Here is a 144179-nt window from a genome sequence, read left to right as displayed (position 1 = left end):
CAGAGGCACAGTTTTCACCCGCTTCGCCAAGGCAGGAGCAAGCTCTGGTGCTGCCAACCTGAGAACAGACCTCCCGAGCCCTCCCCTGGTGCCAGCAGCAGCGTGGGCATCCTGGCACTGACGTCCACCTGCTGAGGTGGCACTTTGCCCCGCTCTGAAACCCGTGGTGCCTACATCTGATGAGGCATAGGTGCTCACCAAGCGCAGATTTTAGTGGGGCAGTGAGGAGAGCAGCAAATGGCATTTTATCATCAGAGAGCCTTCTGTGCCAGACAAAACACTTACTGAGCATCACTGCAAGGGAGCTGTCTCTTGGCATCTTACACTTATGTGAAAAAAATCCCTATTAGCTGAAAAACGCCCTTCTCCTGTTAACAGCCAACTGGATATTGTGTATCGATGTTATTAACCAGGCGGTACTGCTTTCAGTTTAGATCTATATTTACCCTGGCCTTGGGTCACTCAGTTGAAACCTAAGCTAAATGGATCGGAAGGCGCAGGGGCATTCTGTTGCTTATCTTCTCCTGGGTTGGGGCTTGTTTTCTCTATGCTAGCTGGGAAAAAAAAAATAATTTAAAAAATCACCCTGTGCATAGACCAAAACCTGCCATGAAGTTTTGTATGAAACAAGCAGTGCATGGGTCTTTCAATGGCCTTTCAGATAAGGAAAAAATTTCACCCATGGTGCACTAAGATAAGCTGCCATGCAGAGGAGATCAATGATTTTCTTCCCTCTGTGATCTAAGCTGGACTCAGAGAAACGACGACCTTCTAGAAGCAGCTGCTGGGACCTGGCCACGTTTCGCGGGCTGTTCCCATTCAGTTAAACCCCCCTGTGCTTTGCCGTGTCAATGAATGTGCAAGAGTGAAGATAACAGAGAATCGGTCCCTAAGGCTCAAGGAGTCAGACGGACCGGCTCCGCGCACCAACCCGAGGTGCCCAGAGACCCACACAGCTGAGGGACTATAGCAGGGGAGAGGCTATCAAAGTAACTGAGAGAGAAACACTGAGTCCCGGGGAAGAATCTGGATTTAGTATTGCCCTAGGAGCTGAAAAACTTCAGGCTGTCTCCAGTGCTGAGACTGTGCAGCAATTCGGTCCTCTGAAACTCAGTGGCTTTCTGTCTGATCTAGTGCCCCGTGCTGGGAACGGATCTGTCCGTCGCCTCGGGATAAAGACTGCCAGGCTGTGTCTATTAGATGTGCTTTAGAGGAAGGAGCGAAACTCATACATGGGGCTGATCGTGCAGGTGCTGTGTTAAAGCTGCCCTACGATTGGGTGAAAGCTGGGAATTTTCTTTTTAGATAGCATCTGCTAATTGAAAACAACGCAGCTTCAGGTCACCTCCTTACACTCTTGGCTTTCCGAAAATGAAATGACACATATTTTCAGAGACTAAGATATTTCTCCTTTCAAAAAACCGGGTTTCAAAATTCCCTTCATTTTAACAAAAAGGCAGAAAAACCAGAGACATCCTCCTTCCCTTCCCCCAAATCTACACCTTTTTTTTGGCTTGGCTTGAAGTGATTTTATTTTCGATTGCGCCTGTTGAGCCAAAAAAGTCAGTTACTCTCCACACTACAGCTAATCTAGAAATGCTGCATAAATTGTCACTTACCTCAGTGCCTAATATCATGTCGCAGCTAAGCGCATATTAAAAATTAGACAGGTGCTAAATGCAGCTTTAATGTTTGCACTTAAATGATGATTCTCCTCCCACTTCTTCTCTGATCCCCTCCCTTTCTTACGCCGGAGTGAGGACAGAGAATTGCCGAGGTGCCCGATGCAACAACGCAGCTGTTGGCAATCCGCGTGCTGCCGGCCAGCCCCTGCGTGGGCCCGAGCGCCCTGACGGGCTGGGCGGGGGGCCTGAGCCGTCTCAACGGGGAACGCCCCCGTTTCACAGGCTGAAGCTGCAGGGGCGAGAGATGTGAAGGTGCTACTACTGCCGTGAAGACAAAGGGGATGCATTTTGCCAAGCACATTCTGCACAAAGTGCATTTCCCACCAAGGAATGGATGGAAGCCGCGTGCGGTTTGGTATCTCAATGGGAACATTTGCTATAAGCTCTTTGTGCGCGAAAGAGAGATGGGCTGTAAATTCAGCGTGAATTCAGGTTTGTGGGTTAGGCTACTGCTTTAGTCTAGCTGGGGATAAAGAGCCCTTGGGGTTAACGGGGAAGGGGAGTTCTGGGGTAGACTGCTGCAACGGGAGGACCATGAGAGTCAAAATTTTCCTCTTAGAGGATCTCCCTGTATCCTGCAGGCAGCACCCGCTCTGCACCTCCTAAGAGCAGAAGTTTTATCCCTGTACGCTCATGTCAACAAGCCCAGATACTACCTCAATTTATAATCAAAACTGGCCCCAAATCAAAGCTTTTGAGTATCTTCAGGTCAAGTGATTGCTACCTCCCCACTCATTGTGTCTGGGCACAGGGCAGGACTGACCCCTCTAAAGAGAAACCATGAATTTTCTACCAAATTATGTTCACCAAAAGACACAAAAAAGCCCCAACCCAGAATGATTTCCAAAAGCCAGATGAAGTAGTTGCTGTAGATAATCACTATAAAGATTAATGCCTTAGAAAATGTTTATTCTTGGAGCTCAGCCCAACACACCAAGCCAGCTGTCAGGATTCAAGATAGTGGCCACAGTGACGATGGGCTCTGCACGTTGCAGAGGAGTAACGAATTTGGCAACCGTCTTAAAGCAAGAGTAGATTCCTGCTACTGCAGACTAGTTGGAGGGGCCAACAGAGACGAGAAAATAAGCCTTGTGTTACTGGAAAATAAATGTAAGGAGATCAGTCTAGACTATTTTTGTATTTGTAGGGGTTTCATGCAGTTCACTTAGTGTCCTAAGGCTTTTAGAGAAATGGATTATTCCAGGCATTTTGGGGATGGTAATACACCAGTCATGGAGTCCTGCAGTAAAGACTTAATTTACCATTAAATGCTGTAGTTGGCTTTACAAATTCCACAGAAAGGCTCTCACTCAATTCTATTGCTCTCCAGAGAACAACAATTTTATAAAGCATTTTTCATCCAGAGATCTCAGGTCATTTTTCCGAGAAGGGATGGGTGAGAGATGCTGGCCCGCTGTACGCGGAGGGCGTGGGTGTGTGGTGGGGTCATACAAAGGGTCAGAGGAGAAGCACAGGCTTCCTGTAGACAAGGAGCGTTTGAGTGGCATAAGACCAAGGTTCAGCAAAGTACTAAAACCAAAGGCTGACTTCAGGCACAGCAAAATGTTACGAACCTCAGTATCACTGACCCAGCAGACAATAACAGAGCAGCAAAGAAGCAGGGAATGTGAAACCCGTGTCATCTTGTCTCGAGAACCCAAACCGGATAGATCTGCCTGAAGAGCTCTGGACTCAAAAAGATTTTGGAAAAAATAATTGCATGGCCCCGTGCACTGAGCCGCCTTCCCCGGGGCCGAAGGCAGAGCTGGCCGAAGCCGACGCGAAGCCTCGCTGGGTTTGGTTACGCTTACGGCAGCCTTTGGGAGGTAACCACTGGAGATGTGTAAAGTACGCTTTATTTAGCAAGGACTTGCAGTTTGCAGACTTCCAAACATGAATTCTAATAAGATGATTACTTACTGGTGAAAGTAAATGGGTATTTATAGCTCCTCAAATACAAGAAAGGATCATCCCTTTTTTGCACAACACGGAATTAGGATATTTTTTTTCCCAAACAGATAAATAATTTATTAGTTAAAAGCTTTCTCCCCATGAAAAATGATTAAAGCAAAGGTTCTGATGGGAACTTTATGGTTTTGAGGAGAAAAACCCTACAGTGTCCATGTTAGTGCTGGCTAAACAGAGTGCTTACAGCACCTGTCCCAACATCACATTTTTCTTTTAAAGAATCATAATATAATTTATACTAAGAGTTAAAACTGAAGCACTTTTAAAAGCAGAACTTTCTAGATGCTATGTGATTTTTACTTTGATTAGTGGGGAGTTAAGGTGGATGTTTTCCTTTCTGGGAATAAGCCATTTTAAAATTGTGAAATTCCCCTAAGAAACAGAGGCTGCTCCGGAATGTCAAGAGAATCACTGATGACAGAAGTAGTGGGATGAAGATACTTTGGATGGCCGGAACACGACTACTAGATCTGCCCGTTTAGTTCATATCTGTTCTTCTGCTGTTCCCAACTTCCCAGCTCTGCTAAAAGCTCCAGCTGTTCCAGTCTATAGCTTACTCTTTGGCAAAGAAACAAACCAAGGAGTTTCTGGAGCAGGAAGTTAGGCGTTGCTCCTTTCCTCCCCTAGTCTGAGGCAACGGTTGAAGTGAGCCTTTGTTAAATAAGTTTAAGTGCTTAACCCCCAGCCGCAGCACACAGCATTACGTGGGAGTCACAGAGAAGGAGCATTAGCTTTTAGGTCTTGCTGAGAAGTGCACTGAACCGCTGTCCACTGACAATAGCAGCAACAATCTCACTTTTAAGCTCAGTTCATTGGTTTCTGAACACCTTTAAGATATTGACAAAACTGTCAATATTTTATTTTTAGTTATCCTTTCAGATGCACGCCGAAAGTAATTCTGGGAAAGCAGGAGTTACCCTGAGTCTGAAAACTATTCTTCCATTTAAGATTGCCAAAAGTGCTTGAAAGTTTCTGCAAAAGGAAAAGAGAAACCATTTATTTTCCAGCCATAACAGTGGCATGAGAAACCCAGCAGTAAGTGACTCTAAAATACAATGGACTTGTTTCACTCAGGCCTTCTCAAAGGGTACTTAAAGCATGAGCTTGTGGGTGGCTGAAAGCTTATAGAATAATTGAAACATAAGGCACGCCTTAACATCCACAACCTCTGCATCCAGCACAGAACACGCTGCCAGCATCCTAAGAGCGCCCAACGCCATCCACCTCTCCCCTTGGCCCCAGCAGCCCTAGGCTTTGCTGCTGCAGCCCTTGCGTGTCCGCCCAGCTACCAAACATGCCACCCTGGGGAGTTCTGCTTTGAATTTTGCACGCCCATTTCCACGAACGCATTCAGGCTTTTATTTCTCACTCTGCATCCCCAGGAGGGAAAGGTGAATGGCATGAGCCACCGATGTCTCCTGTCTAAAGGGAAGCAGGTACTTTGAGCAAATAAAAACAGATTGTCTGCCTTAAAATCACAAAGTCTGAGCCTTCTGAAACCTTCTGAAGCCCAGTCAAATGTTACAAAAGCCCAGGCCTATCTTTCCCCTTTGACTGGCATATTTCCCACTCCCCTCTCTCGCTCACATTGTCCCTGCAGAAGCAATGATGACAGGCTGCTGTCACAATGAGATTCATAAATGGAGTCGCATTAAGTGAATGCTCAGGTTTTCTCCAGCACAAAAGAAAAATAAAGTTTATGCGAGAAATGGCCCCAACAAAATTTAATACAGGAGAAATACAAATGATGCACAGAGGAAACAAAACGCAAACGATGGGGGTTTTTATTGCTATTTTGTCTTCCAGAGTGAAGAAGAAGAACTGATCAGCCAGCGAGATGCTGGCACCGTTAGCGGGCAGGAAGAAATGGGGTGTTGGTACATTGCTCATGACATTTCAAGACCGGATCTCACTTTCGTGCCAGAAATACAGAACTCTTGGGCTTTATAAGAGCAGTAGTGGTCAGTCACATGACAAACTTTTCAGTTTAATTGGGCACGCTTACAAGCAGATGGAGGCGGAGTGCCAGGACTTCTGGCTCGGCAGAAAATTTTCTGGGAGGTGCCCGTGTACTTTCCACCCACCATTTGCCGTGGACTCACAACGTTGTTTTCCATCTCACATAATTTTGAGGGAGCTAATGGACAGATGGAGGTAGGACAATAATGTCAACTTTTACTCCTGGACAATGAAATATTTTTCTCTTGAGCGCAATCACAGCACGAAAGGTAGAGGGAGAAAGGATATGAACTTACTGCTTCCATATGCTCCATCAGAGTGACCAGCTGTACTGCCGGCAGGAGGTCACCTGTGCCTGCGTTTCTGAGTTATAAACGCATTGCATGCTTTCCTCAGTTGCTTTTGTGTTGGATGCCATTTCCAGAGCTGTTCTGGAAATACAAACCTGGATAAAAGAACTGGAAAGGTTTGAAATCACAGTTCTCGTACTCTGCAAACCGGTCCTAAGGTGGCCGTAGGGCAGCCAGCCCCATCCAGGCAGCGAGCGGCAACTCATCGCACCCACAGCACTGCTCGGTCTCTGCCTCTGAGCAAGTGGAGCCTGGCCGCCCAGGGCTTGAGGAGCGAGGCAGCAAGGGATTTTGTTTTATTTTTGTTAGCCTTCTGTCTCAGAATCATGTTCATTTAATTCCTTAAAGCAAGCTTTTAAAGTGCTGCGCTGGTATACATCTAAAACAGTGCTGTTAAAATGTCCAGGTTATCTGTGTTTAGAGGAGTAACTGAGGACGGTGTTTAGTCCTCTCATCACTTCTCCTTTTGTTACTACAGACAGACCTTCCTTCCCCCAATTTTGATGGCAATTAGACTTTTATTTCAGTGTGCACCTAAAATACCATGCAGTTGTGAGCACCAGTTTGGGATTATGATTATAGAGCCTGCAAAAGGAAGGGACAGGGGAGACAAAAGAGGGTTTGCCAATACTGAATGGTGGCTGTGAAGGGCTGTCAGGCAGACGGCAATGTAACGTTTTCCCATGACATTTACAGGGAAGAGGAGGAACCCTCCAAGCTGGAATAACTGGCTTTGTAGGAACAACAGCACAGTCTATTAGGTAAAAGAATTAGCAGCCTCCAGGTGCAGATACCAGTTAGCCTATATCCCGCCGAGGTCCCAAAGCACCACAAACGTTTGCCAGGTTAGTCTCAGAGTCTCCTTTTGTAGCGGGGATCGGTCCTTTTACCAATAACGAAATACATGCAAGTCATAAACAGAGCAAAAGTTGCCCAGAGACCTTGTGGCTGAGGTGGAAAGAGGCCAGGCAAGTCTTGGGAATCAGCATGACATTCAGCTCCTCCCAGCCTCAAAGTCTTGCAAACACCGCTGGGAGCAGCAACGTTATGCACAGGACAGCCCCTTCTTGCATGTGTAGAGGGCCACAGGCACAGAAGCCCTCATGATCAGAGCTTTCTGCTTAAATTTTAACTTTTTTAACTTTACTCAAGCAAGCTGTGACTGAACTTCATCTAACTTCTCCCAAGGTAGAAAAAAAACCCCAAACCCAAACAAGCAATAGTAAGACAGGGAGTACAAGGGGGACCTCATTTGCCCTGCATATTCTCCTTTAACCAGCACAAAGCAAGCACACAGCCACTGTTCTTCTGCTGAAACATTTTGCAGTTCACTTTGCACCAGAGACAGCAACGACACAAAGTACACGGCCTGGGAGATTCGTACTGGAACGGAGCATCATCTATTTAGATAAGTGCCCCTACAGAAAGCAGGGTGTATTTGTAAGAGCACAGATGTTTCTTTGTATTTTGCTCAAGTATTTTCTTCTCCTGAAAGGCACTTACTCTGGGACGGTTAACAAGACAGATTAATTCATGTGGATCCTTGCAGCAGAGTAGGGCTGTCACTGGTGGGGAGAGAGGTTTGATTATATTATTCCCTATTGTCAACAGAGGCGCTTTATAATAGATTTATGGCTAATAAAATCTTTTAGTAGTAGAGGGTCCTTGAGTTTCAATTTTGAACCTTTGGCCCTTGCTCAAATCACCAGCAGATGCAAGCATTAATAAAACCAAATAGCACGTGGATACTAAAGAGGCATATGGCTGGGTACTCAATAAAGGCAGTAAAACACAGGAGAGGGATCTTTACAATCTGGTTTGACCTAATGGAATCATTCTTTCAATAATAAAATTACTCTTTACTGACACATGATACAGCATACGTCAGATCAGTGAAGTAATTCCCAGAAAATTCAGGAGTTTAAGGTTGATGCTGCTCAATGGCACATTTTCATTTGAAAAACCTTACGTGAATTCACAAACATGGACTGATGAGGAGAAAACTGAATGATGGCGAAGGAAGAAAAGAGGTTGAAAATACAGACAGGCTTTTGCAGAAAGCTTCCTTTATGACACGATCTCCTTTCAGCCGGCGGCTCTGCCTGAGATACAGGCTCCAGGATAGTCTGCAAGAATGCATTAGGGATCTATCAAACCTTTCCTTAAGTTCAAGCCAGAGACGCTTCAAACCATAGACTCCGGGGACAATTTAACTTCACTTTGGGTTCTCTGCTGATCTATCCTCACCTACTGTGTTACCAACAAGCTGTGATACCAGCAGGCAAAGCAATGAAGCAGCTCATTAGCTGACCACGTTGAGAAACCTATCACTTCCCTCCAGTCCCAGGTATGTAGCCCGTGGCCGTGCAAAGGAAGTGGTAAGTCCAGAAACAGAAGCCAGCAGCTCTGGTCACCAGTGCTTTGATGCTCTGCAGAGAGAAATGCCCTCCTTGGCTGTATCCAGCAGACCTGCCATGGGATTTACAACCAAGCACAGGCTGGAATGACATCCAGCTGGATGTGATTCACATCTAGCTCTGGATTCACACCCGGATTTTGCCAGGCAAAACTCTATACCAGCAGCAGTACAGATCACGGTCTGCTTGCAGAGAACTCTCAACTTCCCCACACCAGTTTCCAAAAGCCCATCTAGCGCGTTGGGCATGTGCCTGGGACTTGTTCAGCAAACCCCCAGCCCACAGAAATGAGGGCAGGCACCACCTCTGCCCCCTGCCTGCACTTTGCCCAGGCAGTGGGCAGCTCGGGACGCGCGCGGGCACCGCTGGCAGCAGTGGGCACAGCATTGCCTCCAGAAGCGAGCACAAATGGGAGTGAGCTTTGCTCTCTTATTGACCTCGGGCTCTCAGGGGTTTGATGCTGCTCTCAGCAGCGTCAGCACAGACCTACAGAACGGCCGTGACACAGCACAGTGCTGGGGCGTGAAAAGCTCCCTAAATGCAACTCAGTCTTCGTGTTTCTATGGGCATGAGATCGCGCCAGTGGCTGCCAGAATAAGTCAGGGCACGTGAGGCAGTTTCAGACTAGAGGCTGCCACATGCATCCAGTGTACTGCAAGTGAGTTTTGTTGCTAATTAAATCCTTTCTCCTGATTATTTATAGCCCTCTATTTACTGGCTCATTGATTTTAGAGGCCATGTTAGTTTTCTTTTTTACATGTCTGTCTGAATGGCTAGATTATAACTTATCACACAAAGAACAAGTGAATTGGTGTTAGAGTGATCTATTATGCAGAAGGTCTGTGAGCAAAGGGCCACCGTCTTTGACTTTGGCAGACTTAGAAGACAGGGAAAGTTGCAGAGCCCAGTTCGTTTGCTGCCAAGTAAGATTGTCATCCCTGTCAGTGGCTGTTTGGGCGAGTTTAGGACATTTCTGCTGGTGCAGGCTGGGGGTTGGAGAAGAGGCAACTGGGGAGGTAGACACAGAAGCTGTCTGTGAAAACACAAGAGGCATGGACGGTAAGGAGAAAAGGGTGTTTGTTGCCCGTAATTAGAGAATTAGGGGATGTTAACTGAAATTAGCAGGCTTGGAAACAAGAGGAAGATGGTCGCGTATGCAACAACAACGTGGAGCTCTGCCACAGGTTGCTGTAGGAGCTAGAGACTGGCATCATTTCAGAACTAGGGAATCCAATGGGAGAAGGCAGCCCTTGAAGAGATCCTAAGCAGAAAGTCACTCCGGTTTAGAAACCCCACAAGTCACAGTGGGAGTGTTCAGGGGAATCAGCGCTACACGCTTACCATGTTCTCATACCCTGCTCTTGGCAGCTGCTGTTGGCCACCGTCAGATGGAGACAAGCCTGAGCCAGGAGAGCTGCTCCAAACTGACCATAACCAAGTTAAAGCTAAAAATCAAAGCAGCAGCTGGGAAGCACATTTAACCTGGCCACCTGGGGCAGTTTACCAGGCAGAAATGTCCCGCAGTGGTGATGCTGCGGCAGTGGAGGCTGCCTCTCACCACACGAGCAACCACGAAACCCTCAGCCAGACCCACCGAGGGAGTGCAGATCAAGTGCTCAGCCTGCAAACACATTAACTCCACTGTGCAAGAGGAAGAAAGTTGGCTTTATACCTACCCAGACCTTCGTTTTAAAGGATTCAAATCCACTTCCCAAGGTGAACAACCCTTTCATGATATATTTATGTGGCCCTTCAGCATTAGTGTCTTAAGATCAAGCACGTCCAGTTGTTGCACCACCATGTAGCTGGGAGGGAGCTATTAGCGCTCTGGCAGCGAGCTGGAGCTGGGTCGCATATTGCAGAGCAGGGGTTATGCCTGCCCAAGGATAAAAGGGCTGCTGCGGCCTCCCCAAAGAGCCCGCACATGCCTCGCAATCGCAGGAGGTCGAGGGTTCAGAGACCATGTCTATCATTACAGCGCTGCAGCAGATACACTGGGAAAACCAGTTAGCCTTTTTGTTCAGACAACAGTTCAGGACTGATCCAGCACACTGGTGTGTGTCAGTGCTGTCTCACCACTCTGAGGACGAATGACAGAGATGTAGTGGAAATTGGCCTATGTATGAAACCAGGAACGGGTGGATCTGGAGCCACATCTGTCATGGGAAGGTGCCACACTGCAGGACAAGCTTCACCCTTGGCGGGATTTTGAGGCCATCTGAGTGCCTGTACCCAAGCCTTTAGCAGAACTTGGTACTCCAGCTGTAAAGTGGCAGCAGATCTCTTGCTGCACCTGATGTGGGGTATCTGCACACATCCCTGCATGCACCAAAGCAGCGAAACCTCAGCCCAAACCACAGCCCGTATCAGACCCTGTAAGGTCTTTGTGACTCTGGATACAGACAGACAAAACCCCCTTGTGCTCTTGTGAGGCTGCAAAGCTGACACTTTTATTGCTATTCTGGGGAATTCTTCTGAGTGTTGAGTCGCCCACTGCTATGTCAACTTGTACCTGACCTTTAAATTTACCGTATTTGCAAGAAAAGAAAACAGGTTCTTTCCCTCTATTCCCCAACTATTTTGTGCTTAAAGGAAATAAACTTTTGTTTCAATAATCATAAACACAAAAGGTTCCCCAGAGAGCTGTTTAAGACTCCAGGCTAGTTAAAAAGAACATTTGCATGAATTAAAGAGCAACAACAAGTCACCACTGATCTAAGCTTCTTTCTAGTGCTTAACTAGTGTCTGTAGGTGGGGAAACGCAAGACAGGTTGGTAGGAGGTAAGAAAGACGAAAACTGGGATGTTTGTTCTGCTTTACAGTGCGTTTCCCAAGCAGCAGCTGGGGGAACAATACCTGTCCTTCACCAGCCACGTGGTCACTTTATGCCTGTAGCTGTAACAAGGCATAAAGGACAACAAGCCTTTCTACAATGGCTTATACTTTTTGTCTCCCACAAGACAGGATCGGGATTAAGCAGGGAATAAAGGGAGCTTTCATGCTGGTTCCCATTATTCAGAGCTGCTGCAGCACAACCAAGGACAGCAGAGCCGGCTGCGGTGCTGCGAGGGCCACGTTGGGCATCATCCTTCTTCTTGCACAGGGAGCTTTGCCTTGGATCTTCCATCACAGACCCCAGATGAAACTCCCGGCGCTGCTGAAGCCTCCCTCAATTACGTGGCAGGAGTAAAACCCACGAAGTGTGCACATTAAACACGCAGACATACGCTACAATGCACACAGAATACACGGTTTGCTCATGCCTGTCTTATTAGTGTCTCTTTTGTTCACATCAGATTTTATTTATAGCTGTCCGACCCTAGTAAGTGCATACACCAGCAAACACGACCTGTCTATACCTCATGGGTCAGACTGCACAAGGAGCCACTTTGCCATGGGGACTTTCACAACACGCCCGTCGGGGAATGGTTTCACGTCACATCTGTGAGCTGTTTTACACACCAGCTCCTCCTGTCCTGTGTAAATCCGTGTGTGCCGGCATCACTACTTGTTGCCCAGCACTGGGCAGGTGATGGGCAGGTTGTGTTAACCTGCCTAAAAGCTCTGCTGAGGTAAGGTGAACGCTACCGGTCACTTACGACACCCGCACCCACCCTGTCCCACCCGCCCTGTCCCCTGCCGGGGGTGTGAGACACGGCCACATGCACATGTACGAATACACACACCCACACGACTCTATATTTGCTGGTGCACGTGCTCGTTTCCCCACAAGCACACCTGGGGGAGCTGCGAAGATGAGGATAAACTCCTACAAGGACTCAGTGCACGGTTTATAAAGTCTGCCACACAAACCGGACATGAATTCATGTCCTCTGTAGCTACTGCTGGAGTTAGAGACCCAGGCGTTTTTTTTTTAAATTATCATGTTCAGAGAAGTCAACATCCTCTGAATCATCCAAAACAGCCTCTTGGAAAGGGACTAAAATGTAAAGTCCTTTTTTATACTAGAAAAGCTCTTGTTGAATGCATTCATATCGCTGCAATACACAAAACGTAACGCGAAGCTTTGAAAAGATGATGCACAGTTTAAGAGCTCCAGTGAGATCAGATACCAAACACCCAGGTGCAGCGTGGCTCAGATCTTCCTTGATTTTAAAGCGTTGTGTGGGAATGAAACTTCGCAAAAAGTTATGTTCAAGTCTGTGAAGCCTGTATGGGTTTGATCAATTATTCAGTCACAGCCCAAAGTCCCTGTTAATCTACATAAAACCCAAAGTGCCGTGCAGTGGAAAGCAGGGGCTGGGTGAGCAGTTTTTCGGGGTGAGCAGAGCAGGAGAGGAGCAAGCTGACAGCACCGGTGCAGGGTTAGTGCGAGCCTGGCCTCCGGGGCTCGGACACTGCCACCTTTGCTTTCTGGCTGGGGCGAGGTTTCATCAGAAACTAGCTGCAGGAACACACATACTTGCCTGCGAGCCTCTGTGACCAGCAGGCCTTCCCTTACTGGATGTTACAGTAAGGAGAAAATCTGTGCAACTAGAGGAGGCTGAAGGGCCAGGCTCGTTTTAGGTTTTGCAGTGCTGAGATTGTTACAGAAACCATTCCGACAGCTAAAGATTTACTTTGGTAAATCCCCCAGTCTCAAGGATTCAGGATTACACAGCGCGGGTGCCCGTGGTTCTGGACAGCTGTTCAGCAATGATCCAGCCAGGGAAGGAACTGTGCCATTAGGTGAGCAGTCCCACAGGGAGACCACTTCACGGCCCTGAGCGTTACTCAGCAGCTCTGTAGGAGAGGGCTGAGAACTGGGAATCCTTCGCAGCCTCCGGGAAGTGGCGTGAGCCCAGAGGGCAGCTCAGGCCAGCATGTGGCAGCCGCCCCCTGAACCAAAGGCTCAGGCAGGACGGCCCCAGGAGGAGGGCAGGGGCTCGGCATTTGCTTAACCCCACAGCACAGGAGCTCTGGGGACACTCTGGGAGAGCCCTGCCCTCTCCACATGGGAGCCCCTGCAAGGGCAAAGCCACTGCATGATTTTGCAGAGAGGGATGAAGGTCTTTGAGACAGGGAACATTTATGAGTCACTACTGGGGACGGGGGCTGGGATCTCCCTCAGTGCAAATTCATCAGTCTATGCTCTAATAAATGGCTCCAACATTAGAAATAAGGATTGCTGTTAGCATCCGAGGATCAACCGGCTGTGACCCAGCAATCAGCCCCACGTCCCTGTCCCGCTCAGTCCCTGTGCCCGCAACAGCCACGATGCGGCAGCTGACGGAGCGGGAGCTTGTGCGAGTGTTTGCCCACGGGTGGTGGAAGCGGCTGTGCAGTGGGAAACCAACCCCGCAGCCAGGAGACGCAAGCAGCAGCGAGAGAGCACTTCCCTGCATGGCTCTGTCCTCCTCCGTGCCTCGCTGACAACACTCATCCAGGCAGAGATGGAGGCAGCAATTTAATTTCAAATCCCCTCGAGGGACTCCCACAATGAAAAGTCTGCAGAAGGAGGTAAACTCTCTGCTACTGCCATTCGCAAGTAAATATTTTTTCCAGGCACAGCAGCGCTGCGTTTATCTGGGAGCACAGCAGCGTTTCCTTAGAGGCAGAGCAGACCACGGTTTCACAAGCTGAAATTCTGACTTGGGGAGCTTTAACCTCCAGGGAGCAGCTACAGGAGCCACCCTGCTGGCATTTCCAAAACAGATCAATACACATGGCACCCTAACACCACGGACAGCCTCCTGCTTTTTAGTAGTATTTAAGCTTGTCGTTCCTTGTACTTTCTCAGGAAGGTGCAAGAAAGGTAAGTACATTTACAGGTAGCAGCCGGGGGACTGATAGAGAGGATGGTGTGTGTGTGTGCAGTCCAGTCACGGGGACACTTCTTCGAGCAGTTTTGTTTCTGCATGGCATTGGGAAACAATCAGGGCTTTCCTCTCCTGGAAAATCATCTGGTGTCAAATCCTCCATCTCCTCCTTCGCTTCCCGTCACTGGCACCATTTGCCACCCACACAGAGTCACAGCAGTGCCCCTGTGGTTGCATTTACTGCTTCACACCAAGAAGGTGTCTCCTCGCACGCTGTGCAGCAGGCAAAGCCTTACAACTCGCTGCCAAACAAGGGAGACAGCACCATCTTTTCAGGTTCCAGTGTTTTGGAGGATTTTAAATAATTACCTCTACTAACCTCTCCACACATGTGCTCCAAGTGACTCCAGTGTCACCACAGATCTCCTGCCACAGGGGGAGGGGCTGTGCATACCATGGTGCTTTGTTCCTGCCACACACCATTTCCCCCGGGGAATTTACTTACAGCTGCAAGGGGCCTGGCACAAAGGAAAAAGACTCTGGGAGGAGAAGAGTCACCCTGGTTAACTGAAACAGTTTCTTGCTTGGCCAAAATCCACATAAACAGGATTTGTCCTACTTCTCCTGCAGAGTCCTCTTGCTGCCAGACAGAGAGATGCTCTTTGAGCAGGCAGCAAAGGGAGGGCAGCAAGTGGCAAACGAAGGCTGGTGCATGCAGCAGTTGCCATTTTGGGCCCAGAGGCTCAAACCTGATGCCATTAGCTTATCCATGAGAAATAGCGATCCACAGGTGTAAAGGCATATTATTTATAACAGAGGGGATTGCAAGACTCTTTGCTGGCTTCTTCCAGTGCAGCTGGCCAAGGCAGAAAGCTGAGTGATGTGGACCGCCATGCAGGTGTGTGGCCACCTGACACCCATCAGTACCATGCTGCCAAGCTTCCAGGCATGCACCCACAAAATGAGGACTCTGATACACACTGGAGTAGCCCCAGCCTTTCTCCCCTGGATCAATATGGTGGCCGAAGCATGGGGTGACAATGGTATCTTTGCCAATCCACCCAATCCCACTTTGAAAACTGGTTGCTCATGCTCTGCTGGGCACCTCCTGCTCTTGAAAGCCATTCGGAGAGGCTTAGTTTTAGTGCAGCTCTACCTGACCATCGCAGCCTCATCTACACCCATGTTCTGATGCATGGGGCTATGTCACTTCCCTGTGAGGGGAGCCAGGACGCTGGACTGAGCTCCCGCTACATGTAAGAGCAGTGGCAGAGTAAAATGGGAGCTCTGAACAACAGGACCCCACACACGGACTGGAGGTGTTTGCCAGGACTGGTAGATGACCAGCATTTCTGCAAGGAGGCTGGGGGGGAAGAGGGACAAATGCCATGTGCGCAAGCTGCAGTCACTAATTAATCTAGGGAATACTGCAAAGGAATTTCTCTTTGAGGCAAGCATCTGAACACCTAAGATTTATTAGCTAATTACAAGCTCTTCTCACCTAGAAAAAAATAACCATGCTGACAGTTCTTATATTTCCAAACTCTTGTTTGATCCTTTACAAGATACAGGGAAGCAGAAAGGCCCAGCATCATGGGCATCTGATCAATACACCTAAACCTCGCTTTCACTTTGATCTCACACCAGGCCCTGCTTAGTTTTTGAAATGTAAATAGTGCTTTTGAACACTTAATCTTCCCTTAAAGCCTGATTGAGGGGAGAAATTCAGCTGTTCAAAGAGTAGAGGGCAGCTAAGCTGATCCCAGACCTGATGGCAGCAAGGTCTGCACGAGGTTGTTAACCTGCTCCCCTCTCCCCATCACCCAACCCCTTCCAGGGAGCCTAGCTGGTGATGTGGGCAGGCTAGAAAGGACAGAGCCCAGCAAGCTCCAGCTAATCCCAGAGCACAGGCACTTGCTCTGTGGGCCATCATCAGCATCTGGGAGTCAGGGCGTGCATGGACTGAACCAAGCCAGCCAAGGACCTGACCCCAAGTACATCACTCTGCAGCCACAGATCCCATCCCACCCAGGCACAGGCATTTCTGACAACAGGAGAGACCAAAGGCAGGCTTCTGGAAACACTGGGCTTCCAGCTGCAGAGAGGAGATACAGGAAGAAAATCAACAGAGAGCCAGAGGTCAGTGTGGGAGCTAATAACCCAGACAGGGCACCTGGGTGGGTAGGCACACCGGAGGGGCTGGCAGGACCCTGCCCTCAGCTGGGGCCTGGCCCCCTCTACAGGCTGCTGTGTGGGCTGGAAAGCTCTTGTGTCTCCTGAACTGCCGCGTACCAAATTTAATTTTTTTTCTTCTGAAATAAGCAGCATCACCTTTGGAGAGTGTTGGATATTTAACAGAGCTCCTAGGGAGAAGCAGGAACCTTTCATTGTTCCAGCATTTGCTGCAAAGCTATTTAACCTCAGGGTGAAGTTACTAATATCCTTAAGTAATCAGAGAAAGGACAGGGCATTTCCCATGTCTCTAGTGGCCAGACAGCACAAAAGAACCTGAACTTGGCTAAAGCTACTTAGCTAAAAGCGCGCAGTTTGTTCAGACCCCCGCTCCCTCCAAGGCATAGGGTAAGATGCACGTCAGAAGGGAAGAGCTTACCTGTGCACAGATGGTTTTTATCTGGCACCAATTTACCCCAATTTCAGTTTGTATGTATGTCACACCTAGTCATCTGGGTATCTTCGGAGGTTGATAAAGAGGAACACACAATAGCTAAAAGCTCATTTCATCCTGAGGCCATCAACCTCAGGAAAAAAAACCACCTTAATTATGGCTGAAAAGACCTACTCCTCATCATCAAGGAGAGTACCTAAATCAGCTCACCTTTTGGCAACAGGCAATGATGCATGGTCTGAGTGGAGAACAGTGCCTGTTTTAGCACATTACTCTTGCTATAGGTTCCCAAGCTCTGCAGCAGACTTCCAGCTTCCCCTCATCTACCTCTCTCCATAGGCAGAGGTCCTGTCTGGATATGTCTAGAAGCTCCTGATAGAACAATGAAATATCAGCATTCCCTCCACTACTAAAAAGAAAAATTCATTAGGAAATGGGAGGCTCCCAGACACTTTTGCAAGAAGAGCCTATATTAAATGAGCTGCTTCAATGAGATAGGCAACTTATAATCAGCATTGCTAATCTTCTCCAGAGTCTCAGTTATACAGATTAACAATGCAGTCCCTGAAAACTACTGCTGTGAGATTCCCTTACACATATTTCGGAAGCCATTTGCACAAAGACCTTCCCAATCACCGCTCCGCAGCTATCAGCTAACCCAGCAGCAGCCTACCCCACAGGCGAGCAGACAGCAAAGCTGGTGTAGATTTACATAGCCTGGGAGGGGGGCTCAACATTTGGGCAGAGAATTCAAGGAGAGGGTCGGTCAGTCCCAGCAATGCATGGATGCATGGCATGCATTAGTAATGCAAAACGAAACAGGAGGGTTTTTAAGGCTGAAGCTGAAAGCTTGCTGGTGTGTCCTCTGTTCCAAGCGTGTTGGTGTCCCCTTGGTTCTGGGACAGGCAGTGCAGTTATTGAGAGCTGTGCAAGGATCAGAAGTGCAAGAAAATGTGCCCGTCTCCACAGCTGGGGCTCCTCCTGAGGTGGGACGGAACCTCCGGGCAGCTGTGGCCAGAGCTCGCCCGGGGCAGGGGAGGCTCAGCAGCCAGGGCTGAGTTCATCCTGTGCCAGGCAGCTGCTGGCAAGGTATCTGCTTGCTGAGAAACTGCAAAATTTCACGTCATGTAAAGACAGAAAGAATGATAAATGGAGATCAGATAAAGGGGGGAAGAAACCTCACCAAAGATTGTAAGAGTTCCTGGTGACATTTTAAGCTACTTTTTCTGTTGGATCTGTGGACTCTCTGCCCTTTCATGAGCATTCAGCCATGTTTGGAGTATATTTTCAAAACTGTGAGGTTTTGTTTGTTTTCCTTACTGGAAACTAAGGACATGTCAGGTCTTGATGAAATCATCACTCTTCACTTAAAGGACTGAAGTCCTTTATCCAAGTACAATCAAAGGGCAAGGCAGAGACTGCCCTGACCTCCAGTTTCAGAACTCTCAAAAAACATCAGCATTTCAGGCTGTCTGTATTGTTTATCGGAGCAGGAAGGAACACAGGCCTAGCAACAATATCTATTTATCAGTCCACCTGTCAGACAAATAAAGCAGACATATTAATCACAATCATCCAAACCCTTATCTGAAGCACAATCTTGGACCGAGCAATGCGTGGCCGGTCTTGGCTGGCCTGCTGGTAGGAAAGCAGAAGGAAATGAAATCTTCGTTAGGTGGAAGGCTTGGGCCATCTCTTGGGACGGGTCATAACAACGTACAGTCCAGAGGGATTGCTCAGGAAAAGGAAACTAAGGCTCCTTGATTTATTCACATTGAGGTTTTGGGAAGAAAGCGGCAACGTCCCCATAATCTCTGTCACCACTAATTGCACGGTGTTGCCCACGGGCCTGAACCTTTTTGGCACAACTGACCCACGACAACAGTGAGGCGGTCATTTAACATCGGTCAGATCACCGGGAGGTACCTGTAGCCTCCTCTTCTCCCACCACTTGTTCTAGTGGAGACAACAGCGTTGCGGGACGCTCCATTTTGGAACCCAGCTGGAGACAGAGCTGAAGAGCAGAATACTAGAGGAAGCAAAAAGAGGCAGGGTTTGGAGGCCTGTGGCCCTCAGCCGAGCTGGAGGTCACCCCACAATGCAGCGCAGAGGATGGGCTGACGTTCTGCTGAGTGCCAGGTCTCCCCTCTCAGATGGAAATGACTGACAGCACAGTCATAATTTTTAATGTGTTTACAGTCAATGTTGCAGGAGATGCTACAGCTCATTTCTGTTCAGGCACCTTGTGTGGATGATGAATGTTCTTTAATAGCTGCAATATTTAGTGTTTAATGTAAAATCACTTGCTCCTAATGCTTTGCGCCTGCAAGGGTATGAAGCTCGATTTACGCCTGACTGCAGAGTTGACAAAGTCACACTAGTCCCCAGCCCAGGTAGCTGCATGGCAAAAATGTAAGTGTGGAAAGTCTTTTCCACTCCATTCCACCTTTTATACCTTTCCACCATGATCTTTCCTCTAAACAGCCCGCAAAACAGCTGGGGTTATATTAGTAATAGACTCCCTGCACCTTCCCTTAAACATTTTCCCACATGTGCTTCTGCATCTGCTGAAGAAAACGCTCCCATGCAGAAAAATCACCCCATGCAGCAAAAATCTCTCTGCTTCTGACTTTCCATCCTCAGCACAGCCATCCTTTACGCTTTTCCCATCCAGACCTCAAAGGAGCCGACAGAGGGAAAGGACCATGTAGGGAGGAAGGAGGCCCCTGTCTAAATACCAAACTACAGTCTACCTTTGGGGATGCTGAAGAGGGAAGGAAGGACCGTCAGGGCTCCACGGTGGCAGCCCGGTGCCCCGTGCGTTGGCCCAGGCTCTGTGCCAGTACGTGGAGCTCTGTAATTGCAACAAGCACGCCGTAATGCAGCTCAGCTCTTGGAACAAGAACAAATATGATTTCTTGGAGGGATGGTTGCTTAAAATCCAGGGACTAGCGTCAAGAGCACAGCAATCCACTCCTGTTACTGTCATTTATTTTGTGCTGCTGGTGGTTGCCTAGGGGGGAAAAATAGGCAGAGATTTGAAAGACAGTGCTAATTTAATTTGCCAGTATGAATAAAGATAAGACTGTAAAGCATGTTAATGAAGCTACAGTATCACATAATTCACATGCAAGGGAAACATTGCCTTTCTCAGATCATGATTGTCTTTTCCACATTCAAAACTGATTAAAACAGGATGAGGGCATTTCATTACACGCCCTCCCATGAAAGGCAATGTTCTTCCAGGGACACTGGGGCACATTTAGAAAAGCTGTAGGAGGAAAGATAGATGCCTATTGCCATGGTCGGTTAAATGTACAGATTCAAGTGCGTTCACCGTATCAGCACACTTTACCTGTTCACACCTGTTTATCTTAGTTTTACGCCTCTGTGGGATTCTTTCTCTCTCCCTCTCTCCTCCACTTGTCAATTGACAAAAGAAAATAGCCCAAATTATGCTAAAAAAAAAAAAGCACTACAAACCCCAGGGACCGAATTATGCCCTTAGAAGAAGGTGAAATATTTTCTTCTCAGTTAAGCGAATTAGAATTTAGAAAAAAAAATCAAAATTCTCAGCAGCAGATGAAAGCCCTTGCTGGGTCCCTGGAGCGCCCGTGAGGGTTCCTAGGCATGAGTTTTCTTCAGGTCCTGGCTTCATAAAGCAGGTAAGGCTCGTCCTATATCTGTAAAGAGAAGATGACTCTGATCCTTACAGATAGGAAGGCTTGTGCTTCTCACTGAGATCAGTGGGAAATCACTTCCCAGTGCTATAAGACAACAGCAAGCCAATGTCTGTAACTCAGAAAGAAAAAAAGTGTATTCTTATTAAAATTAATTACCTATCAAGCCCCCTTAATCTTGATTTAACTGCATGAGAATGATGGATTTCCTGGTTTAGCCAACGGGGTAGAGGAGAATTTAAGGGGATTTTGGATAAGGAGTAAAAGCACATTCATTGATATGTAGGAAAGGATCATCGAGGCGTGTAGGAGCATGGCCCATGGCTTCCTCACCTGGAAGCCCGGCTGGGTGCCCTGTAGTGTAAGTCAGGCTACGGTGGGGCGTGCAGCATGCTTGGTTTTAAGACACTTGGCTGCTGTTGTGTGGTATTGCCAGCACAATGACTCCAACCCAGAGGGATGTTACAACGCGAGTCACACCCTCTGTGCTTCCTTGGGCACCGAGGCGTCTGTTTTGTGCCTCTCTGAGGTTTCCCTTAATTGCCAAAATTGCCCAGATTGAAAGTGCTCTTTGGGATAGGAAATTACAGCACAAACACCATATATCTGTGCCCTTCACTTTAAAAATGCAAAAATAATAGCCTGCTTTCATCATCTGTCTGCTCTGATCACAGCAAGCTTTAGGAAAAGCATTGGGAAGAAGTTTTAGCCCCACTGCTCAGCAGCACTGTGCTCTGCTACCACCAGGACACAAGGACGTGGCGTGTGGCACAGATTGAGGGTGGGTTTAGAGGAGAGGAAGGCAGAAAATTACCCATGCTTTAATTCAGCCATCACTGCTACGGACCCCCAAAATCTTTTTTAAAAAATATGGTTTTAAGGACTGCAGCACCAGCCTCAACCCATCGGTGGCCTCTGTGGGACAGAGGCTCGATGAAGTGCTCCAGAGCAGTGAGCAAGGAGGTTGGCCATCACTGTACCCCCGGGACAAGAATCAGGTGCTACATCTATTCCCCTTACAAAGATCTCCTTGGGCCACCGCAGTGAGGTCAGCACAGCTACGGCTCCTTGGTGCCCACCTGGAGCCGTCACCGACTTCACGGCAGCTCTGGTCAGCTGCCTTGTTTCAGGCCAACACACAGGTGTGGGCGCAGCCAGGGAGCTACGAGCCCAGCCACTGCTCACACCCTGAGTAACGATTCCAGCACCGGTGGAGGGCAGAGTTACAGGCTCTTGGCCACTAAAGGCCTCCTGTTTCAGATCAGGCTCCCAAAACCCCTGGGCAAGGCTGGGAAAGAGGAGGGGTGGTAAAGCAAAGTGATCTGTATTGAGTGTGTCATACATTTATCCCAGCTTTTTTTTCAAGCAGCTTTTGGAAATCTCATCTCTAAGGATTTATTTTTTTCCTCTTCCTTAGCTCCCTTCACCACTCTCCCCCCCCATACAGCAGTATCTCTTGTGCCTTCCTCCGTCTAGTAAAGGGCTATGAATCCAGGAAATTCATGAACTCCCAGAAAGTTATAGCTCTTAAAACAGTGTTCATTTGCAATGTGAAAAATGGTTTGATGTATATCTAAACCTAGGTGACTTTATGGAGCCATTACGGTGCAGGTTTGAATTGTAACGTGATAGATCTGTCTGTAATTACTTGGTCTTAACTGTTGCTCAAACCTTCTCTTTTATACAGAAAAGGTACAACCAGCAAAACCGCTTTGCCTTGAGTCTCCAGGGATAAACCTGTGCTGGGGAGTCAGGCCAAATGCCAGAAGCATGTTGAGGTTAATTGACTGAAATTGAGTAAAATGGGTTCAGTTTCACAGAACAGAGAACTGCACAAAAGATAGAATTGGACTTCAGAAAATCATAAAGTATGTGAAACAATAAATACTGTCCACTCTCTGTGTTTCTTTCGGTTTCTAAACCTTTATAACTCTACTTGAATGAAGTGTGCAGGCTTTTTTCCACATCCATACAAGAAAGCTTTGCATTTGCTGGGATTTTTTCCTTTTAATGAGAGAAGAAATTCTCCTGTAATCACATGCCTTCAGGAGCAAGGGCTTTGTGGTATGAGACTTGAAAAACAATTGTGATATTTAGCAGAATGACACAGTCAGCAGCTGGTTTCTCCAAGCCTTGCAGCTTGGGGTTTCACATACATCTCTTCCAAACAGGTGCAGGCCTGGCACAGACCATCACCAGAACCAGTTAACGTTTTACACTTGGTTTTCTCCAGGATAAAATACCAGTTCCAGAGCAAAGAGGATCATCAGTTCCCTAAAAATTTGGCTGAACCATTATTTGCTTTCTTTGCTCTTCCAAAAGAGTTTGTCTCTTTTTTTAATGATGTTTTTTACCTTCACCTAATAGGAGATTTAATGCATTGCAAGGCAGCACAGGGAGCAGCTGGGGAAACCGAGGCAGTCGCTGTGAACATGACTGTAATGCGAAGTATGCTGCATTTTCCACATGTGCTCATGCCAAGAACTTGTGAAGAGTATTTCGCTCAGCCTCCTGAAAATGTGGAGGTAATTACAGATCCTCAGCACTTCTGATTCCAGGCCAAATATTTGATAAAATAAAAAATACATCTGTCACTACTTTGGCAGAGTCCTTATTTCCTGGCAGAAAATTTATCTTCAACTTTGACTGAAATTTTTTTTCTTTTCTATTTTTAAAGAAAATTGGGCTCTTTCTCCATTGATCTTTGAATCCTCAGTACTCTACCATTTGTTTTAGAAATTCGATTTGGCAGGCATTTTTCCAGGGTCCTTCTCTATTTACCCACTGTGAAGGGAATCAAAGGCAATGTTTGCACAGTCCTGGCCAGATCCCCCAGCCCGCGCAGAAGTGATGCCTTTCATCTCTCCTTTCTTCAGGTCAGCAGATGCCTACAGCCACACGTGAGCTGGGAGGAAAACGGAAGTTCTCAAAAAATTGAGGTTTTTAGTAGATCAGCCAGGTACAACCAGTTCTTGGTGAATATTTGCTCTCTACATACCACAAATCTTTTCCGTTGAAGAATCTCATGGAGTTTTAGGTGGCAATGCCCTGACTTCTCCTTCCTCAGCCTGTTCGGCACTGTCCTTTCCACAGCCTTTCCTGCAGGTCTGTCTTGTCCAGGCCTGAACACGGGAGGATCATTAGCTGCCAACGGTGCTCCCATTCCCGCTGCTCCTTGCAGACAAGGACTTCAACCAGCTCTTGTGTCTCTGCTGCTGGAGGAGGCAGCAGTTTGGCCCCTGTTTTGCTGTAACTCCAAGCAAAAATTTTCCCTGACTTTTTTGCCAGTGTAAAGAAAAGCTTTCGGGTTGAGAAAACAGACTGCAGCACCAGTTACTTCAAAAAGCATGTGTTTTCTTTTCCCTTTCCTTCCGTTTTGATCATTTAGTTCGTGTCACAGTCTGTTTGTCCAAGTCAAAACTCCCTTTGAATCCTGGCCACAAAAAACACCACCAAACGAAATGAGCGGTTCAGCGGAGTGTTCATAGTCTCTGCAAAGACACTTTACCATAGAAATGAGGATAGTCGTAAAAGACGGCTCTGGCTGACATTTGCGATGCAGCGTGATGCTCCGCAACTGAATAACTACAGCAGGCAGAAGCTTAAAACAAGATAGCTTCAGGATAAGTGACTCGATTCATGCTGTAATGCAAAGAGTCTGAAGCTTCATATTTATAACTTGGGACATGTAAAAGGGGAAAATCTATTTATTAGTCTTTTTCCAGCTGCTCTCTCAGACTGATGCTAGGACTTATCAGAGAAATCTCTCTTCTCAGCCTCAGCCTTCATCAAGTGCCCAATCTCAACCTGTCAGGCCAACATTATCTTTGTTCATTTGCAGAACAATTCTGCAGAGTTATTAAGAAGGAGTCTTGCCGTGTTAATGCTTTTGTGCTTTGAGGCAGTAATCTGGAGTCACGGGAAAGTACAACAGATAGACAAAGCCCTCAGTGCATGAACACAAACAAGAGCTGCAAAGCAGCCAATACTAATTCTTTAGCTTCTTCTTGTTTTAAATGTACAAGTCCTGTTTCTCCAAGAAATAATTTATAAAGCAAATTTCACAGAGAAGGTTCATAAAAAAATACCATCTAGCCATTCATCTTTCTATTGAGAAACCCAACTGTTTTGCTATTGTAAAATTAGATTTAGGATAAATGATCTAAAGTTAATTTTCTAGGGAATGAGAAATACTAGAATCCACAAGCTTCCCTCCCCATTAGTAATGTTTTAGTGTGTTTTACAGGCATTTGGTCAGACAGTCTCTGTTACAGCAAGACCGATGAGGATGGAATCAGCTCTGAATTGAACATTGATTGCTGGCCCCATATCTGTCCTGATGGCACATGGGTTTCAAACAAGGGACTGTGTCCTGGCATCAATGTGCCCAAGTCTAGCTCTTCAACTCTAGACTAAACCAACTAAACTAGGTGACGACATCAACCTCGCTCCCCCTGCCCCAGTCGAGGTACATACCGAATCTCTGAATTCATGCACTAATATTAGTCGCTGTTTCTTAGGATGGTTTTTGCCATGGTAGAGCAACTCAACAGCCCAGCTCGCACCCGATCCAGAAAAGCAGTGCTGAAGGTCAGGTGCTTCAGAGGGGAGGACTGTGATGGATTCTGCAGGATGGTGCTTGGGTGATCTCCACCTATGTAGGACCGGTTTCGGGCTGTCTCAGCTAATGGGCCCAACATGTCCAAAGATGAAAGGGAAAGGGACCTAAGCAGGTCAGGAACAGCACCCTGCTCCATCAGGGCAACACCCCTGAGCCTCAGTCTCTCCATGTGAAATGAGAGGGTTAGTGCTTCTCCTCTGTTGTTTAGTTGCCTAACGAGCTCTGATCTCAAATGAGAGGAAGGAGTGATCATTTCGTGATCTGGTATGTCCCAAAACTGGCTGTGAATGATGCAACCAGGCTCAGGCTGAACCTGTACTAAGCCAAGGAAAGTCTCCAGAGTCTTTGGTCATTCTAAGCAGCTCCCACCACTAAGACTGACTCCAGATCACCGCTGTCCCCAAAGTGGCTCTGATGCCTCGTTATCTCACTGCAATCGGATAAGGGCCAAGAGGGGGTGGGGGCGACTGGACTGGCAAGACCCCGTTAAATTAAACACTCAACTGTAATCAATAAAAAATAGCAGTCAGACCAGTCCTAGTCTTAGGCACTCTGGAAAGACCCCACCCTAAATGCACTGAAAAGCCTTCCAGGTCAGCACACAATGGCCGCTGAGATCCTGCACTACTTCCACTTCTGCTCAGCTTTCGCGACATCACCGTGCTTGCTTGGAAATGTTGATTTTTCTTGCAGAGATCACTGCATCTATCTCAGGATAAGCACTCACTTAGGAGACATGTATAGGAAAGCTGTCCCCATATCTCAGTCTTTCTGTAGATTTCAGAGAGTATAAAAGCCTCTTATTCCTTGTATTCATCACCAAGAACAGAAGCTTTGAATTCTTTGATTCCAGTAAACTACCATTTATTAGACACATTAAATGAAAGACAGTCAAAGGGAGAATGCAACAGAAAACTCCAGCACTGGAAAGCCTGTTTCTACCTTGCTTTTCTCATCACTAGCACAAACAGCCTTTCAGCACATCAAAGGGAAGCGCTGCTATATAATAAGGCACATTGCAGGCAGTGAGATATGGGTGGATGTAAACGCAGCTAAATAGGAAGATGTGTATTTAGAGATAAGTTACATCTCTGAATTCAAATCCCCACTTATCGCCTCTGATAAGTTACTCATGCATTTAAAGTCAGGACATGGTGTGTTTGCCTCTCTTCCCCAAGAGATGCATACGCTTCACGATACCGAGTCAAAATTTTCCGTTCTAGTGAAAGCCTGTAACCGGAGCAGTCGTGGCAAGGTTAGCTGGCTCTGGGGGCACTGATCCACAGAGCCACGACATCCCACAGGGCTTGAGGTGAAGAGCCAAAATTCACTTAACGTCAGCTGTAAGAAGTCACAGCTGCCACTGGCTGATGCAGTAGAGGTGTATCATACACCACCGGGAAGTTTCTGGATTCAAAAGGCCTCATCTTGGTACTCTCTATCACAGGGCTTGACCTGCTGTGAAGACACCCTGAGGTGTGGTATAGAATCATAGAATTGTTAAGGTTGGAAAAGACCCGTAAGATCATTGAGTCCAACCGCTAACCTATTGCTGCCAAGTCCAGCACTAAACCATATCCTCAAGCACCACGTCTACCCTTCTTTTAAATACCTCCAGGGATGGAGACTCCACCACCTCCCTGGGCAGCCTGTGCCAGCGCCTGACAACCCTTTCTGCGAAGAAGTGTTTTCAAGCTGTCCCCTGGTGCAGCTTGAGGCTGTTTCCTCTCGTCCTATAGCTTGTTACTAGGGAGAAGAGACCGACCCCCACCTCGCTACAGCCTCCTCTCAGGTAGCTGCAGAGAGCGAGAAGGTCTCAGTCTCCTCTTCTCCAGGGTCAACACCCCCAGCTCCCCCAGCCGCTGCTCATAAGACTTGTTCTCTAGAGCCTTCACCAACTTCGCTGCCCTTCTTTGGACGTGCTCCAGCACTAGATGAGATGCACCATCCAAGCCCTAGAGCGAACAACAGTGAGAAGATGGAGGAACTACAAGGAGGCCTGTGGAGGCTGATGCATAAACCACAGCGACATAAAAAGTGTCGGTTCTCTTGTGCTGGAACATGAAAAACAGACTGAAAGGCCGTCCCTCCCTCCCTGCAGAGAACATCGAAAGATCACAGACTTTCTTGGAAAAGGAAGCATTGACCAATTTGCTATAGTGAAATCACTGACAGGCACAATGCCCACGAAGTGTTCAGAGGACTAAGAGTTAGTTTGAGGGTCAAGCCTCTCTGAGCTGGTTTTGTTGCTTTGAGAGTAGAAAAATCTGTGAAGTTCCTACAAGCTGCCCTTGGAAAACAATGATGATTTGGTGGTAGATTTTGATCCGTCGAACTCTGTGGCCTCCGGAACTTAAGTCTGTCAGGTCTGGAACTTAATTTGCTCACTTCAGGCTTTTAAATTTTGGATCACACTTATTTATTTCCTTTTTACCCCGTTTATGGGGTAAGGATTTTAAGCAGCCAAGAAGTAAGAGTGGAGCTCACTGCCAGGGTGCCTCGCTGAGCGCAGGGGCAGCGGGCTGCCTCTGGGGCTGCGTGGATGGGGAAAGGACGCTGCCCCAGAAAGGACTAAGGCTTTTGGAGATACTGATTGTTCATTATCAGAACAAAGAGAGGCCTAAACTGAGCAGGACTGAACAGAACGAGCCCAGGGAATGCAGTCTGCTCAAGGGCTTCTGCACCTTCTTACAGAAGCTGTGGCTCTGGTCACATCAGATAGTGCAGTGGCGATTCCCATGATCGCACCCTTCTTGCAAGCCCATCATTCCTGGCTGATTTTTCAAGAGCCATCTGACAAAACCCTATCTCCAGAGAGGCATTCTCTAATCCTCCCCAGCCTTGAACGGGGCTGTCTTTGATAAGCAACAGCTGTGTAATGCCTGTCTCCTAAATGGGCTGCTGTGATAAGAGGACCCAGCCTTCCTCAGATCTGTGACATTAGGGCACTGGGATGGGCTCACCTGTCTTGCTAAGGGCTGTTATCGGCTAATTCAGCACATGATAACTCATACCTAAAGGTATCCCTCTGTAATTACAGCCTGCTCTGATCCCCAAGGTTTCAGGACTAATAGGGTTGTGTTTACTGAATAAATTTCCATTTAATATTGTCCATTTGACTTAATGAGAAAGAGGGAGGCTGCAAAGAGGGACCGATAAACACTGCTGGAGTCCAGTCATAGACACTAACCACAAAGACAAAACGTAACGATGCTGGGTTACTCTCCAACAGCTTACTTCTCATTACAGATTTAGGGCTTCTTAGGCCGCAAATGACTGATGTGCTGAAGTCCCCTTTTCAAAGGAGTCCAAGGGCTGGATTCCCAAGGTCTTGATGCCACAGACGCCTCAATGAAGCTGGCAACTGGTGGCATGTGCAACTATTCCTTTGCCATTTATGTTCCTAAAACCCCTGAAAAGGGGTGGAAGAAGGGCTTCTAAGTCACTTCGGGAAATGTCTTTTTAAGGAAAATTAGGAACAAAGGAATTTAGAAGCTAAAGTGATTTTACCCATGCCACTTCCCCGCTGCAGTGAACAAGGACATGCTGACATGGGACCCCACTGACCAGCAGCCTACTTGGACCGCTGGCAGTCTCACACAGACCTGTGCTCTGCAACAGAAACTGGGATGTGTTTGAGGGATCTTTGCCACTGCCGTGCTACTCCAGGTACAGTTTTTCTGCTGACATCTCCTCTGTCCTGGCTAGTTATTGCATGGAAATATGGTGACCAGTACCTTGCCAGCATTCACCTCCCAGGCGGCTGGGACTGACCTCTGCTTCTCCATGCAGGAAATGAGAAGGGGATGCGCTCTGCACCTAGTATCACATGGTCTTCACTCTCCTATCTAGGGACCAGGTCCAGCCTCCATTTTCAAGACAAATGTCAGTATAGACATCCCTGAATCCTCCCCCCTCTATTTTTACTGACGTCTGTCAGGCTGGACGACATTAGTCATGCCATTAGATTAGCATGTCCAGAACCAGTAGAACAAAACAACCCAAAAAACCCCCTCCTCTCCCAATAAAGGTTTCTGACCTGGAGAGTTCTCCAGTATTACGGCAAGAGCAAAAGCTTCCTGAGCAATTCGGGCTTTGAAGCTGGCTAATAAGTCTTCTCAGCTGATCTCTGCTGAGAGCAGTGAAAGCTGTCAGAGATTCGGAGGCAGGCTGCTTTGTGCATCCCTGTGAAAGTGCTTCTGAATGGTGCACGTTGCTCTTTGCCGCTCAGCGACAGATTCTCCTTTGAAGGTGAAACCTCGTTTAAATTAGAAGCAGCCCCAGCCGCCATGGTTTCTTTGCTTTGTTTTGTTTGTTTCATCTGCGGAGAGCAGGAAAGGAAGGGCAGCTGGGGCACGCGAGCATTGGGATTTTCCCACTCTTCCTCATGAAAGCCCCATCTGTGCAAAGCAGCAACGTTTCACGTTCAAAGGGGCGAAGGCCAAGGAGGTAACAACAACTGTTGATAAAAAACGAAGCATCACAGAACTCCTTTGTCAAACACTACCCATCCGTCCGGCTCTCAGAGGCACGAGGTTTCCTTGGAAACTATGGAAATGCCAACAGGCAGTGGGACTGATACATCAGGCACAGGTTTGACCATCCCACAGCTTCTGGTGGCCAGTTAGACCTATCAGATGACTGCATTGCAACCTCAAGGGTCACGTTGGCTTGTAGGGGTGTCAGGGCATGCTGAGGGCTTTAGGGTGCCTCTCTTCTACCAGGACTGCAAAAGCACCTCTCTAGCAATTCTAATGAGGCTGTGTAAGACATGGACCTGTGCTGGTGAAGAATGTGAGCACCCCACACCTCAGAGAGCGTGGCTTACGTGGCTGAGCTGCTGCGATGCTGGGCTAAATGCACCCGAGAATGGCGCCGGGGTGGGCTGCTGTACATCAAGCATAGGAGGATTCATCAGATGTCCTCTGGAGGCTCCTGCGCTGAGAATCCACCCTGACATGAGGAGCTTTGGGTTTCTTTTCTGCCACTGATTCACTGTCTGATCATGGTAAAGTTTTCAGGGCCTGCACTTTTAATCCTGGGGGTTAGACTAAAAAGTATTTAGGAGCTGCCTTAGTGACCTGCAGGGCTCTTTGGACGAGGTTTCCAACCCATGAGCAATTTGGACAGTCTGACCCTGCACCACCTCCTGGGACAGAGAGTGACCGTACTTTGAAGAAACCCGTGTGCTCAGCCAAAGCTGGGACCTGCCGCACAGAGCCCCCATCTGAGAGGCGCTTAGCCTGAGTGCAGGGAAAGCAAGTGAGGGCAACCAGAGCGCCAGCGCCCTGCCCCATCCCCACAGCCAGAGAGGCCGGGGCAGAGCGGTGTGGGAATCTGGATGCCTGAGACCCTTAAGCCTCATCACCTGCTCAGCATCTTTCTCTTGCAAAGACAGCGATGATGGTGGTAGTTCTTATATTTTTACTCTCACTATTACTATGCTGACTTAACCCCTCTGTCACTTGTATCTGAGTTGCAAAAAAATGGGGAGCAGAGCCCCTCGCTGCACGTCGAGCTCCTGGGCGATTGCAGGCGCCCTCCTAGCGCCGCGTTTCCGGCTGTACAACACAACGGCAGATGCATGCCACCCCCCTTCGCCCATCACGGGGCCGAGCGCACGCACACGCCGCGCGATGGGAATCTCATCTTGACTGAGGCCTCTGGGCACAGCAGTAATGTGAATAATAACAATAACTTTTAGTCAGGTTTTTAATGGTAAAGCAAGCCTTTCTCCCTCTGAAGAATCTTTTAAGCGTTCCCTAGCTCTTTATCTTTTGCTTCCTTTAAACTGTGATTGAATTTAGGACTAATGAAAATGTGAGTCTGAGAGCATTTACCGGAAGGCAGCTGCTCTCGCTTTTTCATCTCACTCTCTCTCTGCTGGCCTGTCTCATGATATACCATTTCTGTGTCCACCCAGCGAAAGTGAACAAACACATTTCTCTAGGGGAAGCTGGTGTATAATCAGGGTTTGAGCAGGTTTGGGTCATTCATCCTCATGTGGACAACAAGGTCATGAAGTGGGCACTGCTCGCTTATTTTCCTTCCTAATATCTTTTCTCAACAGTGAATGGCATCTTAATAAAATGGAAACTTTCCTTTCTGACTGTTTTAGAGGGAAAAAGAAAGGGCTGTTGGAAAATCGAAGCCTGAATGTGTTTTGCTTTTTCTGCACCAGGCAATCAGCGTTTGGCTTGCTTTGTCTGTGAATGGAAACCGAGACTAAACAGTGCTCAAACCTCTAATTCTGGTCTGGATTGCTACGCCTTTAAAGAGCTGGTCAGATATGGGGAAAATATTGACAGAATTGTTCACAATGGAGGAAAAATGTCTTCCTTGGCAATCTGTCAGAAATTCATTGCTATAAAAGTTCCTTCATGACGGTACCAGCAGGTTAACCTGTGTTGGCTGATGGATCTTGTTTTATTGCCCTTTCTGGATCTCTCTGCTTTGATAACATAGGAGAGAAGTGTCAGGACCTTAAGAGAGGGCTCAGAGATGTGCAATCCCACCACACGTCCCAGGAATGCAGGTCATCCCAGCTGGCGCTAACACAGGCAGTAGAAACCTTTCCCCTTCGCATCTGGGCAAGACACAGGTGAATAGTTCTGGCAAATGCTGCTCCCTTTGGCACAGGAGACCCCAGCACAGGCCTGGCAGCTTTCCCGAACGTGTCCGCCGGGCGTCAGCAGGCACCTGGTGGCCAGTGACTGATGTCCACTGCACGCCAACAGCTACCGACATCAGCCTCTGTGCTGGGCTGTGTCGTTGAAGAGACATGCTATTACTTCCCTTCTGGAAACTTTAAGACTGAAGACAGACAAGCCTCTTACAATCATAAAATAATATAGATAAGCACTTCTATTTCCCCTCTAATGTTTTTAACTTCTGCCATTCCTTTCATGCACACTATTTAAAAAACAAAACTGGTGTGGAACACTTCTAGACTAGCAGGGCAGACCCCATGGAGGTCCCCAGGAGATCTCCCATCATGCTGTTTATCTTGCCTATACTGGAGCTGACGCGTCTGGCAGGAGCAGGGCATAACCATGACACATCTTTTTGGTCTGCGTTTGTACAGCACCAAGCACAGGTGGAGCAGAAGTCCTGATCTGTGTCAGGCTCTCTAATGGCACCATCCCCATTAAATATGGAACAGATGGGGAGAAGGAAGCCAGGGAATAACCACTTGCTGTAGGTGCAAGGACCGGGGTGCTGGAAGGGACGCGAGGTGCAGGAGGGCAGCACCATCCCTTTGGCAAAGAGCTAGAGTTAACATTTACAGAGCAGAGTCTATTTTGGAAAGAGGAGTGAACTGCTTAGGGCTGCACTTGCCTGGGCAAAAGTCATCACTTCTTTTTTTGTTGTTGTTTTTGTTTTGGAGCTGTCAGGTACATGGGAGGGGGAGTGAAGAGACTGAAGTTGGAAAGATGAGTAATGCCAGGTCCTGATAAAATAAACTTGAAACAAAACCAGAGCACAGGTTATAGGAAAGGGAGTCCCTTTTTAATAATATGAAAAAGACCTATATTGTGAATCTACATTAGAAAGAGCCAGAGCAATTAGAATTTCAGGCTGCCACATAACAGGCTCACAGTAAAATAGGAATGTAATGGGCCAGGTCTTTTTATTAAAGACAAATTGTCAAATAGCTTGTGATGGAAACCTGCCCTGCCTGAGAGTGATCAGAGAGGAGCCGGTGAAGTACCTGCTGCTCTGTCGTGAGAGACTGACATTAAAGCAGATGGGAACGGGAATAGTTTGTGGCTCTGCTAGCAAAGAGCTCTGAGAGGTTGTGCTTTTTCCTCCCTTCTGTGTATTCAGTAAATGAAGAAGCTATTTCAAGGCAGACATGGAGGCTGAAGTCCCAGCCTGCTCTCTCCTGGCATGTCTGTGCACCAGGGCTCACTCTCCCTGTGCTTTTAAGTGCCACTGAGTTTCAGAGAGGTGGGGTGTCTTTCCCAGGTTCACCAGCTAATCCCCAGCCTCCTTCACCCTCTTCGCTCACGGGGCTGGCCCTGCCCAGACCCACCGTAGCATGGAGAAGGGGCAGCGAGGCCAAAGGAGCGCCGAGTTTGCTTCATGCACGGCAACCTCCAACCTGCATTCCCAGCTCCCCCTTTCCCATGTCTGTATCCATCACCTGAAGAACACTGCCCACCGCCCCGTCCAGAGAGCCCCCAACACCCGGGGGGCTTGTGCTTGCTCCTGCAGGCTGGTTTCTGATCCTACCTACAGAATGGAAGGGCTGTGGGAGATGGACAAACCCTGGCTTCCTTAGCATGAATTTCAGAGCCAAGCCCGGGGGCATCGGGGGAGCTTTGTGCTCCAGCCTTGCTTGCAGGCTGCAAGGGCGTGGGAAGGCAAGGAAATGGTGAATATGCTCCCTCGTGGCAGCTCTGGCGTACGCAGCACATCCGTCCTTGAGCAGGCTTCGGAGGCGAGAATATATAAGGCTGCTAGGTCCCATCCTGCCAGACAATGTTCAGAGGAAATCTATCCGCCCGCCTATCTAATTATATTGATGTAATTAGGCAGCTCCCTCAGCACTAGTGCAGATTTCGGTTTTACGTAACATCAGCACTTGGCAGGTTTTGCTGAGCCACCTCCAACAGAATAATCGTTACCGTGTTATTTGTGTTGTGGGATTACGTGCCCCGGTTGGGATCAGCGACCCGTTGCACAAGGAGATCTCTGTACACCCTGTAAGGGGTGGTCCATGCCCTAAAGTTTAGATGGATGAACAGCGCTGGTATTTTGGATTCACCAAGAATCTCTGTGTATATGGAGCCTGGCAGGGGACTCAACGAATTGCCCCAAACACAATAAAGTCATGACAGAGCTAAAATCCAAACCCTTGGCAGCTGGATTCTGAGCCAGGCTCTGCCAGCGACTCTCCAGCCTTCAAAATGAACTTTCAAAAGAAGCTATTAGGGTGAGTTGCACATTGCACAATCCACCCCCGGCACCTCTATCGGGTGGTGGCGAAACTCCCACAAGGGCTCTACGGTTTGTGCCGAGCAGTGCCTGTAGCAACTCCCTGCCTCGGTCTGCAGCAAGATCCGAGCTCCTCTCAGCCAAGGTGAAATTAAAATAGACAGAAACAATTACTGCAGGGAAAGTGGAAAAGTTAATAGGGGCCTTGAGCGTGCTTGTGAGACATTTGTAGGGTTGTTTTTTTCTTTTTATTTTTTTTACCCTTCAGGTCTCAGAAAATAGCTCCAAAGGTAGAAAGATTTTTTTAAAAATACTTTCGCAAATGTATATGAAGAGCCCAGGATTGCTCTAATGATCAAATAGGGATTCTGTTCCCCATGGTTTATCTCCTACAATCATGAGAATCCTGTAGTGGAAGAAAAGGAGAGTCTGGATGATCCTATTATAGAACAGATTGTTAGAAAAGCAAAGCTGCCTTGGAGAAAGGAGGAAATTTGATACATGTCTTTGGTCTAGTAGGAGTCCATGCAGAGACATCTAAGGCCCATGGAAACCCTCTTTCTAGCATCTCTGGGTGTTGGATCAGAGCCATATGTGGCAGGAGCTGTGCTACGCCCTGGTGCACACACATGCATTTCAGCTTCAGTATGGAGAACTGCCTTTTTTAGGCAGCGAGTAGAAGAATCAGGATCTAAAGCCTTTTTGTGACCTGTCAGAAGAACACCCACCTCTACTGAGGAGCTACTGCATGAGTGCTTTGGCCATGCTCCTCTCCAGGGATGCCACATCGACGTACCCATACTTAAGGCTCTGAGGCATTACCTGGCCATGAATATCCTCCTGCTCCTGCAGTGGTTGCCCAAAGGGTTGATCTTCCCTTCACCTTTTCAAATCAGACCTCACAGCCTAATGCACCCAGCAGGGTAGCTTTTGCAAAACCACACGCAGAAAACAAAACAACTCAGGCTTTTTAATTTGCTCCTCACACAAGTCAGAAGATGGATGGTTGGCTGCCTAGATGATGGTTTCTAGATATCCCTGTCTTGTCGCTTAATCATACACTATATCAAGCAAACAGTCCACATTCTTAATACGACAGTGGCAATTTCTGACTGATTCTCCCCGTTCATAAACCAGATCATTATCTCTTCCCATCTGCAAACATAAAAAACCATAGTGTTACTACACAACTGATGCCATCGTAAAACGCTCCCCATGTCCTCCCTGCCTTCCTCCACCCTGTTCTCTTTACACTCCCATCAACCAGACTGAGACCTTCCACCCCTCCCGCCACCCCCTCTGCCCGCTCTGCGGAGGGCAGATTCAGCAGTCATCTGCGCTTTCCACTTTTATTTTCCCTAGTGGTGGTTTACCCGTGACAGGTTGGCTCGTGCACCGGCTGGAGGGAGGCGCTGTCTCCCTCCCAGCCCTTGCAGTGCTTCCTGGTACTGCACCCATTATAAATCAGGGATGCTAAAGCGGATTTTATTTGGACCGTCTGCTGGAACAGCAATTAATCACTGTCAGGCTATCTGAAAATAACCATTAGTTTTTGTTTTATTCTTTACTACATAAGCAGAAGAGATACATCTCCATTCCAGTTATTAATCCTCTTGCTCACTGGAGGAAGGCCAGGCTAAGCCTGGGAGCAGACGTCTACCAGTGATCCCAGGAAATGAAAGACGGAGTTCAGGTGGAAAGGTGGAGCTTCGCTGGAAACAGGGATTGACTGAGAAAGGAGGGGGGGGTTTCACTGTGAACGTAGAAGGGATCGTGTCTGAGGGAGGGAGGAAGTCTTGTAGCTCTGCAAACAGATGTTAATGTTTAACACGACACATAAAAGGAACTGCTACAAAGCTTTGAGAAAATTATTTTGCCTTTGTTAGATTTGAGCTCTTTAGGCAGTTAATTAAAGGATATTCTTGGAATATATCTTTTTCAAATTTAGGCATACAGCCAAAACAAGTGACCGTAAACTTGGCATCCTAGGGCTCTCTATTAATTTTCCCTCTAAGGTTTTGGAGCTGTGCATTGCTTTTTAAGGTCAGAATATTATTTTCCTAATTTCTAGGACCACAAATTCTCCTTCATGAGATCTAAAAAATCCAAGCTCTGTTTTTAAGCCCTAGGCTTCATTGCCAGTAGACAGTGTCTTGAAAGTGAGACTTCCAAAAGATTTAGCAAAGCCCAGTTCCTAAGTCACCTAGACGCTTTTGAAAATTCCTATATTATATGTAGGCAGCAGCACAGGGCGTTACCATCCCAGTAACTCTCTACCAGGTTCAGCTCTGTAGGGCTAAAAGCCAAACTACCTTTAAAGTCAGCTGATGTGATTTAAAGATGAAGACTGAGAAGGTCTGCTAGGAATTGACACACCATAGTCTTCTTCACAGAGCCATAGCCACATTTTGAATATACGCGGCAGGAGCGTGGTGGCAATACAGCATTTACACACAGTGCGCACAGACTTTCAAGATCTTTGCCAGTATGTTTCAAGCTCTCTGTGTGTAACTAAGTCCCTAACACAAAAAAAAAAATGTCATGGACTGGTAATTATAGAAGTATTAATTACACTTACAAGCATGAAAATGGTGTGCGCGTACCTCAAGTTTTCATGCCTACCAAAACTGGCTCCATGATTATAAAAAGTGGCTCCATACAAACAGTCTATACTTCTGTGAATAAATCTTGGCACACCAAATGAAAAATCCCTTTATTATTCAAACTTATCTTAGTGCTGCAAAACACAGGCCAGTGTGCTGCACTGTGCTGTGCCTGACTCCCATGGGCATTCCTGCTGCTGCCAGGTAATGGACCTACTCCTCTAACTCCTGTGGTCTAAAATCATACTTCCCAAACCTCTGCTGATCATCTGGCGTAGAAGACCACAACTCGCACACTGTGACAATGAAGCTCATATGCCAGTTGGAGAGCTCTGCCGTTGTCGTTACTGGTGCGTTGTTTCCCCACCAGCTCAGCTTTTCCTTTGCATTGTGCCCCTCCCCGCCCCGCTGTCTCTCCTACTCCCCACACTCTTCCTCATGTCCCATACAGGTGGGGGAGATGGCATGGTGCTCTGCAGGACCCACTGGTGCACGCGGAGGTCGTTTCTGCAGAGCTTTAGGCTTTTGCTACCTTCCATCCCCAAATTAGAAAAAACCCAAACCCTAACTGCTCAGGTTTTGCAGCCAGTGCTCCTCAGGAATCTGCAAAATAGCTCCTTAATGAATCATTTAATCTCATTGATCTTTTTAACTGAGATCACTTATTTACTTAAAATTTTAAAATTTGCTACTGTCCCTCAGGTCATTTTGTTTTTAGAGATGCAGACTGCTAGGAAGCTCATTATGTAAAACTAGCAATTAATTTCTCACAAGCATGACAAATATTTGACTTAAAAGATGTATCTCCCTTTTGGTGAGCTCCAGCCAATTCGTGGGCTGTCAACTGCTGCGGCACATGCCAGGGGATGAATAGCTATCCTCAGATATCAAGGTCTTAGCTTTATTTTTAAGATATATGTGAACCCTTTCTGCCCAGCCCCTACTGCTTCTGTCTTCACTCATGAAAACAGAGTGCAGGGACATGATATGTTCTCAGGATTTTGGGGCATTTCAGTATGACTTTTGCATGAGACAAGATGCAGAAATTCTCTTAAATCCACTGGACTGCCTTCTCTGGGGCTGAGGTTCTGCACTTTGGCCCAGATTCATGTCATGTAACACTATATATTTAGCTGCAGGATCTAAATGATGTGTCCAGTCTCCATAGGCTTTCCCACCATGAGCACATGGACAGCAGTACCTCCAGAAGATGTTAGCCAAGCCACAACGTGCAGGGCTCTGTGAGCTGTCGGTCCAGCTCCAGGGACTATAGAAAGAGCCAAGGCTTAGGCTCTCCTAGGCATGACAGAGCTCTTGGAGATGGATACCCTGAAGGACACCAATGACCAAGCGGCTAAGAAAGCTAGGAAAGATACCTGAAGTGAACCTTGTGCATGGGACAGCAACTGCCAAGTTCTGCACAGCCCTTGGGATGGTGGTGCCTGGGCTGCTCTCTGACCCAGACCCTCAGATCCCACCTCCACAAACTCCCACTAAAATGAGCGGGACAGCGTCAAGGACAAGTGAAGTCTGTAGGAGACTTCCCCTCGATGCCAGCTGCCTGGACCACACCACGATCAGTGAGCACAGAGGCGGCAGGTTCCCATGTGAATAAGCTGCTCTAACTCCAGAGGCTCGCTGCTACTTACACAAGAGGATCAGGCTCTCTGCACCAGATTAAAGTGATGCCTGGAAAAAATACCCTTCCAAAATCTGGAAGGCTTGGGGAAGAGGTGTTTTGTTTTTCTAGGTGTGTATGAAAGGGTTTTATAACATAAACGTGACAATACTTCAAGCCTGTTTCTGATGCCAAATGTTGCATGGTTCACGGCCCTGCATGTGCTTCCTGCTCAGTTACTTATCTTCTTCCTGCAATAAAGACAGCGACTGAGCTATTTTTCCTGTTTGTAGAAACCTTGATATTGCCAGATGGGAAGTTCAAACAGTAATCAGTGCGTGACTGCTGGACTGGGTTTTTCACCACTTTGCACGGGAAGGTATTGGCTGAAATTCTCTGCCCTTTCTCTGCAGAAGGCACAGTGGCTACGAATCAAAGTCCTTGTGTTACCATGGCTTAATGGGTTACTGACTACCAAGACAGACATGGTAATGAGCTGTTTGGATGTTCTTTGTCCACCTTTTTGCAAAGAAGATGTGTTAGCTCCACGAAATGTGGTTAGGCCAGCATTTCTTGGGGTGGCTTAGAGCTCCTGTGCAGCTCAGCTGATGAAACGTAATGCCTTGACCTGCCATGGCTCAACAGCTTTCAGGGATGTGTCAGCCTGAGTCTAACTAAAGTTCATTTGTTCTCTGTATGAAGCTGAATTTCGCCTTTTGTGAATACAAAATGCGCTGGACAAGCTGCATCTTTCCATTGGCTTATCACCTGAGCCATGTGGTTCACACGGGCACTTTCACCCTCTGCAAAGTCAAGGTTACAGAACTGAAATGTGAAATGTTATTACAGAGAAAGGCAGCATCAAGTAGGAAGAGCAGGATTTGTTCAGTCTGGAATCTTATTGAAAACACAATTCAAACCTCGCTAGAGATTCAGAGATGAAAATAATCCTTTACTTTTATTTTGCCTTTATTTTCAGTCTGCCTCTTTTATTCTCAACACTGGAAGGGCAGGAATACCAGTAAAAATGTCATTCCTATCGCATTTAATTGTTCCAGTTGAACATTTGAACAAGTGCCTGAGATGGAGAAGGCCCCAGGCAGCTAAAATGTCAGACCAAGCAGCTTTGAATTTGGGGAGGAAAAAAGCACACGACAGTAGATGTTGGTTAAATCAAACACCTGAATCGCTGGATGCACCCTCCCCTCTCCCCGCCTGGCAGCGAGGCTGTCATGTGCCAGTTCACTCCTTCTTCTAAAGGGGAACTTTTCAGTAGGTTCAGTCAAACCCACAACGTTAGCTAACACATGCCTGCCGGAGAATCACCTTGCTTCCTCCTGTATCCTCTCAGCTATTTGCACAAAATAATACTAATTATCTAAACCGCTGGCTTCCTCAAAATACCTGTTGGAACAGAAGATACAATTACCATAATTCCATTGCAAATTTTACTTCCCATAATCACTCTCCGTTACAACAAGCATCTAAGGTACCTTTAGCTTCACCTGGGAGATGGTGAAAGCAAAGATTTAACTCATTTAACTCTTTTCAGCCCAGTCTAGAAAAACTTAAGTATGTACTTTGTTATAAAACGTCTATAGGAGCTGCACCCATGGGCTTGATGAATTGGTGACTTAGAACTACAAGGAAGGTATTATAGAATCACAGAATCATTAAGGTTGGAAAATACCTCTGGATCATCAAGTCCAACCCCCAACCCAACACCCCCATGTCTCCTAAACCATGTCCCCAAGTGCCACGTCTACACATTTTTTGAACCCCCCCAGGGACGGTGACTCCCCCACCTCTCTGGGCAGCCTGTGCCAGGGCCTGACCCCTCTGGCAGGGAAGACATTTTCCCTCATCTCCAACCTAAACCTCCCCTGATTCACCCTGAGGCCGTTCCCTCTCACCTGTCACTGGTGACTTGGGAGCAGAGACCAACCCCCCCTCACTCCAGCCCCTCTCAGGCAGCTGCAGAGAGCGAGAAGGGCTCCCCTCAGCCCCCTCTTCTCCAGGCTAAACCCCCCCAGCTCCCCCAGCCGCCCCCCAGCACACTTGTGCTCCAGACCCTGCCCCAGCCCCGCTGCCCTTCTCTGGACACGCTCCAGCCCCTCCAGGGCCTTCTTGTCCCGAGGGGCCCAACCCTGAGCCCAGCATTCGAGGTGGGGCCTCCCCAGTGCTGAGCACAGGGGCCCCATCCCTGCCCGGCTCCTGCTGGCCACACCAGTGCTGACACAAGCCCGGGGGCTGGTGGCCTCCTTGGCCACCTGGGCACTGCTGGCTCATGCTCAGCTGCTATCCCTGCTTTTGCTGTCTGAACTTTCGTAATGTCCAGTAGAGAAATAAGCAGTTCCAGAAGGTAGCTAGTTCATCCTACTTAACTCAAATGTTATGTTTAGGATAAGTTCCCCTCTGAAGGTACCATCTATGCAAGGGGTCTGACTCATTCAGACAGGAGCTCCCACTGTGTGACAGCAAAGCTGACTCCTGTAAACCACAAAAATCTGCCTCCATCCATGTGGGGAGCACCTAGAGGAGGTCTCTGACATTACCAGAGTACTCCTACGCTGTGTGTCCTTGTTCTGTTTAGATCCGAACTCCTGCTGCTGAGATTGCTGAGTCAAGGGGTCCCTGAACCGGCTCATTTGTGCTTCAGGGAGAGGAAAGGCAAATCGATGGGTGCAGCCTGGGGGCTTCAGGCGACCACTGAGGATGGGACACTGAGACCCTGGATTGCTTTGTATTTGCACGGATGGTGAGAAAACACTCAGACAGCTGCTCCGTCTCAACCAGAGGGAAACAGCTTCGAGCAGAGAGTTGGAGACCTGGAAATCCCATGGCTTCTCCCAGTCCTTCTGCTTCTCTGCTCTTGGCTTCCTTTTCTGAGGAAAGCAGGCACAAACTTGAGCTTTGCTCTCCCATCCTGCTGCAAACTCCCGTTCCATTCCTTGAGATGCTCCTCTGAGGCTGAGCTGGTAACAAGGGAATGCCAGGCAGCGTTTTATTCAGGTCGGAGCAGATAAACCTGCTCAGGAATTTCTCAGACATCAATCAGCATGGCACAGCAGAACACAGTTCCTGAGACCTGCTGGAAGGAAACCTCTACAAAACCTCTCCAGCACGCTGGAAAACCAAAACACACTCATCATCAGTTTTCCCACCTGCCTGGATGAGGGTGCACCAGGTGCTGTAATTGCTGTAACACATATCTCTGCAATTACAGCCAGCTACGATACCTCCTGATTCTGAGCGACTGATGGATGTCTGAATCCGTAACTGAGGCCTTTGAAAGATGAGGACTGGAATTTTAACAAGCTCACGAATACTCATTCTCGCCACCCTCCACCATACATCTTTTCAATTTTTGTTAAAAAAGGAAATATTGCAACTCCTGTGATACGGATGTTTCCTCTGAAAACCCTCCTGCCTGGCCACCGTACCCAAGGCTTTGCTGGTCTTGCGGTGGTAGCGCGCGAGCACAAGCTGCTGAACCTCCAGCTTCTGCATGTCACCGCCTGCGAAGAGGAGCAGGTCTTCTACATAGCAAAATTGTGCCTATGTTTTTCAGATAGTAAAATTTTTGCCTCGATTTTGCCCACATAACCTGAACAGACCGTGTCCCACTCCAAGGAACTGAACTGCCACTTCTACCAGCTCACACATACTGGATCACACAGAACTAATATCACCTTGGCTGCTGGCAGCCCTCCTTGGCCACTGCTGGCTCGAGCCAGGGATTTTATAACAGAAAGTTTGAAATATTAATCCCACTAGTGACCATAAAATTGACAAAGCTCACAAAGTTGGTGAAGTTGTATAGGTAAATCCTGTTTTCCTCCATGTACCTAGAAGTGTATTGTATATGATCTCCATCGGTACTAACAGGGTGAGCAATAGTGGTAAACACAGCTAAAAAAGTGAGAAAATTATACATTAGGTTTCTGTCCTGGCAGTCTGGACATTTCAAAAACCTTCAGGCCAGCCCCCAAATCATGAGGGTAATGTGCTTCAAAAATAATAAGATTTCATAAATACAAATCGATAGCGAAGTTCAATTTTGTCTTTCCAGTGGGTTCCTTGGCCTTCACATGATGCTTGGTCTCACTCTTCAGTGAGCCCAAAACATTCTCTTTTGTTTAAAATAAAAAGCTGAAATCTCTTTTACCCCTCACTCTGGGAGCTGGAGCTTCCAGAAGAATATTGAATATTGCCAGCCTCTTAATCAAATAATAAGAAATTTTTTATTTTCTCTATTTTTCAGAGGTTGAAGATTGTACAGTACATTAATGAACAGCTTTCAAGATCCTTCCCCTTTCCCTTCCTGCCTTCTTACAGGAGTTTATTTTTAGAAGTACCATCCGGGGCATTGGAATAGCAATAAAGAACAGGTTAAAGCCTCTGATGTTTCATTCCAGGAAAGCTGAAAAGATTAATGCACTTGTCTGCAAGTTGAGCCTTTGCTATTCCCAGCTCTCCAGAAACCAAACAGCATGTACAGCAATTTCTTTATTACTTAAATCACATTGCACGATTATTACACCACTTTGGCTGGAAGGCAGGAAAATTGCACTGGCCGCCAAGGTGAAAGGTGCCCGAAAGGAGGTCAGCTTGGCAGCTGATGGGAAAGTCTTGTTGGCTTCGTACGACAACATTGTAGGTGTAGTAATTTGGAAGGTCTGGCATGCGGGGAGGGTAGAGGCTACCCCCTCCCTGCATGTCGACGTCTTTTGTCGTTGCTTTGCACGGGAGAAAGGCTCATTCTGGCAGCTCCAGTGGGCACTTGTCCCTGGGGCCAGAGCTCAAGGCAGCATGAGCTCTTACAGCTGGATCTAGAAAAGCAAGCTTCTCTCTCACACCCCAAGCACAGAGCAGTTACAGCGTGCTGCACATGTCCAAGCATTGGCTAAATCTCTCTCCATTCAGGGTTTTTGTCCTCAGACCACACAGATTAGCAGCGGCACGAGTCAGTTCGAAGTGTAACATCATCCACCACAGAGCAGGGAGCTGCATCTGCCAACGATGGCTTGCAACGAAGCCTTTACTCCACAAAGTAGCACCTCACACAGCCAACCTGGAGCTCCTGTACATAGCTCTGGGCGGCTGGGTTTGGTCCTTTCTTCATGCAACCCTTTCTCGTAACCTCATTATTGCTCAGATCAATGCTCTGCAAGGTTCAGGAGAGCTTGGGGTTAGGCCATGAGAAAGCAGGCACCTCTTTAACTGCAATTCTGCGTTACGGGTATTGGACCAACTCTTCAGCTACTAACACAGACGTGGAGGATCTCATTTTGCTAAAATGCTACGGCTCTTGTAATGATATTACACGCCATAAAAAAGGGGCATAAATTGGAACGCGCTGCATTGTTATCATTACTTGCACAGCACAAACATAATTAGGTGGTATACGAGGACAGAGTTAATGGCATTTGTTAACTGTTAATATTAAATTTGGTTTTTACATTATGCTTTAATTTGGATTATCTTGCTTTCATCTTTTTTTTTCTTAAACATCTCCTCAAAGGTTAGATTATTGATGCTAGTAATATTTCTGGGTGTTCCTAACTTTACCTGTACCTATTTTTTGAGATTATTTATATGTTGAGTAGCTTTGCTAATAGTAACCAGACTCTTTAGGATGGCAAGTATGAGTGACAGCCAAAGAAATCACTTTATACAGGATTCCTGACACAATATTTTGACAATTTCATTTTAAGTAAGACACTATGATTGTCAGTTCAGTTACAATATGGTTGTTGCTCCCTAGTGGAAAAAAATTCAGAAAATTGAAGGAAATCAAATTCCCGGCTAAGTGATTTTTACAGTAAAACATTCAGGTCTTGCCCTTGCCTCTCACTGCATGTGTACAACATCTCCTGATGCTTGAAATGCATAAGGAGAGAGCAAACATCTAGCAAACGTTTGAGAATCCAGGCATACTTTGAATAAGCATCTAGAAAATATAGGTAATTCATCACTCTTTGTAGGCCAGTAATAGTGTTTAGCTATTTCTGCTCCTTTTCTGCCTAATGCAACACCCAGAACAAAACATAATATTGCTGATGGAAATACCTTGGGGATTTCTTTTTATTTTTAAGCCAAAACCAAAAATCTCATGGGAATTGAAAGGGAAAATATAAGACACTGCCTTTGTACAGCTTTCTTGGGTGTCATTGGGGTAGGGCAGGAAGAGTGTTCGGAAGAAATGAGGTGGCACTTGCGGGGAATTGATGGGGAAACATTTATTTCTATGGTAGAAAGAGAAGTTTTTAAAGCGGAATTGTTACAGGAAATGTATTTGTTATAAATACATAAATATAAATATGCTCTTCTTGCAAAAAGCACTTCTACAAAAAAAAAACCAACAAACCCAAAGTGGGTTTTGTATCACCAGGTCTGTCAAAGAGAACAGGTAAGGCTGGCTCTGGGGCCAGGAGTTGCAGATGGGACTTTGGGAGAAGGTGGGTGGGAGAAGTCCAAGTCTTGACTGTCCAGCTTAGGGCCCAGAGCTGGAACCTGTGTAAGAACTCTCCCTGCCTCAGTTCTTCAATACCAAGTTTAGATGGTTTCCCTTCTGTTCAAACACATAATGAAAATGCATTTTGAAGCTGTAATTACATTGTTGAATAGAATATATGTTTTCTGGACAACTCTAAATTGTGTGCCATAAACCCAAAGGAGGGTTAGGATTAACCGGGGCAGGTCGTTGGAGCACTTTGAAGAGTTATGGGATTAAATTAAGAAAGGGAAAATTCAGGCTGAATATCAGGAAAATTTTGTTGGCAATATGCTTATTGTTGCTATGATTTATATAGCCATTACTGCCTAGAAGCTTACATCAGGGCCTCTCTATAGACATATAAATTAAAGATTGGGGCCTCACTTTAGAGATATGCAATGGATGATAAGATACCGAGACTGCTGCTGGATTAGGTGCTGGACAAATGCACCTTTGAAGTCAGAGCTTAGAACAATTTGCAATGCAAATACGACAGGCAGCAGTTTTGGAGCAGGAGGAAGAGCCCAAGCGAAATACAAATGATGACAGCGCACATTATGGAGAGGGACTGGATTGTAAGTCAGGCCCCTGGTGATCAGTCTGCCATGGAGCTACGGAGCCTCAGCGCCTCCTGCTATCCTGCGGGAGGGCCTGTTTGGGTTTGACAGAGAAATGCAGCCCAGCTGATGCAAATCCATAGTGGGCTGAGCACGCACTAGGGATAATCAAACAGCAGTTTTTCTTGGGGCCTTGTGGGAGCACTTTCTCACTCCAGGCTGTGCCCATCCAAACCCTTTGCTCTCTGATGGCCCTTCCAGCTACTTCTGGTAACCTGAGGATTCTTTTGGTGGTACACTTTATCTTTATTCAGTGCCTCCCTGGAGATCTTGCCTTCTTCCCGTCACCACGGATCTGCATACGGGCTATGTGGCCTCTGTGTGTGTACTTGCCTTTAGGGGTTCAGTGTCTGGGTCGCGTGGACTGCTTGCTGGCTTGATTCATGGCTACTGAACCCAATCCAAGAGCAGGATCTCAGTTCGTCAGTGTGTTACATCTCACGAAGGGTAACTATAGGCCTGAGCAGGTTCACAGACAGAGTATGGGTCTCGTAAGACAATCTATCCTCATCCTTGTTCACATGGGCACGAGCAATGAGACGAGCCCTTGTCAAGAGCAATAATGCAGCTCAGGGTGCTGGTGGGTCATGTTAGCCTATGCTGGCAGGTCAGCCGTGACACCTCGGTGCCACAACGGTCTCCTTACATTTCTTCCAGTCCCAGAGCAGGGTCTGACAGCAGCCGAAGGATCCCTGTCCCATGCCCTGGAGCACCAACAGATGATCTTCATGGGCTCCACAGGGCACACCTTGATGTGTCCAGTATAGGCACGCCTGCACCACTGCCAACCTCTGCTGACAAAATTGTAATACTCACTTTATCACCCCACTACCAAATTCTGTACAATTTTAGACATTAATTTCACTAATAAAACTGGAGATGTTGGAGTTGGCTGATGAACTGTCTGGGATTTAAACTCTGCCACTGCATCACATTTGATTTGATATAAAGCAAGGTCACTCCTTATCCTTTAGGTTACTCAGGATTAGAAAATTGAAGCCATTTGAACTGAGATGGTATTTCTTAATATAATAACAGCTCGCAAATTGAACTGTAAGAATGGCTTCTTGTTATTAGTTCATAGGAGGTGCTTTTTAAAAATTAGAGTAGAAGGAGGATGACTATAGTTTAATCCCAAGATAAATCATGTTTCCAAAATAGCTAGCAAAGCTCAGGAGTTGATATGATTAGGAGACTTAAAGCTGTGGCAGGGCAAGTTAAAGCACTCACTAATGATTTTCATTGGATTACAGAGGGGTACATAGGACTTTCTATACTCTGTCAGTTCTTTGCATCATTATATGTTGCAGGTGGTTTTCAGTCAGGATTGTTTCTTGATGTTTCACAAAAAACCCATAATGACAAATACAACTAGTTCACCTGACCTTCACATTTCCTTGGAGTCGCTTTTTTATTTTTTAAATCTTTCTTCAAATTCCTAAGTATTTAAGACACCAGCATAAGAAAACATACCGAATTGGTTAAAATCATTTTAGTTAAAATCCCTCTCTCTCCTACTCTGTGTATATTTAAGCACGGAACAGCTTTTCAACCAAAGTGAGAATTTTAGCAGAAAGCTGTTGTTTGGGTTAAAATATATCTCCAATTTTTATCACCGAACATTTTGATTCTTTGCATATCCTTCTCATTTGCTTCCTCCCTCTTGCTTGGCTTTAGTCCAGTGGGAAAAGAAGACAGAGATTTTTGGTTGGGTGGGGTTTTTTTGCTTATTTTAAGTTTTGCCTGAAAAAAAGAAAAACTGCAGTCCAAAAGATATTGTGTATTTTGAGTTTTTTTGAGCTAGAAACCACTTTTTCTCAAACAGCTGTAACGCACCAGCTGCTCCTGTCTCTCTTCGCTCATCTGAATTCTTTCTACCCTTCTTCTTTCCTCATTAAATTCCCTCTTTCAACTTGCTACTTTCATTGTTCAGTGATGAACTTCTGGCTCTTGGAGACGTGACCCATTTAGCTACGTTCACAGGAGGAGGAGAATGGGCTTCTGTGACGGCCATCTCCTGGCCCAGACCACAGGCAGTGCCACAAGCCTTGCATTCATTTTCCACCTTTACTCAAACAAAAGTCCCATTGCTTGAGACTCGGAATCTGTGTTCGGTGCTGTGTAAAACAGGGCTTGCCTTTTGTTCTCCTCTAACTGTTTTGCTGTTACAGAGCTTTTGGATTGGCAAGTCTGATGAATGAAGACAGAGACATTGTCAGAAAATGCCTTGTTTTCCTTTTGGAAATGCTCACTATGAAAAAAATGTTCATTGTTTTGGTGAAAAACATAATATCTTTTTTTTCTAAAGAATCCAAATGCGGAAGGGCATACCCCTCCCCTGTAAAAAGTATGAATTCAGAATTAGTTGAATTTTATTTGTTTCATCTAAATAGGCTTCTGTAGAAGAAAGAAACAATCTAATCTCTTTGTCCATCTTTGACAAAACAAAAAGTGGATTGAAATTCATGATAGAACAACTTGTTAACAGCAGGGACGGTGAGGCACTGGAACAGGCCGTCTGGGGAAAGTGAAATTTCCATCAGTGCTGGGCTTAACAGGGAGGTTAAGCAATCCTTTGTTACAAGTGGGGGGGGTGTGTGTATATATATGTAAATACACCAGTTACTATTCCGGTGTAACATGTGGACTAAGTCTTAAGCAGCTTTTGCAAAACATCAAGGTTGGGAAAGACCATCAGAAACCGAAAAAATTAAGTAAAACAACAGAAAACTGATGGAAATAAAAATAAATGTTGCCTTTTCAGCTGTAATTATGCCCATTTCTCTCCCTTTAGAAAAAACCCCAGATATTTCAGTGCAATATTTTTTTTTTACCCTGGTGCCAAGTAAGATAGATGGACAGGGTGGCACCGGCTCATGGGTATCATGAGGGAGTGGTGGCGGTGTGCTATCAGACTGGCTTTGCATAGGCAGAACCCCCTGCAAAGTGGGTCTTAAACTGGTCAATGCTGGTTCTTCCTCACCGAAGTCAGCAGAGTTACTTCTGCTTGCACCAGCTGGGAATACAGTCCCTATGGCTTTATATTAACATAATCCTCTGCAATGTCACTGGAAAAGGGTTATTTTGCCTACTAAGAGAGCAAAAAAAGAGCGAGAATGCTACAGAGAGAGAGCAACAGGCAGCTTATCCAAGATGAGGGTGCCTCTGTGGATTAGAGTGGTGCAGGAAAGGGAGAAAAAAATATAATTAACATATATGTTATCTTTTGAGAGTATTTGTAATCAAGTCCTGTCTCTGTAGTGAAGGTAGGCCTTTGTAACAAAGGATGCTTGGACTCGAGCTCTTGCTTTATTTGAAGTTTGTTATACGCACAGTAGGAAAGCAGATAGGGATGGGTATATGGTGGATCAACACGCAAAGCAAGGCTTTCACTAGCAGCTTGTAATTTTAGCTGTCAACTGAGTTGTTTACACAGTTAAATAAACGGATCCCAGTCTCACTCCCTCTTATCTCTGGTACACACGCACACTGGGAGCAAGTTAGAGAGGCCCCTTTAAATATATTGCTTGCTCACTGCTGGGCGCTGGGTCAGGAGCCCTGAATTTGTTCCAGCTGCTTCCATATATTAGATTAGAGCCCTTGCTCTCTCTTCTGCTTGCATCTCCTGAGCATGGACAGGCTCAGCGCTGGTTGCACGGTTTTGTTTTCCAGGAGGGTCCATCTGCTCCTGCCTCGTGTAATCCCATTACAGGAATCCCTGGGTTTGAGCCCTGCTGCTGGCTGCTGTGAGCGACATTTTTCATTTCTGCCTCTGGCTTGCCAAGGCTCAGCGCCATCCTGGGGAGGCCTCGCTCTCCCTTTCCGACCTTCTCCTTTGCTATCCGCTCATTGATCCACACCGAGCACATTCAAATGCTTCCTCTGTCTGATGGAAGAAGTGAGGCCACTGTGGGTGAAACCCAGCTCACGGGCGATCAGAGAGTCATCCGTCCTCCCAAGGTCAAGCAAACCAAAGCCTAAATGCTCTTTTTTCTCTTGCACATGTACGGCTGCATCAGTTCACTCCAGGAATGATGGCAGCAAAGTCTGCGTTCCTGCCAGTAGCTACTTGCAGTAAATCAATGCAAATCAGGCACAGATACCACAGGTTACTAAACTCTCCAGCTGACTTTATTTTAGCTGTGAGGCAGGTGATGCATCTGATTCTAAAGCATCTTGATTTGAATTTCCTCGTGGGGAAAAATATCAAATCACTTTTGGTGATTCCAGTGGACATTTTCACTTCCTGAAGGTTTATTATGGTGGCTCTTAAGAGTTGCTTTTACTGGAATGTGTTGGGAAATGGGCAAAAGGCACTTCTCCAGCCTTCCCCTGGACTGCATGCTGTTACGCAAAATGGGCAGGGAAGAGCTGTCAGTGTAATGAAGCCTGAAGAGCTGAGGATACTGAGGGACCAACACACAAAGCTGAAGTCCCTCGGGGACAGGCATGTGCTAAACTGCTGGGTTTGAGGGAAGGGAAGCCACAGTCATTGGATTCAGTTTTATCTGAAGCATCATTTTTCCAAGTGCAGAAGCGCAGAAGTGTGATCCCACCTTGCAGCACAGCAGGGGCCTCCCTAAAATCTGGCTTTGCTCATCGGAGCGGTGAAAACTCATAGGAAGAGAGAGAAGGGTTAAGAACCAGGTTGTAATTTATCCTGCAAAACACCCGCCACACTGAAGGCTCGGGAAGAAGGTTCTGGTCATGGCTGTATGGCACGACAGCAAAGCAGGGTATCTCCGTTCATGTCGGTGTACTGCAGTGTTTGAATTACTACCCTGATGAGAGGGAGCTGGCACCTGAAGGGAAGATGCTGTGTGAAAAACACGACCTGCCTGGAACAGGGTCACTGAGTTCATAACATCAATATCTAGTCAGCACCTACAGATTGTTTCCAAAGCTCATTATTTCAGAGAACTGCTGTACATGTGAGTGAAACTCATTACCTAAGAGGCTTGTTATATTTTCTAGTCGCTGACAAAATGTGGGCATTGCTTCGCTACCTTAATTAATGCACGATTACAAACTGAAATGTATCATTTGTATTTAGATATGTTTTTCCTTGCTGGAGCCACTGAAATCCATCTTCCTGAGAAGCCTTCAAAGGCCAAGCAGCCTCACCCGGCATGGCAATTAAAAATATTTTTACCTGTTGGAGAAGAGAACCCGTGTGCTCCAGCGAGACTCCAGGAGCAGGTTTGAAACTGCTGCAGTGATGCTCCACCCTACCCAATTTGCTTGATGGCTGTGGTCCTCCACTCTGGAGGGCCCCATTTTACTGGTAAACTGACACCAGCCTCCCCTACGACTTGCAAACAACCTTGTGAGTAATACTTTATACATGCGAATCTCTTCTCTGCAACAGCCTGTATAATATATCACATCCTTTATATGAAAAGAAGCCAGCCTACGTATTTCACTGTAGGTACCAGCAGCAACACTTTAGGGTGCCCTTGGGAGTCATATGGATATCTTGGAGGTAAAGCTGAATCTGTGCGTGGATTATCCAGCACTGTCCTACTGTGGCCCATATCCTTGCACTCCTGAGCAATAACCACCGCTGAGTGGTGAGGACGGAAACATTTCAGCCAGCAAGTTGGGTTGTTTGGTTTTTTCTTTCCAGCTAGAAAGTTGGGGCTTCTTTTTTCAGCTTTTTGCCATAACTATGACTGCAGTGTGAACGGACCCAACACGTGCCCCCAGCCACGGATCCCCAGGGAAGCTGTTACAGAACAGATGAGCAGCAGAAGGGAAAAGAGGTAGGAGGAGGAGATTAAATTGCCCGAGGGCACCCACCAACCTGGTAGCAAGGCTGAGCAGAGCAGAAGTGTCGTCAGCCAGAGGGCTGAGTTAGCATCACTAGAGGTGAGATTTATTGGTCCTAATTTGGTTATCTAAACTCAAGTTGAGCTACGCTACCCGTACAGGCAATGGCAAGAATCAGGCAGCTCTGAGAGCAATTCATCTCCTCTTAGGACAGGTACTTTAGGCAGGCCAGATGGTTGACTCGATGCTTCTGGGTGGAATAACGCTGAAATTTCCTCCCAGCACCTTAAATCAGCACTGTAATCAAATCTGAATTAAATCCAAATCTTGACCTGCTGAAATAAACAAGGAATGCGGTTTGAAAAATGTGCCTGGTTTTGCAAACAACATTTTAACTTTTTGGAAATGTCACACGGCGGCACCTGAGACTCCGCCAGAGCCGAAGCGACGCTCTGGGAAGGGAGGTGAGCACGCTGGCAAAACCAGCCTCAGGATTTGGGTTTGTGTCACAGTTTTAATGCCGAGTTCGGAATCTTTCAGTAAATGCTTTCAGAAATAGTTAACTTTGAAGAAGCACGCGTAATTGGCAGGTTTGGAGAAACAGGAACGGCATTTTTTTTCTCACGTCTTCTCCAAATTTTTTGTTGTTGTTGTTTCGAACGTTTTTCACTGGAAGTAGAAATTTTCATATGCGCTCAAGTGCTTGAGTAAACAAAGAAAGGTTTTTCTAATTTTGCTGCTGAATGCTGCAACTGCATTAAATGATTTTACTTTTGCTGGTGGTGCTCTATATTTGTGCAGTGCCTGCTGCAATGGAGCACCGTCTTGGTCAATGATAACAACAATGAATTAACAATAATTACAAAAACAAGTCAAAGATTTATTCTCCCTTCAGCTTTCATATAATTATTCTGTTCAGCTTGCCAGAAGTATCTCCTTTTCCATGAGAAATTTCAGCTTCTCATGAAAGCATTAGGGGTTTATCAGTTTGGTGGCAGGTTTTTTGTGTTGTGTTTTTTGTTTTGTTTTGTTTTTTTTTAAAACCGGTCAGGATTTAAGAGGAAACTAAAAGAAAAAAAAATAAAATTTCTTTGTTCAAAGAAAGTGCATAAACTCCAACTGCGAATTACAAATAGCCCCTGGGAGTGAGGTCTAGTGATTAAAGAAGAGGAATGGAAGTCAGGGTAATCGTGTTAAGCCAGTGTGTATCTTTGAATCCTATAGCGTTTAAAAAGGTGTGGAGGGTTATGACTGTTACTGGCAGAAGACTCAAGGGCAAACATTTATAAACAGAATTCAGCTACTTCTAGTATCAGCTATATCCCATCCACCTACTGCTTGTCAACAAGAAATGTATGAATTGACACACTCTTAAATTGACTACATCTTTCCTGTTGAAGAGATAGCCCATGAGATGGCTGAGGGGACTTCTAGGTAAGGCCGTGGGATCCATCTGTAGTCCTGACCTTGACAGAGGCGTTAAAACACGTTTGCTTCTGATTACCACAGCAGCTCCATGTAGGAATGGAATGGGGGTACCCCACCCCTTTCTTCCACTCCATAAGTGTAATTCCCCAGCCAGATTTGTCTCCCGAGGTTGAGTCTACCTGAATTTACTTCGCCAGGGTCAATTAGCTAAATGTTGGCCTTCAGATGAAAGCATCTCCAAAGGGTGATTCCTTCCCTCCTCAGGTAGATGTCCAGCATACGTCGGATGACTGAACCTGCAGAGCCACCTGCTTGTTTCCTTCAGCTCTGGGGGAGTCTGAAAGGACCAACTCTGACACCTAACCTTTAGATAGCTAAACCTAAATGACAGGAACTCCACTCTAAGTCTTCAAGAACATGCAAGGATGCCCAGGACGGACTGTGGTGGGTAGTCTCTGGTCTAGGAGGGTGGCTGAGAGAGTGGCACTGCTCCAGGACACTGAAGTGGCATTTCTATATAGACCTATTTCCAAGTTTTGACCGATCATTTTTCAATGCTCATTTTCTCTACTTAAAAAAAAAAAAAAAAACAACAACAAACACACCACATTTTGAGGGGAGGGAGAAAAACTCTTCTATTTCTTGACCCTGTGCAGAACGGGCTCAGACAAGTAAACCTCCTTGGCAGCTGTCCTGTAATCACAGGTTCTGTTTCATCCAGTAAACCCAGCCTCCTTGGCTGTAAGGCTGCTGCTGGGCCCGACTGTGATCTAACAATTTCCGAAGCAGATGCTCCTGCAATTTACAGACCTCTTTCAACAGGCTGTTAAAGCTCCCTTTCTCTAACAGCTTTTTTTAAACTACAGGGGAAAGGTGCAAGACAAGTGCCTCTTCCTATTGTGCCTCAGGACCAAGCTGAGGTGGGAGGTCACCTTATTGCCAGGCACGCTGGAGCACGGCCTGTCAAGTTGCTCTAGAGGAGATGACTTCCCTGGCAAGCACAAAGCCAGCATGCAAATTCTTCTGACTTTGCTCCTTGAGCGTGTGGGGTCCTGGAAACCTCCCTGCCAGTCTCTAATCTGTTGTACTATTGCACTGAAGGACAGAAGAGCCCTTCTTGCCAGTGGAGCTCATGGGCCATAAGACGTGTGGCTGTACCAGCATCCTGCTGATGCCGATACGGACAGGACCTGCCAAGCAAGCCTGGTGCCTCTGCAGCAAGCACAGGCAGGACTCACGACTCCAAGGCGAGTGGATCACACTGTCTCTTAAAATCATCTTACAGTGCCCTGGTAGGGCATTGCAGGGATTATTCTTTATTTGCATAACTGATCACATGGTTTTGGAAGAGAAAACATCTGCTACAGAAATGCAGGTACTGGGTCGTTTTGCTCCAGTGGCCGTGCAGGGCGCTTAGGGCAGAGCCTGCGGTCTGAGTCCCACGGCCCCCCTGGCAATGGCCCATTAACAGTTCCTGTTAATGACGGGCTGGTCCGGTTCTCGGGACCAAAGCGCTGGAAACGCCTGGGACCAGCAAGACGCTCCTTGTCCCCAAGCCCCAGCACCACCACGAACTACACAGGTTAGTGTGGCTCCCGCCGCTCTGGCTGCGCACGCACCATTTTGCAGTAAGTTCTTCTGACAGTCGGTATTGCTGTGACATCTTGCCATGCTGTCGGATACCTCGCCCGGTAAGAGACGTGTGAGCTCCCCGACACTCACGCAGCACTAATTCAGTACCTTAACATACGGCTGTACTGTGCCTCCCGTGGAGAGCAGCAGGGAGACCCAGGCTGATGTCTTCATCCCGTCAGGATCCAATGTGTCTCTAAAGGTGTGAGGAAGGCAGAGCACAGATGAAGGCCAGATGAGATCCCATCTGCCACCCAAATTGGGCAGTAAGAAGCAGGGTGTAGCGCTGGACCCCCTGCCAGCCCCCTCCGGGTCTGGATGAGGGCTGTGTCTAGGGCTTGGCCAGAGGGGCACCCGTGGGGCACGCTCCGGCTGCTGTCAGGAGGGCAACGAGCTCATCAAGGGCGCTCTACTTCACGTCCCTCATCTCAAAGCCTCCCAGTAATGAAAGCTAGTGAACTAAATGCCACTTCAAGCCCTGCTGTCTCCTCCTCCTCCTCCCGGACTCATCTCTTCTGTCACCTCATGTCTCTATCCTCACCTGAATCCCAAGTCTTGGGCTATTCATTAGGAAAATGGTAATTTAATAGAGATGCCAGTTAAGAGAAGAGCCTCTCTTTCTTCCTCCCTCTCAAAAGTTTGAGCCCGAGACCTCTGCCAACCCAGAGACAGCTGGGATGTATCATCTGTGATCCCCCCACACTGCTATGGGGAGATGGAGGGTTTTGGAGCTCTTTGTTTGATGCAAGACCTATGACCTCATGCATAAAACACTTTACAGCAGCTTCTCATTGCAGCTTGCTGGGCGGGACAGCATCTGTACAGGCCTTCAGCCAGCTGTAGGCACCAACCACACCACCTCAGTCCCTTCTTCTGAGGGCAGTTTGGGGGAGGATGTCTTAGTGCGTGCTCTGAATAACCCTTTGGAGACATCTCTTTCTTCCCCTTGGCCGCTGAAGTAGCCTGGGGTGGTGAAGTCCCCTATTTTTCTGTCTCTGAAAGATGCCTGGAGTGCTCTGCATGCCCCAGGGAGCTCCCAGCTATTTGCAGCCACGGCAAACTGGGGACACGCTTTCATTTTTATCCCCAATGACCTGGTTTCCTACTTGGGTTTCACAAGAGTTCCTGACAGACTGGTCAGACTTAAATCCAAGGAAACTGCAAAACATTTCCTGAAGAATTAGCAAGAAAGATAAAGCGGACACAGATAAAACAGCCTCCGGTACATCGCTTCAAAGCAGCATCGAGAACAACACTGGACTGTCTAGGAGGGGAGGATTTAGAGCCAGCTCCACCTGGACCACGGTGTCCTACCCCTTCCTCACATCAAAGGATATTCCCCCCCCCCCCCGCAGTGTTGTAGCCCCCAGTAAAAAAGGCAACGGGGGATAGGAGGCTGGCTGGAGACAGAAACAGCCCACAGTACGTTAGAGAGAGATTCGACAGCGCAGGAAGACGTTATTCAAGGGAGAAAAAGCAAATGTTGCGTGAAACACAAGCTGTTCCTTGTGGCTTAGGGAGGTGGCACAAACTGGACCTCTCTGAACTCAGGATGGAAGGGTTAAACATGGCCGAGGGAAAACATGTGTGGGGTCTCTCCGCTTCCTCTGCGCATTGCAGGGATGAATAAATCGTACTTTGTTTTGAAGTTGTTGTTTTGCAGACTTTGCATAACAGCGGGCACAAGCTGCAGCTTGCTCAGCCCCCGGGATCGTACGTGGGTGCGTGCTGGTGAGCGGAGGGGATTGCACGTGCCTGTCCACAGGCGTGCACATCGGAGCAGAAAGGGATCCAGTGCTCCCAGGAGAGGCAGCGGGAGAAGCCAGCCTGGAGCCCTGCCAGGGCAACGTAATCCTATTCTGGGGGGATTATCACACGGAAAATGGAAGACACAGTCCTACGCCTCCACTCGCTCACTCCAGCAGGTGCCGGGAGGACCTGCCATGTCTCTTCAGCCTCAGTGCAGAGCAGCAAGCAGCCACGATCTAGGCAAGGGAAGGTTTGCTGGGCTATTTTAAGGTCTGTCAAGGGATTTGCTTCCTTGTCTAAGTACGACCAGGCTGTTAGTACGAGGCAAGTCCTCCAAACACATACCCAGAGGAGCGTGGGAAGCCCAGGAGACAGGGAGATGGGAAGAGGAGGCAAGATGTTGCTGATGGAGGGTGTGTCGGGGCTGGTGGTAGATGTTCCTGTTCAGGGCCAAAGGAAGGAGAGAACGGGCCCCAGAAAAGAGCGGGCCAGGCTGCAATAATGCTGCGAGGGACGTGGCTGCTTGGGCACGGCCGAGACCGTCCTGCTCTGCTGGGGCTTCTGTCCCGGAGGCCACCAGACCTCCCGGCAGCGCAGGGGCTCCCCGAGTGTTTCTGTGGAAACCAGCCAGCGGCTTTTTTTTTGTTTCTTCCCCTCAGGCTGGACCTGTCCCAGGGGATATTGCAGCCACAGGAACCGTTTTCTCCTCGGCACCGAGCTGCCCTACCAGCTACTGCAAGAAATGGAGAAGAGACGGGAGATGATGTGGGAGAAACAGCTTCCCTCCCTGCTCCTTCCCTTTGCAAAGCTCTGTCAAGGATAACCACCCTGTATTTAGTGTAATTTACAGTAACTGTGTTTTAATAGATGTTGTGGGATCCTTAGCCTTATTATGAAAATCCTCTTATGAGCAGCAGCTTCTTTAATAACCTGGGCTACAGCAAGTGTCTGCCTATTTACATCCATTTGCATGTATTTGCATGCAAGTTGCTAATATAAAAATCTAAAAAGCTCTGACGACTTCACATTTTTAAGCCTGCCCATAATCTGTAGGACTAGGAATTTGATAGCATGATTTTGGTTACATGTGCAAGCATCGCCCCGGTGCTAACGCAGAGACCGGGTCCAGTCCCGAGAGAGCAGGGCTCCTCGTCTGTGCTGGACACTGCCCAAAGGAGTTGATTTGGGAAAGATCCAAAAGTGGATCCTTTGAAAACCCAGCCTTGTGATCAACAGTCCCGCTTAGCTCTCCACGTGTCTAAGGACGGTTCACCCAGTTTCTTAGCGCCAGATGGTAAAATTATGGAAAATGAAGTTGCTACAGCAAAAAGAAAAATAAAGAGTCCTGTCAAAACCTGCGAAGTGCTTCACCTTGGAAATGGCAGGATCATACACCCACGGGCGACGAGGCCAGTATCTGGGGAAAGGGGAACGTGTTGTGAGATCCCAGGGATTCGTTCACAAACCTTACTGATACTGAAGGGAACTTCTTCCCCGCAAAATCCCAGCCAAACTGTGGGATAAGATTGCAGCTGCTTTGGAAGTGGGATTTCCGTTGTTTGGGAAGTGCTGCTGCTTCCCATTGGGACTTCTGGTTCAGGAAAAAATCCTGAATAATAGTAACAACAACAACAACAAAAAACCCGCATGAAGCAGGAATTCTCAACGGTTTCTATACTGGATGTTGCAACACAGCAACATCATCTGAGTTAATATTTTCAAAACTTGTCATTCTGATGAAGTAAAAGCTTTGTTTAGATGATCCTAAACATTGCGTTATGAAATCTGAAGCATGGGACAGTGTGAATTATGATATAATAAAACTTATCAAAAGAAATGAAGTGTAACAATAACATTGGAAAAAAGTGCAGATTTACTGTCTTGAAACAACAGATTTAGGACACCACTGAAATGAAACAATTCAACTTCCCATAGAAAATGATGTGTAAATTGGAGTATTAGCACAGTGTTTCAATCCTGCATGAGAAAACTCCAAATTTTAAGCACAACATAAATAATCAGGGCCAAAAGTACATGCTCAGAACTTCCTGCAAACCCACAGCTTTGCACCTAGAATGAATTTGTCTGACGAGAGCAACACGCTGCAGATGCGGGGAGATCTCATTTGCTACTCTGAAATGAAAAACCCTTTTCCGCAACCACAGCAGCACAAAGCACATACCTGAAATACACTGAAAAAACTCCCGTTAATTGCAGAATATTGCTGTAACTCCGCTGAATTCTAATTGGGAATATCTTGCAGAACAGAGCACGCAGGAACCCTGTCAACTTCAGTATCCTCATACTGCCCCTTCCATCTAAACCACTGCTAATTTAGCCCTGAACTTGTCAGCAGCTGAATTCATTCTGAAAGAGCCTCGGATCAATCCCTGTTGACGAGCTCATGGCCCAGGCTCATTACACTTTCTTTCACCTCTCAGTTTTGATCACAAGGAGCACATGAAGTGCAGAGGTTCTCGTGAGAAAGGCTCTTTCCTCTGAGATTTCTAGTCCTATTTTTTAGAGTCAGAGGGTCTGGACAGTTCAGAAAAGCATCCAGATTTATGGATGCTAGTATGAATTACAACATACACTTTTAGAAACTTGGGTGGGGATTATCTAGTGATCCAATAATCTTCACCTGGCTCACAAGAAAGACCCTCAGTAGAGTTACTCCCTGCACCTGGCTCCTGCTGTGTTTTTCCTACAGGTGGACACTTTGCTAGCAAAGCTTGGCCCCAGGGAAATAAAGCAAATGAAATAAAGACGGTGATGTAAGATGCAATAACCACAAACCCAGCAAATTTAAAAATTAAATGTAAAAGGATAGCTCTCATAGACACAATATCTCACGGGCAGCATCACTAATCCCACACATTCCGAAGTTTGTGTCTACCTTCCAAGTCATCGGAGCTGCTGAAATACCAGGAGAGTTGCAGAGATAATAAACAGAAGGCTCTCTTTGTCTGCTGCCTCAGATACTCAGCCTACTGTATAGCTGCCCACATTTCCAGGCTTTTCTTTACAAAGGCTGGAAAGGACCAGTTTCTTTTTAAAAAGCTCAGACTGCCTGCAGTGTAAGTGCTGGCGGCGCTTCACGTAGGTTTTGAGGCTGGATAGCCTTGTGCTCTAGTAGCTGAGCATAGAAGCCAAGAAACTTTTAGGTAATAAATATGTTTTTCTGTTAGTTGGTGATGACAGGAGTTGCCCTTCTGGGCAAAAAAAAAGGAAGCCTGTACCTCCAGACTGAGACAGGCTGTGACAGGCCAGAACTCGCGCGCTGCTCCTGCTAACACATCTGATGAATGCAAAGGTGAGGGTATTTGGATCATCACCGAGAGCTGGCCCGAGGGCTCCGGCACCTCTTCTGCCTCTGACACCCAGCACTCAGCCTCTGGCCCCTGCCAGGCTTGGTGAGCCGCGGGGCAGCCCCCGGGGCACCGTCCTGCCCTCCCCACAGCTCTCCCCACCCTGCCTCCCCCGAGCCGGCAAGCTGGCACCATTTGGGAAGCTGGTAAAAGCTGCCACTGCTTTCCTCCCCAGCTCTCTTGAGCCAGCCCTTCTCAGTTTTGGATCTGAGCGTCTCACAGAAACAACATTATGTCCCCATCAATTACCACTATTAGGTTAGTGCCAGCAATCCAGTCCTTGGGGTGGCATCTTTAGTGCTATTAAGAACAAGAAGCAGCATCAGGGTCTCTGCTCATCATCCCCCCCCTGCAAGTAAAGCCCTTATTGGAGACTTCTTTCAATATTTCATTAATTCTCAGACATATGCTCTGGGAATGTCAAAATGTTAGGATCTTCTGGAATGAAGCGATAAACAAAACTGACATGGAATTAAACACTGAATTACCTAGAGAGCCAATATCATTTACTTGGGTGTACGTTACTATAGCTACAGCCCTTGCAGATGCACCTCCACCCCCTAACTTTACCCAAAGCAAAAAAGAAACCCAAATGGAAGTAAAAATAAAATGTAATAATCTCAGGAAATTTGCGTGTCTTCTCTGTTATTGAATGGATGTGCTTGGCGTGTATGGCTAGCTGATTTAAGCTAATTATTTTTTGTGTTTATATTTATTGGCTGTGATTAGTTATGCAACAAAGACTATGGGAGAACAAATCATGTCAGAACAGCTAATTGGAGATAACACAAGTGGTAGCAAAAGCCGTAATTTTAATATTTTACGCATGAAAAGGAGACCTGATCCTGCTGGTTGTAAATCAAGAAAGTGCTGTTGAGGTCTCCATCGGAGGATATGAACCAAGGGCTGAAAAACAGCATACTATGAGTTACTCCTGATTTTGGGGGCTCTGTCTATAAAGCTACTGAAAACCACCGATTTTAGTGGAGTAAAGCTGGGGCTGGGGTCAAAACTGCTCTGGAATAAGATATTGCAGACAATGAGATATACTGGATTTTGTTCCTTTGGAGTGAAGGCTGGTGTGAGGCTATCTGACCACAAATTTTAAGGCTTTTTAGCAATTGGATATGAACCCCTTTGCTCATCTTTAGACCAGACTAGAAATGTCTATTTTCACAAATCCTCCGAAGCTCTGCCACTCAGACTCCAACAGGAGCCCCAGCTCTAGGCAAGGCACAGCGCCTAAAATAAGCCCATCTGGGAAGCCACTTCCTTGCTTCCCTTCTCTTTCAAAAATCTGGGCAGTTGTTTGCACCTGCCTGTGACAACCCCAGCATCAGTCTGTGCCCGGTTTCCTCCACTGTGCCGGCACATAGCAGCAGTCAAACTCCATCTCTCCAGCACATGCATCCAGCCCCAGGACCGTGCTGCCAACGCGCTTCGCAACCCATCGGGCGTTTATGTGCCTAGCCCTGCTCTGAAGGAGGGCAGCGCTTCTGTCTCCACTTTCCCGTGAGGAATCAGCCTCTCAGAGCATCTCATGGCGAGGTTTGTCAAGGTGCTGAGGCCCCTACAGGTGCAAACAGATGCCTGTTGTTACATCCAGGATGTCTAACGTGCCTGCTTCATCTTCTTGCCTACAGCTGGAGCTACGGGTGCTCAAACAGCCCTTGAAATCACACCCTAAGGCTGAGATTCGTCTGGTGTCTGGCAGGGGACTGGTGAGATGTCACCTCCCAGAGGCACCGGGCTCTTCCCTGTGACCACTGAAGAAGCCGAGAGTGCCCAGCTCTGATTTAGAGGTCTGTTTTCAGACAGCTGGGCGCAGGTATGATGAGTCCAACCTCTGCTGACTCTCCTCGAGCTCTGTGGCGGACCCAGGGAGCTCAGAGGCACCACCCAACACCCCCTCCCCTGCGTCCTACGAACCGCTGAACCTTGGAAGAGGTTTGGAGGCATTTCCCTGGCTGGATTCAGCATCCCCTCTCCTCCCGACGGACACCACCAGCATTTGCAGCCTCCTGGTTTCAATGGTGAGCAAGAAGCAATCTTGCCCTGCGCTGCCCTTTGTTCCCACCGATGCTGTGTGTGTTTGTTTATTTCTGGAGTGCAGACCCTGCTAATTTATGTTAATTGGAATTGCACAGGTAGGTTTTTTCCCCCTCCATGTCCCCCCGCATCCTGCTGTGAAATCAAGCTGGCTTTATAATCTCCTACAGCAGCCTGCAGCCTGCTGGAACAACAGGAGCCTTAGCATGCAAAGCATGTTGTCGAGTTGCCTTTTATTTTCTTTCTTTTTTTCCCCCCCCCCCTTCCTCATAAGGAAGTTTGCATATTTGGATAGTTTTGAAGGCTCGCTGAGCCATGATTAAAATTCGCTTTTATTTATTTATTTAGCAACGAACCGCCATTTACAAGGCTGGCTGCCCTGAGGCACCATAACAATATGGTTTTCTCCACCCCTTTTGCCAGCTCCCATACACTGTTTTGGGGAAGAAAAAGCAAGAGGAGGCATTTGTGCTCCTTGTACCCCTGTGCCAGGCGACGCCTGTCATTTGGTCTGTGGTATGGGTCTGAGCTGCAAGCCCGAGGCGTGGGACTCGGGGGGAGCTTCGCCTTTAGCTCCTGGGGGAGTGGGGTCTGTCGTCTTTAAGAAACTGAAAAAGCTCTGCTCGTCCTGCTCTTTCTTCCCCCTCCTTGGAGCAGATTTGAAGGGGACACAGCCTCCAGGGATGGCTGTGGATGTGCACGCTGGGAGCTGGGACCCAGGGACTCCCCCCCAAGAGGCCCCATGGAAGGTGGGAGCACCTGGGGAGAGGGGGGACCTCTAAGCTCCAGGAACACACCACCCTACCGGTATTCTAAGGAGCTCAGGAAACACAAACCCCAAGAGTTTGGGGGCCTTTGGTTACTGAGGGAGTTTTTAAAAACTGGCTTATATCATGAGAGAATTTGTTTTACCCACCAGACACAGCAGGGGCTTTTATCTTCTGTGGGGAATTAGCCCAGATGCGTATCACTGTAATGGAGATCAGAACTTGACCACAAATATCTCATTAGCTTGGAAAGTTACCTGTTTTATTTCTGTCCAAAGGATATTTTGCTTGGGTGCTTTCATCTTTAAAACACCAACTTCTAGAAAACCAAGCTTTAATGTCATGTGTGATTTTGCTTTCTTTGAGGAGTGGAAAATGCCACACACTGTGGCATATGCACAGGATTGAGTCACAAGAGGAAAAAAAAATAGTCCTCTTCCTCAGTTTGATCTATGTACATCTGTTTCCTGGGAGAGAGGTGAAATGGGATGTTTACTCGGGTAAGTATTGTAAGCCAGATGCACTCCACTGTGAAATAAATAAAAAATGATATTAAAATTAACTATGTAAAAGGGATCTGGAGCTGGGCTTTTCATCAGAAACTGGAGTTTTTGTGTACAGCATGCATAACAAGACTATGAATATTCTAATCTCTAAAGTTTCCAAATGAAATGTCAGTCCCATCAGAGATAAAAACAAAACTCCTTGCTTTTAATGAGACCGAGATTTCCCTCTGTGCCTGACGGGACTGCTCTGCTAATCTTGCGGTTGGCTGTGGTTTGGGGGAAAACCAGACACGGCAGGGTTGCTAGCACTCTGGGCTGGCACACGAGAAACAGTGTACCTCATCCCTTCCTTGCTGCCCGGACAGACGGACTCTCACTGTCTGACTCCAGATGCTGCCCCAGCACCTCTGTATCATGTCAGCAGACACTTGCTCTGTGGGTACGTGACTCGTGGTCCTCAGTGAAGTCGGGGCTTCAGAAGGGACTTGCAAGTTCTTACTAAGGATACGCCATGATTTGATCACTGTCCGAAATGAGCTGTAGGATGAGAATGACCTCTATCAGATGCGTGTCTGATGCCAGGAGCTCACTAACCCAGCAGAACACTTTCAGTAGCTCAAAGATTAATATTCGAAGAATTAAAGGAGGAAATAAATAGCCTTGTTTTAACAAGGCAGGTAACTTATCATTACAGGGCTCGCTGCAGGATGATGTTTGTTCTCTGACATCTCGTGTCTTTAAGTCACGATGGGATGTCTTGCTAAAAGATACATTCCAGTTTAAACCCGTGCTGTTGGGCTCAGAAAAGGAATTGCTCTGCGACATTGTACGGCAGGAAATCAGACTTGATGGTTGCAATTGTGTTCCTATCTCGCCTTAAAATCTATTGATCTGTGAAAATAATTGCCACAGTTTACTGATTTTCATGAATGTTTGATGGTAGGTAAGAAATACTTCTGTCTCCTGTGGCCTGAGCTGCTCTGGAAGAATTTCTTCTTCGCATTGAGCAGGAATTAGAAAAAAAAAAATTGATTCAGCTTAACCAAAGAAAAATTTTAAATGGATCTTTGCTTAGCTGTTTGATATCTTTTTTTTCTGTACTTGCTCAATGGAATCTGGCTGTCAAGACTATTCAGCATCATCCCGTGGGTGGGCCTGGGAATGCTGGTATGCAGAGAAACACGGGCACTTCCCGACTTCTTGGACTTAACTGCAAGCCATCACATCACTCTCACTCAACTGACGTGACTCAAATTGTGGACACACACCAAGCTGTGCCCTAACCAAGGCTGAAGAGTAAAAATAGAAAGTCGTTCTTACTTCATGTGCAAAGGAAGGCTAGAGCGTGTAGAAAAGACGAGGAGATTGTTTAATGTTTCCAGGAAAGTCCTGATCCCACGAGGCACCCGGCCCTGTGAGGCGCTGCTATGGGGGCTGAAGGCTCCCGCACCGGGCTGGAGCTTCTCAAAGCCCAGCACAATGCACTCCCAACAGAGAGAGCTGGGTGCCTTTTGTGAGTGTAAGTGCTGCATAAATGGTGTGGAGACCTTGTATGGGTCTCTAAGTACAAGATAAGTGTTTCTCTCTATACAACAGGCAACCCCTCCTAACACATTGAAATATACTTGTTGGCATTTTAAAAGGAGAGCCGTTCTCCTCCTGTGCACTGAGCCTGCTCCTTCCTCTTGCTGAGACTCACATGCTTTGTCTTCCCAGTTATCGCTGTGGAAACTCAAACATGGTATTAGTTTAATTAGAGATCAACTCCTTTTATGGAATGCAAATGCCCTATCCGACTAAATCCCCCTTCTGAAGTTGGCAGATGCAAATCAAATCCTGTGCACTGAAATGTAATTTGGCTTTGAACACTCTTAAAGGCCCTTAGTGGTTCAGTGGGTGGAGGGGAATTAGTCTTAAGCTGCATTTGTTGCTTTCTCCTCCCTTAATTTGTTTATGTGAATGCTACCGAAGCAATATTGAATGTAAACAAATTGCCAAGTGACACACATGAATGAAAGTCAATGTTTTACTGTTAAGTCTTTGGAGCTGTAAATAACACTGGTCCAGCCTGCCTGAAATAATGATAAGTAATGGGCCATCTCCCACTTCACCTCCCATCATGTTCTCAGCGACCAGCAGGCTTGGAAGAGCCAAGCGGTCCCTCCTGCAGTCACACCAGGGCGGCAGCGCTGGCCTAGGGCATTTCTGAGCACTCCAAGTCTCCCATTTGCCAGTGAAATAATTTTTGTCAGCTGTTTCGTCCATGGCCTGATGGGTGACTTTGGAACCCCCATCCTACTTGGAGAACCCTTATCACAGAATCTCAGAATGGTTTGGGTCGAAAGGGGCCTCTAGAGCCCGTCCAGCCCAACCCCCTGCAGTGAGCAGGGACAGCTTCAACCAGATCAGGTCTCTCAGAGCCCCGTCCAGCCTGGCCTTGGATGTCTCCAGGGATGGGGCATCTACAGCCTCTTGGGCAACCTGGGCCAGGGCTTCACCACCCTCATGGTAAAAAATTTTCCTTATATCCAGCCTAAATCTCCCCTCCTTTAGTTTAAAACCATCCCCCCTTGTCCTGTCACAGCAGGCCTTGCTAAAGAGAGTGTCCCCATCCTTCCTTTAAGTACTGGAAGGCCACAATAAGGTCTCCCCACAGCCTTCTCTTCCCCAGGCTGAACGACCCCAACTCTCCCAGCCTGGCCTCGTAGGACCCTTGAAGCTCTCCCTGCTTATGCACGAAGCTGGTTCCTCCAGACACCATCCTCCTCTGGTGGGCCTTATTGCAAACTACAATATTCTTGTCTAGGGTTACAAAAAGAGTCATCACACTGAGGACCTGCAGGAGACTCTTCGAAGCAAACACAGCGCATTGTTTCTCAGCTGCTTTAAATTAAGAGAGAACACAGACATTTTGCAAAAACAACCCAATCTTCTAGTATTGCCACCATGGTTTTCACAAACAGCCAGCTAAACAGCTACCACTTTGAACGTCCCCTTTTATTCTCCTTCACTGCATTTACATGGAAATGTAAATGATTTTGCAGGCCGAACACCATAATGTGAGTCTGATGACATTATATCAGTCTGATCAATCCTTTTACTCCATACATTGCAATTTAAGCAAGAGGTGTTTTAAGCCAGCTCCAACAGATTAATTACACACCATAGTCAGCGTTTTTCTTCACTGCTCTTAGATCAGACAGCGATCTAGCCCAAGTATTCTTGCTTCACTGTAATGTTTCTACAGCTTTTAGTTTAGAGTCTCTGTTTCCTCCCATGTTTTTCCTGTCTCTGATGATTTATTCTTGGGTCTGAATTCAAAGTATATGTTCATCTCACCAGCGGGCGTATTATCACACTGCACAAATTGCTTGTGTCCCACACTCACCAAATGGCTTTCATCCAGTACCTTCAGGGTTTTTTTACAAGGAGTGATTTTTAAAGCCTCCCATGTGATGTTTTGTAGAAATGAATCAAACAGGAGAATCTGTAGGTAACAGGCACTTCAATTCCTGTTCCTGGTTTTCTGCTGAACATTTTAACAACTGAGCAAGTAAGTGCCTTTCAATTACATGCTTGTTGCAGACACTCCCTGCTTATGTTTTATAACAATGACTTTGGATCAAGAGGTTTGCAGCTAAAGGGATAAACATTTAGCCAAGATAAGCAGATTTGCAGAAATTGTTATCCAGAGCTGGTTTGATTCATTAGGAACCAGCAGTGGACAGCTCTTGAAATCCAACAGGGATAAATTTATTCCTCCAAAGTGAAATCTGCTAAGGGGTGAGTCTGAATTATGTTATATTCATAATAGCACTTCCTTCCATTATTTAATATGGCAAAAATAACCATGTGAGATAAATTGTTTTCTCCACCAGTCTCCCTGGCCTCAACGAAGACCTGAAACACACTTGCAAGGAGATTTTTGGGTCCTCCCAGCAGTGGAAACGGAGTAGCCAGGAATCGGAACCAAAGCGCAGTGAGATCCTGGGCGTTTACTTGCGTGGGCTGTAAGGATGGGCAACAGGAAAGGGGCGTATAAATTAGCAGGCGATACTGATCCCAAACCACTGATCTTCTCCGTGCATTGTGGTAACAAGTATTTTGCTGCAACTCGCATTTGCACAGAGACTTCTCTGACCCTAGAGATGGACTCACTGTGTCTTGCTTGAAGACCTCCACCTTTTCTATTCTGACCTAGCAGCTTTTCCTGTTTCTATTTCTCTCTCTCTCCATCTTGCTCTACCCTCTACCTCCTTTCCTTCCTTCTCTTTTCACGAGCCATTTGTTTTGCATAGAGGAACATTATCGTGGGGGAGGGGTGAGTATTTGCCTGTCCTATGCAGTAGGGTACCCAGCTCCCTGGGCAGAAGGTCATCTAGAAAGACCTCATACATCATGCTGTTCCCGTCTTTTAATCTATGAACTGGCCAGAGGAGAAGGCCACTGACATAAAGCACAGACAAGGGTGGGCAGCAAAGCATGTACTTGTCACAGAATTAGTGCCAGAAATATATGGGCAATCAATCAAAGTTATGGCATGCTCTCCTTGTGGGTAGTTGATATATAATACCCCCAATCAATAACTAAAGAGGGGGGAGAGAAGAAAAGGATTTGATTTAATATTTGCCTAGGCTTTGTAGAAAATAAGATTTATTGCAACATAAAAAAACAAATTTAGCCTCTGGCTTAATAGCCAATTGGTTCCTGTGATATTGCTGGAATCATATTTACTGTGCATCCTAATACAAAGGCATTAATATCCGTATACCTGCTCAGCCATGTCATGCTGGATATTAGCCAGTGCGAAGCATACATCTGGTCTTGACTTGTGAATAGCTTGCTTAAGGAAACATTTTCTTTATTGCATTTAACATTTGGAATCCGTATGACGTTTGCAAACTACCATCGATATTAGCAAGATCTCAGGACCTGATTTGGCTTGGCCCTGTATTACTGGGTCTGTATGTGTCGGACTGAACTAAAGGCAGGGCTGCAAAATGTATCTGGTAGGTCCAGAACTGGCGATAACCATTGGGCATTTCTGCTTGCCCTCTGCTGTTGCATTTGCGGCCTCACCTCGAGCGCTGTGGGCAGTTTGGGGCACCTCAGTACATTAAGGGTATAAATCTACTAGAGAGTGTCCAGAGCAGGCCACGGAGCTGGGGAAGGGTTTAGAGGGGAAACCATACGAGGAGCGGCTGAAGTCCCTTGGGTTGTTCAGCTGGAGCAGAGGAGGCCGAGGGCAGCCCTCGTGGCGCTCGGCAGCTCCCTCCCGAGGGCAGGAGGGGGGGCAGGGCTGGTCTCTGCTCTCTGGTGACCAACGCCAGGCCCCGAGGGAATGGCAGGGAGATGTGCCAGGGGAGGGTTAGGCTGGGCATTAGGAAAAGGTTCTTCCCCCAGAGGGTGGTGGAGCCCTGGCACAGGCTCCCCAGGGAGGCATCACAGCACCAGCCTGGCGATGTTCCAGAAGCGCTTGGACAGGGCCCTCAGAGACATGGTGTGAATTTGGGGTGTCCCGTGCAGGGACAGGAGTCGGGCTCGACGATCCTTGTGGGTCCCTCCCAGCTCAGGGCATTCTGTGATTTGCCCCATTAAATTATGAAATCAGACAAGACATTTTTTTTTCCTCTTGCCTTCCTGGATCCCTTAGATCCGGCCCCTACTGTTCTGGAGGGCTTCTGGTCCGTGTGATGTAGCTTACGGGGATCTGCACAAGCTTTGCACCCAGGGCACATGTCTAGCCTCAGCTCCTCTGCAAATATGGCATGGAATGATGCTAGAGTAAGAGAAGGCAAATGCTCCAGTTTCAAAATAAAACTGTTTTCCAAAGGTTGGACAAAGCCTTGCAGAAGTTTTTTATGTTGTGCCTTTTTATGCATGTTCAACTAAGGCTGGGAAAAAACAAGCATAGCCTTTAGTGTCAGCTACTAATCCCTGCTCTTGGCCAAAAAGCAATGAAAAACCGTAAATGTTAGTGAATTCAGACCTTAGTTACGGCAAATCCTGACACAGAACATAGTAACAGGTGGTTTGATGTTGATTTCAGCAATTAGATTATTTAGCCAGAAGCATAACTGCCCTCATAGTCATGTTTGCTTTCAGATCAGTGCGAGACTCTACTCCAATCCTTACCCAAATTCTCAACAGATTAGCCGAATCTGCAAAATTTGACGAGAATGCACAGTTCTGAGCTTTATGATACTTTTCGGTTCCAGTCAGGTCCAGGAAAGGAAAAAGGTGACAACCAAGAGGGTACGGTGACACTCGTAGTCACAATACCCATCACAATTCCAACAGAAACGTGTGGGGAGAGCAGCAGTATGCATTCCTGTTTTGCAAGAAAATCAACAACCACCATCCCCTCAGCCCTCTTATCTTCCATGGACATTTCAGGTTCTTCTAAAAACCTGAGACGTCTGGCTCAGAGACAGGAACAGGCTCAAGTATGGAGGAAAGTTCTCAGATTTATGACACAGGCACTCAGTTCACAGAAGTATTCTTGCAAGATCCAAATATATACTCCCTCCTTGCACAGGACACAAGAATGATACATGAATTTTGCCAAACAGTTGACCTTTTGAACCAATACGCCTTGCATAATAGGAAGACTAATGTTCTCCAGCTTAGGAATTACTCCATGTGTGACCTGAGCTATGGAGGAAATCATATAAATAATTCCTGTGATATCTTCTGGCCTTCGACTCCATTGCCCACATTATTCATTGGCCTGAAATTTATGCCATCAATTTGCGGCAAAGTGCAAGGCGAGTGCAGACCATCAGGGTTCTCATTTAACAGCTTTTTATACCAAATCTGTAGAAGTACAGGTAAAAATGCAAAAGGCAGAGCAATGGCCTCTCAGACAAAATCTGCAACTCGGCTGGAATTTCACAGGCTATTTACTCTTAGTCCACGGGCAAGAAACAAATATATTCCACGACAGAAAAGTTACTAAAGACAGTTCAAAAATAAATATGATGTGTATCACCATGGGCCACTGATAGATCCTTCATGACAAGAAAGAATCAGCTCATTTTCCCTCCCAGCAAATGTCAGATGTTTTAAGAATGGTTTGTTCTGCTGATTATTTCCGTTAAATGAGTCCTATTATCATTATGAAGCTTGCGATCTAGACTTAATCCCTGGCTCCAATCTCCCCAGTCTTTGAAAAAATTTTATCTCAATCTTGGCATGAACCATTGTGTTCAGTCTTCTAAAAATTCAACTCAGGGTAGACAAAGCTCCATAAATGTTCCTGAGGTCGGAAATGAATGCATATTTATTGCAACAATAGCTGTATTACCAGCCATTCACAGCTCCAAGAGCAAAACACAGGAGTTTCTTCGGAAATAAAACCAAACAGATGTCTCCAATGAACACAGTTATCATATCGGCAGAATATTTCTTTCAGTAATCTCCCTAGTAATTAATTTTTCTGTTATCACGGAAGCCATTTCAGAGACTGGGAAGAAAAAAACCCACTTTCCTCACCGGCCTCCCTGCCGATCCCAGGACTGCAGCCTGCCCCAACCAAAGGCGGCTTCCGAATAGAGAAGTCACCTGAGACACCCCTCCTCTGCCATTCACCAGCAGAGGCCAGCGGCCCCCATTGTCCTCCTGCAGGAAGGGAGATAACAATGCGTTTTCTCCCCCATAAAAGCCAGTTCAAAAAAGCATTTACCTGTAACAACAAAAGCAAGCGGATAAATAAGAAGAAAGCACACGTGGTGTTTAGGATAACATGCAATTAAAGGATTAAAAATTCATACATTTCGATGGGAAACGGCATTGAAATTGGTGAGCCGTTAATGACTTTGAAAGTGAGGCTTATCTCTTCACTCAACCGGAGTGTTCAGAACCGAGATAGACCTTTTATCATCTTTAATTGTTTCATTCATGGCACGCTGGAGATGTGTGCCTGCCAGAGAAGTTTGTGTTATTTCAGGGACTGAAGGAAACTTTCCTAACCCTGCTGCTCTTGCCTCGCGTGGTGGAGCTGCCTGGGGAGGACGAGGCAAGGGGAGGACGAGGCAAGGGGAGGAAGACATCAGCCTTTCTAGCTTTTTGCCCCACCGCCATCTTTCTTCCGGAGCTGGATGGAGGTGTGTGAGCACAGCCCACAGCCCAGTCTCATAAAGGTAGAGCCTGATCTAGAGATGTTCAGTCCTAATAGCATGGCACCAATCCCCCCGTGTCCTAAGTTCACTTGGCTGAGGCCTTCAGTTGCCACAGGGCTTTTACTAGGAGAAAAATCACCCTTTTCAACAGAGCCAGCACTAAACTTAAACCATTTCTGGTCCTCACATAAAGGCTCAAATAAGATTTACGGGATGCAAGGCCTTCTGCTGAATGACTGTCACCCTTCCTACATTACTTCTTAGGCACATCTGTTATTTTTAGAAAGACAGAGAGGCAATCAGCTAGCTAGGTGGATGGGCATAAATAGATACACTGGAGAAAGAGAAATTCATACCAGCATCTTGCTGTCTGTCTCTCGTTAAGAAGCAGTGTTTTAAACATTACTCTTTTCACAGCCATAAAGACAAGACGACTGATTATTTTTTTAAAGCGAGCTGAGAGTCCCATCTGATCACAGAAATGGCTAGAGTGGAGCTCAAAGGAAAACCTCAGCTACTGGGAGAATTGCAAGAGAATTGTAATTGGACGATAGCCAGTTCACAATTACAGACGAGGGTGAGGTCTGGTAGATGCAACACAAGACATTGGCAATGGAGGGCTCTATTTTCATCACGTCAGAAAAGTGGCCTGATTTTATTCGTTTCTGGAAGATGATGGGCACCCTTGATTTATAATTTGGCCATTCAGTTTGTAGTACTTGATGATTCCTTCTTTTATAATTGTGACCAAAAATGGAAAAGAGAATTTTGCTTACAATATTCAAAGACACAAAACAAGCAAAAAAAATCCCAAGAAATCATTTAATGAAAGGGAACAATCAGTACATAATTATAGCCTGAAAGATTAAAACTTTGGGAAGCAAAGGAGGTGTGAAAGTAGGAAATTGGGAAGAGTTTTCTGAGCTTAACATCTGGTCCGACATACATTCTCTAATAAGCACCAGATAAATATGGCTCTTTACAGGGGATGAGAATTACCACTGATGGTGTTTGCCATGGATTCCCTCAGTGCCCGCGCGCACCATGCAGAGGGTCATTCCCACAGCTACAGTGCTGCCTTTTGTCCTGTTTGAAGGGCTTTATTGACATTTTTTTCCCCTTATTTTAATCACGTGACGTTTGTACGGATGAATGAGTTCCAGAACTATGCAAATCCATGTAAATAAGTGTTGCCTTACGGAACACAGAGAGTTACACCAGCCTGTCCCAGCAACAGCCCTTTCTCTCCAGCTCAGCACTGTGAAGGGCACAACTGAGACATGGTAGCTCTGACCTGTGCTCCCACCAGAAGTCTTCACGAGCCCTTGATTTATTAAGCTCATCCCACAGAAATACTTAAAATTTAGGTATGCGCTTACAATTAGGGGTGCCACTTTGAAACGGGACCATCACGGTTGTAACTTCTGTGACTGCCGTAATAAAGTCCATTTGTCTTTGCTGAATTTTAACATGTAGATGTAGCACGCCTCTGTTATTTCTCCATTTGCAATAGGAAAATACCAAGAGGTGAATTTTTTAAAATTGCTTTTTTATTGGCATTTTCATTTTTTAAATATAAACATCATCTGGTTCACATTACGCAGTCAGCCACATAGGAAATGGTAATAAGTTTTGTTGATACTATTTTTCTCCGAGGGATTAACAAGGATAATATTTATATATGTATTAAGAGATCGGTGCATACCCTCAGGCAGTGGCAAGAAGAATAAGAATTATCAGCAGCATCAAAACAAGTTGCAGGTGGCTGGCCGTGATTGCATTTCAGCGGTATGGAAGTACCAAGGGCACAGAAAGGGCATCACTTTGGGTACTGGCACTGGATTACCCTAAACTAAATCCTCTTGTGCTGCTCACCAGAAAGGGGACACGTGGAATTCCAAGAGACCTTCCAACAGTTACCTATCTGATCAGCTATCATGGACTGAAGATTTGGGGCCAAAGCTAGCAGCTGGATTTCAGCAGGAAGAATAAGGGAGAATTGCCCTCTGAAGAAAACACTAGATTTTTTACAACCTAATTCTCTATTAGTCTGATCTGGTATTTTTTTATGATGATGAAAAGTATCGTTGTGGTACTGTTCATGGATCCCAACTCCGGCCAAAGGCCCTTTTGCAGGGTACGACCCGTACAGCCTGCAGTACGCACCCACCATTCAAGGGGCAGCTTTGAACTGAACTGAACCTCCTAAACTAAGCAGCACGTCAGTCCGGTTGGCCTCTGCAGTCAGTAGCAAGAGATGAGGATCTTCAGTGTCAGATTATTTGAGGACCCCAGTTGGCTTCTGTAGGGCACTCCTTCTGCTTTTGTTGGCTGAGGAGGGAACATCGGGCGGGATTTATCTCATTACATGTTAGTAATGTGGTATCTGCAATTGAAATAGTGATGGAGGTCCTGCCTACATCTCCTTTCACTACAGAGAGATGCTACACAAACCATACACCTCCAATCATTTATGATTAGGGAGAGACTTGGTCCAACTGTAACCAAAGAGAGGGAAATAAAGAGGATGGGGTGAGTAACGACATGAGTTGGGGTACAATGTGCTGGAGTTCAGGCAAGGGCAGGAGCCCATCAGGTACTGACCCCATCTCCTGAATCTGTCCTGTAGCCACTCTAGTGAAACACGAGAAGATAACCACGAGGTGATATTCCGATTATAACCATACATGCTGAAAATATTTTGCTCTTTTGCACACCCATTTCATGCCAGACCTATAACCATTTTATGTTGCTCCGTCCTTCCAGTTCCTCCACAAGCGACAGCCTCTTTAATCCACTCGAGGTCTGTATAGGATTGAGAACAGTGAAGGAAAGAAACCTTGTGGCATTAGAGATGGGAGGGAAAAAGGCAAGCTGTGATTGATGCCTGTAATACCAACCACACAAATCACAGAGCTCAGTGAAACTCCTATAATTTAAGGGAGAAATAAGAAGTGAAACATTATGCCCATGTCACATATGATGGCTCTTGGAGTAAGACAAACACTGTGCAATCTGTTTGGACAGCAGAACACAGAAGAGTGGCCACACACTGAGATTATAAATACTACGGCCCCAAAACTGTCCATTCCCAGGTCTGGGCATCTGGCATGACAGCACCAATCTGAAACCGACTGCACCATCTACTCTAGGAGACTCCTCAGAGAATACAGTGAAAGGCAAAGCATCGCTCTGATTTAATTGCTTTGAAATGTTTTCCATTCTTCCTGTACAAAGATTTTGTCTGAACCAACCTCCTCTCAGGTCAACAGGACGTAAACTTTGTGACTGACTTTAATGAGATTTTGTTCATGCTCTGAAGAGTAGAGCCTGTGCTGAGTAAAGCCTGAATGCTCCTAATTCCCATTTAGTCTTACTTCAAATTTAGGTCTAGCCCCTTGAGAGCACTTGCTGACCCTGTGCCGAGTGGATCCCTGGCCAGTGAAGTTTTCAATAGAAAACAGTACAGCTTTCCTGGTCCACCTGTAGTGCCTGGACACCCACGTGCCTCCCAGAAGAGGTCCTGCAGGAGGAGAAATGCTTTATTTGTAACTCCTAGTAGACCTAAACCCAAGTTTTCCTGTGTTTGTCAGCAGCCTCAAAGCATTTAAGCAGAGCATTTCCCACACTGTGTGCAAAGAGAAGCCTCACACGGAAATACAGCTTCTAGGAGGTGGATGTAGGACAGGCTCTTCCTCTTCCAGTGCGGTGGTGTGACCATAGGAGACGAGGCATTGGGATAATCTGGGAAGCCTTTCCATGGATCCAGCCTGGGGTGGAGGGAGGTGGATGCGGTACAGCCGTCACTGCAGAGGAGCTGCTCAGCAGATCCCCTGGTGCTCAGCAGAGGAGGTGGAGCTGTGCTCTCCCCTGCTCCCTGCTTGCAGCCGGCCACCCTTGCTCTGCTGGGTGCAGGGTGGGCACGGGGCAGCTCTCGGTGATGGTGCTGCAGAGTCACTGTGCAAACGCCCTTGCAGGCAGCAGCCGGAGCGTGCCTGGAAGGAGGATGGAGTATTAGGGCCTTGCAGGCCGGCTGCTACATCCGTTCATCAACTCCATGAAAACCTTTGGGGTCAAAAGAGTAATAAAATAATGGAGGACAAGCCCATGCTGCCTCTTTGCACTTTCCACCTTTCTAGTCATTTTATCCTTCCTTCCCACAAAATCAGCTTGCTTTGGCCTGACCTTGTAATGTGACAGCTCTGTTTAGCCTGGCAAAATTAAGATGATTTGTCCCCCTTCATGTTACTGCATTTGCTTTCACTGTGCTCCTCCAATATGTTTGCTTCAAGCTCAGGGCTCCCTAATTGTATTCCAATGGAGACAAACCTCATGATTAAAACTCAAACGCCAACCTATCCAGGCTTCAGCAGCGCAGGCGTCAGGGACCCTGAAATTGCAAACTCAATCTTTCTGACGGATTTAATTCAGGGATCTGTTTTGTCACCCTTGTGTTGGGTGCAACAGCAACCCCCGCCCCGCCTGCCCCTCCTCCTCTCACTCCCCCTGGCAATTTCCTCATTGCTTAAAAATATTCAGCGAGGCTACATCAAAGCGAATATTGAGACTTGTATTATTGTTGCCAGGGGTGACATTAGATGAGAATTATATGAAACAGTAAGGGCGCTGGAGTATAATCCATTTGACATTTGGAACATGTTCCCAGTGCTCTGTGCTCCTCGGAACATTCACACAACAGAACTGTCTTCATTTTCATCACAATATTTGTGTGCGTGAGTAGATTTATTTCTCTTTTTATTTCTCTGCCTGGTCATTCTCTGCAAGGCCAACAAAAAGAAACACCTCTCTTCTGGGGCTGCTGCTCTGTCCAAGTATTATTTTTGTTTGTTTGCCCAGTGGACGAGGGGGTTATTGAATTGCTATCAGCACAGGGCTGGTCCAGCCATCAGACTAGTGCTCTTGTGCTAATCCTTCCACTGCTGTACCTGCACGTCGCGGGCCAAGGTTTGAATTTTTGGGACATCCTAGGAAGTGAAGTTGAAGAAGTCCACCTGAAGCAGTTGTAGTTGAGAATTGCACCAAATGGCAGATGCAGACAGTGAAGAAGTGTTCAAGACAGATCGGTTCCTGCTCCCCTTCCTCTGGCAAACCGCCACGAAGGCGCTCACATTGGGTCCCAGCGCATGAAGCGAGCGCGCACCTACAAAGGTGACTGCCTGCTACTGAGCCCCCCCGCTGAGCAGCTCGGCCGGCCAGCTCGGGCACAGCGTGCGTGGCACAAACACGGGGCTGTGACTTTTAGCCTCTCTGGAGCACAGCCAGATTGTGCTTCTACCACCCAGGCAGTACTACACAAACACAAAGCACGGCTGCAAAGTAAAACCCAAATTCCTCTGAATTTCCGAAGACTTCAGAAAAACTTTTCAACTTCATATCCAGAGCACCTCTAGGAGAAAGTATTTTACACTAAGATGATTCTCGCTTGCATCCCCATTATCCCAGGAGTCTGCAAAGGAGCCAGTGCAGGTCAAGAGCCTTCTTCCCACTGGGTGATGGTGGGTGTGGGCACCTAGCCTCGCTCCGTCCTAAAGTCCACCTTAACAGTTGCTCTTTCTCCAATATTACATGCAAAGACTAACATTTTTAGGAATAAAAGCCTGGCCTCCTTAAAAGCATCATCACTGAGCTCAACTGGTCCCGAACTGGAACCAGCAAGTCAGCTCAAATATTCCTGTACCCATACAAGCACACCAGCACACACAGAGAAACTCCTCCTCCACAAACTCAATATTCTTATTCCAAGTAATTATCTCAATTACAGATTCAACAGGATCATCTCATTTGCTTGATAGATTCCCCGTGCACAATAACTTTCCACTCGAAGCGCCCTCGCTGCCATATGCTCAGCCCCTGCCCGACGCACTGGCTCGCAGCCCAACTGTTATTCCTTACGACCACTGAGCAATTCAGCTGAGAAATTACCCCATACAGCAGTGGATCACTTTTCATCTGGAAAATGTGCTATATTGCATCTTAAAGAGATAGAATACAGAATATACAGCACGGGCTGGAGTTTGCAGAGGTTTTAAAGCACCTGGGGTTACTGTTAATTTGACGGGAATTGCAGGCTTTTGGTAATTGTCATGTTTGAGAGAGAGAAAAATGTGAGGGAAGTCAGAGTGGTCAGAGCAGGCAGATTTACATTCCAAGATTACAACAGCAAAGTCGTCAGCATAACTGCATTAAAAATATGTTTATCCCATACAATATCTATGCTTTATGTTATTTTCACTCTAGGAATCATTATGTTGCCCTCTGAGCTGCATGTTGTGAATTATTTCCTGTGAGAACTGTGTATCTAGACTGGAGATTCAGCCCAGGTTCGTTTAAAGTTTCCCAAAGGTTCATGAACTTGTTTGAATGTCTGGGCTGATTTATGGGGCTGACGTGAACACAGGTGAGACTCATTGGCCTCTGCTTGAGATTCTGGGCTTGTTCCTGCTCAACTCTCAAAGCGAAGCTTACGGAACATGAACCTTCCTAAACTGCCGATGAATCAAATGTTTGTAAAATTTTTTGCAAAACGAAACAGCAAGAGATCCCACACAGACTGTCCCTGCTATGATGGTGTTTCCATCCTAGAAGACAGCACTAGAAAAGATTTTGCTGCAGGTTCCCACCACCAGAAGGACTGGAAACCACAGACTTGGCTATGCAGGCTGTGTTTTACCTTGCTGCAAATGTCGGTTCTGAATGTGGTTTTATCAGCAGGGCTGGGGGAATTACGGTCCCTGCTCTCCCTCCCCAGGAGCACAGGCTCCTGATGTCTCCCTGACCAGGTCTGGCCAGCATCCACACAGGCACTAGCTTCTGGGTGGCATCTGACCAAGAAGGGGGAAGATATATCTGACCTGACTGAGGTTCAGCAAGGCCAGGTGCGAGGTCCTGCACCTGGGTCGGAGCAATATCAATACAGGCTGGGGGATGAAGGGACTGAGAGCAGCCCTGCAGAGAAGGGCTTGGGGGTACTGGTGAGCAAAAAGCTGGACACGAGCCGGCCATGTGCGCTCGCAGCCCAGACCCCCAGCCGTGCCCTGGGCTGCATCCCCAGCAGCGCGGGCAGCAGGGCGAGGGAGGGGGTCCTGCCCCCCTGCCCCGCTCTGTGAGACCCCCCTGCAGCGCCGCCTCCAGCTCGGGGCTCCTCAGCACGGGACAGACACGGGGCTGTTGGAGCGGGGCCAGAGGGGGCACAGAAATGCTCCGAGGGCTGGAGCCCCTCTGCTGCGAGGCCGGGCTGGGAGAGCTGGGGGTGTTCAGCTGGGGAAGGGGAGGCTGCGGGGGGACCTTACTGCGGCCTTCCAGTGCTTAAAGGGGGGCTGTGGGAAGGGAGGGGGCGACCTCTTTAGCAAGGCCTGTTGCAAAAGGACAAGGGGGGATGGTTTTAAACTAAAGGAGGGGAGATTTAGGCTGGATGTAAGGAAAAAAAAATTTTACGTTGAGGGTGGTGAAGCCCTGGCCCAGGCTGCCCAGAGCGGTGGTCGATGCCCCATCCCTGGAAGCATCCAAGGCCAGGCTGGACGGGGCTCTGAGACACCTGATCTGGTTGAAGCTGTCCCTGCTCACTGCAGGGGGTTGGGCTGGATGGGCTCTAAAGGTCCCTTCCGACCCAAACCAGTCTGTGATTCTACAATTTATGAAGAAGTACGTACATAGGCTACCAAGAAAATGAAAGCTGCTCAGATAGAAAAAGTATGTTTATATAAAGAAGACAATGGCAAATAAAAAGTCCTTTGGAACAACAGGATTAACACTTTCTGTTTTGGAAACCACGCATGACAACTTGAAAATGTTGAAATTTTTCAATGAGTCCCTTCCAACCTAAACCTTTGTATGATTCTATGATTGTCTAAATACTCCATAGATAGAGCCGAACCATGCACCATATTGGCAGGAAGTATTTAATGGGATCCATTACACTTCTCTCCACCAAAAAGGGTGCTGAAGGGGACCAGCTCCGGTTTCAACATCCAACCTCTCAGTCCTTGGGCAATAGCCCACGGGCTGCCCCCGCCCAGCCGCAGCCGACAGCCAGAGAACAACAAAGTGGAAGAACTTCCCATTGAGAAGTGCACGTTGAGCGCTTTACTGGGCATTTTTGGAGACGACTGCAGAAGATACGGGACAGGGCAACGGCTGGCTTTCTAAGGCGAGATTAGCAGGAGCAGCTCCCTTCCTTGCCAGCCTTTACCAAGGTCCTGGTTCTGAAAGCTTTGTCCCATCCTTTTAACTAAGTATGAAGATAATTAAATTTTGCAGTGTGGTTACACCTCAGTAAATATTGTCTATAAAAATCAATTGGCATTTACTGTACTTAATGTATAATAACGATTCTTATAAATCTAAATTATCCTTATAAATCTAAATTAAATGCCCAGGTTTAAATGTATTTAGGACATTTAATTAATAAAGTGTTACCAAATAACCATTACTAATCTGTTTACTTCAAGCCTGATTTCCATTTCCAAAGGATTTATTTCTCAGCCATGTGTGTGGGAGGGTAAAAGTGAAAGTGTGTGTAAGGGTTTTAAAAAGCTGCTGCAGGTATCAGAAACGATCTGAGACTGCCCAGGAAATTCCCTCATCTTCTCCCCCATGGAGAAATGCTGATGTGCTAGAAACCAGAACTTTTCAAGGGAAAAGGTCTGGTTTGACCCATCTATAATTTTAAGTGTTCAAAAACTTGAAGTCTGAAACCATCCTGTTTCGACATTTTCCTAATCAAGAGCTCTAGCTTTCTGTTTAGTCTGATTTTCCAATTCAAATTTTAACTTCACTTTTAAATAGAGAAAACAAAGATGAAATGGACAAAATCAAAAAGAACTGATCTAAATAAAATATTTAGATTAGACATAAACACTATATGGATTTCCCATTTGTGAAAAACAGATTTTAACTTTTTTTTCCAGAAACTTCTCTTGAAATTGCCCTTCATCAAGGTCTAAACGGCGAAGTGGCTCGCCGAAGGTCCATGAAGGAGCCTGCGACAGGCAAGGACTCGAGGTTACCTCCTCCAAACCCAGCTGGGCTCAGCTGTTTTATGTCGAAAAAACCCAGATTCTGGTCCACCTGGAACACGTCATGAGCTAGTGCTGAGTTCATTCACTTCAGCTGGCTGGTCCCTCCCTCTACTTCAAACTCCCTTATCAAAACATCGTAATGTTTTAATCTGAAATGGGATTTTATTACTCAACGTCTTTCTAGACAATTGAACAACAAAGACTTCACCATCTCCCCCAAATGAAGCAAATGTTTTGTTCAAGCTGGAATGATTTCTTATTCAGTTTCTTTTTGCTAAAAAGCTGAAGAAAACACAATTCGTATCAAGTCAACCCCCAAATATTTCACAACAGGCGCAAAGCCCAGCCAGCGCTGCTCCAGAGCACCCAGCTGGACTTTGACCAGTGGATTATTCTCTCCTCCCACCATAATTAACATCCACAGACCTAGCTCACATAAAGCCAGAGGGTCTAATTCAGAGTAAGTATAGAATGGTGCAATTCTGTTGAACCAAATACTAGAACTACTCCAGTGATTAATTTAGCTAAAAACATATAATTATGAGCAATAAAAAATTATTTCTTCTGCTGCTGGAAACTGGCTGAGACTGCTTCCCCGTATAACAGCAACACCTGCCAGCGTCTGGTCCTAGCAGCTCTCCTAGGCCAGTCCACATTAACTTGAAATCATTAGCTTTAAATCTATTCAGTGCCCCGTAAGATATAGAAGGATAATCACAGTCGAGCCAGGTGAGGGGAGGTATCGGGGGCAGAGTGAGCTGCTGGTACCCTCCTTGCTAAGTTGAACAGGTAAGTCCAAGCACATTAAATTAACTCATTTGCACAGGGCGTAAAGCGAGGTTTATGTACTAATTAAGCCAGAGTTGAAGGTTATAGTCGGAGACTCAATTGCAATTGTTCTAATGCATTTTAATTAGTTAATCGCTTGTAGAAGCTGGCTTCCCGTTCCCAGGGTAGGCAGGGTGACTCGTTCCAGGCACGCTCCTGGTGTCTTGCTGGGCGGAGAGCGACTGCTCTCTTGGTGAGACAGCGACAGCACAGGCAGTTCCACGCTCCTCCAGCACCACCTCAGCCTCCAACCCAGCTCTCTGCAAGGCACACCGGGGTGAACCTCAGGTTCCCCTTCAACACTAAGTCTCAAATCGGGCCAGTGGAACAGCCCCGGGTCCCACGGTTCCCTTTGTTGAGCCGCTATCGGCAGAGATGCAAGTAGAGGACCTCAGTACGTCCATCTCCCAAAGGGCGTTTTTAGCCACTGATAAATGCACTATGGAAGAGTAATACAAAGGGAAACACCTTCTAGGAAGATGAAGTATTTTATAGGCTGTCTATCTTTTTCTGCTTGATTCAGACTGAGTTGGCAGATGGAAGCAAGCCCAGTCCTGAAGAAAGAGGATGAGAAAATATTTTGAAAAGGAGCCTGGCATCTCTGCCTTAACAACTGCTCATCTCTTGGAGTGACATTTGACTTCATCTGTCTAACTAGTCTGATGGTCTCTCAGTGTTTTTTCTGATTGGGCTAATTTATTTGTTCTCATGCTAAGTTTTATTGCTTATTGATTTTCCGAGTCGTTCTGAATCTATGTCAGTTTTTATCTGCTCCAAGTAATAGAAATCGTTTTGCGGAAGATACACTGTGTAAAATCTTATTGCCAGCCAGACTAAAATCTACAAATACTGTTAATTACCGTGATTACAACCCTCTTAGATGACGAATTCAGACCTACTGCCCTCCATTGCACCACACAACCCCACTGCACAAAATCCACGTACTCCAGACACCAGATGCAATGAGTGCGCAAATCACATGCCAAGGACAAGAAGTAGCATCCAAGCTGTCACTTCTAGAACGTCCAGTGCTTTTGATCCCCCCCCCCCAAGTCCTCTCATGCAGTCTGAGAAAACATGACAAACTGTTCACGCCACGATCCTGCTCAGAGTGCTCCAACATGCTTTTTTTATGACTTCCAATTATGTCAACCCAATCTGAATCCAAAATGGAAATTAACAACAAATCTAACCACAGTGAGAAGAATTAATAGGTCCAACTGCCTGAAAGGAGGCTGGGGGTGGGGGGGTGGGGGTTGGTCTCTTCTCCCAAGTCACAGGATGAGACGAAACAGCCTCAAGTTGTGCCAGGGACGGTTTAGATTCGATATTAGGGAAAACATCTTTACTGCAAGAGCGGTCAGGCCCTGGCACAGGCTGCCCAGAGAGGTGGGGGAGTCACCATCCCTGGGGGTGTTTAAAAGACATGTAAACGTGGCACTTGGGGACATGGTTTAGGAGACGTGGGGATGTTGGGTTGGTGGCTGGACTTGATGATCCAGAGGTCTTTTCCAAGCTTAACAATTCTATGGTTCTTTATGGGTGCTTACCATAGCTCCATGTCACTTTGCGTTCACAGGAGACGTAACAACTCCTAAATGAGAAATTGTTCTCAATAACTCTTTCTGGGAAGGCTGCTCTTGCAGCCCTGCACCTCTGGGCAAGGAGGCCACGTCGTTTCTTCTGGAGATGCTGGAGTCCACCTGCCGCAGCCTGTCCTCCATGGCAGATGAGGTCTGGCTCTCACTTAAGCAACATGAAACCATCATTCCTTATTGCATGATGGGCCCGTTGCCGGCCACAAATTGAAACGTGCAGTTGCCACTAACCAGAACTTGTGCCCTCCTGCCGTTTGCATACCAGCAGGCAAATGAAGGGAGAGACATGTTTTTTCTTTCCGCTTCTAGTCCTGGTTATTCACTAAGGTTTAAGGCCTGCGCACTCTGGGTGCCGGGGCTCAGCATGCCCCCCCCGGCTCTTTGCAGATGCTACTGCTCTCATCATCTGCACGCTGATCTGCTACTGGAGCTCAAACTTAAACTCTCACTCCAGGTGAACCAAAATCATAAAGATCGACTGTCTAATGCCACTCTGGCCCACGTTGGCGTAACAGGGTGAGCGAGTGATCAGACAAGCAGCTGTGCCAGCAGACTGAACAGACCCTTCCCTCCTGCTCGAGAGTTGGTGGGCACAACGTCCCTGTAGCTGCCACAGGGCAAAGAACGAGGGAGGCAGAGGAAGATGTCTGGGAAGAGTTTTAGTCTGGTCAGCACCGATCCTCTTGAGGGTGGTTAAGAGAAGACCGAGGTTGCAAGGACGACTCCGTGGTTACTCACTCACTGCTCCATCTCCTCTCCCCAGTGCAGGGCAGAAACCCACTTTTCTTCTCACCCAGATGGAGGGGCAGGTCCTCTGTTGAGCTCAAAGCCCTGCCTGGCACTGAGCATCCCGCCCGGGCTGGGAAGTGCTGAAGCTGCACCACTGCGAATCACACGGCTTGTGTGGGGGAGAAGGAGGAAGGAGGATGGGAGCAAAGGGAGGAGGGGAAGCGTTTCTCAATTTAGAAAGTAATAATGCAGCTTAATTGTACTAGCAGCTGGCAGTGCTAGGCGGAGTGAGGTGAGGCCTAATTATTGCACTTGGCAGCTGTCTACTTTGCTGAGCATGTTGATGGGAGAAGACTCCTTCCAGCACAGAGGTTGGGAGAGGGAAGGGTGAGGGATGCTGCCGTCATGCCTGCTGCCGTCGTGGCTGAGAATGGAGAGGGGAGGCACATGTTGCTCAAGAGCATCAGGTGGGACTTCACTCTACCTCCAAACGGAGGGGTGGGAAAGCGACGGCTCTCTTAGGTGCTTCCGAAGGGAGTGGGGGGAAAAAAAGGCATGAAAAAAAAAGGTTTATCTGTGAATAGAGGCCAGCCCAAACCCTGTAAGAAAGGTGAGGAATTGGTGGGGAGGTGAGACCTGCCAGCCACATCCCAGTTTGAAGCTTCTGACTTCCCTGCAGCCCCTACACCTGCAGTCAGCTTCTCCTCCCAGCACTTCACGCTTCCAGCTCCAGAGGTGGCCAGGTTACCTTCTGACTGCTGAGGGTCCTGACTGGATATGACCTTGGGGACTTCTGCTTAGCAAAGACTACTGCGCACAGTTTAATGCATGCAGTTTTGCAGCTCTTTCTGCTCTTATCCTCTTCCAACACTAAGCAGGGGGAAGTGCAAATGCGATTGGCATGGTTTGTATTTCGATAAGAGCTTGATTTTCATTAGCACAAAGATCCCTTTCCACCATATAGGTTATGGAAGAGGTCCTCAAAACAAGGCAAAAATAATTTACATCTACTTTAAAACTCCTTCACACTGTCAGAAGGATGTAAAAGAGTTTCCATGTAACTGCAAAGAAAACCCTTCGTTCTCCCATTTCTCAGCTCACCACCACGCAACGATGCTGAAATTGTTGATTAGCTGACATCCAACACTTAAATGTTACAAGCCTTTATTATTTATTTCTTGGGCAGAGAATTACCACTAAGTGTTGTTTTTATTTTACAGATCCAGCTTCTGAAACTACTTAAAAAGCTTTCGATCAAAGATGTACAGTGGTGCTGACAGAACACAGAAGAGTTTTCGCTGGGGAAAGCCATCATTAATTATCAGACTGTAAGTAGCACTGATAGTGCAAGCATTTGATTTTGATTTAATGTCTAAATAAGCTCGCTTACAATGGCAAAGTGCTTCTTGTTTAATTGAAAAGCACTAAGTTTTCTATCTCCTCTTCTTGGTTTTCATTCTGGCCATGATCCAGGTATAGAAATAGAAAGAAACATGAACAGAATGCAAAAAGTCAGTGTGAAAAAGCATCAGAGCCACAGGAGCCTGCTGAGCCTTCTGCCAACACCGCGGCTGAGTTGTCCGGACCATCTTGTCTCTTCAAGGCTGCTCTTACCCTTCAGATTTCCTGCCAACCTAGGCCAGTGTCTGTCCATCTATCCATCCCTCCCCTCTCTGTTTCTGTATCTCCCCTTATATCTCACTGCCTAAAATCATGTCACCATGGGTTTCTCCCACCCTCCCCCAAAAGAGGATTTTCATCTTGAACAAGGTCTTCACTCAAAGACAACTAAGTTGCTATACAAGCGAACCGAGACATTGCCTTGCCAGGATGAGGGGAAGGACTTTGGAGAGCCTCGCCTCCCTGGCACGCCCTGCGCCTGCATGGGTGCCCCATGCTTTTGCAGCCTAACAGACAGCAAAAGCTGGTATTTTTAGCGCTGCCAAGGTCACTGCACGACAAAAGCGACGATGAGCCGCTGTGGCAGCGCGTACCAACCCCGCCACTTCCCAGCAATCGGCTTTAACAGGCGCGCAGCCGCTTGCCAAGGAGAGACACGCGTCGTGAAGGAACGACGGTGGCGGCTGCGCTGGCTGCTGCCTCTGCCCTGTGCCCTCCGCTCGCGGCGGCGGCGCGTCAGGTCCCTGCAGATGCTGCCCAAAGAGCGGCAGAAGCCGCTGAACAGTTTGTGCTGACGAGGTCTGGGATTTGCGGAGATCTCAGAGCAATAGCTGCCATCTCAGTTTGGGACCAAGCATGAGCCCATCAGTCCTTTCACTGACAGGGAAACAAAAACCAGACAAACGTGCATTGGGTGGAAGAAATTGAAAGCTTGGCTTGTTTCGCCCTGAGCCCTGCGTGATGACGAGGCAAAGAGCAGCACTTTCGTAACTGAGAGAGAAAACCATTTCCCCTCTCTTTTTCCACCAGCACACATGGTTAAAATAGGCACAAAGGAGGGCAGGGGAGTTTACGTCTTCTGTCCGCGGAAGGCAGCCCCCACTGCTCAGGTCCAAGCAGCATGCTTAGCCACCAGGCCGGGCTATTTTGTACAGTGAGTTTGTTGTAGTCAATTATTTATCCCACTCTTTTCATAGACAAATCTCCTGCTGGGCTCTCACTCTGCCTGTTTAGGCAGATAAAAATCTGTCTGCAACTTTAGAGCCAGCCTGGGTGACGGTGGGTAGCTCAGGGTGGGAGTTACATACACGTCCATGCTCAGACACTGCAAAAGGCAAACTCCAAATGGAGGTGACAGTTTCATGCGAAGCAGTGAACTGGCATGACAGCTCTTCCTCTGCCCCTAAAGAGCATGCTCATCAACGATTTTCCACTTCAGGTGCCTTCTACAAGTGTTAATGAACTAACCCTTATGATAGCTCTGGGAAGCAAGGGCACCGTACATGGGGAGAAGGTGAAGCCGAGGCTTGTCTGAGCTCCCAGTTCAGAGTCTCCACCAGAGCAGGCAGTAGAGCCACACACGCCTCCCTCTGCTTGGAGGCTGATGCGTGTGCACTGGTGTGTGCTTGTTTGTGCACTTGTGGAAGCCTTCGTGGACCGAACAGCAGCCAATCGTTAGTCCATTGCTACTTGGAAACAGCAAAGATTAGAAAAAAAATACTTTTCTTCTATTTTTAATTGAAATTAGTAGGTAAGAAAGGTAAAGTGAGGCACAGATTCATCACATTAAGATCTTAAAGCCTGAAGTGAGTGTTGGACCCTGAAAGCTGAAATCAAGTGGCACATACCAGACAGTTCCATCCAGCTGCAGACTAATGTCTCTGCTAAATGACTTTAAACCTAATGACATGTGACATGCAAAGATCAGCCTGTTCAGTATTGCAGGAAAGACAACGATAATGATCGTTTATGAAAAACAAACCTCAGAAGAACCCAATGCCACCCAGCGCAAATGTGACTTTGGATGGGACACAGCGCAAGAGTGGAGTGAATTTGCAACCTTGGCAACATGGAAAAGTTGGATGGGCTATTTAGTACCGGTGTGTCTAGACAGAGGTTGCCCTGGCTGAAGAAAACAAGATTTAGACATTGAAAAAGTTATCATTTCCAGATGAAACTACAGACTTGTATGTCAGCTCTCATTTTCCTTTTAGCACATGAATGTAGATATCTGACAGGCAGCAAAGTTGCAAACGTCTGCAGGCCCCAGAAAGCAGTTTGCTAAATAAAAGAGCGGTAGTTTGACTTGCAAACTAACAAACCTGAGTTTTGACAATGACTGCCCAATCCTTTCCTCTGAAGCCATCGGGATGGCAAGGCGGAAATGTTCAGGCCAAGAATTATAAGTGCAGCCAAAAGCCTCTGCAGTGAAAAGATACAGAACTGCGGAGAGTGGCCAGCGCTCACCTGAACAAACACCACCCTGGCAGGTTCTTACACCTAAACTAGTAAGGAAACAAATGGCTCTTTTCAAACATGGGTGAGGTATTGAGATGGACCTGGAGTAGCCACGGATGGAAGAACCTTTCTGACAGCTTACAGATTACATACCCAGAAGTCACACAGAGACTCACAGGCAAAACCAGGACTTGAAAGGCAGAGCCTTGGGCTCCCTGCTGCTCACCTCCATGGGATGTGTTTGCTCTGCCAAAGAGCTGAGCACTGCAGCAATGTTGAGGAGGGCAGCAGCTGCTAACAGCGCTCTGAAAAGCAGCTTTAGAAGCCTGAGCTGATGCTGACTCCTGCAATCCTGCTTGCTCATCGCTTTGTCACTGGATATTTATCGATTGGGGTGAGGAGCTGTAACCATCTGCCATAAACCCCTTTCTCCTAGCAGTGGAAAACAGGCATCCATCACGACAGCACATTTCCTGCAAGACCAGAAACAAAACTGGAGGGCAGTGGTGACTCCTCAGGCCAGACGGGCTGGATGGGGAGCGGAGCAGGGCAAGCCAAGCAGCAGCACATGCAGACCTGGGGAGGAGGCTCCCAAGTGCTGCTCTGACCCAGGGCACCCAACGCATTGCTCTGCACTAGAAAACCAGTAAGGAGTGGGCAAACATGGAGGAAAAGAGGCTGTGAGGACAGCAAATGGCAAGCGCAGCAGAACTGGTAGCTAGTGTTACACCTCCCTTACTGGTTGGGTTATTCGCTATAAATCTATTAAAGCAAGACCTAATTAACAAGGAGGGTGATTGAAAGCTGGGTCAGACCTTCCTGCTCCGACCCTGCAACGTGAGAGATGGCGTTGGTAATAAGCGTGATGCAGGGAGGCCCATTTTCTCCCCTGTCTTCTGGAGTGCTGGGGAGAGACAAGGTTTACAAAGCTTCCCTCCCCTTCTTGGAGCCGTTCTTCCACTGCAAGGGCAGGAGTTGTCCTTCAGCGTGGGAGAAAGCAAAGACCTCTTTGAATAATTGGTTTCAAGGCTCTCTGGTAATGCTGCATAATTTAAAATAGGAAATAAAGATTCCATTTAACTTGCTCTTTTAAAAAAAGTTTTTCTTTGGAAAATTGAAGAAAAAACCAAGTAATTGCAGACCCAAGGGAAAGTTTTATTTCCTGCTTGAGTATTTTCAAAAGTGCTCATAAAAATCATGGTGAATTCTAAACAAGACTACTTTAAAAATGTAAAAATTTCGTTTTAGCACTTTCCAAGGGGACACGTCTAACTCCTCCCGAGCACAGCCAGCAAGTGCAAGCTACTTAGCAGAAGAGGGATAAGTTTGCTCAAGATTTTAATCAGGCACTCTGTGTTTTGCAGTGGGAAAAAAGGTTTTACTCCATCAAATCGCAGAGCTACCTGTCGTCTCCCTGAACACGCACAGCTGCTGTGGGTGAGCCCACGGTATAGGGCTCTACCTCCACCACACGTCAAGAGATGCATCTGATCTTCTTACGGGTGAGGGAGATCAAGCTTGCCTTTTCCAGCTACACTCCGTAAGCTGCCACCAAGCCCATTTCCCTGCGGGACAGGAGGTAATTTTGTGCTCAGCTATGAAGGGTGGGACTTAGGCAGAGAGAAGAAGCAGGCGGCTTTTCTGGGGCATCTTCCTCCTCCTTAATGTAATGTAAAACACTGTGTCATTATTTTCATTTAATAAAGTAGAACAAACTTAAGATGCTTAAATGTTGATTAAAGGCTTTGATCTCTGAAAGTGCGATTAGTGTCCTTCCGTCGAGGAAAGTCACTTTGAGAAATTTATATGCTGATTCCACATAATCCCCCCAATTAATTCTGTGTCAGATATTGTATTTACTGGAAGCACAAGATGAGCCTTTTCTTCTTCCTTTTTTCCCCCTCCTGAACTGTTCTTGACCCAGCATTTTTGCGCAGCCTGCCCCAGCCCTGCTGTTTCTCCCCTTCCCCTTGCCTTCTTGTACAAAGGTGGGGAGGGAAGAAGGTGACAATCAAAAGCCCTGGCTGTGAGATGCAGAGAGTGGAGCTCAGCAGTGTGTAACAGCCCAGGGGCTGCAATAGCTCCTCTGTGGCCTCTTAAGAACTTTGACTCTTTTACACCTCTTCAGGGGAAAGGGAGACCTAGCAGAAAGCACCTAGGCTTAAGGTCTGGGGTTTCTTCCCGAGCGTGATGAAGAGCCTGTAGATTGTGCCTCAGTTTCCCCACCTGCAAACGGTGGGGATCCATGGATCAGCCATGCCACGCAAGAGACAACAGAGTCATCCCACACGCGTGTAGTTGGGATGTGCACGTGCACGCCACTTTCCTCTGAACACGGAACATCCAGCCAATGGTGGGGAAGGGAAAATGAAACCAGTGAGCGGTTACGCCAACGTTTCCTTTGTTCACATTAGGACTTGCGCTGCACACGGGACTCCTCTTGTCCACCACACGGTTTGCAGTTTGCTGGAAGCTCCAGTCCGTTCTGGCACCAGCGTGTCTCCGTGCAGGGTTTGGTGGGCTTTCGCCCCTGCCCAGGCGAGCAGCCACCAGCTGAACCCCCGAGCTGCTGGCTCGCTGCGGAATGAACTGAAACGCACCGTGAAATGGCTGTGAGCAAACAGCAGAACCGCCGAAGTTGGCAAACAGCCTCAGCAGCAGCAGTTCCTTTTGGATTTACTTTTTGGGGAAGAGGGTGAAGTTTTGACGTGTATCATGACCGTATTAACCCAAGAGACAGGTAAGTAGAAACCTAGAACTACCTGAAACCCAGACCCCAAATCAGAGCACCTCCAAGGTCTGACTCAGTTCATCTTTTGGGTTCTGGGCTTTCCGGGTATTTTCATCCAGTTAAAACATTTGCTTTTGGGATTAAAACAACTTCATTTCGGTTTCCTAAGTAAAAACTGAGTCGGATAAAACATGCACAGAAAACTGTCCTCACACATCTGACAAAAGATAAAAACTAAATGAATTCAAAGATTTATATCACTGCAGCAAGCTCTCTGTTGCACAGTGAACATCTGGGTTTATTGTTCCACATCACATAATAAAAATATATTCTACTATTAATTTCAGATGAACATTTTAAGAGTCCTTTACCAAAATGCAAACCCTCCACATAGCCTCTGGTGAGCATGGAGTCACGGTGCTGACACTCTGTGTTTTGCTGACAGTTCTGAAAAGAATGGGGGGAAAAGTAAAAAGGGGTTTTAGAATTTTTTGGCAAATAGAAAAATCAAAAGGCTTCTGCTTTGAGTTCCATAAAATACTTCACTGATGTGTAGCAGTAAAAAAATAAATAGGTCCTTCTCACCCATATGCAGCTTTGATATGGTTTAACATGCTAGAAAAGAATTTCAAAGCCAAGGATTACTTCAAATTTCAGAAGCGATCCCTGCTGTCCGGAAGCCCTCGCCACAAAGCGTCTCATCTGGGGCAGGGGAGGCTGCTTTCATTCGCATCACACAGGCAAAACCAGCACCAGTGAGAACACAAATGTTCTGGTATCACCAAATCTGCACTTTTCTCCCCCTAAAGAAGCTGCAGCTAAAAAAATATCCCCCAGTTGCCCCGAGCAGGCCAGCTGCCCTTGGAACTGCCCTTCCCTCGGAGAGAGGAGACTGGCCTCCGAGCGGAGCTGTCGCGGGCAAGTGCCCAAAGGCAGGAGAAGTGCGAGAAAGGAGAAGGTACGCGGTGACCTCCACGCTCCGCTCATCAGAATAGCGTGTGCAAACTTCTCAAGAGGAACAATGTCAAGTACATAATCTGCCTCTGCCTGCCTCCGTAATGGCCCAGACTGACGAAGACACCTTTCTTCGTGTCTTTCGCTGTTCTTAAAGAGAGTAACGAGGAGATTTTCCCGTGATTGCCTCACTTATATACACACGCTCTCTCTCTCCACAACGAGTAGCTAATGGTAAGAAGATTTAATACTGTGATATCACTTTGAATGTGAAGAGCATAAATAAAGCTCTTATAACTCTGTAATTACGCCTGCATTGCACCTATTAACCATTCATCTGCATACAAGGCTTTACACAGCGATAGGGCGATTTCGAAGGTTTTCCATACTACAAACTGAAATCTTGGTTAGGAAGAGGAGGAAAAAGAGGAGGGGAAAGAGAGGAAGGGAGGTTTGAAACTCTGGCTCCAGACCTGCACGTTTCCTGGGTATCAAGCGGGTGATCCAGAAGCAATCCTGAAGTTGTGATGCTACACTTAGAACTGCCTGGTGTTTGGCATTTTACCCTAGGAAATCAGAAAACAAAGGTCCCAGCTATTCCCGCTCTCCGAGCCACCACTTGGCGGGCAACACCGATCTCTCGCATGCCAAAGCTTGGGCAGTGCCATAGATCAGCTTCAGCCCTGGGCACGCGGGGAGCACAGCTAGCAACATCCAGACTGCGGGAAAGGCTGGAGCTCGGCAGCAATCCCTGCATCTTCGCCAAAGCAAAATAAGCTCAGTCACTTAAAAGTAACTAAAAGCAGCGTGTATTTGATCAGTTTAACTCTATGAACATTCAAGAGTACAAGTTTTCCTGGTCCCTGTTGCCCTGAGCACATCACGTAGATCAGATAGAGCGATGATAACAGGCAACTCTGCTAAAAGCTCTTCCTAAGTTTCCTAGTTCTGAAAGCTGAGCAGAGGAACGGTGCTTTTTTGCCCAGAGGTCTCAATTTTCACACTGGTTTCATTTGGTGTCACAGAGAAAATAAAACCCAAAATGCTGACGTTCTGGCTGCAGTGTGTCAGGCTTTAAAGCTGACTTTTTGATGATGTAATATGTTATCACTCGCCAGGCAAAAATAATCATTCAAAATGAAAAGCGATGTAGACAGGGAAAAGCGAGACGTTGTATTTTAAAAATACCAGCATTTTGACTCTGTCTGAACTTTGCTCCAGTTCTCCGCAACAACAGAAATCTAGGGAAATCAGGATCAATCGGGAAAACATTTTCATGTCAACAAGTGCTAAGCGAACATGATCTGTCAGAGTTCCTCTGAGCCAGCTCCGTAGGTTTATTTACTTAAAGGTTTGTATTTTACTGTTAAGGCTTGAATATGAAACACGCTCCTGAAAGCAAAGGGGGAATGCAACCTTTGGTCTTTGGGGATACTTACGTCGCACAGTGCATTGCCTGATGGAAAACTCTTTCACAGCTCCCTTCAGCAGGGAAAGGGCCCTCCTTTTGATGCTGGGAGGCTTATGCTGAGCTTCTGCGACGCAACAGCTGCTCACATCCACCGCTGCCGCAGGAAATTGCAGAGTGTAGTTAAGAAGGAGAGGCTGTCAATGATTTGCATAGCACAAGAGCTTATAACCCAGAGGATAATTTTGCCATTCATGATACACCATCTTCCGAAACAGCTTTTGAGCTCTCTTAAAGAGGTGCAAAATGCCCTGTGACTGTGCAGGCTCCCGGCTCCTTCTCTGCCCTCACTGTGCCCAGCCCCATCTGCAGCAGGACGAAGCTGAAGCGCACACCTCTGCACGCTGAATGGAGGATTTCTGACCAGTTCTAGAGTCTGAAGATGGAGTTAAACTAGTGTAAATTAGGATATCCCCATAGGCTTCCATAAAGAGACACCACAATAAGCGATGAAAACAGGGAGGTATTGATGGAAGATACAGATGGCGATGTTTATCATTTTAATTGTAAAACCTCGGATTTGAAAGGGTAAGCAGAGCTAATGAGACAAACCCACACTGATGCTGCAGCAAATACTGAATTACACCAAAGGTTGTGATGATTAGTAAACAATTAGGACCAATGTTCCATCTTAACTAGTGCCACTGAAACTAGATGCAGCTAATTTCCAGCAACAGGAAAAGCGGAGATGGAAAAAAATGGGATTCTAAGCACAGAGCCAACAAAATTAAACTAAGAATTAATTTCATCCATTATAACCGATTGTTGTAAATTAAAACTAGAAGAAAATAATTGGTAGCATGTAGCTTTTAGTGTTTGATACAGATTAGTGGAATTAGATTTTTTTATTAGGAGCACTAAACTCATCTGCCATGCTCTTGTGTCTTTAGCAATATGCATTTCTCCTGATTACAACATACAGCCTGTTGGCACAGTGGGGTTTGCGGCCACGAGCATTTGCTTCGTTAAGACCTAAATCCTCAGCCATTCCTGCAACCTCGGTAGCTGAGCTGGGTTTTGAGCGAGTTCCCCAGTGAGCAGGACAAGAGAGGCGTTTGCTGTTCCTGTGGCATCTGCAGAGCAGGACTGTTATTTCAGCCGTGCTCCCTCCAAGCTGGGGCCGACAGGATTCCTGCTGCACTGCTGGAGATGTTCAGCATCTCCAAGGACTGTCCAATAGCCAGGGGAGCAATTGCCTTTTGCGTAGAGAGGAGGGAGAGCCCTTTGAACTGTATTTTCTGCAGTGGGGACAACTGGCAAGTTGGGATAATCATGTTGGTCTGCTCTAATTGCTTCTGCTTGGCACCACACAGGAGCCCCAGAAAGACCTTTGCTAGTGGGCTAAAACTGCAGGGAGCAGGCAGAGTTTGGTGGGGAATCCATCCTGTTGATCCAGCTTCCCTCGCAGCAATCCTTTGGGGCTGTTTCCTCCTTCATTAATTTACTGCAAGGCAGCAGTCACGCCCCTGAAGCAGCGTAAGCGATGCTGGGCTATAGCATGAGCTCACGCAACACCGGCAGTACCTTCTTCACCTTTCTGGGCTGCTTCTTAGTCTGCTCTGGTCCTTTCGTGTTCTGAAGCAGTGGCGGCTGTAAAGGAGTCAGTGTTGGTCTCGTGAAGCTTGTTGCTACGTCTTGAAAAATCAGGACTGGTAAAGCAGTGCTTGGCAGGAGGGCAGACCTGGCCTCTCGCTGTACCGCACCAGGCACAGCACCCTCCAGGGCTCTGGCTCCCCGTGCTGTGCTTTTGTCCACGTTCCTTTGTATTTTACAGGCAGTTAAAAATTCAGAGAATTAAGCTGTCACCCTGCTATGGAAGGGGGCCAGTGTCTTATGGGTTAAACTTCCTTCTTCTTCTCTATCTTAAGATATTTTCTCACAAGGTGAAAAGCATTAGAAAGACCCGGCTTTGTACTGTAGCAGATTTTAGAGAGTGGCAGGAAATTAAGTTATATGCTAGCTGTTCTGTTTTTCTGAGAGGTTATTTTTATGCATTTATTTAATTAATTCCTTTAGCTTATATAAGGGTAATAAGATTTTGCATGGCTGCAGCGCTCCCTTTCTCAAGAAACTCAAAAACATTTTGCAGAAACAGAAATAGTCCTCGCAGCTGCCCCCGTGCAAAGACAGAGCACAGCGGCAACCACTTAACACCATATAAGAGCGTGTGGTACTTTCCTAAGACCATACGTGAAGGCCACTGCCACTAATTAAAACTGCAGGGAGGACTGCAGAGAGCTAAACTGAGATTACTGTTGTCAGAAATGTGCCGTGACGTTGAGTTTTTCACCTTGGTTTGTTTCTTTTTTTTTTTTTTGCAGAGGGTGCTCTGGGATGCTGGGTGAGCGTCTGAGTTCAAGGAGTCCGTTTCCCACCGCTCATGAGAGGTAGCACCTTTAGGAAGGCAAAATCCTTCTACTCGTGCCAGGGCTGCCATCGGCGGAGAGCCGACTGAGAGGGAGGAGTGCCACCTACTGAATCACCAACACTTGGCTTCCTTTGAACATTTCTGTGCGAACTAAAATAGAAACTTCTTGTTTTGTAGTTGGGAATATAAAGGAAAGGGAAAAAAATGGGGGGGAGGGGGGAAGAAGCAACCTATAAAAAGGAATTTGCTGAATGGCATTTTGTGCCAGCATCGTATTTAAAAATAGCTGAAGTGACACTGCTCTTTGCAAGATGAATTTCTGAATATTTCTGATCAGCAAAGAGTTCGAGCTGCAAATAACAATAAATGGGGGAAAATCTATATAAATAAAAGGCGTTAAAAACCCTTTCTGAGTGGGATCAGCGTCACATCTTGAAGCTTACATCAAAGGGACTCAATTAGCAGACACATCTTCTAATTACATGTTCTAATTTACAACAAATCTGGGTTTCTAATGAAGCCTTGATTATTGGTCCAGATGGTAAGGATCGGACCTGACACTCTGCAGCACGCAGAAGCGCATTTGAAGTGCCAAAAAGACCACTTGATGCTCAAGAACCAGCTTCAACTTCTTGTTTGCCCAAACACCTTCGTTTTTTCCAGTTCCCTAGGAATTTCCCAAGCAGTCCCTTTGCCCAAATGTACCTGAGTGAGCAACCGGTGAAAGCAGGTGCAGATAATTGCTACTGTAGAATGAAACAGCTAACCCACCTCCCCAGCCGGCCAATCCATCGACCATTAATACTTTTCCCTTTACAATCTTGATTTGCACATGCAGAGAGGGGGAACAGTACTTTTTTTGTAACGAAACCCACAGGCGGTCACCCAGGTGTTATTTTTTATTACAGAAAATGTTCCCTCTAAACTTCCCATGGGTATTACTTGTAGTTTTTAGTATTAATCACTCCGAATAAAATGAACACTGTGCTGTAGGGTTTATTTCTGAGCTGGCTGCTGGGACACAGCTCAGAGGGAAGCAAAAAGCCATTCCCAGGAGAAAATGGCTGGGGAGCCAGCACAATCCACAGCAACACCTACATCTCACATGGATCTCCAAAAACAGAGACTGAGAGGGAACACAGAAACAAAATCATAGAATCTTTTAGGTTGGAAAATACCTTTAAGATCATCAAGTCCAACCTTTAACCCAACACTGCCAAGTCCACCACTAAACCATGTCCCTAAGTGCCATGTCTACACGTCTTTTCAATACCCTCAGTGACCCCCCCACCTCTCTGGGCAGCCTGTGCCAGGGCCTGACCCCTCTGGCAGGGAAGACATTTTCCCTCATCTCCAACCTAAACCTCCCCTGATTCACCCTGAGGCCGTTCCCTCTCACCTGTCACTGGTGACTTGGGAGCAGAGACCGACCCCCCCTCACTCCAGCCCCTCTCAGGCAGCTGCAGAGAGCGAGAAGGGCTCCCCTCAGCCCCCTCTTCTCCAGGCTAAACCCCCCCAGCTCCCCCAGCCGCCCCCCAGCACACTTGTGCTCCAGACCCTGCCCCAGCCCCGCTGCCCTTCTCTGGACACGCTCCAGCCCCTCAAGGGCCTTCTTGTCCCGAGGGGCCCAAACCTGAGCCCAGCATTCGAGGTGGGGCCTCCCCAGTGCCCAGCACAGGGGCCCCATCCCTGCCCGGCTCCTGCTGGCCACACCAGGGCTGACACAAGCCCGGGGGCTGGTGGCCTCCTTGGCCACCTGGGCACTGCTGGCTCATGCCCAGCCGGCTGTCAGCCAGCACCCCCAGGGCCTTCTCCAGCCACGAGCTGACCACACACCATGCTTTTTCCCCACTTGGTGCTGTGGCCATAGATGTGCACTTAGAAGTAGAGTGGCAGCTGCCCCGTGCTCTTACAAGGTGCTGGCTGTAAGAAACTCTTCCCTGCAGTGTGTGGCATGAGCAGGAAACCCTCATTTTTCCAGATGAGTTGATAAAAGCAGGGATGAACAACTCTTGACTGAAAGATACTGTCTCTCTCCCTCAGTGCAACATAAATACCCGATGGATTCAATTGCTGGGCCACCTCACCTGCATGCCCTCAGCAATATCACGGTGCCATTGCCCTCTTCTAAACCCCTCTAAGAGACCATCCCTGCCCTGAAGATCTTTCAGTCTAAACAGACATGACAGACCACTGGAGAAAGAGGGGACCAAGGCCTGGGGAGAGCACAGACAACCTGGCTGTGTCTGACAATGTCAAGGAAATCTGCTTCCCTTCCATTCTGATGTAAAGAAAAGAAAATCTTTCCTTCTAGGACTTTTTTTTTTTCTTTCTTTTTCTTTAAGATGCTATTATGGTACTAACTGAGCCTTGCTCCATTCTTCATGGTTGGATAGCTGTATGCTATCTTGGATCTAACTCTGGAATCCCATTAGCTTTTAAACCTGCTAAATCAAAAATTCATCTCACGGCTCAACCTCCCCAGCACATCGCCAGAGTTTACAGACCCATTTCAGGTCCCCGTCCTAGGAGCTGGCCCCATCCTTTAGCTGCCCTTTGTTCCCAGCCAGGACTGAGCCCCTCAGACTTCCCAAGGGTCTTCCCAAAATACCAATATAGCTGCGCATGGTTTTTTTTAAACACCCTACAGACCTATGACAAAACCCCAAAGGAACAGACTGCAGTGACAGAACAGCTACGCTGTAATTCACAGATGAATCCAGGAGCTCTGGGTCGAGGCAAAAGTAAAAACCCCTGCAAGACCATTATTCTAATGTCTCAACCACTCTAAGAGCCTTTTTGGCTTTTCTTACTGTCTTTTAATAACACAGTCCTAAAAAGTATAGAAATCCAGGATAAACTTGAACTGAATTAAACTAGAAGTGAGAAATACCTCAGCATATCTTTTGCTGTTGAATCATATTCTCGTATATTGCTGCAGTCTTATGCATAAATAGACAACTTATTCTAAAGGAACATGTTGTCTAATATTGCTGCCTGGCTTGAAAACAGCTCCGAGGGAAATTTCTCTCCAGCATGAGACCTAGTTGGACTAAACTAATAATAAAAAAAATAATGTCAGCCTAGGATTAATTTTAAATTTAAGCAGCTAGTCTAACATGGTTCAGCAGGACTCCTCTCCTATCATCTTTCACTCCCCTCCACGTCAGGATACATTTCTAAGGTAGGTGGATCAGGCTGTGCTTGTTTCTTTCTGCAGTCTATAAAGGGCTTCGGCTAGATACTTAACTTCTGGAAGGCTGCAGTTAAGTAGGATGAAGTGCCTGCTGCATAAAGCTTCAGAAAATAAAGGTCAAGTAAAAAGAACCTGCAAATGTTGTTGAGCATTGCGATTTCAAAACAAATCCCAGGACTTCCTAGAACCTTAGTGTAACTTTTGCAAGCTGAATGACATTTATACGCCTTTCCCAGCAAGGTATTTCCCTTGACCTAACAATTGTTCCCTTTTCTCCCATAATCTGAAATCTGAGCTCTCTTCAGTGAGCCAGTGCTATGGCTTGCACTGCCAGTCAGACTGAGACTTCTGCCTCTTTGGAAATGAAGAAATTATTGAATGACCACTAATTGGAAATCCTACAAGCCCTTGGTGGATTAAAGAAGATTAATGGAGAAAGAAGAGATCAGACGTTCACTTGCATTAATGCAGTGGCTGAGGTCTCTAAGTAGCTCGACTGCCCACCTTAAACACAGTGTAGTAGCTTTTAGCGAAGATTTTTTATTTATTTATTAATTTTACAGATAATGACTACTATTTAAAGTAATCTCTCCAAAGAAAAGTAATATTAGCACAGGGTAAGAGCAGCCAATTAGAGGGATGCCTAACACACTCCAGCCTGTCCTAGCATGATTGAGATCAGTTTGACACCTCTCTCCTCTGGCCTTGGGGATTTCAGAGAACAGAAAGCTCTGGCTCGGAATATGTACCAAGGTCTGCCTCCGTTTCTTTTAGCAGCAAAGGCAGAGCTGGTGTGATAGACCACTGAGAACAAGCGATGCAGCAGGGCACGGTGGGACCTCCCAGGGTGGGGTAGCTAGGCATGGCTCAAATACGGCTGGACCACTCTGAGGAACCGCAGTGCTGTATGCATCATCCTGCTCTCCTCTCAGCTTTCCAGACAGGATCCGGAGGCTGGCCTGAGCCCAAACTGAGTGATTAAGTGCCACTGACAAAAGAAACTCCATGTACAGTATTGAACTTTATTATCCTAATTGGTTTTTACACTAAGATGGAGTCACTGCTGGGAAATACATCTCAGAGCAGGATCCGGGCTACCCCAAGTGGTAAAATTAGTATTCACAAATACAACAGAAAAATGCACCTTGCAATAATTTCCAGGCAGGTTTACAGCTGGTGAGGGGTGGAAGGCCAAAGCAGGGGCCAGCAGAAGGTAGGACAGGAGGGGAATGTAGGCAGGAGGACAGGAAAAGAGGGTCAGGTGGTGGGTCCTGTCTCTGGCTCTTTCCCTCCTATGTCTGGTTTTTTCCCCACCCTTTCTCAGTCCATTGAAACCATAAGGTTTTGGATCTCCTTGTGCTCTGTCCCTGGGCAGCAGCTGCCCTGATGAGGGAACAGCCTAGCCAGGGCACTCAAGATGGGGTATCCAAGATGGGACACTCAGAGGACCAGGGTGGGTGTGTGGGCGAGAGTGCGGCTGGTGGCCCTTCATCCCCTGCTGCAGACACAGATCCCACCCACCACAGTTTTCGCTCACTTCTCGGAGCAGAGGGCCAACGCAAGTGCTAATTAGTGCCAACTGTTCTGTGGCTTTTCATCTTCCAGGGACTGGGCTGAGAACATAAACTAATTTTCCTTAGGTCCTTCTCCAGCTGCTGACAGGACTTGGATGTAAACCTAGGGAATTAGATTTGAAAAGCTCCATATCTCATTAATAATCTGTCAAGCCATTAAGTGCACTCAATAGAGATTTTACCACCATTTTTTTGCCATTGCAGAAGTGAATTACACGACCTTCCTCCCAGCCTTGGGGGTAATGGTACAAGTGGCTTTTCTTGCAGTTAGCTAAGGAAACAGCCGTGTATCCCATGCCAAGGGCATCATTTAAAAAACAATTATTGGAGAGTAGATGAGAAACCTTTTTTATCTTTGGCCTTGATTGCATTTCAAAACTGATACCTTTTCCTCCCATCGTTTCATTTACGTATCAAAATAATTGCCTTCTAAATGCAACAGACTGCTGGAGTTCTAGCGGTAATCTGCCTTTCAAAAGCTGGTCACACTCACTGGATGAGACCTGGACATAGTGAACTCCATGATAAAGTACAGAAATACTTCAGCAAAGCCCATGATGAAGAAATATCTCTGCAGAGAAGCTGGTAGTGAAATGTGGATGTCATTACTATAGTGACATGAAACCCCACAACATCCTTCTCTTTTTATCACCCACCATCAATAGCAAAAAAAAAATCTCCCAAATCAAACTAGCTTTTCGCTTTATTCTGGAATGAAAGTCTGTTTTGATGTGCTTCATTCATTTTGGTTTGTCACAGTGAAATGAAAAGGTTGACTTCAGCTTTGCCTACCCAGCTCATGAGACTTGTAGTCTGGGGGGGTTGCATCTCCATTTTGCAGGTCACCATGGTGATCCCACAATCCTGGTGTATCAGTAGTGTCACACAGTCTGCAAGCCAGAGGGCAGGGAGAAGCATTTAAATACCATACGGAGAATCACCTGGGAGTTACAACGCAACTTCAGGCCTTTTTTCACTCTGGTTTTCGTATCTATTTTGTGCAAAAATAGAGAATTTGGAAGGACAAAGACAGAAAGACCATGGAAGATGGATAACGTATGTGAGAGAGTGGACATGGATGTTTTGCAACACTTAACAGTTCTGTACGACTGCAAAAGTTTTCCATAAACAAAAAGATTCACAAAAGCTGGAGCAATCAACACAATAGCCTGAAACCCTGCAAAGATTAACCTTCTGATTTCTTGTGCAATAGCAGGATAATAAACTCTTTTTGTCCAGAGTTTTGGAGTCCTTAATAAATCTTACATTAAAAAAAAAAACCCCAAACCAACAACCAAAAAAACCCAGAAATCATGTGCTACGTCTCATTTGCCCCAATGATAGCCCGTCTCCTTGAGATCTAATGGGAAACTTAATGACCCCCGAATTTTACTCCTGCACAAAGTGCTCCTGAAGGACCTGTTAAGTGTTCAGAAATGATGAAGCTCAGACAATCTTGGCCAAACCTCTTGACATGGATTACATTAAAGTCAGTTAGGAAAACACGGGTGAGAAGGCTTTGCTAACTCCAGTGAGCAACTCAGTTAACCCTAGTGTGTCCTATCTGGGTTCATTCCTCATCCTGCAACGGTCTGATTCAGCCAAATGCCAGGTATTTTCCTGATCAAAGCTGGATGTTCTGCCTTTGCCCGGACAGTGTCAAGGATGGCAGTCAAAAGGCAGGACTGAGCCCATAGGGTCAACGTTTGAGAAAGGAGCCAGAGATCCAAAATGTTGGTGCAATCTGACAAATCCTTGCAAGACAAGACCTTGTCCAAGCGCTCTGAGAGATCCAAGTCCCAAGGAGAAAGACGTAAGCACCAGTCTCCAGGCTGACGCTGCCAAGTTCTAGCACATCATGACAGTTACTGGTCCTTCGTGGCCCAATTTATCCCTTTAATGACATGGAAATAATGTACTCCTCTGTAAAATGTTTTAAGCTTTAAGCACAGGAAGAATTTACTAAGGGGGAAAGACCTTATGAAGAAAGACAGGTCTAGGAGATCTCAAATCTTCCTCAGGATAGCACCTTCTCATCTATGGTTTCTCTCTGTAGTTTTATCTCATTCCTATTCTCTGACTCTCAGGGGAATCTGGACACGCAGCTCAGGTACAAGTGTCCACCCCACAGACATGGACATCTGGTTATAGCTCCTGGCTGAGCACAGGCGTCCTTCCCTCTATATTCTGTGGTTGCCAGATATATTTTGAGCTAAAAATGAGCTGAAGTTTAGGCCTAACACAGACTATAGACATATGTAATCGCTGTGTCTTTCATCTGTAAAGGAAGAAAAAGTAGTAACAGTTTGTATCTAGGGCGACTGAGGAAATATTCCTGGTCCTCTAGAAAAAATGATCAGATTTTACTGATCATCTCAAGAGAAACTTTTGAGAAATCAGCTATTCTCCAGCCTTCTGAATACCACAGGCTTCTAAAGTTCAATAACTAATAAAAGCATATTTTATTTTCTTGCTTGTTTAGTAAGCTGCTACCATGCCAGACCTCCGTGGAATTACAAGAGTCAATGATAAATCTTGCCCAAATGGTATCTCCATCAGCATAAATTCAAATAAAAATTTTATATTTTTTCCCTTCCGGGGTGAAAAAAAAACAAAACAAAACACCACAAACAAACAAACAAACAACCACACAACCACCCACAAACCAAAAACCCAGCAGAGAGCTACGATCCATACAACAGACGCTCAGGTAGTTCAGTAATACACGTGCACTTGCTTCCTCCCCTCTCCAGTTGTGCCCTTGCGGGACTGACAAGGAGAGAGATGAGCCAAGTGACAGATTCCCTTGATAGCACAAGCTCTTCTAAGAAAATGAAGAAAAGAGAAATAAATCTCTCTATTCATTTTTAAAACTGTTTCCCCTCCCTCTCGAGTTGAGAAAGACAAATTGGAGCTGAGGTATATTCTCACTCATTGGTCTTCATGCCAACATTACCACCCGTCAGCCCGTCAATACCATTTACAGCCCTGCATGGTGGGGGAGGAACGGACATTTTCTGTCTGTCCCTATGCTGGGGCGCTTTTACATGTCACCCCAAGAACCTTCAGCTGGGGAGAATTACAGTTTCTCCCATCAGCAGCAGTGCTCATTTGATGGAACCGAACACCTACTTAGCTCTGCATTCAGCTTGCAAGGTTCTCCTCTACTAAAAAAGCATATCCTAAAAGCGCCTTGCTGCAGTTCCACAAAATCCAGCCGGAGCGGCAGCAGAGGTTTTCCACCTCGGCACACACCTAAGACTCTCTAAAGGTACATCTTGAATGTGCAACCTAGGACACACCCACACAAAAAGATTAACTGAGCAATGTGAAGAGAAACTCCAGCTCTGCGCCACGGCTGCAGGTGGCTGTGAATGCTGTTCACGGGCCCAAAGCGAAATGCTCCATAACGTACATCACAGCTAGCTTTGCAGGGAAATGTGTGGATTGTGCAGCTGCGGGTGATTGCGATGTGACCTGCTTTTCTTTCTTTTCCTTAATTGCTCACTTCTAAGAGGTGGCAATAAAAGTTGAATGCGGTTTATTGCATAAATCGTCTGCTGTGGGCTAAATCAAATGCTAACTGCTTTCAGATCTCTCATTAGAAAAAAATATCTTCGGTGAAACTTGTGGACGGTGAAAGATCTTGCTTCGCTTGTTTCCAAGCGACTACAACACATCGCAACACTGCACATTTTTTTTTTTCAGAAAGCTGCTGGTGTTGGTGTCTCACGTTGGCAAAGAAAAACCCAACACTCCCATGCAAAACATGGCTGCTGGTTTTTGTTTTGTTTTGTTTTTTCTTGGTAAGCAGAGCAACACCAATAAATTGAAGAGTGTTAAGTTGCAGAGCTGAATACAAATAGCCCCAGATAAGACCGAGGCAAAAGCTTTCCTTCCAGCTGTCAAACAGCCAAGCGAATTGCATTTGAAGAACCTGTGACTACATGTCTTATAATTTGATGGAAAATAATACTGTGACCTATTACAGACAGGAAAGCTGAAGGTCTCGTAGGTCACCAAATAAATGTGAGGCAGAGCTATGGATATAATCATTTAAGACCCGGAAAGTGAAAGTAATGGATGAACACTGGATTTCAATTATCCTTAGATAATTCAAATTACTTTAAATAGATAGCTGACCTACTAAAAAGTGCCCGGTCTCTAGTCTTGCATTTGCCAGCCAATTCAGATAATGACTATTTGATCCCACTCTTTTTTTTTTTTTTTTTTTTTTACACAGAACAGTAAAATTGTTAATAGCAGTGAAAGGTTTCTTTTTGAGCTGAACTTGCAGTAACCTGCTGTTCAACATCTCCCCATGTTAAACCCAGTTGTTACAGCACTGACATTTGCAACTGGATAAAGTTGTATTGGTGGCATTTTCTCAGAGAACAGGCAGGTTCATTTACAGCATGGGCTGAAGGAAACAGCTAGACGTTTTACTTTGGGACTAAGTTGCACACTCATTTTCATTCATCTTGTTGACTATTTTAAAATTAACCTCATGCAATCTGAAAGGAGGAGGGGGAAAAAGGTCTAATTGCATGACTAATGAACACTAGGGCTACACCAGGATCCACACACCTGCTGTGTTACATACCTTTTTGGAGTTCAGTGTAATTATTACATTGTTGACATCAGCTGTATTATGTTAAGATACAGGAGTTCTACTCGGCTACTGAAATCCTGCTGTGCCAGGCGAGATACCCGTGTACAACAAAGAGATCATCTGCAGTCTAAGAGGCAGAGGGTGGCTTTACTGTACGCAGGTTACTTGCTGTAAAGTTAAACATCTAAACTGCTCGAGCAATACTGGCTCTCTATTGTCAGTGCAGGCAGAGGGACGCTTCCAGCAGGCAACTGACCCTGCCCAAAATCGGACACTTACCTCAGAACCAGCGTCACACTATGCCAGGTAGCGACACTCGAACAAGGGGGTTAGATTAGGCGACTAACAGCTGATTCAGTAAGATAAATATCTCTCTCCCTTTACAGTCTAAGGAATGTCACTGTCAGCTTTAGAGCACCCAATACGTGTTCTTGATATGCACAGACCACGTGTTCAAGCAACGAGGTGGACAAAATGACCGAGAAAGAAGACATTCCTGGCTAGATAGGGAATCAAAAAATACACGTCTGGATTTATTCCACGTAATCTATTTGAGATTATGTTTGGAGCACAGCTGCCTGACGTTCCCTTCCTAGTCAATGGATATCAACAGATACTTCTAGAGGGTGACTCAGATCAGGTGAGTGGCAGGCTGACCTCTCTCTGGAGGTGTCCCTCAATTAAATGCATAAAATTTAGTTTGATCAACATCCATGTGGTGAACTCTTTCCTGGAGCTGGGTAGAATTCACAAGAATTTAAAGAGCTATATCTGATCTAACCATCGTGGTTAACCTCTCTGCATGGGTACATCTCAGAGGAGATGCAGACAGCAGAACTGAGGCCACTCCTCATCTTGTCCAAACGCCTGTATCTGCAAGCGATGAGGTCGGGCTCTTCCTCTATGTGCCCACTTCTTTCCACTGTCTGCCAAGGGACACCAGGACCCTGTGGTGGCTAGCTCAGCTGGAGATACTCACACTGCTGATATCTCACGTCAGTTTAAGTGAGTCCTTGCCATGCGAGATACTAAATCCCTAATTAAATTCTCTAAACTCTTCCCCAGTCTTGCCTGAATTCTCACAGCAGTTTAACCTCCACCAGTACGGTTCTCCAGACGTCCCATCGATGGGGTTGGGTATGCACACAACCACCAAATCAGAACATCCAGACATCCTGAGATCTTCCCCACAGCCGCAAAAGTTGGCATTCTGTCTGCCTGCACAGTTTCTCAAGTACTTCATCTTCCCTATACCTTGCACAGTGAGCTCAGGTGCACAATTACAACCAGGCAACTACCCAAACCACAACGGCACTGACTCCATTTCTCTTTTGGGTGCCTGACCATATGGCTCCCTATAAGTTAGATATAGTCCATACGGGTTAGCAAGGGTTAGCTGTGCTGGAACCCGCGGTCAGCAACCTTCCAGCCACTCTGCAGTGCATTCCCTGGGCACACAGGGAGCGCACACCTGTGCTGGAGCATCCTAGCACATTATACAGTTGAACATTTAGGAATGAGAAGATGGGCTGCACCTGCTGATGACTCTTCCAGCTACATCCCAGCTACATCTGCTACTCTGGTAAACGTCCCAACAATTTGCTAACAGCCGATTGATTCAAGCAGTTTACAGAGTCAAGGGAGATGTATGGAGACAAGATGTGACTTTTCTGACTTTATACATCGCTTCTAATTGCTAAGCAAACAATGAGTGGAAAAATACCTTCAATATTCATTCTCTGTTGTGAGCAACTGCTTACTACAGTTACAGATTTTATTTGCTATGGGAAGGGGAGGTGGTGAGGGGTGAAGACCCAAATTTAAGGAAACACTGAGGTTGGAATATTGTTATAGCCTGCTATCAATGCTGAAAGTGTAGCACTAAAGCTCACAGTCAAGCCAGAGCTAGCTTTGGACTAGGCACGTCGGCTTTCAGTAAGAATATAAAAAAAGCTTCCTGGAGTGAAATAAATTCTTTTATAAATACCAGAAAGTTCCCACATTTTGCCGCTTGTATTAAGATGTGGATTAATATAATTACATTGCCGCTAATCTCAATGCTTGCATGCCTAATGAGACACCTGACAAGCTTTTCAATTAGAGACATCACATGAAGTTGCTGGAGTCCCAGAGTTTCCTTTATCCTTGACCCTAGTTACCCCATTTAACCATATTTTGAGGGGAAACAGGCTGTGAATCAAAGATCTAGCCAGACTGGCTATATGACTCTGGTATGTCTTTACCATGCAGCCCAAATTAGCCACGGGGGCTTGAGTTGGGTCTTTAGCCAGACTAGACCGACAACGTTCACATGGAGCCAGGAACAGGCACGTTATTGTGTTAAGTAAACAAGTACAGAAAACCTCACTCACATTAAAATCACATAAAAAGGAACATTACAGCAGATCCTTCTTGAATTACCAGCGAAGGTCTGAACCTTTGTCCATTCAGGGTTATTGCCTGAAGAAAAAAGAGCGTTGCCGTCACCAATAAGGCAAAGTGAGCTTTTATGTGTGTATGTGCCTGCTGTGTGAAAAGGGGGAAGACTCGCATTACCTGAGCACATTTTCCCTAGAAATCAAATGGAATAATTAGAAGCCATCAAAACCTGTGGCTGGCTCTTTTCACAACACTGCAGGTTTAAATGGGGACTTTCTGGAGCCCTTGATTTCATCCTGGCACCTGAGGATGCCAACTACCCGGGGCAAGCCAGCTATTGGGCACAAGCCCACCCAGACAGCACCTAGTCTCCAAATCCAAAGCACAGAGGCAGTTTGACATTGAAAGCAAGTCACGCTTTAATTAACTAGTTCTAATTATACTACAAATTGTTCTGAAATTGCATGTAATAGTTTAAAAACCAAAACACAAGTATATGCTCTCAGTTGCTGAATCTGTGAGCATCTGGTGTCCTTATTAACAGTTCCATTTCCTCCTGATCATCTCTTAACTAAGTAGAGGACCTTCCAGGCTTGTATTGGTTAATATTAATAGTGGAGTTTTGTGTTAACTGACTAAGAAAAAGATGAATGAAATTAGACTTGTAAGAGAAAATGGTTCTCAATGCTTCTACTGGGGATATCTTCTACATGGCTGCATCCATTAAATTACATATAATATTATTTAGCAATCCATTCTAGGAAACATCAAGTCCACTGACTTTGCAGATACCTTCTGAATCCACCTGAAAACTTGCCTGGATTTCTTACATGGACTCTGTAATGTTCATTCTGGTACAACGCCAGGTGATTCAATGGTAATTTGCTTTCCTTTTCATGCCTCAGAAGTAACAGCTCATGGATTTTCCCTGCATTCCTGTTGCAAGGTTCTCTACATACAAACAGCAGAGGAGACTTCAGATGATTCTGACTTCACAGCACAAGGATGCAGGAAAGTAACAAATGAAAAGGAGCAGGAAAAGAGATACAGCAGAGATTTGGCTAAACTAAGACCTCAGGTACCTGAGCTCTAATCCTTGGCTTCTCATTGCCCTCTTATATCACGCAGGGCAAGTCTGCACACCCATCTCCCCTTATACTCATCCTTTACGAGTACATGACTGATCAGTGATAAGGTCTATCATTTGCAGAGGGTAAAGGGTGTGATCGACTTTCCATTAAGGAAAAAAAAATGCCTGTGCTTATAAATCAGTCACTGTGGGGAAAAAACAGTGCAACAGAGGGACATGAGAGTTCCACTGGAAGGAAATCTGGGATAAGCAGCAGACTAAGAGAAACTGGGTAATCACAAAATCCCAGACTGGCAGGGGCTGGAGGGGCCCTCTGGAGCTCATCCCGTCCCACCCCCTGCTCGAGCAGGCACCCCCAGAGCAGGGGCACAGGGCCGCATCCAGGCAGGGTGTGAATGTCTCCAGGGAAGACCCCACAGCCTCTCTGGGCAGCCTGTGCCCCTGCTCTGGCACCCGCACAGGGAAGGGGTTTGTCCTCATGTTCAGGTGGAACTTGCTGTGTTCCACTTTGTGCCCGTTGCCCCTTGGCCTGGCGTTGGGCACCACTGAAAAGAGTCCTGCCCCATCCTCCTGACACCTACCCTTCAGATATTGATAAGCATCGATGAGATCCCCCCTCAGCCTTCGCTTCTCCAGGCTGAACAAGCCCAGGTCTCTCAGCCTTTCCTCACAAGGGAGATGCTCCAGCCCCTGATCACCTCCGTAGCTCTCCGCTGGACTCTCTCCAGCAGTTCCCTGCCCTTCTTGAACTGGGGGGCCCAGAAATGCACGCAGCCCTGCAGATGTGGCCTCACTGGGGCAGAGCAGAGGGGGAGGAGAACCTCCCTCGCCCTGCTGGCCACACTCCTTTCCATGCCCCCCAGGACACCGCTGGCCCCCTTGGCCCCAAGGGCCCGGTGCTGGCTCAGGGTCACCTCGCTGCCCCCCAGCACCCCCAGGGCCTCTCAGCAGAGCCGCTCTCCAGCAGGTCCCCCCCAGGCTGTGCTGGTGCGGGGGGTTGTTCCTCCCCAGGGGCAGGACCCTGTACTGGCTCCTGTTGAATTCCCTGAGGCTCCCCTGGGCCCAGCTCTCCAGCCTGCCCAGCCCTCGCTGGGTGCCAGCACAGCCCTCCGGCGTATCAGCCGCTCCTCCCGGCTTGGGATCGTCAGCGAACTTGCTGATGGGATGCTCTGTCCCTTCATACAGGCCATTGATAAATACATCGAACAGGGCTGGACCCAGCACAGACCCCTGGGGAACGCTGCTAGTTACCAGCCTCCAGCCAGACTCTGCCCCATTGATCATGACCCTCTGAGATTCTTGTTCAGCCATTTTTCCATCCACCTCACTGTCCTGTCATCCAACCCACACTTCCGTAGCTTGTCTGAGAGAATGTTATGGGAGACAACACTGAACGCCTACAGTGGACTACATCCACTGCTCTCCCTTCATCAACCCAGCCAGTCACACCATTGTAGAAGGCTATCAGGTTGGTCAAGCATTATTTTCCCTTGGTGAATTCATGTTGACTACTTCTGATAACCTTTTCTTCTATGTGCCTGGAGATGACCTCCAGGATTAACTGCTCCATCACCTTTCTGGGGATGGAGATCAGGCTGACTGGCCTACAGTCATCCTTCTTGCCCTTTCTGAAGACTAGTGACACTTGCTTTCCTCCAGTCCTCGGGCACCTCTCCTGTCCTCCACGACCTTTCTAAGATGATGGAGAGTGGCTCAGCAACAACATCCACCAGCTCCCTCAGCACTAATAGCAGTTATGTGTCGGGAGGCGCGGCTTAGATGGCAGAACATGTGGCCAACTGAACACAAGACATGCCGTCAGTCCCTGGGGAGGGCATAGTCAGTCCCATCCCCCAAACATGCTATTTCTAGGGAAAGTACAGCCACCACTACCCAGGGGAGCAGCTCACCTGGCCGCTGTGCCTCACCTGCTTGTTCCCAGTTCGGTTCTCGGGTGGCTTTTGGCAGATGCTCAGATCACAGCTTGACTGCCCACCTCTGGTTACAGCAGAACCCCTCAGGCACAGCCTCCCCTCCTTCCCTTGCCACTGCACGCGTGTCAGCGCATATAGGCGTGTGCACACAAACCACCTCTGAGAATAAGACAAACTCTCTGCAACGCTCCGGCAGCCAGGCCCCAGCAGTCCCTCTCCAAGGCTGCCCAGTGGGTGAGGGCATACTGCGTTTCACAGAAATGCCCGTTTTCACTTCTCAGCCCCTCGGTGATTTCTGTGGGTCCATCGCTCTTCTCTGCAGAGCCAGACATCCCCTGGGCAGCTCCGGACCCTCTCTCTGGGTCACACCTAGAGCCTCAAGCCACATAGATCAGCAGGGCAAAGAGCAACGGGGCAGCTCCTCTGACCTCAGAGGGGGTGCAGGACTATGCCTTTGACACGTCCGTCTACACCTTTTCTGATGAGGAAGGGAAGGAATCCCAGCTGGAAAGATGTTGTTGATTTTACTATTTTTTGGGTGACCTTTGGAAAGTGCACTATTCACTTCATATTTTTACAGAGCAATTAAATGGGAGGAAACATGAGTCTTTCACAGCTCACTGACCTCAGGAACCATTTCCTATCCAAGCTGTCAGGAGACACATCGTTCTCACTGGCCTATTCCACTGTGTATAAAGAGGATATTTAACAGCTTTTTTACATTTAACAGGGAGCCGTCTCAGAGCCGGTTGTTTCATTGTTCCCAGATTGCATTGGTCACATTCTCTCCATAAATAAATTCACCTTTGAGATTTTTATTCGGAGTGTTTAAACCTAAGACAGCTAGTAAACAGCACGATGCTCTGAGGGGGTACACTATTCTGAGACCCTGGAGAAAAGTATCTTGCCCTGCAGCACTGGAGCCCTGTCCTCACCCTCCGGCTGCGGCATGAGAGGGGAAGTGCCCCCACTCACCAGGTGACCATGCGCCAGCATTAAATCATCCTTGGGATGAATGGCAACATACATACCACTCAGAACTATTTTGCCAGCTGCCCATCCAGCCAGGGAGAGCTCTGCCAATGACACGGGGATTGCTTGCTAAACCTGCTCTTTGCAAACTGGAAAATCTATAATTTTATAATGAAAAATTCCCTCATCTCCTGTTTTTAAAGAAGAGGTTTTAGGCATAAGCTGAGTTTGCCCAGGAATGCTTTAAGGCCTTCTTTGGTTGTTTTTTTGGAGGTACACCAGCTAGAATAAATGTTGACCGATCTTATTGCTTCAGGATCTCAGCTGATCTTGAGCTGGGATGTAGGAGTAAGTCTCATCATTCCAGCAACACAGTATTGCAAAGTTACTCGTACCTCCTATTTCTCTAAAATCTCCACTATATGTTGAATTCATAGGGAGAAGGAAAACCAAACCCAAAACCTTCTTACTCTGAAGACAGAAATTTCCTGGTCTATGCCAAGCTGGTGAAAGCCAAGGACAGATCACTGCTCATTTTAACCCTCATATTCATAAAATATAGTAAAGAGAAAAGATGCTTTCAACCTTAAAAAATTAAATTTAAAAGGTTTTACCCTCTCGCAGCTCTGTGAAATATTCACAGCAAAATCAGCAAACCTTGCAAGCAGCAGCTTTTGCATTTCTTATTGGATTTTGTACAAAAAGTACTGTGAGGTTTCTCAGATTTTCTTTGGCTAAAGGAAGATTCTTTTCAAGCCAGCTCTCTCAAGTTTAGCTAAAATACCCTCCTCATTTGAGTCTGCTGAACTGAGCCCTTTATCTCCTGAGTGACTTCTGCTGCTCTGGGTTTGAACTGAACATTCAGAGCAAACACCCCGTGTCACGGTACTTCAACTCCTTCTAGGACTTTGACTCAAAACTCCCCCTGGAACCGAGTGCTCTGCACAGCACAAGCTTTTCATAAAGTCCATCTGCTTTCCCCCGCCCCAAACCACTTCGGAGGCAGACAGCCCTCCACCCAAAGGAAAGAGGGAGGAACACCTCTGTACCGGTAGCAGTTACACATAAGGCATGCCAGGCTCTTCAGGTAGAAGCTGCTCCTCTGTTGACTCTTTCTTAGTTGCCTTAGCTTTCGTTGTGATCAACAAAATATGTCAAGTCCCCCGACAACAATCTAATCTTATTCCCAAATACATCAACTCAAGCACTCTCTATTTTGCAGAAGAATGTTTCTTCCCAGAAAAAGCAATTTTATTTCGGCTGCCGTATCAAGGCTGCTGCCTCTGATATTAGTGCTGAGCTTCTCAGGAACTTTCTCAGCTAGAACATTTCTGTTCTGGCAGATTGTATCAGAGAAGTGGGAAAATATGATGCCTATATGCCTATGCCTTGGCTATTATGAATAAAACACAGACATGGAGAGAAAGAGAATAAATGTTAAGACAGAGGTGCAAACAAACAGCACATGTAGCAATAGACTATGGCTTTTGTGGAAGGGACAGATAAAGAAGAGTCTCCTGACTCCACAGAGGCCAGAGCAGAGTCTCACGGCCCACCCTTCCCTCCCTCCCTCCCGCCCCCCCGCCTTTAGCTAGCGATATATTTTTCCAGTCAGCCAGCAATGTGCCTGTTTTATGAAGAATAAGATGATGGGACAGAATGAATGTGGCATTAATGGTAAGGAGACGGGGGCAAGAGACTGAGCAAAATGTAGAAATTACTTGAAAACCTAAGGGGAGGGAAGCCAGCAACAGAAATTCCTGTCTGTTAAACACAATCAGTGGTCTGTTGGTATCAATCACTGCTGAGCTCTGCACACTGACTGATGATTCCTGCTTCTCTGCGGCAGAGATAAATGGGAACGAGCAAGGAAAGGCTTGGCCACTACACAGGAGGCAAAGGGAAGCTCCTCCAGGCTGGGAGAAATCAAAGTACCACTGCTCTGAGATGGCTCATGAGATTAAGACACCATTTATTACATGCTTTCTTAATTAATTTTTTGAAAATAATAGATGATTGCTGGAAAGAGACTATTTGTCAAAACTGGTCCCCTTTTGCCGGAACATACCCATTTCAGTGAAAGCCCCAAACCGAGAATTTCCTGAGGTGCAGAAAGGACTTTGATTGACCAGTGGTAGTCCCTGATAGCCCTGTCCCGGCCTCCTCCCCAGGAGCAGCCAAGGTCCAGGTTGAAAAACTGTTGCTTGCATGAGAACTCCCACAGCAAGAGCACATAGTGTATCCCAGAACAAGATATCTAAATCCAACTTTAGTAATGTGTCATTTCGTATTGAAAAATACATTTTCATCAGTGCTTGTTTGAACCTGAAGCTATAGGGCAAGTGAATACATCTGCTTGTTTACTCAAAACCAAAACAAAAACCCAAATCAACATCAGATCTCCCATTCAAAAACATTAAAGAAAGCCTCAGAGGTCTTTGTTCCCCTAACAGTGAGAAGAAAAAAAAAAAAAAAAAAGAATTTCCTTCCCTCCATCCTTTATCCACACTCTTTTGATTTATCTGAGTTTATAGTGACAGCCGGGAATGCCCCCTGAGGTACCTGCACATCAAACGGATCAGAACACGAAGTAAAAGACAGTTCTCTTGCTTTAAGTCAGTTGCGGGCCCTGGTTCAAAACCTCTTTCTTCCGGGCCAAACAAATTCCTAACGCTAGAGCCCAAGGGACTCAGATACTGTGTTGTCTGATACGAGAGCATGGATCTCCGCATCAGACTCTCAGACCTCTCCTTGGCTGAGGTTCTTGGCAAATCCTGCCTCCAGGATTTAGGTGCTTGCTTAGTACAAGGAGGAGCTAATTCCTCTGCTCCAGATTTAAAGCCTTCAATGATTTCTTGAAGGTGAATTTCTAACCTTCCCTGTCTAAAGCAAAATACTAACCAATTTTCTCCTGGAGACAAACAGCTGCAATGGGATGGAGGCGCCTGCTAAATGGGGTTCGGTATGAGCCAAGCGGTGTTTTGAAGGATGTAAAATTTAGACTTTGTCCCCTTGTCAGTGTAAAATCTCTCTGCGGCTCTAGCTCGGTCACTTGAGGCCATACTTCCCCCCTCCCAGGGCTGACATCTCTCTGAAAGACTTCACGGCTAAATTCCTAGTAACAGACAAGCAGGATCTCTATGAGATGGCTGAACATAAGAATGATGGAGCCTGGATAAGAATTTAGATTTCCCCACGACGTAATGTCTGGAGTTCAAATCAACGGCTAGGAAGAAGAGAGAAATACAGAGGTCTACAGTGAATAAAACAAACAAATCTAGGGTAATTCTTCCTAATCACTTCACAGCGAGCAGGTCTGATTGCAAGTACATCTCCACTGAAACGACAAGCTGGCTGGCCCTCGCTGCCGGCAGCCCGATGGGGAAGGCTGGATGGACAGATGTGAGGGGAAATACGCTGCCCCACAGCACCCTTTGGTAAAGGGATCCACTATTTGCTAAAGAAAATTTGCCTCACCCCGAAGCGGAGCTGGAGAAGAGTTAACAGCAACCCTATCGACGGAGGGCGATGGCAGGCTGGAACAGACCCACGAGAAATCCCATTGCTCCGGCTGAGTTGCACCACAGCCCGCGAAGCGGGGACATCCCTGCTGACGGCCCCACCTCCGAGCCTCCCGCCCCAGCCACCCAGCAAGCAAAAACCCCCTGGGATTCCTCCCCATCCCATTGTTCCTACGCCATCCAGCCACCACCTCTCCCACTGGGGCCACGCTGCTTCATGAATTAAGTGTTGCAATCGCAGTCCGTTACCCTGCCAAAACATATTCCCAGACCTTCAGAAACCGTGTCGCTTCTGTGGACACCACATGAGGATGACTGACATTTAACAATTTTCTCTCAGAGGAAAATTGCCCGTTCCTCCCCAGAATGAACCTGCAATTTTTTCAAAGCTGAGGCCACATAGTTCAGGTGTTTCGATTCAAAAGTGAGGACAAAATTGTTTACTCTGCAGTGGAGAAGCAGAGCATGGCAGAAGATGCTTTGATGACAGGCTGTCCCTTTTGCAACAGAGGTTATAACTTGTTTTTAATCAGTGTTTGCCCTCTTTTCTTTCCTTGTTTCATTTTTAGCTGCTCAAGGCAAAAGCTAAAGTCAATTTACTGTACATATAGATTACCTGCTGTTTCAGTGCTGCACAGGGTAACTGATGGGAAAGGTCTCAAGCAGCGATGAAAGGAGATGGCAAAGAGGACTACCAGTAACAGCAGCTCGCACCGGGTTACAGAGCAGACAGCAGAGCTGGGTCTCACATGTGGCATTTGAAAGGCCCATGGCAAGCATCGCATTAAGACAAAGCCTGGGACTTGACCAAGGTTCTTCACAAGAGTAATGGGAAACTGCAGGGAGCTGGGGGCAGGGACTCGCCTGACACACTCCATCTCAAAATCTTTGCCACATTGTTGGAAATGTTCCATTGTGCTTTCAGGGATAAAAGCTTCAGAGGTCGGGTTTGAACTTCCCATGGCTCTTAGGTCAACCGAAGGCGGAACCTTGATTTGTGGACTCCGGATATATCCCCAAATTTCTCTCCTTGTTCCACATCCTTCCAGGGAATTCCTCTCCCCTGCACTGGACACCTCTTCATTTCCTTGGAGCGGGGCAGCGCTGCGACCAGGTACCTCCAGCTAATTATGTTAAGTTATGGGAAGGCCTCTGCACCAGAGACCTCCGTTAGCACACACTAATACTACAGCAGCAAGGTCCCGATTAATGAGATCCTGTACCCGATTCCTGGCTGATGCTGGAGCGAGAGCGATCACATTTAGTAGATGATCATCTCCGGCACCTCTGAAGCAGCTGGACATATACGTGTGTGTATATATACATAAGCATATATCCTGCAGCCCCTTCTCCACATGGGTGGCGATGGGGAAGACCCTTTTGCTTGCTGGCATCCAGCTCCTTTGCAAGAAGCAAATAGAGCTACCGAGACGCCTGCATGCTCTGATATGGCACACTACAGCACTGCTGCTGGGTTTGCTGTGGCAGCCCGCTGCTCCCAGCAAAGCCTGATGTGCCAGAGAAAGGTTTCCACAAGTCTGGAGAAACAAAGGGGCTCTGAAGTCCCCGTGAGCTGCCTACATTCAAAAGACTTTCAGAGGAGAAAAAAAAAAGCAGGGGGGAAAGGAATAAACGTGAACTCAATGCTTCCTTTGTTGAATTCACCCACCTCTGCAAGGGATTTCAGCCCTTCTCAGATTGCAGCTTACTGAACATTTCCCAGCAGAAGTGCTGGGGACTGGATGTCAGCCTCCAGGCTTGCCTTTCCTGTGTCCCTCTGCCCACTCAGAAGTGGCCCCAAGAACCCCAAGGACCCACCGACTGCTTTGCCACAGAGCTCCTGCTCAATACATGAGCTTTCTGCAACACTGCGCAGGGCTCCAGGAGGTTTGAAGCGGCGGGCTGCTCCCCATGGCACCGCAGTGCAGATGAGCTCTCCTAGACTGAGACACACCAGGTGATAAATAGGGATGCACTGCTGGATGGAGGAGGCAGGAGGTCCTTGGAGCAGACTGCGGCAAGTCCACCCAGGCTGATTTCTAACCCAAGTTAATAGGGAGCCAGTGGCCTAGTGCGAGCCAGAGAGCAGCGTGCCAGTGTTCCTGAAGCATGGCAAAAAGCCAGCGACCAGGCTCCCATCCCTCCTGCTGCCTGGAGAACTGGCCCTATGGGAGTCTCCAGAGCAGCTATTTCTACCAGACCAGGTGGGAGGAGATGAAAGTATTTCAGAGCTGTGTGTCCAAAGAACAGCAGCAGCTTCCCTCGTCTTTTCCCATTTCTCCTACAAGCCATTCTCGTGACACTGCCCTCCTGTGCCAGTAGCCCCTGAATACCCGCAGATGAGCTCTATGCCATAAGCCCCACTCCCCAGCGCCCAAACAAGAACCTCAGCTAAACAGCCACTATATATATCCATGTTCGTATTTTCCTTTTGATTTTTAATATTTGCCTGCATTTTCTCAGGCTCCTTTGCCCCAGCTAAAAAGCAATGCCCCTCTGCCCACACAATGCAGAGGCCACAAAACTAACCAGCAGCTGCTGCAAGCCACAGAATTGTTTGCAGTGTTTTAATTTTATCAGTTAGATCATCTCAGTCAATGGGAATTTCCTTTCTTTCCCGCTCTCACCAACACCCCTCTTTTTTATTTTGAGTTCATGGAGCGGGAGCCTCAGCCAGCAGATGCAAGCGGCAATGAAGTCAGAGGAACGGAGCCAGTTTGCACCCGTGATGAATTTGGCCTCGTATGGGAATCAGGCGCTTCAGCATCCCGCCCGTGGCAAAGTATTAAGGGGTTGGGAGGAGGATGAAGTAGCATCTCAGCTGAATTCACAATTCTCTGGCTTTATCCACAATCTTCTCCTGCTTTTCCCTTCCTCGCTGAAGCACTGGTAAATTCTGCACAGCTCATGTCCAAGCACCCCACCCTCGCTCCCTGATCGCTCCTGAGCTCGTGCATTTCTCTCTCTGCTGCTGTCAGTTCAACTGTCAGTCCCCATAGTCATTAGGGCTGGAAGGAGCTGGTGCGAGATGCTAATATGGGGGGTTTCGGCTTGCGAGATGTTGCAGTGCCATCTTCAGACAGGAGGGCAGCAACCGCAATCGGGATATTTTAAAGTACAAACCAGGGGGAAAAAAATAAAAAAAAAAAAAAACAAAACCGAAAGCTCACCCAAATCCAGATCTTTGCAGAAGGAACATGCAACCTGAGGCTAGGAAAACATCTGCAGAGTTGCGGGAATCAGACGCCACAGCTTGTCACACGCTCCTGCCATCTACGGATCTCAACGCATGCAGCAAAGAGCAACTGATTAACCTCCGTGCAGCCCTAGAAAGGCTGAAAACTCTTCGCTCTGTGCTAAAGCTTTGAGATTATGGGATTCAACTGTATTAAACAGCTAAGAGGTTTTATGAAAAGGGAAATCAGGTTGTCTCTCTCCTTTATGATTCTGCAGGCTGGGGTGGGATATTGTAATGCACGTTTTAACGCCTTCCTCCTCTCCCTCCCTCCCAGCAAGGTGAATACCATTGGTTTATCCTAATGGCTTTTTCTGTAGTAGCGAACAGAAGAGGCCAGAGTCCTCTCTCCCTGTGCCCGAGGTCACACAGCCCTGCACAGCCTCTGCCCACCCCACCAGCCATACTGCCTTGGGAACAGCCGCTGCTGCCTCTGGAACCGGCCTTGGCATTTTCTGGGGGAGATAAGCGATGGCAGGGAGCAATGAAGGTGCTTAGAGCACCGAGGGTACTTGGATGGGTGCTTGGGTCTGCACTCCATTTAATTCAGTAGCACATTAGTAAGAAGAAACGACCGTGGTAGATTGACCCTGCGGGTAAATAGTGTAGGGAGCTTCTCAGAGCATTAATCTGGTGGGGTGCAGTGCTAAGACAGTTTCAGACATTGACCCCCTGAAAAACCAGGCCTTTTAGCTAGCAACACTGCCTACTGGGGCAATTTTTAGTAATTTTAGTAATTTTGGCCAGCTTGCACATGTTGCTGCTGACGTAAGTTTCTTTGGAGCAGAGCAAACAGCAGCCTAGCCTGCACTGCAAATTTTAGAGAAAAAAAAGCAAATGGACCTCAGGATTTCATTGGGATGCTAAAATTGATCCCACATGGCTTCCACCGAGGAACCTATCCATCAGAGCCTCCGAGCAGAACTGCACGCTACAAAACACATCTGAAGACAGTGGGTTTAGTGAGCTAAGGAAAGGATTTCTGCGACAGCTACAAGAAGTGGAGCTGTTTCTCAACAGCAAAGCCCCAAATGCTGGATCCTCCTGGAAGGGTATTTGCCTTGCCTGATTTGGGGCATTTTAAAGTTTAATTTTTAAGACTGAGCTAGTTAATGTGCTTCTCTCTGTAGTTAATGGAGAGAAGTAAGGACAGCTAGAGGGCAATTCTTCTGCCCTGTTGTTAACGCTTGTCTTAACAAGAGAGGAACAGCCCACTCGAGAGGCCTGTCTAGCCTAGGATGACTAGTTTAAGCTCTGAAGTCCAACTTGTCTACAAATCTCATCTGAAGTGCTGGACTGATGGGAGCCTGCTACCCAAGCACAGAGCCTTGTCGCATCCACCGTGCGCAGAAGCGCTGACAGGACTGCCCTCCCAGCCCCGCCAAGCCATCAGAAACCATCTACCTCCTCGTCAGGCTGGTGTCCTGATAATTCAGTGGGCTGAAACCACTTTGGATGGAGGGATTGTGTCAGAAGGAAACGTGTCGGCAGGGTGGGAAACATCATGAGATCAATTTAGACTTGCATGGAGACAAAACTGTGGGAATTACAGGGAGCTCAGGCTGGGAAGCTTGCCCGGTATCAGCCAGACAATCAATTACAGGTCTAAGCCTTCATCTTATTTTGCCCCACTACCCTGACTGCAAAGCCAAAACGTCTGGTAACAGAGCCACCCATGGAAAGCTTCTAGTCAGTATTGAAGCCAATTTGCTGAATTCCCAGTTTGGCAGGGAAGATATTATGCAGCAAGATACTAGACCTTTGAGTTACACAAAACTCAAAGCCCTTTGCTTTCTATCCCCTGAGCCAGCTCAAAGACCTGGACCTATTCCTTCAAAAGCTGCTTGGCAAATAATACCGCCTCCCCCCAGTTGAGTCCGATGCCTCAAAAACAGTTTGGAGAGAGGAAACAATAGAGAAAGAGGCCCAGAACTGCAACCTGGCTTTTTTATCTATGCTGCTTCTGGATAAGTTCATAGTGTGCCATGTATGAACCTCATCCCCAGACCACGGGACAAGGCGGGAATGAGCCTGAGCTGTCCCTGCCCCATGCTGGGTGGGTGGCAGCCAGTCTGGCCAGCAGCACATGGGAGTAGGGTCAGGGATGCCCCTTTGCAGCTGCAGCCTGCACCCCCCCGGTCCCACTCGCTATCTGTACACCCATGCATGCACCCATCCTGCAGGCTCATCTCTCACCAGTGCCCCCGGCTGCATTAACAGTACAAAGCTGCGTGCACACACATGAACGTTGCTCGCTGTTCTGTTGCAACGGATATAAAATTTTCCCCGCTCTGGCAAACGAGAGTAATGAAGAACTAATCCCAGATATCAGCCTGAAAAAACAACTCACCTCCCAAAACCATCTTTATCCTGCCACCATGGCAACTTTTAACAGCCTTAATTGCTTCCTATTTTAACACCTGAGTAAGAAAACCTTTGTGATCTCTAGCACTCTATTAACACTCATTAAAACAAAAGTAAAATGCAGATAAGCACAATTTTACGTGCGTGTATATTTGCAGCTTGCATTTTACCTGTAATCCCTGTGTATATATCTTTGCTACTCTTTCAGCAACTGTCAGAAGGTTGTAAGAAATACCTGAACATTTGCTTTCTCATGGCTCTACCCTCCCCAGGCTCTCTCGTTACAAGTCAAACTGGAATAAACATCTCTTCATATTGCACATAAGCCAGCAAGGAACAGCCAACACTGAAATTTCTCTCTCCTGGCATGGTAGACTGGAAATTCAACTGTAGACAATTGCTCTAAGGTCCACACACGTGCCCACATACACGTCAACACACGGGGAGTAGCGCAGCACAGAATTTGTCCCCAGTTTCAACCTGCCCATCACGGCGCAGTTACCAATAGGTCATGGCCAAATCCTTCCCACTTCTAACTGCGGTTGTGATCTAAAGGTCCAGACTGCCGTGGCTTACACAGGAGCCCTCCTTTCCAGGGTCAAGCCCATATGGAGGAAAAGTTGGTTGGATCTTGTCCCGCTTGACAGACAACCTGGTGGAAACACCAGGGTGTCTGTATGGGCAGCTGAGGGGTGCAAGCTCCCGGTCCCGAGCTTCACACAGTGCCTAACGGGATGCTCTAACAGCCCGTGGAATGGGGTTACGGTGGCCATCACCAGCACAGTTCAGCTGGGAAGTCCATGGAGTTGCAGAGAATTAAATCAGTCTAAGGTGATCTGAAGGACAAATACATCCCCAAGCCACCTCCCCTGCCACCAAACAATGACTCTCAGGCTGGAGCAGACCTGTCTCTCCTCCTTTTCCTTGACAGCAGCTCATTTCTGAATCTTGGCAAAGCACTTGTCTCTTCCCTGAGAACCTAGAGCAATAAAGCCAGTGACCTCCTTGCTGCAAAACTCTCACCTGCATGAATAACAATAAAAATATACAATATTTTACAATCTGCTCCCTATTCATTAGGACTTGAATATAATAAAGCTGCCACTGGACCAGCACTCTTGTAGCTCTCAACTCATGCTGAAAAATATAATTATATTGCAGTGAGGTTTGTAAACAGCCCCAGCCTTGTTTATTGTAAGCCTCTCTTTAAAATCCAATCAGATTAATTTTATATGCAACTTAAAACTGCTGCCGCTAATTTTAGGTAATGTGCTTGATATATTTCTTTTCTGCGCCTGCATGAAATAAACGTAGAAAGACAGATTTCAGGAAGGGGCTGGCGTCCCAGTCCCCACACACACCGTCCCCCACTTTGAGGGCTCAGAGGGCTGGGGTGAAACCCAGATGACCAGGGCTCCCCATTCCCAGCACTGAGCCACAGCCTGTCACCCGGGGGTGCTCCCCATTTCCCAGTAAGGCTTCTCTTGGCACAGTGCTCCTAAAAGGTATGCCTTCAGCTGTGGTGACCTAACCCCGGCTCATATCCCCACGTACACCTGGGGAGATCCCTGCCTTGCTGAGGCTGGAGATGCAGACAGGGAAGCAGCAGAGGAGCATGAGAAAAGGGTCGCACTGCTGGCACAAAGGCAGAGCTACAAAATCAATCCACCTAAGGTCAGAAATCACGTTTCTTACATCTTGGGTCAGTACCTGAGCCACAAGGTTTTGCTTCATTGCCCCCAGAAGCTCAAGCCTCCACTGCTCTCTCTAGTTCCCCCAAAAGGATGGCTTTGCACACAGGTAAGTCTCCCCTCAGCTGGGAACTCTGTTCAATTTTCACCTTGCCTTTAAGTTTGCTGCTGGTTTTGCTGCAGTGTTTGGGAGACTCTTTGGTCTGATTCAAGCCCAACATTTTTGCACATGTAGTTGATACCCAGCTCTGCCCTTTCCTCTTAGTTCAGACCCGATTCAGGATCACAGGATGCAAAAGTGATTACAATAAGCGAAGGGAAGGTGGGCACTGAATACCTAAGTGGATTTGTATTTCTCCTTCAGAGTAAGACCTTTTGTTTTTTAAAAAAGTGAAAGGGGGAAAAAGGAAGATTAAGTGAATTTAGCAAGAAGTTGGTCAATCCTTTAATATCAGGAGGTCAGAGCCATCCCACATGGATAATCAGTTTGCTTTCAATTTCTCCTTGGTGGGTTGCTGCTTTGAAAAAATCTCATTTCAAGACACAAAGAGTCAGGTCAAGGAAGTCACAGCTCCTAATTATGTGAAATGAAGTGGGACACAGTGGATTTGAAGCAATCTTGGCCGTAAGCATCTGTGGGAAAGTTTTCCAAAACTGCCTTTAAAGTGGGGATAGTATTGTATCTAACCTAAGGGGGCTCAAGGAAGGCTGTGAGTTGAAATAGAAAGACTTTCTTTCTCTCCACCCACCAGGGGCAAAACCTGCTCCAGCCTTTTTGTTTGTCTCAGGGAAGCAGAAATTAAAGGGCCTTGTTCTGTAGCATCATGTAGCTCTCAACTGCATGACAGATTCCCGAAGGGCAATGTTTCTCACAGGTTTTTTTTTTTGGTTGTTTTTTTTTTTTTTTTTTTGAAGTAATTACGTCTTATCTGCCTCCCTCATCACCAGACTCTGTGATGACAATGAATCTGGTAGGGAGAGATGGAAAAGCTTCCACAGAGCACCTGGCAGCAGGTGGATTTCTCCCCAGGCCTTCCTGAATGATCCTTCTAAAGCAGATGCTACTCCACCCCAGGTCACATCTTTGGTCACAACTGGTAGCTCAGGTTCTGCCCTTCCCATTAACTCCTCTAACAAAGCGAGGCCAGGTTCATAGTACTTGGGAACTGCCATTTCTCTCAGACACTCCTTCCTGCCTCCAAACTCTCAGAGCTTTTTGTGTCTCCACTTGTTGCTGGAGAGCACAAGGAAAATCACTTCCCTGGCAGCTTCACGTCACTTCAGATGTGCAGCCAAGGATGGGACAAGCTGATGGCACTCTGCTGTAGGGAAATCCATGCATCACTCCAACTTCTGTGAAGCAATACATCACTCACAGCCTGGCAGAGACCCTGTTAAAACCATTGCCTGAAGGGAGCTACAGATCATAGAAAATGTGGCATTAACTTTCTAATGACCCTGCCCTAGCAGGCCACTGCTGACATGGAAGGTGGTTTGATAGGAAGGATATGAAGCCCAAAACCCACAGGAGTCAGATGTTAGTACCCATTTTAAGACTAAATTACAGTTAAGTGGAAAGGGGAGAGAAAAAGGATGATTTGATATAGCAGTCGGGAAACATCTATGGGTGAGGCTGTGAGAACTGGGGGCACTAGGCTGCTGACATGCCATGGACTGGGAAGCAAAGACCACCCTAGAGCTGGATGACCCCAGAAAAAGCACATAATCCCAAAAATTGCTGAAGAACCATGAGGGAACAGGCAGATACTAGCATACAAAAGCTTCTCATTAGTAAAATCAGTATTTTTACTTCAGCTCCCTTGAGTTCTTAAACTCAAAGGCAATTTTATCTGACAACCCACGCAAGGTCTTCGGCTGTGTGCACCAGCTATCTTATGTGACCCCCAAAAGCAAAGGGTGCCTGGTTTACTGGGGAGCCTCTAACAGCCAGAAAACGGCAGGCTAGCAAGGCCCCTGTCCTGGAGGAAGACGCAGGCTGTAACCTTAAAGTGCATCCACAGCTCTAACGCTGTCAGCACCGCTTCCAGGCTCAGCCAAACAAAGGCAGAATTAGATCCAAACTGACCAGAGCAGCAAGGGCCCAGACTAGGGACCGAGGATGGGTGAGAGTGGGACAAGAAGTATTTCACTGCCTTCAGGAGTCTGTTCAGCCTTGTTGCGTGCAATCTCAGTCTAGGTCAAGAGTAAAAGAATAGTTTTCTAGAGGTGCTCTTCTGCTCAATTCTCTGGCTTGTTGCTTGAAGGAAAGATTATGCTCCTGGCCCAGAGACTCCCTACAGAATCAGCACCATATTTTGGGAGCAGCTGGTTAGGGGGCTAAAAAGAAACAACAGGGATTTAGGGAGAGGTAAAAGATTGTTATTTTTTAAAAAATAGACTTCGGTGTCCTTTCCTTCACATGTAGGATTTTGCTTTAGAGGAAGTGTCCTTGTTTCTGTAGAAAATAAGACAATATAGCTTTTAAATAGACCAACCCCTCCAGAAAAAGATTAGGGGAAGAAATAACCAGCTGGACCCGACAGATCTGCCTGTAAGAATGGAAAGAAGGAAGGCTTTCAGCTCTGGAGAAGGCTTTGGATTGAACCAGGTTTCCAGAACCCTGGAAAGCTCTAGCAGCAGGCCAGAAAGGGTCCTTATGCCTGGGCTCTGCAATTTATACCTTTGGTTTTTTCCTCCCCCAAACAAAGGAGCTGCACCTGGGCTCCTTTTAGGTCCTCAGCCCTGGATGCTGCTGCCTCCATGGCTTCTTCAGGTCTTCCTTACTAACAGGATGTCATTCTCCATCAGCAACAAGCAAATATAATTTAAGGGAGAAGAACACACAGGAGCATTTGCAGTGACTGTGGGAACGGTGTTCCACGCTTGCTCTTTATCTTATTACCAAGAAACTGCAGGCCAGCAGCTTGCTAATGGATTATGTAAGTAGCTTTTTATTCAAACACACAGACTTGTATTCTACACGCTGGCGAAGAGTTATCTTTTAAATGCAATGAACAGGGTTTGGATGTTTCGTAGCCAGAACTTCAGCTGAAGATGCAGACAGAATATTGTTAGGAAATGAGAAATTACAGCCTTTGTTGTGCTTGCCAGGGAGTGCAAGTGGAGCTGTAATGCCTCCCATCAGCAGAAGCTCCCCTCAGACGTCTGCAAAGAGTTACCACCAGCCTGGGATGATCCTGGCTTTTTGGTTCAGTGTTGTTAATTAAGCAGTTTCTGGCTATATTGATTTAGATGGGAAGTTTTGCAGAGAACAGAAACCTGTGAAAGGATCATGAAAGAGTTGTAAAAAGACTTTTTTTTAGCCCTTTTGCTGCATGGAAATACCAGAAGTTCCATCTTCAGAAGAGGTAAAAAGCACAGTTTAGGGGCCCACGTGTGTTCAGGAAACAGGGTGATGCTTCTCACAATCGAGAAATCAGCTTAGAATCACAGGCTTCAAAAAATTGTGATCTTTTGCTTTCAGATATTTTACAGCACATTCACATGTATGGGTACATATACTTAAGTTTTATGTACATGTGTACATGTACAAAGTTTTCCTCTGCAGTTGCTTTAATGAGAAGTTTAAACTACAAAAAAAAAGAAAAATACCCTAAAAACAGTTTAAAATAAAACTTGACAGCACCACAAAAATTACCAACTTTTATCCAACCTGTATCCAATCTTCTTTCCATCAGATAGAGCACCCTAGATGAAGAAAGCATTCACAAACGAGGTGCGGGCAAGCTTTTAAGCACCTTAAAAATTTAAATGAATTAAAGGTGTAAAGTTAAAGTGGTTACCCAAACTGCATTAAAGCCCCTCGTAGGCACTTTCTCATCCAGAATTAGAACAGCACTAATTTGATTTAGTTTAATTGATGCCGAATCTGAAGATGCACTGAATTAGACCGCTCTGAAGAGCGCCTACACTGGGATTTAAAGCAATCCTACCTGACCCCAAAGGAGGTAATTCAGGCCATACATAATGGACTTGCCTTGAGCCATGGCCCTGGGTGCCTGAAGACAGCTTCCTCTGAGCAGTGTCATGCAAACCAAACACTGCTGTGAACCTAAAATCCTCGGGCAGATACAGCTGAAAGCGTTACCCTTGGTCAGCCTTGCCATTTGAGCAGGCTCTAGTCTGCATCCAGCCTGCAAACAAATTCCGCCTGGTGCTGACCAAAATCCCACCTTCTCTGGCATTTCAGTGTTACTCCCTCTCCTCTCGGCATCCTGGTTGCAGTTCACTTCTGCCTTTCCCAGCTGCCAAAGCCTTCTCAGGCTTGTGACACACTCACTGTCCTGCCTCTTCCGCAGCAAGCCTCGCTTAAACTTAGCAGTTTGCAGTAAAACTGCCCAGGAGCCCCTAATAAGGAGTAAGTGGATTGGCAGCGCCTGCAGCACCCCGCAGTGACAAATCTGGTGCAAAGCTATGCTGCCTTACGTCCCAGGTTCGTCCTGCACCTGATTACAGCGTTCGTCCTCCCCTCCTGGGGCCAGGTGGAAACCTCTCTCTGGGCAACAGGTAGCGTGCCAAGAGAAGGGGAAGGGCTGCGAAGCAGCATCAGTGATTTTTAATCTTAATGAAGAACATTGCAAGACATCTAAAGGTTTGGGGTTGGTTTGGGGTTTTGTTTATCAGGTTTATGGTACATACTTTGAGGTCAGGAGTTGCTGAATTCACTTGCAAAGCAGGGCTGAAACAGAGAATGAAAATATATATTAATATCTTCTATTTAATACAGTGATGAAACATTGGTTGAGGAACACCAGCCCAAGGTAGGTGTTGGATCCTAACTGCTTAACATCATAACTAAAGATTATAACATAACATATTGAAAGATCAATGATAATTACCAGATTCCAGAAAAAAAACAAACAAACCAAACCAAGTACCATTTCTTTTAACACCCCTCTGGAGAAGCCCCGTTTGCACCAGCCTCGGTTCAAGTCCCATCTCTGCCCACTTGGTTGATGCGAGGTGGCTGTGATCTCTCAAATGTGGGTGAACAACAGAAGAGCACAGAAGTCACCGCTCTGTAAAGACACCCTGAGCCATAACGTGACAGCCTCTACCTGCTTGCTGTTCTCCAACACACCGATCAACGGAAGGAGACCACTTGGGGAGCGCTCCCCCTTGCAGAGAAAGCCAAAGAGAGGAAATCCACACCCTTTGGCAAGAGCTTCCTGGGGACTGCATTTAGGCAGCGTAGCAAACTGCAGTTCAGACACAAGAGCAGCAGTTACCAGCTAGTATGATAAATGACCAAGTTAACTAAAAGCTTCGCTGTCTTTTCTTTCTTTGTTGTGTTTAGGTTTGGGGTTTTTTTTTAATTCTACTTGCTACAGCAGCAAAGCATCGTGAAGTTGCATTTAAATTAAAACAATCCTCCAGCCTGGGAGACAAAAACACAACAGAATCATCCATTTCCAAGAGAAAAGGGGGCAGGGAATCCAACCAAGATTTATACAGTTATTCCTCTGTAATTATCCAGAAGAGAGAGAAAGCCCACGGGTCAGCAGTATCTCATTCATTATCACACACGGCTAGCTTTTTAGGCTTTAATTTTGTTTTATATTTTTGCAATCCCCTGCCTAGAAGTCCAGATTAACAGCAATGTGCTGGGAAAATTAAAGCACGCTGCTGATAATCAGGTGAAATGCAGCCCTCCCCATCCCCTGTGCCACGCTGATGGCTGCCACCCGTGCGCGGCCGCGAGGACAGGTGCCCAAGCGCGATTGTCCCTCACTGGCAGATGACCAGGCTGTAATCTGATGTAAGGGAATTAAGAATGAAATGAAAAGTAATTCAAAGAGAAGAGGGGAAAAATAAGGAGCCCTTCAAGCTCTAATACTTTAATTTGCCTTTTTCTGTAATTGGTTTATCCATTCTTTTTTTCCATCCTCTAAAAAGCTTCCTGGGCTATCGGTGCTACCTCATTTAGGGTAGGAGAAATATGCTTGAGGCCCTGTGCTGGCAGCCCATAGCTTAGTCTGGCATTTAAGCGAGGCCCACATCCTTCTGATTTCAGCAGAAGGGCACCGCTCTGATCAGCCGGCCCCCGTGCCCCATCCCCGTTCATCTGCAGGGGGATTCCTCCACCTGCCTGATACAGACTGGGAGGTCCCAGGGGATGGTGGAACCGGGCAAGGAGGGCAGGAGACCTGCCGAATCTGGGGTCTCCAGTTCTCCTCCCCTGATGCCAGGCTGGGTCAGACCTCACCAGACCCTGGCACTGGCTCCAGCATCATCCTGCACCATGGTGGGATGTCCAGGACCCCGTGCAGCAGGCACCGGGCCACGGCTCGTTGGCTCCCCATTTATCTCCGTGGGATTTATTCCATTACAGAGGGAAGGCCTTTGCCCCAGTACCCCAACAGGCACAGATGATAAACTCTTTGAGGTGTTCACTGCAGGCTGAATGTGACAAGGGACTGAAGGAAGATTAGAAAGGGAAAGTCAGTAGCGGAAAGTCACTGCTCTGAGGCAGAGGAACAATGTAGCTGATTAATGACCACCACAGTGCTCCTGAGAGGGGAAAGGAGAAACTGCAGGGGTTCAGCCTGGAAGAGACCATTGCCTTTCACCTCCCTCCAACGGTTAGGGGTGTTACAGTCCTGAACGGCTGTTCATCATCACGCCTTGGTCCTGAGCTGGGACTTAGCCAGAAGCTGTTGCTGGTCCCCATCTGAGACAATACTGGGAGTTTTTCTGACATTATGAAAGCACCAACTCAGAGGTATTAACACAGACAAGGTAATAACTGTTTCTGATGCCCAGGGTAGAAATAGTAAGGATGTGCTGCGACTGCAGGAAGAAAATCAGCTCAGATGTGGGAAATTTTCCAAGGTGAGGGATGGGAGGCACCAAAATCTGTTTTCTGGAGAGGCAGCAGATTTTCATGGCCTGGGCTACCAGAGCTGGGCTGCTGAGGGACCAGACACCTTCGTGCAGTCCCCAGCTTAATATACTTCTGGGAACAAAAGATGCTGACTAATGAAGAAATTTTTACAACAGTGCCTAAAGCTCATTAAAAGAGCTGATGGAAGTCTTTTTTTATTATTTTAGGGACTCAGACTTTCTAGGACACCATCACATGGTGCAGATGAGCCTAGGATAAAACAGGTACATATAGGAACCACGTTTTATGATCATGATTTGCTGCTTAATTAAAAGATCCTCCTCTTGAATTACTGCAGCATAATCTGGGTACAGAGGACTGGCACCAGCTGCGGACACAGCCCTGAGCAGATTTAACAAGTAACAGTGATTTAGGCCCTAGAAAGCTTTTTCTGTCTTTCTTCCATGCAAAGGAAGATTTTTTAAAATTTTAAGAAGTCAGAGCTGGTGTCCGTCCTTGTGCCTGCAGCTGGATTTCACAGGCATGCTGTGACTGACAGTTCCCATGTGTGTGAATGGGATTTTCCGTATATTGTTTTTAAAATCCTCAATCATTGCAAAAACCTGGTATCTTTCCCAAAGTGCTATAGTGAAACAACTCACAGCAGAAGCGTTAAGCCTCATGGACTGAGTGACCACGCTGACAGGGAAATTGGCTCAAGCGGCTCTGCAGTCTGATCTGAGCAAAGTTCACCTAAGAAGTCACTATAAATCGATATTTTTAATATTCTTCCACCTGCAGATCAAGCTTAAAAACTTGTTCCTAGAGTCATTAATCACACTGCAAAATAAAAATAAGAGCTGTATGTTCTCCTGAATTCTGAAGATGTAATTCTGAGCCCTTTAATGGCAGCCAGTGAAATGCCTTTGGAGCTGCACTGCAGCGATCTGCGGTTTCCAAGTTCATAATGACACTCGAGTGCTTTACATGGGTTTCTTTTGTTACAACTCAGATGTGACCGCTCTGCATCATATCCCGTATTCTCAAGTGTGAAATATTTAAGCAGAGGACTCCAGATGTTAGAGCTGTGAGATCGGAGTCTGGGTTGGGAAAACTGCATTCCAGCTTAAAGCTGATCTACACAGCTCCCACCCCAACAGCTGAAAAGGACTTTGCCTCTAGTTCTCTCTTAGGGTAAGACTATTTGACAGTAACTACGCATGTAATTAATGATCACGTCAGGACTGCTTTACCTTCCCAGAGCCATGTGCAGGAGCTTTACTAGAAATTAAAACATGTACGTTTTTATTGGATTTTTGCAGCATAGCTCACTTACAAAGGACAAGTCTTAAGCTCCGAAAAGCAACTCTCCTTGTTTTCCATGATAGAGATTCAGATCTTATAAATTACAGGTTTAGTATGGAACAAGCAGTAAGGAAAGACAGACATCACAGGGGTGATCAGAGAGGTAAAGGGAATTTCAGACACATCTTTTATGTTCATTAAGAGTGTTAGCTAGATCTGGACTTATTTTGTCAACTGAAAATTTTTGGCACCTAAAAGCACCTCAGAACCTTTTAAACACTTCTGCAATAATCGTGCAAAGTCTCTCTCACTAGAAGTGTTCAAGCCTGTGACATCTTTATAAAACAGTGACAGTAACAGTCTTTCTAATGTTAGAATCTGAAAAACAGCAGCAAGGAAGAGGGGAGCAATACCCTCTTTAGCAAAATCTAGCAACTTCCAGGTCTCTGTAAGGTCAGGTAGGTGAGCGTACAGGGAGCACACTAGAAAAGCCTGGTTCATTACAGAGATTTTCCTCAGGGTTGGTTGACTACCAGTGTTTAAGTGTGAACAGTGATTTTTATTTGTCCCTGTAGTGGGAATATAGATGGAATTCTTGCAGAGCTTTAGGTGTGGGAGCGAGCTTACGTACACCCTTTTCTTACCTGGAAAATATGTAGGGTCCCTCTTCTGAGCTGTCTATTGCTTATAGAGCTTATTGGAATCGTATTGCCAGGGGAAATAAGGTGGACAGTGGAAAGGTTGGGTGGGAAGGGCAGAGGGGCACAGTGTGCGACTGCTAAAGCTGACGACCCAGGCTGTGCAGGGCAAAAACTCACTACCAGCGAGTATTTTACAGCTCCAACCACTCCCTCTAACCTAGCTTGAGAGAAGAGCTGGGAAGTTTGATCCCTTGGGACCAGGGCAGACTGAGGAACACCGATGGTTCAGATCAGTGAGGCTGAAGGTACTCAGACCTTTCACAGAAAACAGCAGCACCAGCATTAATAATAAACGGGTACCCTTGTGCGCCAAAGCCCCCTGACCCTGCAGCCTCCCCCTCTCCATTGTTCGCTTTGGACTTGACCTCCACACATTACCAGCACTTCTGCAAAGCTGTCTTTGGCATCAGGACCCGCTTTTAGTCCTTTTAAATGACTATGCTTTTTAACAAAGATTCATGTGTTACAGGTCCTCCAATTTAGCAAAGAACAGGTGGGCTTCAACTTCCTGGGGAACCATTCATTTGCTCCCCGTGATTAGTTCAGCAGGGTCACAAGGTAGTTGGGAGAGGCACCTCTGAGTCATACCCAACAGGAATAAACCCATTACTCAGAAGCCAACGGTGATGAAGGGTCACTCCTTGTGTTAAAAGCCAAGCTGAAAATTACAATCACTACTTACTAAAAATAATATTCATACCTATTCAGGGGCAATGTCCTTGTTTTAATATCCAGAACTGGTCCTGTGCTCAATTAGAGGCACAGACTTGCTGCTCTCCTACATGGAGATAGATGACAAATACATTTGATATTGCTCTGTATCTACACTCTGCCAAGAAGAGTGGCAAAGAACTGAACACGAATTATTCTCTTCTGTAATGCAGACATGCCAGGGGAAGGACCCAAACACAACCGAGGCAGCACGGGACCATTTTTATTCTTAGATAACTTTAACTGCATTCCTGGTCCGTAAGGGGACTGGAGCTTTGGAGCTTCTTTACCACCCACTGAACTATTTAGTTCCACCCTTGACTTCCCAGGGAGAATCAAGAGTCTAGGCATCATTATCCATCTTGTCGTGGAGAAGAAACTTCTTCAGCAGAGAGACAGTAGAAACAAGTTGCTACACTCTTTGTACCCTTTCTGCCCACCGTCCCCCTCTCTAATGAGGATGCAAGGGTAAAGTTAGAAGCAGGAAAAGGAGAACAGTTACTGCTGAGCGTAGCTCTCTATTGGTTCCTGCAACATCTCATCTCACTGACAGCATGGAGGAAGTGTCCTGATTAAATAATAATAAACCTTGCTGCATTTAATCATTGGGTTTTATAGTTAATAATAAGGTTCAAAACTCCAGGCTTTCGCTTGTAAAGAGAGTGCAGAAAACATGAAGCAGCGTAATATGCTTCATCTGAGGAATATGATCCCTTTCTCAAAAGGACCTAACAGGCTCAAAGCACTCAAGGACAGTCACGGATGACTCAAGTTGTGGAGAAGAGACACACTCGTTTTATTTCCACATGAAATAAGACTGGGCAGACCAGGACTACGGGTACAACTTCCTGAGGCCCAGGAAGCTGAATCCTCTGAAGGCACCAGGTGCCTGCATGGGAATTTTGGCCCCCCGACTCCCAGGGATGCCTGGAGGAGACGGAGCACCTAAAGGATTGGGACTGGGACCAATGTAGACCAGCTGCCTTGGCCAAAAGCCACACAGGGGATCGGATGTAAGAAAAGTGACCCAAATGCAGGCTCTAGCTTGATACCTGCAACCTTGGCCATTCTCTTTATAAGCATATTTTCCCCTGTTGTGGAAACAGGGCAGTAAAATAAAACAGAAAAACAAGATCCTGAACAGTCACCTTTGCTAGACAGGAATAATTGCACATACTGAAAGACCACCACCCGGATGGGGAAAACTGGTTTGGTTTTTTTATTATTTTATTTTTAAATAAAAGCTTACTGTTTTTTATAAAGGTGTCCGCTATACTAAACACACATTTTAAGGACAAGGACTGTGGCCTTTTTCCACCATTAACTAACAGTGTTTTCAGAGCTTTTACGTAAATCATTTAGGGGGTTATTAAATAAAAATCTCCCACTTTGCGTTTACTGTTTAACACTTCAAATTTCTCCTTTGTTTTCTGGCTTATGCATGCCTATCAAAATTGTCCTCTTTTTATTTCCGTCTGAAGCCCACTGGCAGCACAGAATAAAACTTTACACCCTTGAGAGGTAGAAGTAAAAAGTAGAGAGGGCAGAAATAATCTTTACAAATTACCAAATAAAGAGGTATCCAATTTGCTTTCCTTGCAAGTTGGAAGTGTAGGGGGTTAAGAGTGCCTTCTGTGCTGCAGAATGGTAAAAATTAAGCTTGACATTCAACTTTTCAATTCAGGTGGGTATTTCGGAGCCTCCAGCAGATTTTGTCCTGCTGTGACGCATAGCAAATGGATCCTTAAGTGTCCCAAACACCAATTTACCATTTGTCCCAGTTTGAAAAGACAAATGTTTCAAATTGCACCACATTAAAAGGGTGATCTATATTTTGCCTTCCATTGAGAGTAAAGGTCATAAGGTACGAAATATTTTTCAGAGAAATACAAACTCTATTACTGACTCATGCAAAACTATATCTGCAATCAGGCTTCTCTACAGGAACTTGCAGTCCTTAAGTTAAGCCTCAAAGTTTTTCTTTCCTCTTGCGAACAAAAAAAAAAAGAGGAGCTTGGTAAATCCGCTGTTAAAAGCATTGCTTTGGATTAAATCTGGCTGAATTGGGTGTTGTTTATGTTGACAGAGTTGACTTAAATAACTTTCAGATGTCCAAGCTAGAGCAGATGAATACAACCCTTTGTGTTTAAGTCTGAACTAGCTCACGTTGAAGGCAGTTGATCATGAGAAATACGCAGCTCCAGGGAATGATATATCTGAAAGCAGCAAAGGCCAAATGAACTGCCCTCTGGAGACACCTGCTGCCATGAAGGCTGGAATGCAAACTGGCAGGAAGAGAAGGGAAGCGTGTCACCTGCAGTGTTTTTAAGACGATATCAAAAATAAGAGATTACGGAGGGAAAAAAAAAAAAAGGCATGCTGTGAGGCAGCAATTTAGTCATGATCACAGCCTTGGAGGGTGCAGAGACAGTGCATGGAGAATGGAAACCAAGGAGTGGATACTCATGGCACCGCAGGAGCAGAGATGGAGGTCTCCACTGTCCCATCAGAAAAAGGAACGCAATTTGGCACCCTCCAAGCAAAGTCTATTTTCCCTGAGTGTCAGGGAGAAGCAGGTTATTTTCCATGTTCAATGGTTTAGACTAGAAACAGCTTTGAGACAAGCACTAGAGGCTGCAGCTCTGTTCTTTGGGGCTGGGAACTCCTCCTCCAGGAAATGGGTCCTTCTGGGGAGCTCATCTGAGAGCACAAGCCCAGCGCCTGTGCCTCAGGACCATGTTGAACGTAACAGGACAACATCAAATTAACTTCCAATTCATGTTCCAAGTCGTAGCCTGGACATATTGGAAAAAGCAGCTCCTACCATAACATCCCCGCTCTTGCACAGAGCTCTCTTCCGAGTAGATGAGAGCACACACTCAATGCAGAAGTTGTGCACAAGCAGATTACTTGCACACTAGCACGGAGTTCAATACAAGTGTTTGGGAAAACTGTGGGAGAGGAGTCGTAACAGGGATCAGAAGTGGTTTTGGCTATAGGTTCCTGAGCAAAGTTCAAATGTTTGCTCTGCTATGCGCAGAAACACAAGCCGAGGTCCACCAGCTCTGCCCCGAACCCCCCTGACCCTGGGCAAGTCCAGGACCAGACAACGCTTCAGCATCAGCCTACTTCAGCTTCTCTGTGACGGCTTAAAACAGGCTGGATTTTAGCAATCGAATGGGCAGAAAGGAAGAACTCCCAGTACTCAAACAGTGATGCGTTTTTTTCTATTTATCTTTGCACAAGCAAAGCAGCCACCAGCAGGGAACAGACACAGTCACACCTCAGCGAGCAACAGCCTTCTGACACGTCCTAAGTAACTTCATAAGATTAAGAGGCTGATGACCATATGCTCAGAAAGCATTGGTGCTCCTCATGACAATAGGCAGATCGAATCATTTAAATCTAACTACTTCTAGCAAAAAAGCCCTCACAGCGTGCTTGGCACCAAGTTTCCACTCTTCCCAGGTTAAAAGAAATTTTATATTATCAACATCACCCGCCCTCCACTAAAATCCTCCTTTTTCCCCATACCGATAAGGCCTACCCTGCTTCATAAATCCTCACATCTGAAAGAGAAGGAACATAAATAGGGGAAGTAAGCAGCAACTCCATAAACATTGGGTATTTTCTCTCCAATCTTGTAGCCTTGGGACATCTTCCATAATTCCACTCAGTTTGCATTTTAACTACCCCATGAATAACTTTATCATTGCTTCTGTCTCTTTTCTAGCATTTAGCCCTCCAATATTATCCAACTACAGTTAAGAGCCTTCAGTTTCTTTAAGGGGCATGGTTTTCCCTCCACTTCTAAAAGCATCCACTACTCCGCTGTTTAACTACAACACTGTTCTCTTAGAAGTATTTAGCTATGGTTTCGATAGGTGGTAAAACATTTACTCTGAACTGTTCACACCATGTCTTTAAACAGTCTCCAAGCCTCCTGCAAGCCTTTTACCCTCTGCCCCTCCTCCTCATTCCCTGTTAACAAGACTTCTCAACTTCAAAAAGGAAACCCACATCAACAGCGTTGCCTTAATGGATTTTTTGGCTGTTTCATTACTGTAAATCATTGAATTTGAGTACATTTGGTCTCTACAACTGAATGGCTGTTTCATAGTTACCTCTTGAGCTAGGTCCTGTATACAGCTTACAACTAGCAGAGTTACATGTCCCTTGTGGGTTTTCTGCTTGAGTGCTCCAAGGAGCTGTCAATCTGCTACCTATGTGCATTTAAACAATCTGTCATGACATTTAATCAGTCTACATGGGGCAAACCAAAGTCTCCTGTTATCACTGAGAGCAATTTCAAAGTAAAAGCTTGATGGAACTGCAGTCACGACCTCCTCCCCTGCCAGCTCTGTCAGGTCTCTCCCAGCCAAGGAACTTTGCTTTTAAATCAAGTACGATCTTTGGACTTACACTTTCCACTTCCTTCTCTTGCTGCGTTACTGTAGAAGCAACATCTAGGGATAAAAACCCAATTCTTTCTCTTCCTCCTCTTTAGCTCCCTAAAAAAATGAATGCTTCTGAATCACAGCAGGCCAACAACGCTGCTTTTAAAGCAAGATAAGACATGTTTGTTAACATGCCCCTACAAACCTTCTGCTTACATCTTCCTAGTTGTTTTCCTGATCTAATTAGTAGTGCAGAGAATTAAACCTCAGCCTTCAAGACCAACAGCTCCCCAGGAGAGCAATCCAGCTATAATACTATTTAAATATGAAACAGCTCCTGTCCTCAGATAGAGTTGAGGAGGCATAAACCAGAGAAAGTTGTAATTACCAGGAGTGATTAAGAATTGCAAGTTATTGTCAGAAAGTGCAGAGCTGCTTTATGCAATCCTCGTGAGACAGAAAGAACATCTCCATGGTTGACGGGGGGAGGAGTTGGTTCTGGAAAAAGTCATTTAACAGACTTGCTAACACAGCCATGCAATAACAGCCCCTACAGCAAGAAGGGAAACAACCAACAGCGCAGAGTGCCCTGTGTTAGGGCAGACCCCAGCGCTGTTATAGGCACATTCACATGTTATCTATATTGCAGTCCTTTCTGAAGGATTGAGGCATAAACTCTGGTCTAAGTGCATCCTAAACGGGTGTCCCTCCAAACGCTGCCCAGTTGTACCCGAGCCTGCACGCAGCTGCCGCACACACAGTGCCTTTTTGACAACTGCCTCCACAGGTCTTGCTTCTTATCTGTTTTGAACTTGGCTCCTCGTAACTCCCTTTGATAGCTCCCAGTTCCTGCAGCACAACAGAACAGCTATTGCTGCCTGACACCTCCAGACCATACTTGGCTCTGCAGACTTTTACACCCAAAGTCCTCTTTTTCCAAGCTGAACCCAAGCCTAGATGGCTCCTGTAGAATGAAACCACTGTATCCACAACGATGGTCGCCTTTCTTGTCCTTCTCTTCCTGAGCTAATATTCCTATTTACAGATGTAGGAAGTGGAACTGCACAGGAGGTTTGAAGTATGAGCAAACCCCAGATTTATAGTGCCATAAGGATGTCCTCTGCTTTGTTATTTGTTTTCTAATGCTTAATATTTGATAGTCTTAACTACTCCTGGACACTGAGCTGGTGTTTCCTACATCACGCTCTGAAAATCTCACTTGTCCTCAATCTAGGTTTCAGGCATGGAAGTGTGCGGCAGCCATGTAATCCAGCATCACTAATCCAAAATCCATAAACTATAGAGCTCACCACCATTTGAAGGCAGCAGTGGAGCCAGATACTGAATCCCCAGTTCCCAATTTTGCTTCTGCCTCTGGAGTTAGGACTAGCCCAACGTATACGCAGACATAAGCCAGGTAGACTGGGAACCACTGGATGGCATAAAACACTGTTCTTCAAGCTATTTTGCAACCTGTGCCAGCAATACAGAGCTACCTGAGTGAGTATTAAGCTAACAATCCTGCAAAGCTGCCACACTACCCCCAGGCAAGCCGCCGGCTTGCTTAGTCCCAGATTTCCTCCCGCAAATCAAGGCTAATCCTTCCAGATTTAGTTAAGATTACAGCCTCCTGAGGTTGAGGGATTGCTTACAGCAAATATTTACAGAGACTAGTACAACAGGTTCCCCTCTTGGATACTGTGATAGAAGCAAAAGAAAATCCCTAGCAAAGACTGGAGCCCTGACAGGATTTATAGCTGGGGTCTGAGTGGGATCTACACCCCAGAAGATGCTGTGGATTTGTTCACATTCAAGTAAACATTAAAAAAAAATAAAAACAATGACATCTTTGGATGTGTTTTTCCATCGCTTAGGTCAGAAGAGATTCATAGGAGCTGGGAAAGAATGTGTTTTTATCACACTCTCCTACTCTTCCCACTGAGAGCAAGCACAATACACCCAGATTCCAGAGGATTTGCATCTTTTAGGTGACTCAGCCAGTAAATGCAATTTAATGCAGACAAGTGTAAAATGCTAAGTCCAGAGGGACAAATGCTAGATGAGCAAGTGCAGCTTAAATGGAGCAGTCATGCAGCATGATGATGGCCACAGAAGGGATTTATGGTTCAATATAGAAAAAAAATCCCTCCAGTCATGACACCCTCCTCCCCTTATCACTGTAGTTCAAATGGCAACCAGAGAGGCAAAGCATGAATTGAGCAAGGCAGCCGTCCTTGCAGCAGCTCTGTAGAGTTAAGTTTGCTGTTACAGCTCTCCTCCAAGAAAGGACAGTTGATCAGGGAGGCTTATATTCTCCAAGAAGTTTAACACCCTAGTTGATGGACTACAAGACAGCTGGGGAACTTTGGTTTGAAAGCTGGAAGTGCGCTGCCTGCAGTCACCCACCATCCCTAAAATATAGCCATTAGGGAAGGGGGTGATCAGCACTAGAAAAGAATCCAGAGCTAGTCACCAAGTTCCTTGAATTTTAGCCCTACTGTTTGAAAATTGGATGCTGAGACCCAACACAGGAAAACTATTCTTTACACAGAAAATTGTAATTCACCTGCCTGCCTCTATATAGTTCAAGGTATATAGACCATATCCAATCCCTGGTCATTTAAGGATTCAACCCAGCTGCCAGTAAGACATCCTTGAGACTGAATTTTAAGATGATGAAATTACCGGAATCGCTGTTTTAACTAAATAGCCTTGAGCTCAACAATCAGTCTTGTGCTTTGGAGGCACATCTCGAGCATCAGCAAGTATTACCGCAGGCAGCCTGTGCCAAGGAACATGCAAACAGGGCAAGTGGGGTGCTCGATGGACAGAGGGCTCCATATCCTGCTCCGTCAGTATTCCCCACTACATACATGGCAGTTAGCACCTATCTGGAGAGGGAAAAAATTAAGTCGTATTGCCAACAATTTATTACTTGTCAGTTGATGCCAGATGAACTGGGGGGGTGGGGGAGCCCACAGCCACCCTTTGTCTCGCCACATTTGGCGTCCCTCATGACTTAAAAAAAAAAATAAAATAGGGACTTAAGCCATACCCAGTCACAGGCTTTACCAGAAATCTGTCTGTGTTCAAAGAGTCACATTAGTTTCCATGCAGCTGAAACACCAGCAGGTACTCTGGGAAATTATCTCCACAATATCTGTTACCACAAGTAAGGTTCCTCATGTGTTCAGAGCACCACATCAACTGCTTACCCGTCACTTCCCCATCTCAAGTGGCACTTAAAACTCAAGCTTTGATACAATCTCCTTAAAGGCTTTCTGAAACTTGATTTCTTAAGAAATCTTCAATTAATAACAAAAAAACACCCAACAACAAAAAGCCACTTCAGGCTGCTAATTTTCTTCATTACCTTTGCTTTAATGAAAAAGGCATGGGTGGCTGTAAAAGCTGCTTCTCCCCGCCTAGCCAGGCTTTCACAGCTTTGGTTCTGCAATGAAAGTGCACCTCGATGCTCTTGCAGCCTGTGCCACTGGAGCTGCCTACCTCGCACAGGGTCAGGATGCCCTGGCCCGGCGCTGCCACTTCTCTGCGCATGACTCGCGCCTTTGCTTCCCACCGCCAGCCTGGGACAGCCCATCAAACACAACTTGCAAACCCGTCAAAGCAGGGTCTTAGCAGTACCGACATCAAATTACATCCTACTCAGTGTCAAAGATGTAAAATAACAGAAAAATCAGGCGATGCCTTAGGCTTTGCTTATGAGGGCGTTTCCCAGTAGGCTCAGTACCCCTTCCTCTGCTCTCCCAGGGGAAGTTCAGCAGCAACTGGAGAGCCCAGACAGCGACAGATTCCTGCTTTTCTGGTGCACAGGCAAGACACCTGCCGACGCTGCGCCCCGAGACACCTCTCGTGAGAAAGTTTCCATGCTACGGGAATCCCTGCATCCTCATAGCCTCAACTGCACGAAGTCTGACCTCTCTGATGCCTCCTTAACAGCTGGCTGGTTCTAGGCAAATTAAAACTTCAGCCTTTCTTTGCCACACAGGTTTGTCTCCGAACACTATATTTAAATCCAGATCCTTCAAGATGCTGACATATTGTGGCAAGCTGAAGGGTACCAGGGTGCTCAAGAGCGCCCTGAACAGAGCTGCGCAGCTGATCCGGCCAGCGTCCGCAGCAGGGACAGGGCAGCCTCTGCCAAAGGCTCGCTGTGAAACTGAGCAAGAAGTTTCTTTTTCTCTGAAAATGTTTTTCATGGGTGGTTTCACCACTTGCAATGACCACGTTAGAAGTAGACTCAGTAATTAGGGCTCCGAAACCCCTCAACCACCTAATATCAGGGAGAGGGCTGGCAGAAGTGACAGCGAACGGCCTCATGCTCCTGAACTACACTGGCTGAACGCAGAGCTTGTCCCAAGCAGGAATGACAGCAGAGAATACAGCAGCATATGGAGGTGGGAAAAGGGATCAGAAGCAGTGCAGCCTTTTCAAAACTACTGTACGGGACCGGTACCAATCTCACGAGGAAACAGGTACTGCCCAGTGCCCTTTCCAACCTGACCACAGAAGGACAATAATGCCAGATTTTAGACCCTGTTTTCTAACTTTTAGGAGAAAAAGTCATTATGTCAGTGAATTTTATTCACCCTGCTTTGCAGCCTGACCTGTTAAGTTGTAGCACATGGAGGCATCTGAAAGAGGCACCCTCTCCGACTGAGCTGAGGGGAGGATGCTGAGCTCTGACCTGGGGAATTAGGCAGGCGCACACTCACAGCACGTTGGGTGTGCGCTGCCTTGCGAGGCTGGGCTGGACTTGCAGTTCAGTCCCAAAGCTGCAGCTAAAAGCCCCCTTAGGCACAGCCCTTTACTTGCTGTCGTTTCTCCTACCGGTAAGAAGTGTTTCTTCCCTCTCCTTTTCAGCCTCAAAGCTGGGAAGCCCTGGTTTGTCATCACACAGGCCATCAGTTAATTATCACAACAGTTCACATCCAGGTAATTCGGCATTTATGCAGCAACGGAGACACTCCATCGTTTTACCCTAACGCAGAAATTTTGAAAGCACTTCCTTTATGAGCAAAATCCTTTTCCAGGAAACCTTCCTGACTTGCTGCCTGACTTCAGACTTGCACATCAGTATTTTCCAGAGAGGTGGAGTACAAATCCAGTAGTCAACAAGAGGATTTAAGCATACCCCAGACACTATACATGAAATTACTGCTACATCTCATACTCTGCCTTCTAACTAGGAAACCTAAGTAAGCTCAGTAACTAAGTAACCTTCTTATCTCTACTTATCCCAAAAGAATTAGGAAAATGCAAGTTGGTAGCACTGCACTGTACATTTTGGGCTATTTTTTCTTCCTCCTACACAGAGGATGCTGACCAGTGACATGTGCTGTTCTCAGGGACAATTCCATGGGATAAAAAGACCCCGAATCCCACAAAGGCATTCAACTTCTCCATAGAGGGGACCTCTTTTGTTAAATTGCCGGTTATCTTTGCCAAATCATGTTATCCATTGGCTTGCTGTTTTCTCTAAGTAGCTGCAGGAAATACTACAAGTGTTGTGATAAGCAGAACTTCTTTCACCAGGGCTAAATTGGCATCTTTATTGCAGCACTGCAATTTGAAGCCAAAGGACTGCTTGATGTCCTGGTGCCTTTTATTACAAGATTAGGGTCACAGCTACTGAAGCTGAACTTCACACTTCAGAGTGTGCACTGCACCATGTGAATGCTATTATCGCTTCCCCACGACCTGCTGTAGGTCTCGGAAAACATTTGAGGAATACATATCAAACAGTTACTGTAGCTTAACAAGTTACCATGCATCAGCTGATCTGTAAATAAAAAATGGCTTCCCATGTGCTAATACCCCTGAACAAAACCCCAGCAAAATACACTCAGTGGAAAAGGCTTTGTGCTAATGCATTTTGTCTGTTTGCTTCAGGCTTAGCCCCTGCTGGCAGCGGAATTCCTCCAGTGCAAGGCTCTCCAGGAGTTCAGATTATTTTAGGGGGACAGCTTTGCACTTCGCATTGCCAGAAAAAGGCACCTACATCATACTGGCACCTACAGAACCCCTAAAAAGCCATACAGCTATTCTCAGAAGTGCCAGGGCTGCCCTGAGGGTAGATGACCCTAATTTCAAAAGCCCATGAGATCTGGAACTTCTGTACCTTGTCTCTCCACTTACATACACACTTTCTCCCCCTGCCTCCAAGATAGGCTTATTAGAAATCACATTTTGGGGGAAGGATCACGACAGGACAAGCAGTCCATGCAACTGTACTTACCCAAGCATCCCTGCATGGCTGGAGGGCTGCTTCTTGCTGTTCCCCTAGAAGCTTCCTGGAAGCATCTTATTGCTACAAGACCATTTTTAGCTGGGTGACCAGAAAGTGTTTTAGCTATGAAACTGCCTGTCAGACACAGTATTTAGATCTGCACCCTCACCATCTGCTGCAGCTATTTTCAACCCTACAGCAAGTGCAATTTGAAGTAGTTCTACAGCAATTGCCCTGTCCTGACATCTCTAATCAAGGTTCATCTGCTGTTAGAGCAACTGGCCTTCCTAACAGAACTTAAACCCCGTATGAGAGCTTGTCCCAGCTGCATGAATCAACTAGAAACTTTCTTAAAGCCTGATGCCAAAGGAGGAATTGCCAAAGCCGAGGACTAGGAGCTGTGTGCTTACCTTAGATATCTGGAAACAAGTTTTACCTCCTTTATCTGTAGTATATAAGCAGGTCATGCAGTTAGGCTAAAACTCCTGGATTCCTTGAAAGCAGGGTACTGCAACACAGTTTTCAGAAGCTGCTCTCCAGAGCCAAGCCCTGGGTAAAAGCTCATCTCCCCCTCTTCAGCTTAGAGACCTCAGGTGCCCTGGGTGGAGGTACTTACATCCCCTGCTCCACCAACAGCACACACCTGATTATTGGCAATAGCTGAAGTTACCCTGGTTTCATTTGCTGCTTATCTCAGAAGCAAGGGAGAAAACTTCTTGCACTAGAGCTTCCAGAAAGAGCTTTCACTGCTTATTTCTTATTGTTCACCTGTCTTTATCCAGCATTTATTATTATGTATAGCTCAGCTATTCAAAGCAAGTTTAATTTACCTGCAGATCATATTACCTAGCCCACATTTTCAGATTTATAGCTCAAATGGTTTCTTCTTGCATTGCATGATTATCTGAATGGAGCATGCTGCTGTGATGGATGGACCTCAAAGGGTTGGTGGTTCAACTGAGTAAGAGAATCACCAAAAAAGCAGGGTATTTTTTACTTCTATGTAATTGCCCAAAACCACAGAAGTCTACAAATCTTGGCTAGCAATATCAGATCCACATATGATTTACTCAAATACTCTAAGTCAGCTGCTGAAGAAAGGATTTTTCTCTTTTAGTACAGACAGAGGAAGCCTAGTCTTCTCACACAGGCAGCGCAAACAGCGCTCATAGCAGGGAACAGAGCCATGATATTCAATTTTTATATTTGCCTATTTCCTACATTTTTGCAAGAGTCAGGGGAGTGTGTCACTTCAATCTGAGCATTTTTTTTAGAGTGTGGAAGGTAGAAATGCAAACTAATTCCGTATTTTATCAGTAGTGATGATAAGTTCTCCCACTCTCATTCTCGCTTCATGACTTTTATCCTGTCGCTCACTTGAGACCCAGCCATTGAAATCCTGCTTGTATTGTAACTGAAGTTTTGTAACAATTATTGTAACTGTGTTATACTGAACTCAATTGTTCACAAATGAATTTTGCGCACTTCTGTCAGTACCTCTATCATGAACTGAAGCGCTTCTTGTCATGTTGGGGAGCTTCAGGGCTGGCCTTCAAGGGCAGAGCGCTTAGTTTACAGGTTTTAGAGACAGAAATTCAGAATAGCACAGACTTCAGCCAGAATGAATTTCAGCTACAGATGCTCATGTCCCTTTATGATGTTGCTTGCTAGCTCAGAGCTCTTCCAGAGAGGTTTTATCTGCCAGGTAAGAGTGGCAATGCCACCCCTAGTGCAGCAGGCACTGGGAGGAAAGGAAGCCAGCCCTGCCACCACCCTGCTGCATGATCCACAGAGCATCATCACCTTGCCTTCTCTTTGCCTTTGTCTTGCTAATCAAAGTCCAAGCTCCTACAGCATATTCACATTGGGCTCAGCATTCCAGGATCCCTGTTTTATTCAGGACCACTAATGTTCAGATAATATAGGTAAAATAATGCACCATGTTCAGGTGAAACCTGCCCGCTGCAGCAGCGGGTAGAAGCTGCTGCTGCAGCCAGCGGGTGCCACCAGTCTTACACACACAAGAGCTCCTCCAGCCTGTTGCCTTTGCTGCAAGAGCGGCTTCCAGCGTTGTCCTGCGAAGCACCCGTTTCTACCTCTGCCTGCCTGGAGCCTGGACCCCCAGATATCCCCGTCCAAGCTGTGCCCAAAGAGAGGATGTTAAACAGGCACCCGGATGCACGACCACCCCGTCTAGGTGTGCTGCAAATTAATGAATCTGTGATCTGCAAAGTACAATTTATCTACAGCTACCACTGATAACACTCACTACAGTGTTTATATAGCAGCCCAGGTCTTTAGAGTGTTTTTTCCTTAATTCATTTTCTCTAAATATGACTATCATGGTAAGATATATATATACACACTTGCACTTATAAAAGTACATTTTTATGCACCATTTCAGATAAACAGCGTAATTAACACAAAGTCCCCATTTTAAAATCTTGTGTAGTGTTCTGTTAAGAAAGCTATCCAGTGCAGGTCTTGCGTGTGTTTCTTGATTGGAGAGATGTCTGGCTGTTCTTCTGCAGTTAAAGCTAAGTGGTTTCTATGATTTTGTTATCTGAAGGAGGAGAATGAAATCAAGTAAGATATTATACTCTGTATTGCAAAACACTGGAACACACCCTGCCAATCACAGCATCCATCATTATAAAATGCCTCTTTTCTGTCTCAAAAGAGCCATCACCTTTCCCTGTAGAGCCTCCATATACAAATCAGACCAGGAACAGAAATGATTCTGGGAAAAGGCTCAGGGGCATGAAGATACAGACTGAAAAACCTCGATACGGCATTGGTATTGAGAAAAGTGTGTGTATAAGGGAGTGGTCAAGTTTAATGCAAGTTTTCTGGTTTTTATTAAGCCATATGACCCAGAGGATGATTTCTACACAAGTTAATCCTTAGAACAATTCTGCTAGAGATTTCAAAGCATTCTCAAAAAAAAAAAAAACCACAACAAAAAAAAGGGCAACCAGGCACTAACAGCAGCTCTCTGTTCAGGGTACAGATGGGGAGGAAGATGAAGGAATTTAGCTGGAGGGACAAAGGGCCCTTGGAGATTCCTCTGAGCAGAATTTTGTCTCATCTACACTTCATAA

Source organism: Phalacrocorax aristotelis, chromosome 20 (genome assembly GCF_949628215.1).
Source record: "Phalacrocorax aristotelis chromosome 20, bGulAri2.1, whole genome shotgun sequence".
In the NCBI taxonomy this organism is placed as follows: domain Eukaryota; kingdom Metazoa; phylum Chordata; class Aves; order Suliformes; family Phalacrocoracidae; genus Phalacrocorax; species Phalacrocorax aristotelis.
This window is presented reverse-complemented; position numbering follows the sequence as displayed.